Source organism: Melanerpes formicivorus, unplaced genomic scaffold (assembly GCF_026170545.1).
Source record: "Melanerpes formicivorus ecotype bairdi unplaced genomic scaffold, bMelFor1.0.p_v2 SCAF_24, whole genome shotgun sequence".
Classification (NCBI taxonomy): domain Eukaryota; kingdom Metazoa; phylum Chordata; class Aves; order Piciformes; family Picidae; genus Melanerpes; species Melanerpes formicivorus.
The window spans coordinates 11,736,311-11,880,489 of record NW_027142376.1 but is presented as its reverse complement, the minus strand read 5'-3'; the positions used below and the strand labels follow the sequence as shown (position 1 = coordinate 11,880,489).

At 42.0% G+C, this 144,179-nt stretch overlaps 1 protein-coding gene and 1 long non-coding RNA gene across 5 annotated transcripts; both read left to right on the top strand.

The window, feature by feature from the left end:
• The first annotated feature begins 3,222 nt into the window (after positions 1-3,222).
• On the top strand, positions 3,223-9,572 carry LOC137448435 (uncharacterized). Of its 2 annotated transcripts, none has more exons than XR_010989090.1 (3): positions 3,223-3,563; positions 7,484-7,685; positions 8,583-9,572. It is a non-coding gene; the product is annotated as an uncharacterized lncRNA (long non-coding RNA). The 2 variants fall into 2 exon arrangements; XR_010989089.1 differs by lacking the exon at positions 3,223-3,563 and adding an exon at positions 4,975-5,211.
• Positions 9,573-24,943: 15,371 nt separating this feature from the next.
• GADL1 (glutamate decarboxylase like 1) lies at positions 24,944-143,498 on the top strand. Of its 3 annotated transcripts, XM_068152908.1 has the most exons (17): positions 24,944-25,059; positions 46,209-46,327; positions 47,459-47,541; positions 62,328-62,497; positions 63,540-63,666; positions 65,389-65,479; positions 66,264-66,370; positions 68,319-68,434; positions 75,996-76,075; positions 76,178-76,232; positions 80,221-80,337; positions 86,536-86,600; positions 86,888-86,969; positions 96,506-96,705; positions 102,698-102,749; positions 106,087-106,176; positions 140,588-143,498. In XM_068152908.1, exons 3-17 carry the CDS (start codon positions 47,532-47,534, stop codon positions 140,759-140,761), a joined length of 1,536 nt encoding a protein of 511 aa, XP_068009009.1. In that variant the 5' UTR covers positions 24,944-25,059; positions 46,209-46,327; positions 47,459-47,531; the 3' UTR covers positions 140,762-143,498. The 3 variants fall into 3 exon arrangements, with proteins under 3 accessions (XP_068009009.1, XP_068009011.1, XP_068009010.1); XM_068152910.1 differs by lacking the exons at positions 24,944-25,059; positions 46,209-46,327; positions 47,459-47,541 and adding an exon at positions 50,815-50,881; XM_068152909.1 differs by lacking the exons at positions 24,944-25,059; positions 46,209-46,327; positions 47,459-47,541 and adding an exon at positions 50,925-51,046.
• Positions 143,499-144,179: the final 681 nt, after the last annotated feature.

Genomic DNA, 144,179 nt, shown 5'->3' with positions numbered 1-144,179 from the left:
CACCTACAGCCCATGCTCACTATTTTTCATTACAAAATGTTGTCACTTTCTAGCTTACTCTTCCTGAGACAGCATCTACCAGTTCTGGTTGCTATTCATCCTACTCTGTCAATCCTCTTCAATAGTGTTGTTGATGTCATTGGTGTTTACCCAGTAGCAGAAGAAATATCTCACCAGTCTTCAGTTCTCTCCACTCAGCATGTGGTTGCAACTGGGCTTAGTATGGCTTTGGATTTGTGGCTTCTCTGGCTGCATAGAAATATATTTCCCTTTCCTAATAAACAGGCTCATACAGCCCTTTTGTTTCCCCAAAATCCCACAGCGGCCTGCAGTTCAAAGACATAGTTTTTAATGGCAAGTTGCAATGTCTCTTTCTGCATAGCATGCAGTAGGATTAATCTTTTCTTGTGTCCTAAGAGGTAGGTACCTCCTTGTATAAATACTGTGTCACTTCTGAGTCACATTCAGCTTGCACCTTGCTGGGTTCATGGGAGAATTTATAAGTGGAAATAGAACCTAGAGCCTTCAAAGGCAACAAAGTTGGTGAGGGGTTTGGAGTACAAGCCCTATGAGGAGAGGCTGAGGGAGCTGGGGTTGCTTAGCATGGAGAAGAGGAGGCTCAGGGCAGACCTTATTGCAGTCTACAACTACTTGAAGGGAGGTTGTAGTCAGGTGGAGTTTGGTCTCTTCTCCCAGGCAATCAGCACCAGAACAAGAGGACACAGTCTCAAGCTGCACCAGGGGAAGTTTAGGCTGGATGTTAGGAAGAAGTTCTTCATAGAGAGAGTGATTTGCTATTGGAATGGGCTGCCCGGGGAGATGCTGGAGTCACCATCACTGGAGGTGTTTAGGAAGAGACTGGATGGGGTGCTTGGTGCCATGGTTTAGTTGATTCCTGTTAGATGGCAGGTTGGACTCGATGTTCTCAAAGGTCTCTTCCTGCCTGGTTAGTTCTGTTCTGTTCTACTCTACTCTACTCTACTCTACTCTACTCTACTCTACTCTACTCTGCTCTGCTCTGCTCTGCTTCTATTCTATTCTATTCTATTCTATTCTATTCTATTCTATTCTATTCTATTCTATTCTATTCGATGCTATGCTATGCTATTCTATTCTATTCTATTCTATTCTATTCTATTCTATTCTATTCTATTCTATTCTATTCTTTGTTGGCTTTGACAGTTGTTGGCTGTGCATATCTTGTTTTTTCTTGTAAAATAGTGAAGCTTTTGATTGGCATTATTACACTAGGCAGCTTAGAAATATGTTTACCTCTACAGTGACTATGTGGAACTATATACAAAACATAGAAACTGTTTTTCATTATCTTTATATTTTTCCATTTTTGAAGAAAAATCCATGAAAGGCAATGAATTTCCTTTGGGAGGCCTTATGGCTCTCTACAACTACCTGAAGGGAGGTTGTAGCCAGGTGGGGGTTGGTCTCTTCTCCCAGGCAACCAGCACCAGAACAAGAGGACACAGTCTCAAGCTGCCGCAGGGGAGGTTTAGGCTTGAGGTGAGGAAAAAGTTCTTCACAGAAAGAGTGATTGGCCATTGGAATGTGCTGCCCAGGGAGGTGGTGGAATCACCGTCCCTGGAGGTGTTCAAGAGGGGATTGGACGTGGCACTTGAAGCCATGGTTTAGTTAGTCATGAGGTTTTGGGGGATAGGTTGGACTTGATGGTCTCTGAGGTATTTTCCAACCTTATTGATTCTATGATTATAAGATGCACTTATTCTGTGGTGAAAACAACTTACAAATAGCCAGATAACAGAAAACCACACAGCTACAAACATTTCAGGAATATTTCCTAAAACAATAACAGCAGCACATTATTTTTAATGCTAATGAACTGTTGAAGACAATTTTGGCATCTAAACTTATCTCTTGCTACCATTATGCTTAAGAGAATCTTAATTGATTCTGTTCATAAGAATGACAGTTGTTAATTCTGTATTCATAGCCTATGAATGTTTTCATTAGCAATTACTTCATGGCTTGCTTTAACTGTGAAAGGACAGCTTCACTGCGTTTTCTTTCTCAAAAACACCACTGTGGTGTTTAACACCATCATGTTAAACTCATGGAGATCTCTGATTCTTGTCTCCTTCTTATTCTGCAGTCTGTTAGCCAAGCAACTGTGATTTGGAGGCCATGTTGTTAATCCCCTGTTGCAAAGCTAATCTGCATGGTGCCGCAAAGCTACTGACATCTGAGCATGAAGGTCTGCAATGTTCTGAAATGTTGTTATCAGAATCGCTATGACCACTCCATTTTCTACAGAAGCTGTTAATGAGAGAAGGACCAGCTGACTGGCAGCCCATGAAAACGTGTGCTTTGTTATGCTTAAGCACCTCTTCTGGTAGTTCATGTCCCAGGTAAACAGAGATACACAGCATCAGAAGTACCTAAAAGAAAGCACATCAAACTGCTTGCTGAGACGTTTGTGCATGGGAGGATGTTTGCTATTTCCCTCTGTTGGAGTGGTTTTGGTTTGTTTTTTTTTTCAGTAGCAACAATGGTAGAATGGAATGGAATGGAATGGAATGGAATGGAATGGAATAGAATAGAATAGAATAGAATAGAATAGAATAGAATAGAATAGAATAGAATAGAATAGACCAGGTTGGAAGAGACCTTCAAGATCATCATGTCCAACCCATCAACCAATCCAACCCACCTAAACAACTAACCCATGGCACCAAGCACCCCATCAAGTCTCCTCCTGAACACCTCCAATGACGGCGACTCCACCACCTCCCCGGGCAACCCATTCCAATGCGCAATCACTCTCTCTATGAAGAACTTCTTCCTAACATCCAACCTGTGGCCGGTTGACGTTGCCCCCTTAAGAAAGGGAATATGGTGGACGGAAGTTGGTAAACGGAAGGAATAGTCTAAACTAATTTCATTGGAAGAGTGGGAGGAAGCACCCTCTGAACTGGGAGTGTAGGAAAGATATCTTGGGCACTTCGGCATTTTATTTTCAGTCTTGCTTCCGCCTCTTCGTGCAGCAGCTTTCTGTGCTGGGCTTTCTGCCAAGGCTCCGGCCTTCAAACTGACAAACTTGATAAGGCCTGTATATTAACTCCTTTCCAATTAACACATACTGCTTCTAACATTTTTTTTTTTTCCCTCTCTTTCCTTTCACTTTCTATCCCATTCTGGGGAAAGGGGAGGAGAGAGGGGAGAGCGGAGGTGGGGGACCCCTCTCTGCCGAGGGGGTCACTCTCATTTCTGTGTTACTCTGTTGTATACCTTTGTATATATTGTAGATATTGTAAATTTGTAAATAATCCCCTGCATTCCCTACGTTGCTTTGTAAATATAGCTCCACTGCTTTGCTAATTCAGCTTGTGAGGGTTTTTTTTCTTTTCCCTTCAATTTTTTTTTCCCTTTTACTTTACAAGGGAGAAGGGAGGAGGCTTCTTGGCCTTGCCCTTCCACCCACCACACAGCCTAAACCTCCCCTGGCACAGCTTGAGACTGTGTCCTCTTATTCTGGTGCTGGCTGCCTGGGAGAAGAGATCAACCTCCGCCTGTCTACAACCTCCCTTCAGGTAGTGGTAGAGAGCAATAAGGTCACCCCTGAGTCTCCTCCTCTCCAGGCTAAGCAACCCCAGCTCCCTCAGCCTCTCCCTATAGGGCTTGTGCTCCAAACCCCTCACCTACTCCATTGCCCTTCTCTGGACACGTTCCAGTGGGTTTGCTTGGTTTGGTTTGCTTTGGTCTGGGGTTTTTTTTTTTTTTGCAGTTTATCTAAACAAGTTTTTAAGCAGTTGATACTTGCTGGACCTAGTCCAGAGGATCAGCACTCATAATTTTTTCCAGGGTGGTAGGTGGAAGAATATATTCAGTATCACTAAGGTTGGAAAAGACCTCAAAGATCATCGAGTCCTACCTGTCACCACAGACCACATTACTAGAGTAGGGAGGACACTACTGCCCACTGCAGGTTTGCACTCATGACCTTCCCATTAAAGGTCTTATGCACATAATGCTTTCCCTGCTTTCTTTACCTTGGTCTGAGTGGACTTGTTCCCATTGCCATGTGTGCAGGACTGAAATGCAGTAGTGTTTGTTGATGAACAATAGTGTTTTATGCTGGCAAATTTGACTCATTTAAATAGTTTCCCCTCCTGCCTTCTGTCTTTTTTCTTTTTTTTCAATCTTCCCTTAAAGCAAGAGCAAATATCTGAAACATTTAACTGACTGGGATTACTCATTTTTAGATTTATTTTTGTTTTAAATGCTATTTGAAAACAGGTTCAGTGGCACATATGTGCAGTATATACCTCTGGTAAACAGAAATGCATCATCTAATTGCAGCTCATATTTGTTGTTTTTTTTTTTTTCCCAGCAAGGGGATTTTTGAAGGCTTGAAGGGTTGAAAAGAACAGAGTAGGCAAAGCCAGAGATTGTTCTATCAATCCCTTTCACACTTAGCATGTGATGTTTTTCTGTGCAGTAAGAAATTTGTTTTCAAAAGGCATTGTCAAATTCACCGAGAGATTTGTTGACTCCTAGCAGCACTGTAAGCTTGAGACAGCAGTAACAAGCTTTCTACCAGGACACAGCATATCACACAAAATAAGCTCCCCTCAACAGGAATGATATTTGAATTACAGCAGCACTATGAAAATCAATGGCTGTTTAGATCACCCAAGCGAGAAGTATGCAGGATTTCTGATCAGTCATGTACAGGTCCTTTCAGCTTTGCTGGTGATACCTTCCACAGGCAGTGTTTGTAGAGGGATCACTGGCTGTCCCTCTAACCTGTCCTTCTAGGAACTGCAGAGACCAGAATGGTGAGCCAATGCTCAGGCATTAATTATTTTTGCCAGAAGGGGCCTGTTTGGCCTTTGATTGTGAGCTAACAGTTAATAGATGGGGGGAGGGGCGACAGTTTCAGAACTGGGTGTGTTTCACAGTGCTTGGCAAATGACTGCAGAAATCACAGGTACTGTTTGTGATTGCAGTGATATAAAACCTCTCTCTGTTTACTCTTTATTCAGGTTATGTGTTCACAATTAGGAGATACATGCTCTCAATGCAGTGAATGGTGTGTTTGCATCAATAAGATGAACAGAACACAATAGAATTAGAATAGAATTCTAATTCTATTATAACTTTACAGAAAATAATGGGATAAATGTTATTGTCAGTGCACTACCAGCTGGAACTGAGTTTGCATACAGCTGACAAAAGGTATGTCTACAGGGAGGAGCAGCCCTGTACACTCCCTGTGGGTAAAGAGCCTACGGTGTGGTCTGTGGCAGCTGGAGCATGTAAGGCTGTATTTATACTGCAGAAGAAGCTAAAGCCAAGTAATGAACTTCTGGGGCTGCTGATTGTCCCTCCTGTTTATAACACTTGTTTTGCAGCTTCGCAGTGTTCTGTGTTACCAGGGTCAGATTTGTTTTTTCCACCCTCAAACAATATCCTAGGATGCTTTGCACCTTCAAGGTTTCTGCTGCACCACAGCGTGCAACCTATAGCCTCAATTTTGTGCTGATAAAAGGTTATTTTGATGAGTTGTGGCACAGCCATCACATTATTCAAAATGCTCTGAACCAAGAATAATAGGCAATAAAATGTTTATGCTTTCAGACTGTAAAGTGACTACAGATGACCAAAGGAAAATCCTGGGCCAAGCATTATGTAGGGTGGCCAGGCAATGCTTTAGTTAGCAATATGGATAAAGTTCAAACCCTTAGCTTAGTATATCTGAGCTGATATGAGGTGCTGTCTGTTATGAACTGCGTTATCTGGGGTTGCTGCACATTGGCCACAACAACCCCATGCAGTGCTACAGGCTGGGGGCAGAGTGGCTGGAGAGCAGCCAGGCAGAGAGGGACCTGGGGGGTACTGGTCGATGGCAGGCTGAACATGAGCCTGCAGTGTGCCCAGGCAGCCAAGAGGACCAATGGCATCCAGGTCTGCATCAAGAACAGTGTGGCCAGCAGGAGCAGGGAGGTCATTCTGCCCCTGTATACTGCACTGGTTAGGCCACACCTCGAGTCCTGTGTCCAGTTCTGGGCCCCTCAGTTTAGGAAGGAGGTTGACTTGCTGGAACGAGTCCAGAGAAGAGCAACAAAGTTGGTGAGGGGTTTGGAACACAGCCCTGTGAGGAGAGACTGAGGGAGCTGAGGTTGCTCAGCCTGGAGAAGAGGAGACTCAGGGATGACCTTATCACTCTCTACAACTACCTGAAGGGAGGTTGTAGACAGGCGGATGATGGTCTCTTCTCCCAGGCAGCCAGTACCAGAACAAGAGGACACAGTCTCAGGCTGCGCCAGGGGAGGTTCAGGTTGGATGTTAGGAAGAAGTTCTATACAGAGAGAGTGATTGCCCATTGGAATGGGCTGCCCGGGGAGGTGGTGGAGTCGCCGTCACTGAAGGTGTTCAGGAGGAGACTTGATGGGGTGCTTGGTGCCATGGGTTAGCTGTTTGGGTGGGTTGGATTGGTTGATGGGTTGGACGCGATGATCTTGAAGGTCTCTTCCAACCTGGTTTGGTTTAATAAAGGTTATTCTAAATTTTCTAGCACTCAAACAATGGTCATACAGTAGGCAGGTCCAGGTGCTCACTGCTACTTCTGAAAATACTCTAAGAGTTAAGCTGGAATCTCATCAACTTGTGTGGGAGCAAGAACTTAAATTTAGGACCTTCAGACTCCCAGTCTATGTGCTCCTCACTTCCACAAAATGCTATACTGAAATACAGTAAAAGGGGGGGGGGGGGGGGGGGGGGGGGGGACGAGAAACATCCAAACAAGGTAAAATTATATATTATTGTTTCTGTCATCTGATCAGTTCAATGGAGAATTTTACCATAGCAGGACTAGTTCTGCTATCTGGAGCCTCTGGGAGCTCTAACTTTATTTGTAGTAGAAGTTGGATTGAATTCTGAAGTAATAAGAAATGTAAGTCAGATGCATTACTAAAATTATGTGTTATTGATGCATGAGGGATTAAAGAATTTAAAAATAATGATTTATTCCAAGTCAGCCTTGAGGATCAAAGCTTTGGCTTTACTGCTGTCTCAAGGTGGACTTAGTACCTCATGGGATAGTTTCATGGCTCAATGCAACACAAGTAATTTGGCATTCAAAGCTGTCAACAGTGTGGATTATTAAAGCATTCACAGTATCTGTAAAGTTATTATTGCAAGCCAACTCTCATACCCTTCCTGAGAGCAGCTGTAACTCTTTGTTTCTGAATGCTGAGAATCTTCTTACTCTTTGTTTCCATCCTCCCCTTAAGGGAAAATATTCTCGAAAAGATGGGTATAGGTGATTAGAACAGGCAGGGAATGTATAGGGGAATTGTCAGTGCTCTAATCAGGGATTTAGAGGCTCCAGCAGGGGAGAAGTATTTTATAAAGGTATTATAAGGATAAACAGTATTATCACCATTTTGCAAATCCAAGAACTTATTCAAGATTTGCAACCCATGAGTTTTTGTGCTTCTTTTCTTAGATGACTGCATCATGCCCCTGTCTCCAGCAAAAGGGCAGGAAGATACATATAAACTGTACTTCTTAGAAGGGATTATCTCATAAGACAACCTCAAATTTTTTGGCAGCCAGTCAAAGGTTTATGGCACATTGGCAAAGGAAACATGAGGATGGTTCACGGCACTGCTATCAATTCTCTCTCTATCAACTTCCAAAGAGCAGAGGTCAGAGTAATTATCTTCTTGTCACTTTGGGGGTCTTTGTAGCAAATGAGGTAATCAAACTGTGCTATAGAAGAGCATTATGATGCTTGGATGAGTTTCAGCACAAAGCAAAACTCCTTTGCAAGGCTCCATGGCCCACACAGCAAGCTCCTGGCACGATCTCAGCTTGCAAGGAAACTATTCAATGGTCGGTGCGCCCGGCTCCTCTCACTCATCCCTTTCCAAAGTGGGAAGTATTTTATGTACTTCCTTGCCATGTGCTTGCTGAAACAGAGTTCCAGTCCTTTCAAATGGGCCTCTGAGGAGATTAAAGCACCACTTATTGAACACCTAGGCCTTGTACAGATTTAGTGCCTTGAGCAGAAGAGTAGCTGAGAGATGTTGTATAGATAAAATTTAACTGTTAAGTTCTAATGTACATATGAACACTTAGACAGGAGAAAAGGTAATATGAATGCCTAATTATTATGAAAAATGTTTTGTACAATTATGACTATATTAAGCCTATTTCAAGTGACTAATATGCAGATCTCGTTCGGGAGAGATTAATTTGTGATATGAACCCTTAAGATACATAATTTTCCCTGATTGAAGAGGCAATACCAAACGTGGCATTAACAGGAGTTGGATGTAGTTTTGCTCTGAATCCATTCACCGAATATGCTAGGCAAAATGTAAAGCACCCCTTATTCTAAGCAATTAAATACTCTAATCCCTGGATCTGACTTGCATCTATGTTTTGTTTCTTTGAACTATTCTACAAGTGCTGTTGCTGTAGCAATAGGCAGTTCTGTGATGAAATGAAGCACACTCCAGGCAGGATCGGGCAGGATGCTTGTTAAAAAAGCACCTGATCTTTTCTGTTTAATATTCAACATCATTTTTTTTTCTCCACAGGCTCACTGGTCATCACAGGGCATGTCTCTGGACACTCCACCAGGTGCTGTGACTTATTCACTGCCCTTCCTCTCACCCCAGAACAGACAAAGCAGACTTTCTGCATCATGCTGGTCCCAGCAAGTCCTGTATTTTGTACTTTCTGAGACACAAGGGAAGCTGCAAGCTCCTAAATTCCATTGACAATGAAACAGTTAAATATGTTCGTTCATTCAAGCTCACAGATTCTGATCCAGATCCAGCATTTATCTGCGATGTGGATGCCCCTGCAAACGGAAGTGTGAAGTAAGGCAAGAGACAGACAAATTATTAAATTACAGTATCTCACATGCACATAATAAAAACTGCCTATGATCAGTCAGATTGGAGAGCAACTTTTTCTTTTGACCACTGCTTCATTTGCTGTAAGCACAGAAATTACAGCTGGGTGCCAGCATACATGCCACACAAATTTGCCTTATTTCTGTAAAGTCACCCATGAATTTAGGGGACACAGTCTCAAGCTGTGCCAGGGGAGGTTTAGACTCAAGGTGAGGAGGAAGTTCTTCACCGAGCGAGTTGTTCATCATTGGAATGTGCTGCCCAGGGAGGTGGTTGAGTCACCGTCCCTGGAGGTGTTCAAGGGGAGATTGGACGTGGCACTTGGTGCCATGGTCTAGTCCTGGGGTCTGTGTTGATAGGTTGGACTCGATGATCCTCAAGGTCCTTTCCAACCTTAGTTATACTGTGATACTGTAATCATAGAATCATAGAATCACAGAATGGTCTGGGTTGGACAGGACCTCCAAAGGTCATCTAGTCCAACCCCTCTGCAGTAAGCAGGGGCATTCTTAACTAGATCAAGTTACCCAGAACCCTGTTGAGCCTCACCTTGAATATCTCCAGCAATGGGGCCCAAACCACCTCCCTGGGCAACCTGTTCCAGTGTTCCACTACCCTTACGGTAAAGAACTTGTTCCTAACATACAGTCTAAAGTCCTAAGGTATTAGTCAAAGAGGATTCTATAAAAGCTGTGTCCAAAATGCCTAACTATGTGCAGTTAACACAGACATTAAATGGAATGTTTCTCTTGCCATTATAAATGACTGCTTTGCTTGTCTTTTGTCAGCAGAGTTGTGGCATTCATCCTGTCACTAAGAGTAAGACGACCATGTGCATTTCTGCAGAGTGATGGCTACCTAGAGTGAGTTCAATAAAGTAAAATTATGGCTTTGTACTTTGCTACAGTCAATACATCATGAGCAGGTCTTGCACTGAAGCAAAATGAAAGAAGAAAAAGAAAACTAACATTTTGTGGAAAGAGTCTTTGTAGGATATCAGCTCAGCAGACCCTTAGATTGCAAGGGTGAGAAGTAATGACCTGCTCATGGGGAATTGAATGTGCTGGGTTGATAGGGATATCAGCAGATACAAGACAGGGAGAGGTTTAAGGTGATCTTTGCTTGAAAGACTGACAGCACAAGAACACAAGCTATGAGACCATTTTCTGATCAGCTTCCATTTTCTGCCTTCAAACTGAATCTCCTCAGTGCTAGTTCAGCATATCATTAATTTCCCTTTCTCTGATCAGGGGTTTTCACCAACAGCCTGTCCCTTTAGCCTGGAAGACTATCTCCTGAAAAGTCAAAGCAAGTCAAAAGATGGGTTCAGTGACCCTGTGAAGGTGGCATAGACCTCCTTCTCAGAGTCTGAAAATACCATATTGGAGATTGGGATTCTCTGAACAGGCACATCACTGTGAAAACTTCACTTATCTTATTTGTCAAGCAATACAAGGCCTTCTCAGTGATGGGTACTCTATAATCAGGTGAAATCTAAGCAGGAGTTTTTTGGTGTCCTAAAGCAAAGCAGTTCTTTCCAAAGGCAGAGGATGCCTGGTTTTGTTTCCTCTTTCAGTCTAATTCCAGACAGTGATTAAAGCTCTAATGCTTTCTTCCCAATGTAGTTATCTTGAGGATGCATTACAGGCATGGCTTTGTAAATAAACAGAAATATGTGCTAAATGAAGATGGAGTGAATGCTGTGGAAAGTGGGTATCTGAGTGCTTTGATAGTCAGCTCGTGAATATTTATTGGAGGCTATAGATACACTCAGATATTTTCAATATAGTAGTAAACTAAATTATTATTTAACACAATTTTATTGCATTAAATGGTAAACAACAGTTTAAGGATTGATTTTTATCTGAATTTGTTAGGAACAGCTGAAGGTGTCTCTGATGAAATTGGGTGTAATACAGATCATCCTGTGACTCCAGACATTCAGAACTGCACTCCTACCTATTTCTCTTTCAGTTTTACAGTGTGTGCTTAAATACCATGGTGATTGTCATTCAAGAAATGCCTCCAGGTGGGTTTTCCCAAAGGACTCAGCATGATGTCAATGGGAACAGTGCTTTAGAAAACATCAGCTTGAACAAATATTGAAAAGACCAATAAGCAGCAGAATTTCGTTACTTATAGACACTATTAAATGCACTCTGGGGGAAAAAGGGAGAGCAGGGGGGAATTCTTCCTCCGAATTTTCCTTTAGTATTTGTTATTGCTAACCCAGAAACATTTAGACCGTATTTACTCTCTAAGGGACCACTAGATGTCAGCACATATCTAGGCTGGCACAACTGGAGCGGCAACCGTCTGGTAGTGAAAAATCCCTCTGCCCTGTAATGAGGTCGTTTAATCTGCAGTCACTGGCTAAAACAATTTTGTTTGACTTTATAAAGATTTCAAGTACCCAAGCTAGCAGTGACTGTTCCACCCACAAAACTAAGGAGAGCTTTATGAGTGTTACTTTGTGTACTTGTTTTTGGTTTGCAAACAACATTCACTATAATTTATACTCTGTCTGTTGTCTTTCATGAAGTACTTCTCATGTGGAAGTCTACCAGAGGCAGCTTTACAGTGAGTATGGCTATTGGTTATTTTATACAAAGGTTTTGTGGCCAAACTTGGTTTAAACATGAACATGACAACTAATTCTGTGGAAAGCAGGGAAAACCAGGTATCTGAATAAAACTTCAAGCACGATATTCATAGCATATCAAAAAGCATGTTCTGTTGAGATCAGGCAAAACCCCCTAGTGTATTCTGATTGTGCTCAACTCACCTGTACTTCATACAAGAAATAAGGGGGGGGGGGGGGGGGGAAGGGGGAAGGGGAGAAAATTACACATTCAGCCTATTCAAAAAGCAGAGACACACTTCTCTGCTCTTGTTATTTTAAAGTTAGATCAAAATCTATTGATCAAAATCCTGATCAATTTTGTCACTCAGTAGTAAGGTTTACTATAGACAGATATATGTTCATATGCTGTGTATTCATTTGTTAACATATATTTAGATCCAGTGTCAAAACAGGGAAGAGTTGAGGCAGTTCTGACCAATAGTCTGTTTTTCCTAACCTTCAGGATAATTGCATATGAACTGCAAACTGCTATTCAAACAGCTTGGGGGTTTTGTTTGTTGGGTTGGGTTGGGGATTTTTTTGGTGTGTTTTGGTTTTTTGTTTCTTTGTTTGCCTAATGGAGTGGAATGCAGGGTCCTTTGCTATTGGAGCAATTCAGACAGTAGTACAACTGCTACTAGCAGGAGGTAAAGGACGCAGTGCAGCAAACTGTAGTGCAACCCTTGCAGTGCTCTCACTAGTTTAGTTACCAAGAAAGGGCTCCATGCTCCTGATTCACTCACTCCATTAGAGACACTCAGTTGAAGCATGTGGACTAGCAGCAGAACAACTTGCTTCCTTACAGAAACTGAGTTGCCTGCTGAGACAGAGCCTAAGGGACTTGAAGTTAGTTGGGATGAATTTGGGCCCATAACATGGTGTTAGTATGAAATGGCCTGTCCCTTGGCTCATGGGTCAGTAACAGGCATTAAAGTCCTAGTTTCTCTGATTCATCATGTCTCTGCTGTGATAGTGCTGGTATGCATATTTCTTGCACTGAGTTATGGAGTCCAGTGCTCCTGTGCACCAGATATAGGGAGCTGGAAAAAAGTGGAGAGGTTTTTCAAATGGTTTTGAGTATCTTTCTTCAGCCTGCCCTAGGATGTGACCTAGTTTGGGGGGGGGGGGGGTGTAACCTTGTAGCAGTTGCAGCCATCTCTTTGCAGTTAGCATATTTTGCCTCATTTGTCCCAGCAGATGCCAAGGGGGTATAGTGTATATTTTCAGTACAGCAGTACATTCAACAGATTGGCAGTGCATCACAATAATCAGCCTCTTCCATGATGGCTATGTTGATAAGAGCATCAGTCTGCATAAGGAGGTGCTTCATCCTTGCAGTATTTCAAAGCTGATAAACAGCTGACCAAGTGAAAAGAGGGAGAAATGCAGGAAAAGGAGTAACCCGGAGTCAAGAATGAGATCAAGTCTGCTATCAAATTTTGCTCATGGGAAATATAACCCAGTGGGTTTTTCTCTCGTTTAGGATGAGAGGAAATGGCCTCAAGCTGTATCAGGGAAGATTCAGACTGGATATTAGAAGAAACTTCTTTACTGAAAGGGCTCTCAAACATTCTATAGACTCCTCAGGGAGGTAGCTGAATCATCATCTCTGGAGGTGTGCAAGAGATGAATAGATCTTAGATTCTTGGATTTGTTAGGGTTGGAAAAGATCTTTAAGATCAAATCCAGCTCTTAACCCAGCACTGCCAGGTCAACACTAAACCATATCCCTCAGCACCATATCTACACAACTTTTAAACACCTTCAAGGATGGTGACTCCACCACATCCCTTGGCAGTCTAGTCAAGGGCTTGACAACCATTTTGCTGAAAAAAACATTGCCTGATGTCCAGCCTAAATTTCCCCTGGAGCAACTTGAGGCTGTTTTCTCTTACCCTATCACTTGTAACTCAGAGGAAGTAGAGAGAAATAATGGCCCAGCACATTGTCCAGACATTTCCATTTTCTACAAGCTTTCCATTTCAAATGGAAACCATTCCAGATCAGGCTGGACAAGGCTCTGAGCAGCCTGATGCAGCTGAAGATGCCTCTGCTCACTGCAGAGGTGGTTGAGTCATCGTCCCTGGAGGCATTCAAGAGGAGATTGGACGTGGCACTTGGTGCCATGGTCTAGTCATGGGGTCTGTGTTGATAGGTTGGACTCGATGATCCTTGAGGTCCTTTCCAACCTAAGTTATACTGTGATACTGTGATACTGTGCAAGGGGGCTGGAGTGGACAACCTCGAAAGATCTCCAACCCAAACCAATCTGTGATTCTGTTGGATATATTTTATTTATCTTAAGGTTTTTGCTGAGGTCAGAGTATTGATACAAAGATATGTATGATCACAGAAAGCATGGGGCCACTGGGGTTTTTTTTTCAGTGTACATACACACCCTCCAACTCTAGATACATTTTGTGGTGCTAAGGGATGTGGTTTAGCACCTGACTTGGTAGAGTTAGATAATGGTTGGACTCAATGATGTCAAAGGTCTTTTCCAACTGAAACAATCCTGTGATTCTACAAACCTGACTAACCTTACTCATAGTGTGCTTAAAGCAGGTTGCCTAGCAGCAGAGATCTTAGCATGATTTAGCCACAATGTATTGCTGTCCATGTCTCATCTGTTAGTGAAATTGAGATGCATAGGAATTTCAAAGCCAAAGGTGGAAGGCAGCAAGGTACAGCCCCTCTGGACCTCCTACAAGGAAAACAATGCAAACCTAGGTAGACTGGCTTTCTTGTTCCCGGAAAATGAAGAGTATTTGGCTTGCTCAGCTTTTACTACAGGGAAATGAAGGAACTGCTCTGGTGTGGTGTGGGTTTTCTTCAACGAGATTGCTATCAAATCTGTGTATTTGAGCAGGGTAAATAACGGTGAATAGTGGGAAGGAGCTGAGGGGGCGTAATGCTTGGTTTAGAAGTAAATCACATTGTGACTGCTTTCTGTATTCCTATCATGTGACTACTGGAAAAATCTGTGAGGAAACTAGCAGAATAAATGTGAATGTTTGAGTCTCTCAGAAATACTTTGGCTGCTTGAGATAAAAATCAATTACTTGTGTAATCATCTTGATTTGGCACCCTGATCTCTATGGCTCTTGCTTCTTATTACACCTCTGTTCCCTGGCCCAAAGAAGAGGCTGAATATAAGCAGTACTAATGAAGAAAGGACAGTGCCTCTTCAGGTGGCCATTGAGTAAAATGACATTCAGCAAAGGGAGAGTGAGCCTTGCAATCTTCCAATACATTTAGTACTCACTGTCACTACAGTATCAGCCCAAGATGAACTGGCAATTTTTTTGCTTGCCATTTATCATTCTCTTTCTCAGACTTGATCTTTCTCCATGGATATCTTTTAAGGAAAGTCATTGGCTTCTCAGAGTAATAAATTCATGCAGATAAATAATGTTCAAAAATGTTAAGAATGCAAAAATGTAGGATGATAATTTTTGGTATTAATGTGGTACCTGGCTGCATTTTAATTTGTCTGGTGTTAGAAGATAGACTATCCGCTGGTAGAAGCCCACAGCATGGGCTGCAGCAAAGATAAGCAAATTAAAATGGGCAGATTATTTGGCTGAATAGCTGTGTAAAGTGGCATAAAAGACATAGATGTATTATTTCTTACTGTTGCATTTTAGCCCATGAGACAGTACCATCCTAAAAATCGATTCATATCATAGTATCATAGTATCATTCAGGGTTGGAAGGGACCACAAGGATCATCTAGTTCCAAACCACCTGCCATGGGCAGGGACACCCCACACTAGATCAGGCTGGCCAGAGTCTCATCCAGCCTGGTCTTAAACACCCCCAGGGACGGGGCCTCGACCACCTCCCTGGACAACCCATTCCAGGGTTTCACTCATGGTGAAGAACCTCCTCCTCACATCTAGCCTGAATCTCCCCACCTCCAGCTTCATTCCATTCCCCCTAGTCCTATCACTGCCTGACATCCTGAGAAGTCCTTCCCCAGCCTTCCTGTAGGCCCCCTTCAGATACTGGAAGGCCACAATCAGGTCACCTGGGAGCCTTCTCTTCTGCAGACTGAACAGCCCCAACTCCTTCAGTCTGTCCTCATAGGAGAGGTGCTCCAGCCCTCTGATCATCCTTGTGGCCCTTCTCTGGCTATCTGCCCCCATTGTTGAATCAGGCATTTTCCTTGCTGAGGATCTGTGAATTTTTATGTTGTAGCACTTCTGTGGTACTTGAGTGCTGTGTTCAGCTCTATCCCATTTCAGTGAATAATTGTTGGTTAAAAATAAAATCAAAACTGAGTTGTATTTTTTTTCCCCCAGTCATTCTCTTTTACTACTTAGAGCAGAAAATATCTTCCTTCCTGAATGTAAAAGATTATGGCAGCTGATTTCCCATCCACATCTGTAATGAGATCTCTCTAGTTTGGCTATGAGATATAAATAACCAATATAAGATATGTGGGGATCTAACTTGTCCACTTCCTGACATGTTGTTTTTTCCCTGTTGTAGCTTGGTGTTTACACTTGAAGGAACCAAAAAAGAAAATGATGTAGCAGTTATCCATGACAGTGGACACTGGGATTCAGAGAAGTAGGGCACTGTTCTCACAAAGAAGATAATGAATCATTGGAAATCATTTATGTAGAGTAGTGGAGGGTACTTAATAATTTCTAATTTTGTTTTAAAATCAGGATTCAATGTTTTCTTTTGAGAGATCTGTTCTAGCTTAATTGCACACAGTTGTTGGACTCGATGTAGGAATTGATAAAGATAAATCCTATGCCTTTTAATGTTTTGAAGTTCATTAACCATTAGTCCAAAATCATCAGTTCATTGCTAGCAGAAAATACTCTAACAACAGTGTCCAGTGTCCAGTCCTTGCTTCTCCCTGCCAAAACCTTACTAAAAGGGAATTACAAGGTGAGGTGCATCAATTAATTATGGATTATTTTTACCAAATGAGAGCATCTCTTCATGTAGATCATATTCTCTTTATATTTTTTTTGGCATTTTATTATTGTGTGCATCTTGCAAAGGAGCTTATTTGCTTATAATAAGGCTAAAAGACATCATGGCCACATCATATTTTTGGGCAGGTCTGTTTGGAGGCAGTGTGCTGCCCTGGGTATGTATAAACCTCAAATCTTTGTGTGCAGTCACAATTGTGGGCTTAGAAGTGCTTCCATGTTCTAAACCAGCTAAATGACTGCACTGCTGAATCCTTAGCTATTAATTCTGGAGTAGCACATGTAGTTTTAAATGATCACCCAGACAGCTGGCCATTAGAATGTACTTGATGTTAATTGAAGCCATGACTCATTCATTTGCATTTTTTTTCCTTCCACAAAGAATGTTTAAATAAGACCCTTTGCTCCTTTTAAAGTCTCAACATTTGTGTCTAGGTATATATCAATGAAACCACTAATCCTAATGGTTGATCAGAGGGCACTTTAATCTGGTATTGTGGGTATGTGTTGCCATTTGAATTCCTTCAACTCAGAAACTGTTTGGGCAGACTGCCTTTCTGGGGCACAGTTGTGGCTGTTTTAGGCTGATGCCTAGGAAAATTTTCCACAGACTGAGTAGAAAAAGGGGTAGAATATAAGTAGATTGCCATGGATGTAAAGGGCAAATAATGATAAGGTCTGAATAATCCCATGGGTCTCATAACTAACATAAAGTTAATTGTATAAACTAGTTCTTTCTCTTTTCAGTTTCTTTCACTCTAGCAGATAATAGCTGGTGCTTTTGCTTGGCTGTTGCTGACCTTGGCTGCGTTCCTGTTGTGGCTAAGTACTAATAAGCTACTCTCTGCTCTTCTCTCTCTCTTTTACCTTGTATAGGGTGGGGGAAGGGAGCAGGGAAGAGGAGGAAGCTGTTGGTAACCCCCTGGTTTTGTCCAGGGGGGCTCTTGTGTTGTTTATAAATGGTAAATATTGTATATTTTGTACATATTCATTGCATTCCATATTTCTAGATTTTTAGTCTGATTGTAGCTTCATTTGCATTCCAACTGAGCTGGTCTGGCAATTTTATTTTGGGGGTAATTTCAACCCACCACAGTGGGATACCGTGGCCAAGGGTGGGTGGAATACTGAGACACTGCATGCGACACGGGTCTCCTTGCCCAAGGCCTATTGATCACTCTAGTTTGCTCCTCGTGTACATACACTGCCAAAGTAAAAAGCAACCAAAGTCAAATTTCTGTGCTTTTTTGTTTTGTTTTTTTCCTGATGAAGATCCAGTTGCAATGAACACAACAGTAGATGGCTTACTGTAAATACATGCACTAACTGACAGTCCTTGGCTGAGGAGATACTCAATTTAAATTGACCAGGTGTCTGAAGAATAGGAAGGGAAACATTGCAGAACACGTTGTACATTACCCAGCAGTCAGGGACCAAATAGAGATCCTGTCTTCACCAGGCAGGAATAAACTGGCTAGATTCCCTAAACATGATAGTCTTGAAACAGCAGAAACCCTTTATAAAGAATGTATCCTCTTTAGACTCTAGGGAAAAAAAAAAAATCATCCTGGAGTATTGTGTAGTAAAGGATATAATTTTCAAACAAGTTCTGCAGCTTCCTCAAATGATCTTCACAAGATTTGTTGTTCCCCCCCTCCCTATTTCTATTGAATTCCAACAGACTATATAGACTAGGGATTAATTTGACATTAAATACTAAAAGATTAACACTTTTCTACTATTTCTCACAATTTAGAAGTGAATTATGTAGTTGCATTAGAATACTGCCGCTTATTTTTGCTTTTAATGCCATTTTCCTCTCAGCATTAATTTTGTCCATGTTCCAGCATTCAGCTCAGGACATACCTCACTGCAGTCCATTATCTGAGCAGTTGAGCCTGCAGCCACAGGGAATCTTACTTAATTGGAAAGATGCACTGATGCAGAAAAGGTACATATAACTTCTTGCACTGCTGTACTTTTAAAAAGATTATAAACTGCCACCTATGTTTTGATCTGAAAGACTTTCAGAAGATGCCAGAGTCAGAAAGTAGAAGGGCTGAAGCCTCAAATTCCTCCAGTGTTGTGTTATGGAATGGATATGTAAGGAATTACTGTATGGGAAGTGTCAGATGAGAATTTTTAGAAGCTTTTTGAAGCAATCAGCGAAATTTGATTGAAGAGTACCACTTCAGTTTGTGCTTAATAGTCTTCTCCAGATAAACTGTATTCCCATATGCTTCACAAAGTTAAACAATACAGCTACAGAAATAAATAACAGCAGAAGGAGACAGTCACAGCAACTTCCAGGCATGAGAAACAAGTGTTTGCAGCTGAGATTTAAAATGAAATGGCAAAATTGCTGTGCCTTCTTATCTACCACAGTGGCCAGATGTTTTCAGCAAACTCCATCAGACCTGAAAGCAGGCAAAGAATAGGCAAAATTAATCAGACCAGAAGAGTGGGTGGAAGAGTTCAATAACCTGAGCTCTACTGTCCCAACTTCATCAGAAACCAAACCTGAGTGACACTGGACTGTGCTTGGCAGAGAAGACAAAGGGTACTGTGACATTAATTTTCTTCTTTCTGACCTTGCTTGACTGAATGCACTGGAGCACCTAATTCTTTATGCTCTCAACAGAAGGATCTGATGCAAGAGTCTAGAGGTTGCTGTCCCTTCTGTGACCTGTCCAGTAACTCAGTGTGAGCTCAAGCAGTTCATTCCTGAAGTATGGTGCAAAATCTGACTGTGCTTCGTTGTTGGCAATTGTGGACTCTGTGTAGCCTTATTTTACTTACTCCCAGTACCAGAGCAGGTTTCTGTGTTATCAACTGCAAGAGCAGCATGCTTCTGGAGATGGAAAGCAAACAGCCTAAAAAAAGACAATAGAATTGCCTCAGTTTACACCTACTGAGAAGCATGCTAAAGCAGCTGTAGCTGATCAGCGTCTACATTCTTAGGTCAGATTCAAATCACAATCAGAGACAGTTCTAAAGTTTTCAGCAGCACCAGGAGAAAGCAATGGAGAGATATGCCATAACATTTCATCTGAAAAGCTCTTGTAAGTATAGTCATCAGCTGTTTACAGTCAGTTTCTTTCAAAACCTAGACACTTGAGTTTTGACACACTTGAAGGCAGAGAGGTGACATTGATACAATACCCTATCACAACCCTGAAGGAACACAGTGCTATAAGTTGCACACATTGTATCACTGTCCCCATTTTTTTTGCTGCAGAAATGTTGATTGTGTTAGAACTTCAACCAGCACCAGAACAAGGGGACACAGTCTCAAGCTGCGCCAGGGGAGGTTTAGACTCGAGGTGAGGAGGAAGTTCTTCACCGAGCGAGTCATTCGTCATTGGAACGGGTTGCCCAGGGAGGTGGTGGAGTCATCAACCCTGGAGGCGTTCAAGGGGAGACTGGACGTGGCACTTGGTGCCATGGTCTAGGCATGGGGTCTGTGTTGATAGGTTGGACTCGATGATCCTCGAGGTCCTTTCCAACCTAAGTGATACTGTGATACTGTGATAACTTTAACTTCCTTTTCTCTATACTACCCTTAGCAAACCAGTAACGAGAGCCAGCTGCTTTTCCCAGCCTCCCTTTAATACTTGACCAGGAGCCATCTTGCTGTGCCCAGCATTACTTGGGCTCACGAGGAAGAAGTGGAAATATATTCAAGTCTACTTTTTAGGGTTTCCCTAGGGGCTTTGCAAGTCAGTGGCAGAATTCACCCCGGGGTTCAGAGCTTGTGCGTGTGGGCATTGCTCGTCTGAAAGACAATTTATAAGCTGTTCCACAGGGATTTCTCCTTCTACCACAAGAAAAAAAAATCAAGAAGCACCCCACAGAAATTTAGTGGGGGGAAGCCATGGCATCCTGGCCTGCATCAGGAACAGTGTGGCCAGCAGGAGCAGGGAGGTCATTCTGCCCCTGTACACTGCACTGGTTAGGCCACACCTTGAGTACTGTGTCCAGTTCTGGGCCCCTCAGTTTAGGAAGGAGGTTGACTTGCTGGAATGAGTCCAGAGAAGAGCAACAAAGTTGGTGAGGGGTTTGGAACACAGCCCTATGAGGAAAGACTGAGGGAGCTGGGGTTGCTCAGCCTGGAGAAGAGGAGACTCAGGGGTGACCTTATCACTCTCTACAACTACCTGAAGGGAGGTTGTAGACAGACGGATGATGGTCTCTTCTCCCAGGCACCCAGTATCAGAACAAGAGGACACAGTCTCAGGCTGCACCAGGGGAGGTTCAGGTTGGATGTTAGGAAGAAGTTCTATACAGAAAGAGTGATTGTGCTATGGAATGGGCTGCCCAGGGAGGTGGTGGAGTCGCCGTCATTGAAGGTGTTCAGGAGGAGACTTGATGGGGTGCTTGGTGCCATGGGTTAGCTGTTTGGGTGGGTTGGATTGGTGGATGGGTTGGACACGATGATCTTGAAGGTCTCTTCCAACCTGGTTTGGTTTATTCTAATTATTCTAATAATAAAGCCCATTCCAGGTATGATCTGTGCTCATTTGAGAGACTGATAAATGCAACTAATCCACAGCTATTTTGTGGGACTGTGGTATTGTATTACTACTAACGACTCTAATGGGAGAAGGATATAAATGTTATACTTGATGAAGATATGGCAAGAACACCTGTCTTTGTAAGACTGAGTGAGTTGGTGGTGTTAACTGCATTCTGGGAATCAGAATTTGTGAAAAAGAAAATGATTTTCTGTACTTGTTGATCTTTTCTAAATGCTGACTCCTAAGCAGGGCACTAAATATTCGAGGTGGCCTGCTTTGTCATTCTTGCAGTGGAGTCTTACTTAAGCCTAATTAATTTTTGTCTTAGTCTTCCTGTGTTTGAAAAGATGCATGGACTGAATTTGGCTCATCATCCCTCCCACTTAGCTACTCATTTCAGGTTTGAAGATGAACAGCAAATCGCTGTTGTACAGGAAGAACGCGTTGCGGTGACCAAAAAAATGCTGCGCTGCATGGGATTTTTTATTATTCTTGTTGATTTTTAATATTAGGACTGAAAGGATGAGTGTTTTTTTCAGAAACTTGCATAAAATGATTAGGAAATAAATATTCTACTCAGGAAATTAGAGGATGTAATTGAAATCAAAAGCATCATTTCAAAGGGATAAAAGAAAAAAATCACTGCAATGATAAAGGGAAATGCCTGATGAATTTACAAGGAAAGACATAAGCTGTGTGCGGTCTGACTCTGCTTCTCATTGCACAGTAACCCAAAGTCTAACTTAGGACAGGTGTGAACAGGTGGAGAACATTTGTAACCCATCAATTGTGAGGCTCATTTGGGTTTATCAGAGGAGAGAGAGACACCTGATGCGCTGTAAGAGAGAGTTCTGCTGAACTGGTAGGTGGCAGTAAGCTTTTAATAAACATCTGTCAGCCAGCACAATGCTGAAGTACATTTTGCAGTTTTGCAATCCATAAATCTTTCCAGGCTGCATTCCTATAAACTGATTAAAACAGTTTTGATGTATGTTTGGCTGGATAGCATTTGGTCACCTACTATGTCATCTGCTTTAAAGCATTGGCTTTGGCATTGCTAAGTGACTATGGCTCTAAACAAGCACTTATGAGAATTGAATCTAACTTGGAAGTGTGTAGGGGGAGAAAGGCTTTTTTTCAAACCATGAATCTTGCAGGAGAGTGACTTTGAGGAGAATAGGATCCCTTTTACGTGTCTGTGTTGGTGGCATCGGTGGGAGGGTATATTATCAGAGAGCTGTGATGGTGTAGCTAATGGAGCTGAACAGTGCTCATTGAAGCCTAGCCAAAAGCCTTGTTTGTCAAAGACACCCTGTTTGCAAATACTAAGTGGATACTGAGAGCATGGTTGTGAACAATTTGTATTTTTAGCAACAGAAAAGCAGGATAGAGAACTGTGCTGCCAAGATATAATGTATGCAATATACACTTCTTCTGGAACTAATTATTGTTTTCTGAAACTACCACAGATTTGTGTGCTACCGTGACTGAAAATAGAGGGCTTTGTGTAATGTCAACATCAAGAGATACAGGTTCTGGGCACAGCTTTTGATAGAAATTAACTCTAGTGGTGCTGAGCCTCCCCATTGGCAGTGGATTAGCTTTTAGACTGCTTTGCCCTCTTCTAAAATAGCTAGCCAAAGAAGATTGAAGTGCTTTGCAGGAGTTATAGGGATATCCACTTCTTTCTGGTTTTTTTTTTACTACTGTGAGAACTGAAGCAGATAAGTATGATAGTTTGATTGTCTAAGGACTCCACTTGCTTTAATGTTTAATAAGATGGATGTCAGCATACAAAAGGAACAAGAAACAGAAGTCTTCTGTGACACCAATCTGGTGAATTTCTGGATTCACGGCAAAGTATCAAAGCTTGCTTTCACCAAGTGTTTCATTCTCCTGTGTATATTTTTCTCAGCAGGAGGATTGCATCCCTGTGGTGCATACATAAACAATGAAAGAAAGATTTACTGTGGACTGTTAAAAAGTGCCCAGATCTGATTTCAGAATTGCAAAGTATGGCCTATTTTGTGATCTTTAGAAGGCTGACTGTAGAATGTGTAATCTAGAAAAATGGGTACTGATATACAGCAAATATTAATTGGTGAATGTGTTGCCACTGCAAGCTGGAGTTTCCATTATGTTGCTAAAAAACAGCCTCAGAGAGGGGAAGCACTCAAGAAATCAAACTGACAGTGTGTGATATATCCTGCACCATCAAGGGAAGGTGCCAAAGCAGTGAGCAAACTGATATGATTCCAGCTCCTTGTACTGCTTGCCAATGTCTGCTGGAATGTGTCAGATGACCAAATATGAATGGGCTCTGATGGGAGGGATGGCCTTTTCCTTGCAAATATTTCTTCAGCACTCATGTTACCCCTCAGCAATAATGGCTGGCTTTTTACAGAGCACTGTCTGATTCATCGGCAACCTTTAGGTATTTTATTGATTTAACATTTCTTCAGAGACAGTGAAATTTATGACCCATGGACAATGTGAGTTTTTGAAAGCTGACACTGATGTCAGGGTTATGTTGCCTCCTTCAAGCTCTGCTGTCTCTGGAGTTTATAAGAAGTTGTTTTGCAAATTATTTCTACTCTGTTTATGAACCACACTTACTTTTGCACAGTTGGTAAGGCTGCTCTTTTGCACTGCCTTCACTGTATATTTTAAACCCTTTGCTGAATTGAGGCTTCATTGTGAAGTAAGCTGAATGTAAGGGAGATATACCCTGGGTGGGGACACAGTGGCTTAGTATATCAAAACAGTAAAAAGGAATAGGCTGGGAAAACATACAGCATTCAGTTTATTTACTACTTAAAAGTAGTGAAGCAAACCATAGTTGATTGTGCCCTCTGAATGTTAATCTCCTGGCAACTGAAATCACAGTGAAAGGTGATAACAGGCTCTTAGATAATTGTGTGTAGCTCATCTGAACATAAGGCTAGTTGGCAGGATACTGAATCAGAAGGTAGTGAGCAGGCAGGGCTGAGATATGGTGAGTGATGGAAGTGGATTCACCCCATGAGGGCTTCAGAAACAGAAGTGCAGACCTGAACAGCCGAGCTTGTGTTGAGACACCAGAGGGCTGTGAAAGCTTCTGAGCATGCAGCAGCCACCACTGATCATTTGATGCCAGTGTCAAATGTAGCTCAAGTTTCACGTTTCTATTTCTGAAAGGTCTGCCCCAAGTCTTCAGGGTATTTCAAATGGTGCTGCAAAGGACAAAGCATGTAGCAGAGTTGAGATAATGGTATTCACTGTCCTTTGGCAGATACTTTGTAATACTGGCATGTCAGGCTGAGCATCCTCAGCTCCTGTTCCTGCACATCTGTATATATCAAAAGAACATGAAATTGAAGGAAATTCTATTTTCTTCCTCCCCTTCCTCTACTTTATTTCTCCATGCATCTCCACTTTATTTCTCCATGCATACTAACATTGAAGCTGGCGCTGTTTAGCCAGTATTGCAGCACAGTCTGTTGTAGAGATGGAACAAGATGACTCTTGAAAAGCTTAGAGTTGCTCCAAGTCCACTGAAATCTTGAGCCATGAAGCTAGGAGACTATGTAGTATGGCAGCACTCCCACACCATGCATGGGATGGCTCACTGATGGCACTGAATAAGCAGGCCAGAAGGGTGGACTCAGCATGTCTGGGTCTGGTGGTGCAGACAATAGCTGTGGCTGCTACGTGTGATTAGCAAGATGTGATAATAGCCCTGTGTGGAAACAGGGATTTCCAAAACTGATAGGGCAGTTTCATGCTGGAGCCAGCAGTAGTGTAATACAGACTGTAAGCAGCTGGCCAGTGGACCTTTCCAAAGTCTGGCACAAGCTGTAAATCACAAGGTTCCCCCCTTGCATAAGCAGACCAACTGTAACACACACGTCTCAGCTCCGAGGACCTCTAAATAGCTCCTGTGTCACTCCAGGTTTCTGCTGACGCCTCATAAAGTTACACTGGGATGGAAATGCCATGGTGAACCTGATTGGAGCACAAATGATCGTGACTTCTGCATGTTTGCTTAAAACCAGGTGTAACTAGTTCTACAAAACCAGCAGAGTGTAAGTAAGTCTTCCTCATGCTGCTCTCTGCAGTGGCCAACTTTCGTGGACTGTATGCACTGAATAGCTTGAAAGGCTGATGGAAAAAACAGCTGTGGTCTATTCCTATATCCCTTCAGCGTGGGCAGCAAATATAAGGCATATGCAAGGCAGCAGACATTGCAGACCCTTAAAATGTCTCAGAATTTGCCTGAGGACAACTTCTGCAGGTACTCTCCCCCTTCTTTCTAACCATCCTGCTGTCTTAGAATTAACTCTGATGTTTTAATCTTTAAAGGAGAAAGGAGAGCAATAAAATTTAGTCAAGCAGAGGACTTGCTTCATCAAGCAAATGGGTAGTTGTGACATTTGACATTCTCACAAGAATGTCTCTTCAACATTTGCCTAATTACCTCCCCTCTTTTAAAATTATTTTTAGATTCTAGTTCAGCAGTTCACCGTATAACCAGATGCAGCTTTTCCAAGATGTAGCATTATTATTAATAATAAGAATTATTATTTATTATTATTATTATTACTGTTGTTGTTAGATACTTGGCATTTCCAAGAGAATATGCTATGTTGTCAAATACTGTACTGATTTCAGTTTCCTTTGTCACTGCCCTGGACTTCATGAAGAAAGTATGTATTATGAGTCATTTCAGTAACCAGGTGTGTCCTGAAGAGCAATGGAATCACCTGTATCAGAGGCCAGAAAAATCTCTGTATGGTTAAAGGGACTTAATTAGCTCAATTCTTTGTGTTTCTTGGATCAGCCGCTTACAGCAACAGGATGTTTGCATTCCAGAGGCGTGCTTTTGGCAATGAATCTGCATCACCTAACCTTAGTAGTCGGAAACCATGCACTCATCAGGCTCCCTCCTATGTTAATGGGGGAAGGAATAGCATCTCCAGGAAGAAACTCAACCCTGACATCTGTAATATGTAATTTTAGGATGAATGGAATTACCCTCTGAAAAATCCTGCTTCTCCCAGCTGAGAGAGGAAACAGACAAAATGGGTTAGACCAAACACTGAAGATCTAGACAGCAGAAGTTAGGTAAAATTAGGCCTGCCTGAGGGAAGTGTCATTCTGTACCTGCCAAGTTTTTGCAGGTTCCAAAAGTGACATGGCAAATGCATGGTCTAGAAAACAAAAATACATCATCAGTGATTCCGGAAGCTGTAAATTGCTGATGACTCTTAGGGCACTTTGGGACGGTTTCTCTACATGGTAACTCTGCTCTTATTCTCTTCCCTAAGCATTCAGTTCTTCCCTAAGCATTCAGTTCTGAGCCCTGTCAGAGGATTCTGGAAGGAAGGATCTCTGTTTGCACATGCTATGACTGCTATTCCTGAATTCCATTTACACAGAATCTTTCTTAATATTCACCCAAGTGGACTCACAAAGGATAGACGTTGTGTGTGTTTTGAGGATTAGTACAAGCACTGTGTATAGTCTGAGTTTCCTTTCTCCTTCAGATAGTTCATAGACCATGTGCCAGTCCTCTGTGTGAAGCTGGCATTGAGTCCACAGAGTGTGAAATGGTTTTCTGAATGGATAAGGCAGGTGGTAAGCCAAAAATGGGAGTTTTTGAAGCCTATGACTGGAGAATGAAAGACACAGATGCTTAAAGAAATATTCATGTTACAGATCTAGACAGATATTAACAACTGTGTCCTAACAACTGTGCACATTGGCCACAACAACCCCATGCAGTGCTACAGGCTGGGGTCAGAGTGGCTGGAGAGCAGCCAGGCAGAGAGGGACCTGGGGGTGCTGGTTGATGGTAGGATGAACATGAGCCTGCAGTGCCCAGGCAGCCAAGAGGGCCAATGGCATCCTGGCCTGCATCAAGAACAGTGTGGCCAGCAGGAGCAGGGAGGGCATTCTGCCCCTGTACACAGCACTGGTTAGGCCACACCTCGAGTCCTGTGTCCAGTTCTGGGCCCCTCAGTTTAGGAAGGAGGTTGACTTGCTGGAACGAGTCCAGAGAAGAGCAACAAAGTTGGTGAGGGGTTTGGAACACAGCCCTGTGAGGAGAGGCTGAGGGAGCTGGGGTTGCTCAGCCTGGAGAAGAGGAGACTCAGGGGTGACCTTATCACTCTCTACAACTACCTGAAGGGAGGTTGTAGACAGGCGGATGATGGTCTCTTCTCCCAGGCAGCCAGTACCAGAACAAGAGGACACAGTCTCAGGCTGTGCCAGGGGAGGTTCAGGTTGGATGTTAGGAAGAAGTTCTATACAGAAAGAGTGATTGCGCTATGGAATGGGTTGCCCGGGGAGGTGGTGGAGTCGCCGTCATTGAAGATGTTCAGAAGGAGACTTGATGGGGTGCTTGGTGCCATGGGTGAGCTGTTTGGGTGGGTTGGATTGGTGGATGGGTTGGACACGATGATCTTGAAGGTCTCTTCCAACCTGGTTTGGTTTATTCTAATAAAGTTTATTCTAACTATCATGCCAAGGTTATAAGCCTCTGCTTATACACAAGACTTTTCCCACATCTCAAACACTGGCAGTTCAAACTCCCTCTTAATTGGGGGCATAAAGACTTCTGCCTTTGCCTTTATCCAAAGGAATGATCTAGTAGTTCAGTCTCTTATGTTCCCTTGCTTCTTGTTCTCATTATCATACAGGTACCAGTTAGAATTGGTCAGACACTTTATTATAACAGCTTTAAAATTTAATAGTGAAGTGAATGTCTTACACTTTGGTTGCTCCACGAAATATTAGTTGTGATCTTCATAATTAAATGAATGCAACGGGCTGCTAAAATACTTCAATGATTTTGTCCTTGGGGTTTCCTCATTTTGATCTTCATTTTTTTGTTTTAAAAATTGCTTTCCTACAGTGCAATTTTTTATGAAGTTCTAACAGTGTTACCTAGTGGTTCAGAGATTAGTCCTGAGTCATCCTCAGGATAAGGAGTTGCAGGTGTATGATATGAATGGCTGAGACTCCTCTGAATCTGCCAGTATCTCTGCCACTTGTCTCAGGGCCAGTGGAGAGTAAAGGTGGCTCATTTAGTCTATTGATGGCAGGGCACCTGGAGCTTTTCTTTCATTCAGAATCTAATTACCCTTTTAGAGTTTACTGGTCTATTGGAGAGATTTCATGTTGAGGCTTGTCTTACAGCTTCCAATTTGTTCCAATTTCTATTTTAAAAGTCCAGGAAACATTTTGGTCCTGCTGAATCTGGTGGGAAGAATCTCAAAGGTACTCCAAAGTGGAACTACAAACCTCTCTTTTCATGTACCTCTAGCCTCATAGAAGAGCTTATCCTTTCTCTTCTTCGTTCTCCTGCCTTCTTTTCAAATACACTCACGTTTTCTTGCAGGCATTTCATCACCTCAGCAGTCCCACAAATGCTTTACGTGCTCTGCACTCTGCTGGTAAGTGCCCACTTGGTGGTGGTTTGTTCTGGAGTTGTTTGCTTACTACCTGATGTGTCCTGGCAGGTGAGGTGATCTTCTTCAGAGAGAGGTGAAGAAGCACTGCTGTCCTTGTACACAGAGATCAATAATTTCCTTGTGGCTGAAGCAGGGTCTTCAGTGCTCCTTCATTTCCTGCCTACTGAGACTGACAGTTCAGATTGTGTACATTCAGAGAGGTCTAGGTAGAACATAAAAAGTTTCCTGTGCCTTGGGAGTTACTGCTTTTAAAAGACAGATTCTGTTAGATAGGCATATACTGTTTATATGAAGAAAATAAATCAGGATGTGTTTTGAGAATACAGCATTGTAGAATAGAATTAGTTTCATTGGAACACCACCAATGTTTATAGCAAGTATCTTTCAGGCAGAACAGAAGGGTAATGCATTTCTTTTTCTCTTATCTTCATGTGTTTTTCCCTTCTGTTTGATCCTGCTGCTATAGACTGAAAAACTGCACAAAGCACAGTTCTGCTCTCATCAGATTACTCACTGTCTAGCAAGGCTGGGTTTTAATGGGCGCTTGGTGTCATGCTGGAAAAATATTATTCTGTGCTGCTCCATGGCAACATTGTTTTCACATTCAAACCCTTGTGCTTTCATGCTGATTGGATGAAAAACTGCATCTCACTTTCAGGAGAGCTATGATTTTTTTAAAAATAATTATGGTTCCCTCCAAGTTAGGACACATTCCTCAAACTAAAACAAGTTATGAATCTCTCTTGAACCATGTTTGCTTGAAGGAGCCCCAGGTAACCCCGTGCATGTGATCCTTTTTGGACAGTATATTTCTGCTTTGTTCCACCTAAGCAGTCAAATGGAATCAAAAGGAAAATCCTGTGGAGTAAACACACACACACACAAAAAAAACTCCCTCACAGTTTTCCTGGAGTGAAGAGGCACAGCATGAATACACTTACCAGAAGGTATCCTGTACGCTGAAGGCACTTCTGCAAATGGGCAGGCTTCAGAGGAATTCACGACACCCTTCTGTTTCAAAGCCTTCATTAAAACAAATACTTTTCTGCTTATGCAGTTTTTCAAAAGTGTATTCATATTTATCCTAACCCTTTGTGAGGAAATCCAGCTCCGTGCAAGAGCCAGGAAAAGGTATAGGCAACTATTTATGTCTCACTTAAAGCCTTATTTTGAAGGCTTAAGTGCAATTTTCTACATGGAGATGAATGTTATTCTCCAGTAGCTCTAAGTATGCTGTTAAAATTGCCTATATGTCACACTGAAGGGACAGTTCATCTCCTGGTCCCTGTGACATTCCTTCAGCTCTTTAATATATAAAATACCTTTGCTCAGAGTGGAATTGCATCTTGCCTGTTTCCTACCTTCCTTCAATAGCAAACAGGCCATATTCATTTGGTCAGAATAATTCCTGAATTTGAAATGAATTCAGCCAATTATATGGACTGAAACAAGCAAAGAAAACTAAAAGAAAACAAGAAGAGATGAAAATGTTGGAAATCATAATTCTGAGTGTTTCAGAATTAGGGATTTGATTCAGAAAGAAACTTTGCCACCACTTGCAATGGCAGCAAAGAGGTGACACTTCCATTTTATCCATGAATAGCCCATATTTCAGTGGTTCTTGCTTGTGCTTTAGATGAGGAAGCTTTAAATCCAGGCTGAATCTAAATCAAAACGGTGGCTCTCCCATCTTGAAACAGTGGATTGACTCTTCCTTATGTAAAATTTTTACTGCACAGTAATGCAGAAGCATTTGGCAGCAGATAAGAGAAGCCAGATAGCTTCTTTTACAAGTAAGAACTGAAATCATCTAGAGTGACTTTTGTTGTCCCTCTGTCAGTCAAATGGGGAAATGGACCTCGTAAATCATTTAGTTTCTCATTAATCTCTCCCAGTGCTGGCTCCGTTTTTCTGCTGTCTTTCTATTTACTGTCTCCAACAAAAAATATCCAGCATTCTCATCACTTGTCACAAGCATTGTCATGGCTGCTGTGATCTGTTGGCCTGAATAATCAACATGTTTTGTTTGTTATTTTTAATTAGAACTCAAAACATTTGTTGCTGCTGTAGAAAGCCACATCTTAAATCCCATGCAAGGAAGTTCACTAAATGAAATGCAATAAATAGAAGATCTAAAGCCTGCCCTGTTACTTTGATCCAGATCTTATTAATTAATTTTTCTGTAACAATAGGTGAGGAGTTTTAAGATGCTGTTTAGAAGAGCAGAAGTCCTGTGAGCTGCATCCTTTTGCCTTGATACCTTTCTGGCAGAGATCCTATTGAGATGAGAGGAATAAGGATTTCAGCATTCACTTAAGAGATGAAAGCATCATCTTAGTCAAACTCACAGATAAAGAACACTCTCCTGCTGCTCTGGACTGTAAAACACTGGTTGTCACATCAGGCTTACAAGCTCCTGATAGGCAGATTGGCAGGCCAGGCAGGGTGCTTGCTTATATAGCAAACAAGCAATAAAATGTTTTTCTTCTGAAATGAAGAAGTGCTTTTTGGGGCAAGAGGTGATACTCCCCCCTTCCAAATCAGGACAAATATTTACCCTATCAGTACAGGAAGGAGAATTAGGCTAAATTCCCTGGTGGAGGGAAGGGTTGTCATTGCCTGCAGCCATTACATTAGTTTTACTGTTGAGGTATTGGTGGCCAAGTCTATCCTTCAGCTGCATGAGTAGAGTAGACTCTCATGTTCCCTAGCATTGCTCTCTACTATGTGACAGCTTTTTGAAGTGGCTTTCATTGGATTTCAGAGATGTTTGGAGCTTATATTAGTATAAACTCAGCCACTGTCATTGTTTTATTTTGAAGAGAGACTGATTTTGATAATAGACTCTTTATTGGTGTTGATCTTGTGTGACTTTTCCCACAGACTGTGTGCAGCAGTCACTGAAAACAACTTCAATGCCACGGTTATTTCAGTCACCACTCAGTGATTCATCTTCCTCTGGCTACAATGGGATTTAAGGAGCATTTAATGTTCTCTGACATGTACTGATCAGTTATTTAGCCAATAGAATGATAAGCATCTTAGACTTGCTATAGATGGAGATGTTAGGCTGATGGGAAGGATTGCAACATCCACATTTTCTATTCAAGAAAGCAAACAATAAACATTGCCTTTGCAAGAACAGAAGTCCAGCATAGGGAAGATGAGGCCACAGTGATTTTCACGTGGCAAAAATAGCAGAGGAGATGGAAAAATATCGGTGAAGCTTTGTTTGTAGAGCACGCACCAGTTAAATTGCTGCCCCTTGCTGATTGGTCTAATCCTTTTAATGAGGCTAGGTAAGCAAAAAGGAGGCTGCAATGGATGCTGATGACTCAGAGATTCCTGTTTGTGAAAGAAAACAAGTGCAAGATGATTATCTAAAGTGTACAGTACAGTGACTCTCCAGGTGTCCTTTACACCTGTAAAATGGTTCCTGGATGGCAAGCTAACCAAAATCATGGGTTTCCAGTGCCCTTGGCTACAAAGTGCTGGAATACAAATCAATATATTGTAAGAGTGTGAAATTTGTTATGTTTTGGCCATTTTGCATGCATTTTTCTTAACCCTGGATTTGTGGTGGGTTTTTTTTTTCTGTCTTTTAAAAAAAAAGAAAGAATTATTTCAGCAGCACAACAGCTCAAAGGCTATGATCAGCATGCAGAGATATTGAGGCATTCTCTTTTGCTCTGATGTTTCTTGAAACTGCCCTGATCTGAGGATTGGGGGTGGTATTTCTTTTACCTTCCTCATTCTGCTTTTATGTTGTTTTGTTTTGTTTCTAAAATAATTAAAGACTCAAGGCATAAGCTGTGTATTCAGTGATTCCAGTGAAGCCTGGAACATCATTATCAGTGTTGGTTTCACTCTTTGTTGCAACTTTTCATTGCAAAATTTGTAGTCACTTCTATTGACCAGGGACTGCAAACTCCCTGAGAAGAATTCTGACCACTAGGTGACAGTCAGGTTACTTTCCTTCACCCAATGAGCTTTTAAATTTTTTATGCAAAGTGAAGCAGACTCAGCTAGAGAGATGGTAAGGAGTCCTGCACCATAAACCAGTCAATCACTTGTGGCAAGTGCAGGGTGTTGGGTTATTTTTGTTGTTGTTTGGTTGGTTGGTTTGTTTTAAGAGGCCATTGTGTTTTCTGTCACTACATTTGCTGAATTTACCATTAGATCAAGGTATAAAAAGTGGGTCAGTAGTTCTTCTGTTAGCTGTGCTTGAAAAGGCAGAAGTAGTACTCTTTCTTTGGATGTGCTGATAGACCACCACCTGGATCACACTTCAACTGGCACACAACTTGATCAGAGCCAGCAGGGCTTGCTATTCATTTGCCAAGTGAGGTTAAGTATCTCTGTGCACGGCCAGAAGTACTGCAGATCCTTAGGGAACACTCACATGGAGACTTGAGTCTCTTGAGAGGCTTGAAGATTTACATGATAACTGAAGCATGAGGTAGTCATCAGTATTACGTATCTGAGCTTCAGGTCTGAGTGATACATACAGAGACAAGGGAAATGTAGGTAATCTAACCTTTTTTTAGAATAGAATAGAATAAACCAGGTTGGAAGAGACCTTTAAGATCATCGCGTCCAACCCATCAACCAATCCAACCCACCTAATCAACTAAACCATGCAACCAAGCACCCTATCAGGTTGGAAAAGACCTTTGAGCTTATCAAGTCCAACCTATCACCCAACACAATCTAATCAAATAAACCATGGCACCAAGAGCCTCATCCAGTCTCTTCTTAAACACCTCCAGTGATGGTGACTCAACCACCTCCGTGGGCAGCACATTCCAATGGCAAATCACTTTTTCTTTGAAGAACTTCTTCCTAACATCCAGCCTAAACCTCCCCTGGTGCAGCTTGAGACTGTGTCCTCTTGTTCTGGTGCTGACTGCCTGGGAGAAGAGACCAACCCCCACCTGGCTACAACCTCCTTTCAGGTAGTTGTAGAGAGCAGTAAGTCTCCTCTGAGCCTTCTTTTCTCCAGGCTAAGCAAGCCCAGCTCCCTCAGCCTCTCCTCGCAGGGCTGTGCTCCAAACCCCTCCCCAGCTTTGTTGCCTTTCTCTGGGCACGTTCCAGCAACTCAACATCTTTCCTAAACTGAGGAGCCCAGAACTGGACACGGGACTCAAGGTGTGTGGCCTAACCAGTGCTGAGTACAGGGGCAGAATGACTTCCCTGCTCCTGCTGGCGACACTATTCCTGATGCAGGCCAGGATGCCATTGCCACAATGCTGTCTCATATTCAGCCTACTATCAACCAGTACCTCCAGGCATCTGGTATGAAGTAGCTGTATCACTTGAACAACATGGCCTTCTGCCATTGTAACCTCATGCCAAGAAAAGCACAGTAATCTATATTTGGTACCAGCTGTAGAAGTTACTGTACAAGAAAACCAGTTAGAGAAAAGTTTAGAAAATCTCAACAATTACTGCAGGGGATTTACTGCAAGGCTTAATTAGTAGGACTCCAGATTGTAACAGTGTGGTGCCTGAAAATGTGTCGGATTGCATTGAGACATATGCTATTTATGGGATGCTTTCATATGCAAGTTTTGATGATATAGTGAAGTTGAAAAATCCATCAGCAATTCCTCAGACAGCTCCAACCCCTATGTACTGCTTTGGATATTAGAACCCATTTCATTGTGGGCCAGAAAGTTTCGCATTTGACTTTCTTTTTCTCCATACACATCCTTGTCACAGTTTTATCTTTTAATTTGTCCCTGTAGAAATCCACATGACCTTTACTATAATCTCAGACATTTGTAGCAGGCTCAGTACCATGCATGTGCAAAGATGCAAGGTAGGTGAGAATGTCCCACGCGGTACTGAACAGCTCTGTCCTTCACCTGGGCAGCTGTGAGCCTACTGTACACAAGAGAGCAGAACAGAGCACAGTGCAGAAGGTTAGATGAGCACTTGGTAACATTTTTCACTTTCTATCAATATGCTGTAAAGCAAAAATGTTAGTATACATGTTTTTAGGCAACCATTCATTTTTGCACATTGGTAAATACTGTAATTCTCTTCTGCTTGTCAAGATATGCTACCTCCAGGTGTGGGGCTTCAAAGGAGGCCACTTAGAAGTGTTATTTTCCAATATGAATTGGCACTTACATGCCCCCTCAAGAGCAAGTCATTGAGACTGCAATTTTCTACTAAAAGGCAGTACCTCTCTCCTGCACTTACTCCTGGAAACCAGTCAAACCAAGGGAATATTTATAGCATCAGTGAGAGAATAAAGTTAGTTCCTTAACTGTGAAAGAGACAATTTCAATCCCATCAGCTGTCTCTTATCGTAGTCAAAAATCATAAAGCAAGTTCCATTCAATGATGGCTTTGTGCTGCTCTCTACTGCTAGCAGGAGCTCCAGTCACTGTCAGTGTGTGTTGGTTATTAGACCCTTCTGTCTGTTCTGGTTTCAGTCTGTGCACTTGATCCCCGATCTCTTGCATCTAACATCCATTTGCACTCTTGATTGTCTAATGCTTCATGGAAGTTTTCTAGTCCATCTATGTGTAGGAGATTTAAAGCATATGCTAATTTTATTGTAAATTATTGACAGGATGAATACGGAAAGATCTGTTTGTATAACGCTTCTGATACCGGAGAAATTTGATAGGATGTTTTCCACCATGGAAGCCTCTTGTCCTGCTTTCCCCTCCTTGTATGCTTCATTGTGAGTGTCTCCTGCTTAGCAAGAGATCTGAGAAACTAAAAACTAGCCCCCAAGGTGTTCATAGCTGGAAACAGCTGAGGAGTACAATCAAGTTTAGGCAGCTCAGGCTGACTGACTGTGTTGGTGTCTGCATGTTTGGCTGTGTGGTGACTATCACAAATTCCCTCCCTGCAGGTTAGGTTGGGGATGCTCAGTTAGTGCTTTCTGGAACATAGTTTCATAGTTTCATTCAGGGTTGGAAGGGACCACAAGGATCATCTAGTTCCAACCCCCCTGCCATGGGCACGGACACCCCACACTAGATCAGGCTGGACAGAGCCTCATCCAGCCTGCTCTTAAACACCTCTAGGGATGGGGCCTCGACCACCTCCCTGGACAACCCATTCCAGGGTCTTACCACTCTCATGGTGAAGAACCTCCTCCTCACATCTAGCCTGAATCTCCCCACCTCCAGCTTCATTCCATTCCCCCTAGTCCTATCACTACCTGACATCCTGAGAAGTCCTTCCCCAGCCTTCCTGTAGGCCCCCTTCAGATACTGGAAGGCCACAATTAGATCACCTGGGAGCCTTCTCTTCTGCAGACTGAACAGCCCCAACTCCTTCAGTCTGTCCTCACAGGAGAGGTGCTCCAGCCCTCTGATCATCCTTGTGGCCCTTCTCTGGACACGTTCCAGCACCTCCACATCCCTCTTGTAATAGGGGCTCCAGAACTGGACACAGTACTTCAGGTGGGGTCTCACCAGGGCTGAGTAGAGGGGGAGGATCACCTCCCTTGACCTGCTAGCCACACTTCTCCTGATGCAGCCCAGGATCTGATTGGCTTTGCAGGCTGCAAGTGCACACTGAGAGCTCATGTTGAGCTTTTTGTCCACCAGCACTCCCAAGTCTCTCTCCTCAGGGCTACTTTCCAGCCAGTCACTGCCCAGCCTGGATTTGTGCCTGGGATTGCCTCGACCCAGATGCAGGACCCTGCACTTGCTCTTATTGAACTTCATGAGGTTGGCTTGTGCCCACCTCTCCAACATGCTCAAGAGAGCTCAAGGAACAGTGTTTAAGGTTGTTGGATATCATCAATTAAAACTGTAAGTGAATTTCCTTAGTTAAACCCTTTGACCTTACAGTTATTGTGAGTTATGAGGATTATTTTAGGATGTTACTAGGATGATTGCCATTAGGATTAAGGGCCTTTTCCTTCTAAAAGATAATGTGTTCATTTTATTTTAGATTACGGAAATCACAGACCCGTCAAAATTCATGATTGCTCAAGAGGCTACTGCCACAGAGTCACAACTCTTTCTCCTTACTTCCTGTACTTTGTATTAGGCATACACCTATGAATATTATATATATGTGTATATATATACATATATATAAAACACAGCCTGCTCTTTCTCTTGCATCGTATTGTCACCTAATTAATGGCTAAATTATCTTTCTCTTTTCCAACATGACGACTGAGCCCAAATGGCTTAATAAGGACATGCCAATACTGTTCCAATTCTAGGTAGGATGGGAGAGTGGGAGTTAGCATGTGTGAGAACTGGCCTAGGAGCATGCTAGGACCTAAACAGCATCAATGATCATGGACCAGAACACAGATCAGTACTTTTCCCTGGTGAGGTTACAGTATGTAAGGTTGAGTTTCTTGAGTCTTTTTCTTGAGTATTTTACCTTCCAGTGTTAAACATTGTAATGATGAGCACTGTGATGGCAGGGGCGTAATGATAATTATCTACAAGGCTTGCCACCAAGGGAAATACCCTTTGTCATTAATGACTTACCATTTCCAGCAACAGTAAAGAAACTTTGTGATGAGAAGGTGTGAATACTTACTCCACTTACTACATTGGCTTTGAAGTGTTTACATATTCTGTGACTATTAATACATGTGGAGTAAGACTGGAAAACCTTTGTTCCCTCACAGGAAGGAAACGTGATGCCTTTGTCTTGAAAATATTGCCTCGATTTGAATCCCAAGTAACTTAGTTTAATCCCATAGGAACTCTGCACGTTGCTGCTCTGAGCCAAATCCTTTCAGGCTTTTGCTTTGAGATGTTCTGTCCTGTACAATTCTGATCATGTAGCCATAATGCTGTGCTTCTGTACAAGCCTTCCTTTTCATTCCTAAAGATGTACGTTTTCCAACTCAGTTATAAGATGACCTGTCACACTTATCTCCTGTAACCCCATCTATTTGTTTTAATGGTCAGTGCAGCCCAGCAGAAATGACAGAAATTCTATCTTCCAGTTGCAGAGAAAAGAATCAGAAGTTCAACACATGGCATGTCAGGGATGGACAGAGAAGCACAGGCCTAATTAGCATTCCCTAGATGATTTTTATCCACCTCTCTCTCTCTCTCTTTTTTTTTTATCTTAACAGGACAGCACTTTTTTCACAGATCTGTGATCTGGAAGTCATAAGTGTCAAAGTGGATCAGTGTTCTCTTCCTTTGTGTTGTGACTATTACCCTAACTTGTTTTGCTGCTTTTAGAAGAATAATGACCATCCACTTGCTTGGGTTAAAATGTAGAGGCATCTGGGAATTCCATGCTGTGTTTTTCACTGGAAAATCGTAGTAAAAACATTTACTGCTAAACAATGAAGTTGATATTATCTTCGAAATATGTGTGTGTGGGGGTTTAGTCATATTTAATGATTTGGAGGTAAGTTTTATTTAACCAGGAAGAGGTATGAGGAAAGATCTTATTATGGTACAGTTTTGTGTGTGATTGTCTTCAACCTCAATCCTGCAGTTTGACCTTTGCAGAGGGACTTCTCAATGCTGTAGAGAGGCACTTGAAGTAATGGAAGATGGGTTTGTATTATGTAAAGACACTCAAAACCTAGACCTCTAGGGTACTATTGGCCTGCACTCATACATGCAGATGATGCAGTGATGCTAGCACAGTGGTCTGCAGAGCCCTCTAATAAACAACACTGCTGAAGAACCACGGGTTATGGTCAGCTGCAACAAGGTTCACTGAAGTGAGACCTAGACTAAAAAGGTTGGGAATCAGTGGTCTATAATGTGTCACATTAAAGACTTTTATAACACTTTTGATTCCCAGCTGAATTGTTCACAGAAATGGCTGAAGTGTAGTCAAATGTATGGAGATAGCCCTCCAAAGGGGTTTGGTATTGACATGGACGTTTTCAGGCAGAAAACAAAGTTCTCTCCTCTACTCTTTGTCCACAGAGTCTGTACAGTTTAGTGATAGGTATTAAATGGTAATAAGTAGTAAGTAATTAGAAATAATTTTCTCTGACAAGGGGAAGGCTCCTGACAGATTTGTTCAGAGACTGATAAATTGGTCTATGCAGCCCCTGAAAAGAGGAGAGGAGAGTGCCCACTGGGAAACTGCAGTGCACAGTCCTGGTGGAGGACCTGAGCAGCATGTAGTGAGCAGTAGATCTGAAGAGCCCACAGTCCTCCTTCATCTGGAGCTAGACTACAAATTACCTTTAATCACAGATAGCTCTATCCACACTATGTCCATGCAAGGGAATGTGACAAGTGATAACAGCTTATCATCCAGTTTGTGAAAGTGCTAAAACTGTGTGTTTGCAGCTAAGGCTAAGCCAATTGCTAAGAAAATGGCTGTGCTGGTTTAGCCTCTTGCTGTTTGCTACCCTCCCTCTGCCATCTTGTTACTATTACTTTAGGAGATCTGGCAGAAAGAAAGGTGTACTCTTGCCTCTGCCATTCTTGGGCAAACCTACAGTCTTTGGTATTGCAAACTATTTGGTGCTGCAAACTGTTTGGTGCATTAGGAGATAATGTGATTGTGTTTTAAGCTTAGTGAGCAGGGTTTAAACTGACACACTTCATGTTTAAATTAACAAAACTTTCACATTAATTGAAAATCATGCTTTGGGTTAAACCAATTGTGAAGTTTAAAATGTGAGCAGTTGTGAAGATATTATTTTTTTATCATGGAATTATGAGCTTCACAGAATCCCAGAAGGCCAGGTTGGAAGGGACTGCAAGGGTCTTCTGGTCCAACCTTGCTGCAGCCAGGAGGAGCAGGTTAAGGTACTGCACCATCATCATCTATGTTACTTGGATCTTTATTGCACCAAATCAAATGCTTCTATGCAAACCACAAAACTGAGAACCAAGACAGTTGCCTTCATTAAGGTATAAATGAAAACATTTGCTATATTTAAAAGACATGTCCAATCTGCTTTTGGCTTAAAATGTGTCTTTTACAGCCTATCTTGGCACACACATCTCCTTCCTCCCAGTTATGAATGCCTTGGAGTGACCAAGTAAGCGATAATTCCAGTTGCTCCTGACAGAAGATGCCACTGCTCCACTGCATTCTTTCTGATGAATGTATCTTCTCAGTACCCCTGAAACAGGCTTTGCATCAGCAACATCCTCAACAAGGATTTTTAAAGTGGGTCAGGTACATTGATAGATTGGAGAAGAAGATTGAATGAAGGAATGGGGGGCGGTGAGCATGTGTATAAATGTGGACCTGCTTTTATCTTCATATTTTCCTCCTTGCTAATTGAGTCAGGTGCCTCTGACAGCAGCCATAGAAGGAGCTTTCAGTATAAAGTGCTTTTTTTCTGGAGATGTAATCACCATGGCTGAAAAGTCTGATTCTTGTTACAGTTAATAGTAATTAATTTTCTCAACTTGTGTGGGGATAGCATTTCTCCTTGTAATTCCTAGACTAGTTCCAGGCAGGATCCAGGTAGCACATTGATTATGCTATTTGTCCTCAGCATCATTCTTTACGATTGGCTCTGGAATTGTCTATCTGGCAATGACAGTAAGTTACTTAAGGTGAAAAAATGTCTAAATTAAGATGAAAAATTTCTGGAGGAAAAAGACTAAAATCTGCAGACCAAGGATTACAGTCAGCTAGAGAAAGAGGTAGATGGAAAACCTGTATTATTTTGAGTCTGCTGTTAATATATCAGGCAGCCAGGCAGGAGGAGGTATTGCAAAAACATCTGCAGTGCAGTTTGATTCCCTGGGGTGAGAAAGGAGATGGTGGAAGCAGCAGCAGCTGCAGTCAGACCAAGAAATCTCTGATTTTATTGTTTAACAGCAATATTGATCTTATGTTGTGTTGATGGCTCTGGAGACTGTCTACTTTTCACTGGGTGTGCAGGGCATGTTCGGAGCATGCTTTTTGGCAGCTGCCCATTCAGTTGGTTAATGCATAAACTGGAAGAGCCACCTAGATGGAACAGGCCTTTGCAGTAGCAGGCAGCCCTGTGATAAACGCTTAGTGCAGACAAGTCAACAGAAATGCCTTGCTGTGCATATCCCAGGAGCCACAGAACACTTGCCCCAAACAATAACATAGCAGTCTGTAATAAAAAAGAAAGAACCACAAAAGCACACCATACTACAGGAAAAAAACCAGAAGAGACTTGGGCATTAGAAATGTGTTCAGACTAAAGCACCAGAAGAATTTGTCCCCAAGAGAAGGACCTAGAAAGTAAACAATTTATCAAGCTACTGATAGACACCAAGACTTTCCAAACCTTCCCTGCCAATCTGTTCAAAGAATTTTTTGACACCCAACCTAGTGACCAGCTTAACATTTGATACCTGAACAAGATGCATCACAATTTGAACAGCTGTTTATCTTCTGTGTCTGTTCATTTTTCTCACTGACCTCTGTCATCTGAGACAGTTAATAAGGTTCTTTGTTAGTATCAGTTATAGGTGTAGTGGCAGTGAGGCACTGGCTGGACACAGACTTTCAGACCTTCACCCACCATTACAGAGATCTTGTCAAATCTTGTAGCAAAAAAAATAATCTGAAATACTTTTAAAAGATGTTTCTTTGTATTCCTCTCAGACCTGTTGCAGGTTGAAGGAGATGGGGCTCATTAGAGCTACCACAGGAGTTGTGCTTGTTCCTTTCCTATGTTGCCACCATATCTTTTTCACTGTCATTATTCATAGTAGCAAGGATCAGATAGAAAATCTGGCTTTTCCTATGCATTTTTATAAATTAAACTTATCTAGGTGAAACTGCTGTCAAACTAGGTTAACTTTCATCTAGGCTCTTTACCACAATGTCTATTAAAACTATTGTAGGTGGTTTCAAGGCCACTAAGCACCATATGATTCTAGCCACAGTATCACAGTATCACTTAGGTTGGAAAGGACCTCAAGGATCATCGAGTCCAACCTATCAACACAGACCCCATGACTACACCATGGCACCAAGTGCCACGTCCAATCTCCTCTTGAACTCCTCCAGGGTCGATGACTCAACCACCTCCCTGGGCAACCCGTTCCAATGACGAATGACTCGCTCGGTGAAGACCTTCCTCCTCACCTCGAGTCTAAACCTCCCCTGCCGCAGCTTGAGACTGTGTCCTCTTGTTCTGGTGCTGGTTGCCTGGGAGAAGAGGCCAACCCCTTCCTGGCTACAACCACCTTTCAGGTAGTTGTAGAGGGCAATGAGGTCACCCCTGAGCCTCCTCCTCTCCAGGCTAAACAATCCCAGCTCCCTCAGCCTCTCCTCATAGGGCTTGTGTTCAAGGCCTCTCCCCAGCCTTGTCGCCCTTAGTCAAAACAGAAGAAAGCAGATGCGTGGACATTGTAAATGAGAAATCAAGTGAAAGCTTCATCCTGTTCTTTATGCCAAAGGATTGTATATAACATTGTAGACCAGGGCAAAGCAAAAGGGGCTGTGAAACAGTCCATTAGTAGCTATGTTATCTTTGAGCAGAAATGAGCATTTCACACACCAACAGAGGAACTCCTCTCTGAGTTGCAAACCTATGTCTCATGCTTACTTCCCAACAGCTGGAAATGAATGCATTAATAATAATAATGCATTAATAATGCCTTACCATACAAAAAAAAAAATCCATGTTCTTTTTACTGCTGAGTCGATTCTGGGAGACTCCCTGAATGCAGTCCTGTTATTTACCATTTTGCTGTAACCTTTTTATTGATTTTTTTTTTTTTTCCTGATAAGGGAGAAATAATAATTAGCTCTCTCTACTTTTGATAGCTTTCCTTATTATAAAACTAATTACAGCCTGACTTTTATTGTTGTGAGAATTATAACAATGAAAAAGGCTCAGAGTAGCAAAATTAAAAAGATGAGATTTTCCTAATGATGCTGGGCTGAGTCATACCCTTCTGTATTTCTCCCAACAAACTTTCATTTTCTTTGGAAAGGAAAAAGAAAAGACAGTACTCCTTGGGATACCTGAGGTTTCCTTACTACAACAGTTCTTTAAACTCTGAGAAAGGGGGAGCAGTAAAGTGTGAAAGATACTCAGGGCAAGAACTGTTAAGCAAGAAGTCCTGTTTCCTATCAACAGAAGTGTCTGCTTCAAAACCAATGGCACAATCATGACCTTCATCTTAGTACTAAGAACACTTGGGAATTTCTTTGGAGATCTGAAAAGAAACCAATGCATCTAGAATGGAACAGAAACCTTTATTGCCACTGTAATTAAACTGAGTAACAATGGACTAGGATTAACTAATATATTCATGGATTTACACAGAAGGGTCAAAAATTATAGCACTGTTGTCTTTGGGTTACCAAATACTGTAATAAAAAGCAAGGCCTTAAAGGGTCATCCTGAAAAACTGGAAGTAATCCAAGATACCTAACTTTGCGACAGTGGGTCAATCTCTGTTAGGTAACTACATGATTGAAATTTTGCTGAAAAGTTCTAAGCCCTAGGAATTGACCTTTGAAGAGAAATCAAATGGTTGCACATTAAAGCAGGATTCTCTGCATAAGCACCCCTATTTTAAAAGGCAGTATGCTCATGTGAGCTACCGATTTAGCGCTTCTAAGTACTGGTGGTAAGAGAATCTGTTTCAAAGGTTGTGTTAGTTTTTGCTGTGTCTGAATGGATACACTGGCACTAAAACTGCCCAGACAGACCTTTAGAAATGGGTTGCTTATGTTCAGGATACAACATAGATAAGGTATATAATTTGATGGCATTTCATCCCTAAGTGTGCTAGGTATCACTCTCTACTACTTTATGCCAGTGGGTACTAATAGAATATGTTAAAATGATACATGTTCTCTTCACTAATTTTGAACATTATGCATCTTTATAGATTTGAGGCTTATACACTTGTCAGAAATTCCCTACAGGTCAGTTTATTTGTAGAATGGTAAAGGTATTTTTTTTGAAAACAAGAGGGAAGTTCATTTTGATTTCTTTCCATTGCACTGCTGGAAGTCCATGTGGTTTGTCACTCATTTCTTTCCATTCTTCCTAGTGTGCCTGCAGAGTAAGTTCTCTCTACTGTTTTGAATACAACTGGTTGAGTGAGTGAGCAATCACATTCTGGGTTTCTTTACCTGTCAAATGCAAAAAGATCCCAAGAGAAAAGATGTCTTGGAAAAGAATGACCTAGGAGTTTGAAAAGAGTGTGTCTCAGGAGAAAATAAATTCTTAATGATTACCAGCACACCTCATGAAAGAGTCTATAGAATAGAATTAGAATAGAATAGAATTAACCAAGTTGGAAAAGACCTTTGAGATCACCAAGTCCAACCTATCACCCAACACCATCTAATCAACTAAACCATGGCAGCAAGAGCCTCATCCAGTCTCTTCCTAAACACCTCCAGTGATGGTGACTCCACCACCTCCCTGGGCAGCCCATTCCAATGGCCAATCACTCTTTCTGTGAAGAGCTTCCTAACATCCAGCCTAAACCTCCCCTGGTGCAGCTTGAGACTGTGTCCTCTTGATCTGGTGCTGATTGCCTGGGAGAAGAGACCAATCCTCACCTGGCTACAACCTCCCTTCAGGTAGTTGTAGACAGCAATAAGGTTTCCAGTCTATGTTACAGAAAGATCCAAGACTTCAAACAATTTCCCTCAAGAAGCAACTTTTGGTGTGTAGAAGACTACATTTTGATTTAATTTTCTTCCTTAAAAAAAAATCTTAAAAATACTGTGTGAATTGCTGTTTTCAAGAGGCCAGGACACATAATCCTAATAGCAATCCACTTTATGTGGAAAATCATAGAATCATTGATTCAGTAAGGTTGGAAAAGATCATCAAGTCCAACCTGTCACCCAAGACCTCATGACTACTAAACCATGGCACCAAGTGCCACATCCAATCCCCTGTTGAACCCCTCCAGGGATGGTGACTCCACCACCTCCCTGGGCAGCCTTTTCCAATGCCTGACAACTCGGAGAGCTTTGCCATGTCTCTTTGTCACCTCTGCTGTTGTGCTCTTCAGAGTTCATCATCTCACGAAGACCTAGTGAAGCCTGACTCAAACACAGCTATAGAATATTGAGGAAAAAGCCATTATGGGAGAGTCTCATTAATGCAGCTGACTGATGAGTGAAACCCTGTCTTTTTACTAAATGTATCTTCAACTTTTGTAGTCTTTGTACGTGGATTTTATTTCCTAACTGCTAAGATGAACTGAGGAATAGTCTTTGTTCTGCCAGCATGCATGATTGCCTTTTATAGCCCTGTGCACGATAGCAATCTGGCTGCAGCAGTGCGCACCTCTGTGTGGGCCACATGCCAAATACCCAGCCTTAAGGAAGAGTCTGTAGCTTGCCTTCAGCATTGTGTTACTTTTGCTACTTCTTTAGCAATATCCAGGCTTGTTGTTTTGAAGATGATTCATACATGCACCCACTAGCTGCAGTGATTGCAGCAGAACAGTATCTGGTGTTTCTCTGCTTTTTAATCTGGCTTTCCTCTGTGATCCCCTTTATCTTCCTGTGCTTTAAGTAGAATGTTTAGAGCACTGAAAAAACCCCAACCAACCAAGAAAAAAACCCAAACCAAACCAACCAGAAACAAACCCAACAAAAAACAAAGGCAGAAAGTCTATGTGCACTTCAAGTATCTCTTTGTTTATTGAAAAACACCACGTGCAGACACACAATAAGTATGAAAACACCTTGCTATTAGTAGCCATTTCCCCCTAGGCTTCTCTGTCTAGAACATAATAAAACAGGAGAATGTGAATAAAATGGTTATCAAAATATTTTGTTAATGTTATAAACCATAAAAATGAAGATTGTATTGCCTTTTTCATTGTAATCAATGAGATCAAAGGCTAAAATTAGAGTATTGGATTTTAAACATCCTCATTTAGTTGTTACAGCTCATGAATGTGGCATCTATTGCTTCTGCTCCTTCTTTGCTCTGCCTGTTCAAAGAGCAAACAGAAGCCCTGCTCTAATTGGTTGACGAGACATATCAGTTATTCAAAAATAGTGGTGCAGTTTAGGGGCCTTAGAAAGTCTAGTGTTTAATAATGTACTTTGTAAGGCTTCTTTTATTAAGCACAAGAGTAATAACAATTATATCTGTAATTACCATTATTGACTGAAGCAACAAAAGTCTGTGTTGAAAGGATGCATGTTCAAGGGCTGCAAATAGCTCTATTTCGATTACTTTTTTTTCCCCCCCTTTTTCAATGTAGATGTGATTTAATAGATTTAGATATAAAACATTTGGCATCTAAGTAGGTTCTATGAAACCACCAAAGGCTTGCCAGCGATTTGAGTGAGTTTCTATTTGAGCAGCAAGTGGGGCTAAAGCTACGAACATGACATTGCCATAGGCCTGAGCTAAATGTCCAGCCTAGGTCAGCATTAGAGTAGTGGGATGCCCTTTCAGTGCCTCTGACTCTTATGCTGCTGTTATCTCCTGCTCGTCCTGCCCCTGGCACCACCAGCAGGGACGGCACTGAGTTCTGGTAATTGATCTGGGGTCCTTGCCCTGCCTCCTAAGGTTGCAGAGGCTTTTGCTATTTGTGAACTGCTCCCTGTGCATTCTTCCATTTAGACTCTTCATAGTATGTGTGACCTTTGCACCTCTGAAGATGTGCTGTCCAAAAGAAGATGTGCCCTACGTGTGTCTCAAGGGAATGACATCTGACTGCCTATGATAAGAATGGATTTTGCTGCTTAAATTCAGTTTTCCTTCTGTTGCCTTTGTTGTTTTTGCTGATGCCTTTAGGGTCTGAGCTTCACCTACTGATGTTCTGTTGTTTTGAGCCTTGGCGTTCTGAAAATGCATTTTGCCAGCCAGCTAATGTACTGTTGTTCCCTTGAAGGCATCAGATGCTGCAACCTGAGAGCCTAACTACTTCTTCACTTTACTGTATAGAATGATCAGTTCTCACCTTTGCTTGGCCACCAGTACAGCAACATTATTCCATTAGGTATCAAAAAGGTAATGAATGCCCTTCAACCTTTTAATGTCTTTTCTTCCCTGCACCAGACTACTGATGTTTGAGTTCCATAGGTGATGTTAATATCAATAGAGGTAATGGTGGCACTATGACTGATCTGACTTTCAAAAGTGCAAGGATCCTTCAGGTTTTGTTGACTCCATTTGGAGTTGTGACTGCTTTGTAATTCTAAAAATGGAGCCCACAGCTTCTCCTGGGTAAAAGACAGAGAAAGAGCTGGCTTTTACCTGCACCTTCCAGGTTAGATTTGCAAAAGTGTGTGGTAAATTTGAAAGCTTCTATCTTTAAAAACCACCTAAAAGGGCCTGGTGTTTTTCTAAATAATTTCCAGATATACCAAAATTAGAATAGCTTAAAATCTTTGAGTGTCCTTCGGATAAAATTGTTTCCTTGTTTGGAAAGTACTTTTGTTTTTTGGAGTAGTGCAACTGAAAAAAGGTTTACATGCTAACTCCAAAACCAACTCTCCCTCTCCAACTTTATTGTTTCTTCCTTTGTTAAGAAATGTATTGTTATTCTACTGTTGAACTATTTGCTTGTGGTCATTGGTTTTCTGCATAATTTAGAGAAGGTTCCTTACTTGTTGGGAAGGTTGTGCCTTCACGAACTTCAGGGAGGGAGGCAGGCAGGCAGATGCTGAGAGCAGAAAGGCTACTGAGGTGAACATTGCCATATCAACTTTGCAAGCAGAAGAGAAAAGATGTGAGTTCACATATTGGCAAATGCAACAATTTAAGAAGACTGATAGTTCATTAATGTTTAAGTGTAGTTCTCAATAGTTTATGTGCAACACAATTCAGTTGTGTGGTCCTGGCTGCTTCAGAGAGCTAGGTATTACTTGTCAGTGTCAAACCTTTTAGTCTTCACTGCATACCACAGCTCATTATGGGGGGGATCATATCTTCAGGTGAGGTAACTTGACTCATTTATGCACAAGCTGGCTGAGAAATCCATAAATATTTAAAACTTATGTATATTTACTGCTGTAATATTGCATACAGAATTAGTTGACTGCTTTGTCTGCCAGCATCTCAAAGTTTGCAGCTTAATTATCATATCACCTAAGTCCAATGGCTAGTGTTTTTGATACATGCTTCTGTCCATTTCTTCAGCTTCTCCTTAAACTCTTCTGAGCTTCTTGTGAACCAGATGAACTGAAATCTTGTCAGCTTAGTGCACTGACAAATGAAAATAGGTGAGTAATATTGATTTTATTCTGTTATTTTATAATCTTCTTGCCAACGATGTCTTGTGTACTGCCACCACTTTAAATCCTACACAGAGTAGTTGTGTTTTTCAGAGAGACTGATTGTACTCAGTTGACACAGAATATTATCCTGAGCAGATGCTCACCAATAGCCAACCCTTCTTATATTTCCTCAGTATAACAAGAAATAATGAAGTATCATCTCAAAGAACTATTTATTCAGTGGTCTGATCTCTGTCATTAAATGCCATGCATGTATAAGCAGTGAGGACAGTAACTTGCATTTGTCTAAAACCTATCTTTCAGAAAGATATCTTGTCCTGGCTGAGGCACATACACCCACTCAAAATTCCTTGGTGCCTATGTTGGCTAGTGATGTAGTGTTACCTTAAGAAGGAAAAATTGTGTTCTTTGAATTTGTCTGACTTTAGTTTCTACCACAGCTTCATGTTATGCTATTCTCCTCTAGATTGAAGAGCCCTTCAGAATTCTGTGGGGTTTTTTCTCCATAGAGGTACTTATATGCTGTAATCAAGTCAATCATTTTGATATGATAAACAGATTGAGCTCTTTAAGTCTCAGTTAGCAGCATTTTTCCTCAATTCTCAAATCACATTTTCAGCTCTTGATCTGTTCCCTCTCCAATTTTCCAACACTTTTTTTCCCCAAAACATAGGCAGGAACACAGCCTCATCAGTGATAAATCCAGAGGTAAAACTATCTCCCCTACTTCCTTCTCCCCTGATGCAAACAAATCTTTCCTGGTACCAGAGTCAGAACAAGCATTTAAGACGAGTTGGTGACTACAACCCCTAAATCTTTTTCAGCAAGTGCCTTCTCCATACACAACACCTACAATTCTCCAAGTTTGTTACAGGGACTTAGTTCCAGTAAATGTATTTTGTTTGATAAGGCACAGCTTGCCACTCAGTTCAGACCCTTTCACATGGTTGCTTGGTCCTTATTACCTTTACAATTTCTTTCTTTTTCGTGTCCTTTTCAGGTGTGACCCCCTTTTTACAGAAACATACCCATTCGATCAAGGTTCCTTACTGTCAGCTACTTTTTGTCATCAGTCCTTTAGGCAAGTCACAGAATGTTAGGGGTTGGAAAGGACCTCAAAAGATCATCTAGTCCAACCTCCCTGCCAGAGCAGGATCACCTAGAGTAGATCACACAGGAACCCATCAAGGTGGGTTTTGAATATCTCCAGACAGAGAGATTCCACAACCTCCCTGGGCAGCCTGTTCCAGTGTTCCATCACCCTCACAGTGAAAAACTTTTTCCTCATGTTGCCTCAACTTCCACCCATTGCCCCTTGTGCTGTCATTGGGCATCACTGGCACTCACCCTTTACATATTTATAAATATTAATGAGGACACCCTGTTAGTCTCTTCTTCAAGCTAAAGAGCCCCAGCTCCCTCAGTTTCTCATCATAAGGAAGATGTTCAACTCCCTTAGTCATTTTTGTGGCTCTGCAGTGGACTCTTTCAAGCAGTTCCCTGTCCTTCTCAAACTGAGGGGCCGAGAACTGGACACAGTATTCAAGATGCAGCCTCACCAGTGGAAAATGCAGCAGGAGGAGAACCTTAGCATCCATTTTAATACTATCATGGGGTACTAAATTTCTTTCAGACTTAGAAGTCTAATCATTGATATGCTCTTAACAAAATGAGCAGTCTCATAAAAAGAATTTAAAGAACTTTGATTAGACTAGGTCTTCATAAAAAAAAAGACTGAAAGTCTTCCTTTGAAATCTTTTAAAATTAAATCTATTATTCTGAAGTTTACTACAAGTGACAGAGCCCAAATGCCTATTCTAGAACTGGGACTAAAAGTAATCTAAGTTTGCTTTCTTTAATTACTAGCAGGCTGGAGCAGTTCTTCATAACCCCCTTGAGATCCATCTGCTTGTTTCTTTTGTATCACAGAAGTACTTATTGAGCATATTCACATTTTCCACATCAGCATAACCCCACCTATGAACTGCCTTTAGCAACGGACCAGTACCACCACTGGGGTTTCTTTCATTCCTAACAAACTTTAAATGTCTCATTTGCCTTTGGCTATTCCAACCACAGATTTTTTTCTTCTCTAGTAACTTCCCTTATCATTTTTGATATTGTAAATTGCAACTTCTAGCAACTGTAACTGATATATTTTCTCTTTGTTTTCCATTTGATTTCTAACTGCCATCTTTGAGCTTTTATGGGGAAGTTACTGCCTTCTGACTGCAGATTCATAGCCTTTTGGCCATTTAATAGAGATGCTAATTGTTTTCTGCCTAGTCAGTTCCCCTTACTATTTTTCTCAAGTCTGTGGAAATCTGCTCTCTTGAAGTAGCAGAAATATGTACTTTTGATTTGGGCTGTTCTTCATCTACCTACGATGAATACAACCAGGCCATGATGGCTTGCTCTCAAGCAACTACCAGCTTTTGATTTAGTGATATAGATAATTTTAATCTATCAAATGAGCTTCAAATAGTTATTTCTTGCAGTGTAGGATATCTACTGGGTTAAAATTTACCTTCTACAAGTCGAAGTTATTAATGAGTATGCAGTTGAAGCTAGAAAACAGCTACTACACCTCTTTCCTCACAAGCAAGGAAAAGTTGGATGCTATGGGTGAATAAGTTTAATTCATGCCTAAATATTTCACCAGCTTCCAAAACTCTTTGGCAAACTTTAAACGTTTTTGGATTTTAATAGAAGACATGCGATTTTTAGGGCTTTGGTAGTTAATTTTGAGAGGTTTTCACAGAAGGCTGTGACAAGAGCACTAGTTGCCCTCTGTCAAAAGGGCTTTGTTTGCCTTTTTGAACTCTTTTTCTTAAGGAGGTAGCAATTACGAGGAAATAAAGGGATGATAATTAAGGCGGTCTGTGTTGCATTGAATGGGGCTGGTGCCCTGGAGCAAACTGGAATTTAAGGAGGTGAGCTGCAAATCAGCCGAGGGCCTTAAAAGACCCCTTTAAAGGTCGGTGGTGCAGGTCCGGCAGCTCGCTGGTAGTGGGCGCACAGCTCGGCTGCGCCCGCCCGCTAATCACTGGGTTTTAATGCACCAGGTCAGGTTTTCTGAGGCACCGAAACAAGCTGTCACAAGCAGCCGGAGCAAGGGCAGCTCCTGGGCATTAAGAACTCCCTTCTCCCCGTCGTCATCCTTTTGCACCTGGGGGCAGACGGGCGAGAAAACCCTGCGGGTGGCACGGCACGGCATGACTCGGCTCCCCTGTCTGGCGCGCCCGGTTATGACTCGCCGCCGCCTCTCCCCCCGTCACCTCCTGCGCTGGAGGAGGTGGCTGGCGGCGAGCCAGCGGCACTGAGGGTATTAATAAACGATCCGGGTGCCTGCGGGTGTGAGAGGCGAAGGTTGTGGGTTCGGCTCGACCCCGGCGCAGCACGGGACGGCTTGACTCAGGAGCGGCCAGGGCCACGCCGGGGAGGTGCCTGCCCACCACACCCGGCTTCCACCGTCAAGGCGAGATGGAGGGTAAACGCTGCTAGGCTGAGAGCCGCCTTCTTCGTCCTCTCCCCGCTTCTGTTTCTCCTGCTGCGCTTCAGGCTGCGGCCGCTGGAGCCGCGCCCTGCGGGCAGTGCGGAGGGGCGCGGGCAGTTGGGCAGTGCCACAGTCTCTGGCCCGATCGGGGCTTCAAACTCTTTCTGCCGGCCTGCGTGGGCTCCCGGAGCCTCTCTGCCATGGCTACCGCAGGGCAGAGGAGGAGAGGAACCTCAGAACAGAGGAGGGAGTCAGGTTCGGGTTGCAGCAGGTGTGCGGGACGCGTAGGGCTGCCTTCGTGGGGGTCCTGCCGGTTCAGAAACTTACCCAGTAGCGTGTAGAGATGAGCAGAGACACTGCTCGTTCAACATCTGTCTATAGCCTCCTTTCGTTAGACTACAGCACTAACGTAGCCAGAACGGTTTGTTAAGGCACAGAGTTGACAACAATTGTTATAAAACCCTTGCAGCGCAGTGGTTTTGGTGAAAAGAATGCTCTTTAAAGAGTGACGCCCTGTAATGTGGTTTGCTTCTTTGGTTGGTTTTAGGAACCGAAATAAAACGGGTAATGCATTACACTGATTTGCTTTGGAGCAAAAAGTTTCAGGAAGGGAGCTGTTAATCCAGTTTCATAAATGTATTATCAAGTTAGCTTATTTATCTGCATTAATAGGAAGCCCTAGCATCCCTATATAAAAAAAATAGAAGTCGACCGTATATTTTAGGAAATTGGGAATGTGGAAGACCATACAATGATGATACTTCTGGACGAGCTTAGAAAATGCACAGGCTTTATGTATGCCATCATTTGCAAGGTTAAGAAATGAGCAATTCCGTGGTCTTGTGACTGGAAACTGGTTGCTATGTCAGAAACTGAAGATGTTTACGGATGGCTGTGCCTTTTCCCACATGATCAATATTCTCGATAAGAGTTTTTCTACATCGCAAGCTGGGAATCTCTTAGGAAAGCAGTCAACACGTTTTGGCATCTAGTAGGTTTCTTTCAGTTTTGCCCTAAGCATGGGTGAGAGACTGAAATATTTTTACTCCCAAGCTGAGCAAGTTTTATAGCTTGTCTCTTAGTTCAGTGTCTTGCATTCACAGGTGACCCCATGTCATTAGCACTCTATTAGTGGACGATCTCTAAATAAAATACTTGAAAGAAAATGCAAGAAATGTAGTATTTTAGGAACCATGGCTCTCTTTTGCTTGGTTTGCATCATCCTTGTAATGCTAATTAGCTTGTGCGGGTAAGACAGAATGTGTCTAGTGACAATAGGATCCCCACTCTTGCTCCAGTTTTTTCAGACTCTCTACCTTATGAGTAACTTCTGTAATTACTGCCTACTTTCTGTCACGAAGAATTCTTTCCATGTCTTCTCTTCCTTTTAGTTATTAGCTTTTGGTGTTTTCTGCGAGTTTCTATCTGGTGAATGAATGTCACATAAGTGGGATGGTGAAGGAAGTTGAGCCTTTTCTGCAGGTGTGGATTGTTGACTTTTATTAATAGATTGGGCTGATTTTGCTCCTGTTCTCATGAGCTGTTGGAGAAGCAGCTATTTGGTTTGAGATGTGGTGGACTCAGTGTGATGCGTCTTGTCTTTCTCTAAGTCAAGTGGACGCACTCTTTAAAAGGGGTGACACAGTTGGGTTTTTGTTGTTGGTTTATTTAAACACAATGAATCTGAAAGTGAGCATTTGTGGTGTTCATCTTGGGTGCTGCTAATTGAGCGTTATTTCTGAGGCGTTATCACCGCTTGTCCACGAGGGCAGTCTTAATGGCTTTGCGGGGATGAGTAAAGAGGATGTTCTAGGGGGTGCTTCCACTAACACAACAGATAGCAAAATCCTGTTAATCAGAGACGGGCAAGTTGTAGTTTCCTGCTCCTAGTTGCAGAAACGGATCTCGACTTCGGATTTTGACTTCATTTGGCATCAGGGTAGTTTTTCGAGGCTATTTTGATAAAGGGGAAAGCCTGGAGAAATGGGGGAGGGGGAGAGGTAGGAGGCAGGCAAGATATTCCCTTGTGGGGCATAAAGGCTGAGTGAGTGTATTATGCAGAGTTGCCAGCAAATTACTACCTCGTCAAACATAACAAACAGTAGGAGCTGGAAACCCCAAGAGGAAGGGAGTTGCTGGCATTTACACCATATGCTGCTTTTTAACTTGTGAATGGCTGGATGCTTGGTGTGCATATTGTATGTTTGGGGTGTTATGTGGCTTGTGCGTGCCAGCAGACTGGGGAGATGAGTCAGCAAACATTTATTTCATGTAAGATGTTGCTGTATTACCATCTCAGACAGATGTAATATGAAACACGATAAGACATACTGGAAGTTAGGTTGAATTTAAAGCTCTGGTAATGTGACACTTGGGTTAGCATTTTGATCTTGTCTTAAGATCTGACAAGAAAAAAATAAATACTAGGATCTGCTAATATCACTTCATCACAGGAAGGGAAATGGGTTTGCAAGAAATTGCATGTGCATCAAATTTAAGCCATTCTGTGTGAGTGCATTGGTTGTGTTTTAAAATTAATACAAATTTTCCTGGCAGTTAATGAACATTTAGTGAAGAGGCTTAATTTGACATTTGAGAAGTTCAATAAATAATTATTCTTTCTTGATTAAGCCATCTTTTAAGCTGTCACTTATACAACTAAGAATTGTCACTTTTTAATGCATTGGGAAAATTTATTGCATACTGATTTGGCTGTTATTAAAGAGTTTGGGTTTCAGATGGCTTGGTTTTTCTGCCCTTGATTATTTTAAGCCGCCTGCTTCTTTAATGACCATTTGTATATCCATAAGCATTTATTACATATTCAGGACAGAAAAAAATGGGAGCATTGAAAACCATGTCTTGGTATTTCTTACCCTACCCTCTAGGCAGGTTTGGGATGGTCATCCAAAATATTAGCAAAAAATATCTCTTCAGGCTTTGCAAAGATAAAAAGTTAAATTTTGTATGCCTTTTTTTTTGGACATTTAACCAGGTAGCTGGTTAAAACTAGGTAATTTGGAAGCACTTTTGAATCTAAAGCTTGGATGTCTCTGTGCTTTGTCACATCTCACCTTATTCAAGCTGAAAAGCCTCATCAGTATGATCTTATACGTTGGCAAATGTCAGCATTTCAAGAAAGGTTGTCTTGTAAGACACTTGGCATCCCTTTGGTAGTTACACTGCAAGACAGCTTGTGTCTCTTTGAGCTCCTTAAACTCATTTTTCTCAAGCAGACATACTTCACTGCTCAGAAATTACTGATCCCTCTTTAAAGGCAATATATCATTTACAAATGGAAAGACCAAGCAGCAAATGTTGCATGTACCTGGTGTTTAGCTGCGTTACTTCTGCAGATCTCAAATGTCTGGCTGAAGTTTTGCCATGGTCAGTGGAAAGCCTCCAAAATAAATGACCTACCTTCTGCCTTCCTTGGAGGAAAGATGGAAGACGTGGGTGCTGTCAGACTGCAGGTGGTGTGTGGACTCAGCCTCTTTCAGCTACCTTGCTAAGTCAGGGATCACATGGGCTCATTGGTGAGCCCTAACATGCATGGCATGGGCAGGTCTGTGATTCCACTAGGCACCATCCAGGCTGTTGCCTTCAAAAATGACTGCCAGGGTCTTCTGCCAGAACTTGCCAGTAGTGTATAATGCCAGCCAGCAGCTTGGCCTCTTGCAGCTTAGAAGTGGTTTCTCAAAACCACTTAGGAAATCAAGGCATGGGTGACCTGAAGTGATGGGTGCATAGCTCTGCCAGCTCCCTCATCTTTGTGACTGGTCTCTGCTGATCTCACCAGCAGCTTTGTAATGGCCTGCATGAGGCAGCTTGCTTCATTTTGAAAGTGCATTGTATTACTTCTCTGTACCTAATATGCTAATAAATCATGAATGTCTATGTAGGAACTAGTTCAGAGCAGCTAGTAGGCTGAAAAGCCCTACACGGAGAGGCTGTGGGAGCTGGGATTGTTTAGCCTGGAGAAGAGAAGGCTCAGGGGAGACCTAATTGCTGTCTACAACTACCTGAAGGGAGGTTGTAGCCAGGCAGAGGTTGGTCTCTTCTCCCAGGCAATCAGCACCAGAACAACAGGACACAGTCTCAAGCTGTGCCAGGGGAAGTTTAGGCTCGAGGTGAGGAGAAAGTTCTTTACAGAGAGAGTTGTTAGCCATTGGAATGTGCTGCCCAGGGAGGTGGTGGAGTTGCCATCCCTGAAGGTGTTCAAGAGGAGATTGGACGTGGCACTTGGTGCCATGGTCTAGTAGTCATGAGGTGTTGGGTGACAAGTTGGACTTGATGGTCTTTGAGGTCTTTTTCAACCTTTATTGATTCTATGAAAGTTACATCCTGGTTTACTGTGCTTTATCTTCTCCATGATGATATATAAGGGTGTATCTCAGAGCAATGCTGTAGATATAAATTAGCAAGCAGTTAACTGGAAATCCTTTGTGGAAAACAGAAAATATGGAAGTGTTTATGGTGTTAAGAAAAAGTGAGAGGAAAAAAATGTTTTGACTCTAACTGGAACATAGAGGTAAATCTTTCTAAACTGAAATTTAGACACTTCATCTGTTTTTGCACTTTTCACTTGCATTGAATCAAAAAAATAACTTCTAGTAAATGACTGCATTCTTAGCTGATTTTTTTTGGGGGAGAGATTGAAGTTAAAATTTTTGTTATGACTAAGAATATATTTGTTGCATGAAATAATAATAGGTTGTTGTGGACTCTTTTAAATCAAGTTGCACAACTTTCACTTGGTGGAAAAAACCCCCACAAATTGTGTTTTCATCCCAGTGAAATCTCTGTGATTCTTTATATTTTATGTGGGTCACACATTGATCAATTCTGTCTGAACTCAGCCTCCTGAAGCTGTTAACTTTGTCCCATGCACAGTGCCTGTGATTGGTTTGGATGTTGTAAATATTCTCACTCCCCCACAGAAAAAGGAACATATATCATATGTCTATAATCAGTGTGCAACTTACAAAGTGGCTTTTATTTTTCAGTTCAGATACTTCCTACACTGTTGGCAGATGCTAAAAATTAGAACATGTGAGTGGAGAGAATCATATTGGGCTCAGGGACTTGGGATTTCCATTTCATAGCTGACATCTGCTGTTTCTCAGTTTTACATCAAGGTGAATTTAATTCTCCACAGCTTTTCTTCCTAATTTGAAATATTACAGCTTGAATCATCCCTTCAGTTACTTACTTAAGACACCAAGAAGTTATTATTAAATATTAACATAATTTCTGGAAGTTCAGCTGTGTAAAATTTCCTGATTCTTGTTTTTCTTGTTTTTAAACTTTTGTCTGCTTCTCTCTGTTTTTGTTTGTTTAGTCTATCCTGCCTAGTCCTGTTTTGTATACCAAGTGTTTGGCATGCAGTAACTGGGCACAACATTTAATGAGTGCTTACTTGCTAAGAGAGTTCCCTCAGGGCTCTGGAAATACCTCTGAAAGGAAAACTCTCTTATCGTGGACCCTACATTCTCTGTCAGATATTCATTGCTGAGGCTACTCTCCAGATTTCTGTCTCTCCTACCAACATTTCCTTTCACAATGAGAAATTCAGGTGTGGGATGGAGCATAGGACCTGTTTGTTGTAATGTTCAGTACTGTCAGTGTGCTCAGTCTATCGAGGGGCCTTTGAGTTTGGACACAAGCACTTTTGTTTCCTCTGTTCCTGCTGTATAAAGAACAGGTTTGCATTTTCACAGCTCGGGCAGGATTCCTGTGTTCAAGGGTGGAAAGCAGGGCTCTTGAAGACCTTCTGAAGGGAAGCACCCAACTTGTTTGTATGTATAGATGGCTTTACCAGAACACCATGTCAGCTTATATACTGAATTCTAAGAAACCTGTGTCCCCTTTGCATGACAACGTGCTTGGGAAATCAGTTTACTGAGAAACCACATATTTTGCCTTAATGCTTGTGTGGCTTTATTTCAGTCATTGACATACAGGAAACTGGGATTAAAGAAACAAAAATACCTTTAAAGATTGTATACCAAAGGACTCAAAGGTTTATGTTGTCTTTATGTCTTGACATAGAAGTTCATTCCCCCCTGCCCCCCACTGGGCACGCTGAAAGAAAATGCTGAGGTCTTCTGAAAGAAGAACCTTGACTAGATCATACAGGATGAGGAATTTTACCATTGTTTATGCTTAATGCTGGCAGTTACTACAGCATTTGTTATGAAGTAAAAATCAGCCTTTGTTCAAAGCCAGCCTTTTGCATTGGCTTGAGTGGTGCTAGTACAGCCTAAGCTGAACAGGATTTGGCTCTGGCATTCAAGCACAAGATACTCTTTCATAACCACCCCATTCTGTTTCTGGCTTTTCTTTGTAAGCAGTAAATCTTTCTGGGTGTTTATTTCTCATAATTGTTGCCAGAATGTGGCGAGTACAAGGCTCCAGTTTCTTTGTAATACAAGAATATAGCAGTGGAAGTTTCTTTGTAATGCAAGAATATAGCAGTGGAAGTTTCTTTGTAATGCAAGAATATAGCAGTGGAAGTTTTTGTATGTTTATGGAAACACAGGTGCAGCTTTTAAATGACTTAGTAGTGCATATATGAAGATATAAGTGTCCAGAGAAGGGCAATGAGGCTGGTGAGGCCTCGAGCATAAGCCCTACGAGGAGAGGTTGAGGGAGCTGGGGTTGGTTAGCCTGGAGAAGAGAAGGCTCAGGGGAGACCTCATTGCTGTCTACAACTACCTGAAGGGTGGTTGTAGCCAGGAGGGGGTTGGTCTCTTCTCCCAGGCAGCCAGCACCAGAATGAGAGGACACAGTCTCAAGCTGCACCAGGGGAAGTTTGGGATCAAGGTGAGGAGAAAGTTCTTCACAGAGAGAGTTATTAGCCAGGAATGTGCTGCCCAGGGAGGTGGTGGAGTTGCCGTCCCTGGAGGTGTTCAAGAGGAGACTGGATGTGGCACTTGGTGCCATGGTTTAGTAGTCATGAGGTGTTTGGTGGCAGGTTGGACTTGATGATCTTTGAGGTCTTTTCCAACCTTATTGATTCTATGATTCTATATACACACATCTCAAAAAAAAAGTAAAAAAAAGGTTTATATCTCTGTACATTATTTCGTCTCAAATGAATGCATGTTTTCTGCTTGAAAAATTGATCATAAGAATTAAATGCTGGTTGGAAATCCTTAGGCTTCTGTAATTGAACATTTCATTCAGGATGAAAGATGAGAGAATTACAGTCTTGATTATGCTGCTTCTAAAGCTAGTGGCTAAATGCCTGGTTGTCTTCAGTTGAAGCAGGATTGAGCCTTTTCTTTTGCTGAAGGTTACTTTGAACAGTCAATAATCCTTAATCTTGGATTTAAAGCACTTCCATTGGGTAAAGTTTTAGTTCTGTTTCAAGCCTGGAGCCGTTTGGCTGAAATTGCGTTTGATATACTTTGTGGAAGTCTGTTTACTGAGTCTGCATAGCAGTCTGTTTCCGTTTGCTTAAAGAGAAAAGTATGTGCTTATTGCAGCCACGTTTCTAGATTGCTTGCCTATCATATTTAAAGGGAAGAAAAAAGGTTTATGTGACAAGATGCTGTTTCTACAAAGTGAGCTTCACATTGGACATGGTCCTTCTATGCAGCCAGGAAGGTCTCTTCCAACCTGGTTCGGTTCGATTCTATTCGATTCTGTTCAAGGCATGGAGTTGAACTTGAATACTGTGAGATATAAAGTCAACTGTGACTCTTTCTGGAGATTCACCTATCTAAAACATAATAAATTGGTCACAGGATCTTTTAAAAAATGTGTTGGAAAGGGGAAAAAAAAATCTTATGGAAATTCAGACTTTTATCATCTGGTTAGTTTTACTCTTCAATATATTTACTGCAACCAAGAGGAAGCAGATTTATTTTTCGGTAGAGTTTGGAGTTGTCATAAGAACTCTAGAAATAAGACAGAAATAGAAGATTAAGTATCATGAGATTTGCAGTAAAATCATGAGGGATGAGAATAGCTCATATATCCAAGAGTGGTTTGCAAAACCTGTAGACCATCACCTCAGAAAATGTGTATCTTTGGGGACTGTTTTAGCTGTTGCTTGTGCAATAATTGTTCCTGTTAATTTCCAGTGATAGTCTTTTGATATTCCAGGGCAGAATTCCAGGGCTGCATCAGGAGAAGTGTGGCTAGCAGGTCGAGGGAGGTGATCCTCCCCCTCTACTCAGCCAGCCTGAGACCCCACCTGGAGTACTGTGTCCAGTTCTGGAGCCCCTATTACAAGAGGGATGTGGAGGTGCTGGAAGGTGTCCAGAGAAGGGCCACAAGGATGATCAGAGGGCTGGAGCACCTCTCCTATGAGGACAGACTGAAGGAGTTGGGGCTGTTCAGTCTGCAGAAGAGAAGGCTCCCAGGTGACCTAATTGTGGCCTTCCAGTATCTGAAGGGGGCCTACAGGAAGGCTGGGGAAGGACTTCTCAGGATCTCAGGGAGTGATAGGACTAGGGGGAATGGAATGAAGCTGGAGGTGGGGAGATTCAGGCTGGATGTGAGGAGGAGGTTCTTCACCATGAGAGTGGTGAGACCCTGGAATGGGTTGTCCAGGGAGGTGGTCGAGGCCCCGTCCCTGGGGGTGTTTAAGACCAGGCTGGATGAGGCTCTGTCCAGCCTGATCTAGTGTGGGGTGTCCCTGCCCATGGCAGGGGGGTTGGAACTAGATGATCCGTGTGGTCCCTTCCAACCCTGAATGAAACTATGAATTCAACTCAGTAAGTTCAACCTGAAATAGTATTGTTTTGTGATCCTGTAATTGGCAACAGCAAGAAAAACAACAAAAACAAAAAACAAACTGAGAAAGTGGTAGATAATTGCAAGGTGTATTATTCAATGGAATCTATATATTGTGGTCTAAGTCCTAACCAGTTTGCTTGGAGGAACACACAAGGAAATTGCTGTTGAAATGAAGGGGATTTTTTCCCTCCCTTCCTCCTGATCCTTTTTCTTTGCCTTTCTCTTTTATAGGCTGCCTGAGACCCAACACCAGGGGATATATTTTTTTGCTCAGGATCCACAAACTGTCTTGTGGAGACTGTAAAACTGTGTATACAGGTGAACAGACCCATTGAAATAGGGAACAGTGTTTAAATGTATTACCCATCCCTGTAATGACTTAGTAGAAAAAGTGAAGTTCTGCTTTTGCTTTTCACAGAATCTCTTGAAGAGATCATTGTAAAGTCATGGAAGTACTAGTACCAGACTTGCTCTACTATCTGCTCTTGTAAACAAAGGAAGTATCAACATCTGTATCTTATGGTAGATAATAATCTCCCATACAGTTTTCTTGGATGCTGTCTGCTCTGCCGTAGAAACAAACCACCTTTGACATGCTTGGAGATGATAGCAGCTCCAGGTGATGTTGAGGCTGAGATTCCTTTTTTTTAACACAGTTAAGCTTCAGTTAATACTTAAAGGCATCTATTTATGCATCAAATAGATAAATCTCAGTTCAAAAACTCTTTATTCTGTCTGTCCAAAGTTGTAATGCCTTCTGATTCCTTGTTAATACCTGGGGTTTTGTGTCTTGTAAAGCTGACCTATTAGCTTCTGTTTTCAGAGAGAAACCTCTAAGGCTTTTTCAAAGCCGCAGTTTCTGTATAGTGCCTCTGCTGTGGTGTGCTGGGAAGCATGATGAGAATTGGTGATTTTGACATCTGTGATGTTTCCCCTCTTTGCTTGTTGAAGATGTAATACAGTTTACCTGCTTATTGTGAGTCTGTTCCACAAGAACATTTATGCCTTTCCTACAGAAATGTGCCAAAGGTTGCTCTGTTCAACAAAATTGAGTATGTTGCCTATTTGGTTTAAAAATATAAGAACTTTCAGAAATAGAGCATAGGATTCTCTTTTTTGTCATCAGTATTATATGAAGCCACCTGTTGTTAGAATTTTGTTTGTCATATCTGTCTTAATAAGAGAAAGTGAACTGAATAGCTTCTTTGAGTCATCAGTAAATAAAAGCTCCTGGGACTGACAGTCACTGGATCTTGTATTCATGCACCTTTTTAGGCAGCATTGTTGTTCTATGTCCTCCTGCTCATGAGGATCTGTAATTATGATAAGTATGATGAATGTGTCAGACTGCAGTGTCTGACAGCCTTCTGAAAATTCAGTTGTTTTATTAGACCTGTGGAAAAGCCCCTCTTCTTCTGTACTTTGGTGTAAAAAGTGTAGCAGGAGATAAAATTCCCTACCCAAAACAACTCTATCTTTCATACATTTTTACCCTTCTGCCATCCTCACTGTGGATTCAGAGAATCCTTCAAGGCAGTACTGCCTGGCTTCATAGATCAACTATTCTAAGGCGAGAGAGTCGACAGATAACTACGTGCAACTCAGATAGTTTGGATATAATAGTTACCACTTCTCTCAGTGCTATACTGTTACAAATATCTGTTCCCTTGGTATCTCCAAATGGCTCACTTTCATCTTTATCCTCACATTGATTAAAATGGAAGTCTTGATCCTGCCGTATGAAATCAATACACGAAATAGATACCTTACTGCTGCTATTGGCTGCTGTCATCAAGGCATCTTGGATGTGCTTTCAAGAAGTAATGTAAAGGAGAAAGTAGCAATATGTTTATGGAGCACGTCAGGAGAGTATGTCCTTTAGATAAAGGTGAGGGGTAGGAAAGAAATCATCGTTGTAGAAGTGATTAAACAAATTAATCTGCACAGCAAATTAATTAGTAACTGAGGACACTTAGAATAAGGGCAGAAAGGAGAGAAATATAGATATGTGATTATTGATACCTTCATTGTTTGTGGATCAATGATGCACCTTGCAAAGGATGCAGAAGGCTCAAAGCACATGGACTGGCTGGTGGGAAGGAGCAGCATAAGGACAAGGGAAATGAAGCTGAAAATTGTTTCATGAGAAAAGGAGAGCAGGAGAGATGATGTGTGAAGAGAAACATTTTCAGTTAAAAATGCCTGTTATCTTGCACTTTATTTCTGTATCATGTTGTAGGCAAGAATTGTGTTTTCCTGTTTGAAGGTCCCTTGCATGCTTTTGTGTGCTACAGAAAGCAGTAGATACCATACATGAGGCTGTTATTACCTATGTAATAACAGTCTAGGTTTGAAGTAACTTATCAGGTTGGTTGTTTGCAAACACCACCAAAAACTAGGCTTTCTGTACATGTGAAAACTCCAGGTGTATTTTTTCCTTCAACAATGAAAGAGTATATATGTTTTTTTCCAGTTTATGATTTAGTTGTTCAGGTCTTACTCTAATGGTGAGTTATTTATCTTCCAGTCGGTACTTGCAAACAGGACATGCTCCAGAAGAAGAATGCTGTTCTGGTGGATGGGATCATCTTAAATGGCCCAATAATGGACTCAAAGGCAGGAGAGAAGTTTGTGGAAGAGGCCTGTAAGATTATAATGGAAGACATAATCCAGAAAGCTGATGATGTAACAGGAAAGGTAAAGCCAGAAAGCACTCTTGAGAAGTGTGACAGAAATATGGGAGGTGAACTGATACTTGTGACTGTTTGAGGCTGTGCCTTTAAGAAAGAGACAGTGCTGGGACACTGCAAGAGTTTCTCAAGTAGACATGGACTCTAATCTTGATCTCTACTGGAAACACCGAGGTGAGATATTCTTAGCTCGGTGGGCTCACGATTCGTCAGGACATCAAGGCAGAGATGCACCATACCAATGGGCTCGTGACAGATCCATAGACATTTCCATGGATGCTATCACACAAGTCATCCATGACTTTGACAATACTTATTTCATTTTTTTTTCTAAGTTGTATTTTATTGCACCTTAGCCTCAGAATTTCTTCTAGCTTGTGCCTGGTTCTGAAATAAAAAGACAGCATTACAAATTAACAAAGACCATACTATAAAGTGCTTTCAATGACATAATTAGTGTGCATATTTACCAGAAAACAATGGATTTTTTCATCTCAGAGTACAATGTTCACTTTCTTTGAGATAACAAATGGTGCAGTGTTTTTCTTGTTTGGGATGGGGGAAGTTATTTGTTTGCTCCTCAGGGGCAGTGTTACTGGAGAAGGAGGAGCAGTGAATGTGGTACCACTGTGAAAGGGAAACATGAAATTGCTATGGGTTTTTCAGAACCCCTGCTTAAGCATCTGTATGGGAAAAGATCATCTGCAAATAAATTGTGTGGGTTCTCACTGGTTGCTCCCACTCCTTGGCAGAACAGCATCTGAAAATGATGTGCTTACAAATCCTTAGCTAAAAATGAAATTTGACCTGCAGGCCTCATACTTTTCTGCCTTCCAGCATTCCCCACTCTTGTGGTCAAGCAATGCCCAACACTCAAATCCAAGACCCATGAGACTGGTTTACTGAAGATATTTTCTGATGGCATGCTGCCCTGCAATAGACAGTTTTGTGAAACCAGTGCTGAATGTGGTGCTGACTTTGTCTCTTTATAACCTGTTCCTCCTGGCAAACCTGTTCATTCTGTTGTCTTCCTCCATCCTTGTCTCTAGGTGTGCGAATGGCAAGCCCCTGAAGCACTGAAGCAGATTCTTGACCTGGAAATCAGGGATGCAGGAGAATCTCATCAGAAGCTCTTGCAGCTCTGCCGGGATGTTATACAATACAGTGTCAAAACCAGTAGGAATGCTATTTCTAGTGAAGTTTTTTTGTATGCTAATTTGGGAAGGCAGGATGATGATTACAGTTATGTCACCTTTCAGAAAACTGGGGTTGTCTGTGTTTGTTTTCTGCCTGCCTCTATAAGTATGCAAACATTTGTCCCTGCTTCTGTTGTTGGACTTGAACGCTGCTCACCATATATTTGACTAAAACGTGTGATCATAGCAAACTAATCCAAACCCAATTCCTGTAATGCCATTGACATAAGGGCAGATTCTGCTTTGAAGTCTTGTGAAAGTTACCTAGGCAGGTGTGATATAACAGTCTAGCAAAACAGGAAGGAGAAAGGATCTTTGTGTGAGATTTGCTGCTGCCTGAGTGATTGGGGAGCGGAATAACCATCATTGCCCTCATACATTCCTAGCGATGATTACCCTGCAATTACTATTGCTCTTCTTGAGCAATTGTCTTGTAGGGCATTAGTTTGCTGCAGCAAAGTAATTCCTGTTCTAGACACTGAAGAGAGAGCATGTTGTGTTTCACAGACAGTACACCACATCTCTGCATGTTTAATTCTCTATGGATATCCTTTCTGTGTGGCACAATTCCATTTTGGTGAAAAAGGATGAGCAACATCTGTGCAGGATATAGCCCTGTGGATCAGTGGCTCAGGATTGCAGGTGTGCCATAGTTTAGGCTGTGTTTCCAGAAGTGAGGAGGATATCTGACATCCTTGCCAGGCTATTGATGCAGTCACTGTTGCTACAAAGTAAAACTAAAACAATTTTGAAAGTCAATGAATGCCTTTGAAAAGCCTGGAAAAGCTGCTGTAGTGATCTAGAAAAGGGAGTGTGCCAACAACAGGCTGTATGATTGCTCAAGTTACTGAAAGGTGTTTGGTTTATCTTTTGCAAATTGCCTTCAGATTTTAATTTGTTACACTGTCACACCAGGAAGGAGATATCTATGTATTTTTATTTATGTATTTATATATATATGCATTTTTTAATATATATAAATGTATATAAAAATATACTGTGAAAAGTCTTTGATCTAAGTATCAACATTTATTGGAGCCCTATGTGCTATAAATGGAGCCATATAAGATACCTGGTTTTGCATGTAAATCTTACTATCTTGTGCATTGAAATTTAGGTGGTGATCCCACAGCTGAACAGACTTGTTTTAAACAGTCAGCAATAGTGCAGAGTTATATTATAGTTATAATTTAGAGTTTCAAGGCAGGTGAACACATTTTCCTGTCATTTTAAGTCTGCAGCAAGTGTGTTTTTTTTCAAGCTGTTTAACTATCCCTCTCTCTCAATACTGAGATTGCAGTGAGAGCACAGGCACAGCTACCTAGGACCAACATGTTCCTGTACTCTACTGCTTAGCAAAATATGGTTATTTGTGGCTGCTGTGGCCTCTCAAGAGCACTGTTAAAAGCCACTGTATATACTCAAAAAAGAGTTTTGTTTCTTTGTTGTGGTTGATTTTTTTTGTTTGTTTATAAAACAAACATTCTGTGTACTACTTATGTCTCTCAAATGTTATTTTTGGACTTGAATGTGCTTATTAAATTTGCTTTCAAAGGATTGCCTAACCTATAAAAAGAACAGTAAGCCGAGAAAATACTGAATGATGGAGTGAATTGTGGGTTGCAGTGATCTGAGAGGGCTTGTGAGGTGTTCTCTTTTCATGTATATTTTGTCACTGCTTGCTTTTCATCTGTATTTTCAGGTCACCCGAGGTTTTTTAATCAGCTGTATGCTGGAATAGATTATTACTCATTAGTGGCTCGTTTCATTACAGAAGCGTTAAACCCAAGCGTGTAAGTGTAGTTCTATGTCCTCTTGATGATGGATTAGCATGCTTTTGGCAACAACATGACCTTTTTTTGTTGGTGGTGGTTTTTTGTGGTGTGTGGGGTTCGTTTTTTGGTGGTGTATGTGGGTTTTTTTGTTTTGTCCCCCTCCCCCCCCCCCCCCCCCCCCGCTTCCGGTTTCTGTTTACAGTAACACAGAGGAGATAGGAATTGTGCAGGAATTTGGGAGGGGAAAAATAGGCTGGATTGTCCGAGTAGCTCACCAGAAGGCTGGCTAATCTGATGAGGCTTTTTTCCTAGGTGGTGTTGTTGGTCTTAAGGGGAGGGATCTTTGTTTTTTCAAAGCTTTTAAACCAAGACCTCTATTTTACTTGGGGCACAGAAATGGATGCATCAGACTTACTCAGGTGTTCATTTCCTTTGAAGTGTGCTGTACAGAGTTGACTGCAGATGGTTACTTGTTTACTTCCAAATGTAAAGCCTGAAAAAAAGAGTGTTGCTTGCAATAAATCATTAATTATAACTGAAATTTAAACATGTGACCTACTTTAAAAGCAAACTCTGATGTATGACTGGAGAGTGGAAGTGTCAACGTGATGCTGTCAGGAAATAAGCAATTGTTCTACTGAGTCAGACCTATAATGTTTCTTAGTTTAGATTTCTGCAGATGTTGATTGGTTTCTGATAGACTAGAGAAAGGTGCAAGGAACTTTTATCTAGTTGAAGCAGTATTCTGAGGTATGAGTTCTGTAACCTTAATACCGAGCATGATGCTTTTATTTTTGTCTAGATATACCTATGAAGTATCTCCTGTGTTTCTGTTGGTGGAAGAAGCTGTCATCAAGAAAATGATTGAGTTCATAGGATGGGAAGAAGGTGATGGTATATTTAATCCAGGTAGGAACAGTGCAGACTTCAAGATAAATCATTATAAAGCAACTGATGCCAGTAATTCCATGAACTTTGTATTTGTATAGAATATGTGAAAATGTATGCAAAACTCCAATTATATGCACATAGAATTATTTAATCCAGGTTTCTGTTATGTTTCTAGTAATAATTCTGTGAATGTGATTGGCAAGTGATTGAAACCAGTTCTACATTAAATAGAATGATGTGGAAATCAATCATTTGTAACAGAGGCCGTTCCTGAGCTTATTAATAGTACCAGCAGCCTCAGTGGACTGAGTCAATTTGGTTCTTTTTTTTTTAGTATCATAGTATCAGTCAGGATTGGAAGGGACCACAAGGATCATCTAGTTCCAACCCCCCTGCCATGGGCAGGGACACCCCACTCAGGGACACCCCACTGTCAACCCCACTCTGGTTGACAGACAGGGAGATGCTTTTCCTGCTGAACAGCAACAGTGGTGCCTGAGAGCACTGATCTGGTGAGTGGCCTTGAGCACAAGCCCTACGAGGAGAGGCTGCGGGAACTGGGATTGTTTAGCCTGGAGAAGAGGAGGCTGAGGGGAGACCTTATTGCTGTCTACAACTACCTGAAGAGAGGTTGTAGCCAGGAGGGGGTTGGTCTCTTCTCCCAGGCAAGCAGCACCAGAACAACAGGACACAGTCTCAAACTGCACCAGGGGAAGTTTAGGCTCGAGGTGAGGAGAAAGTTCTTCACAGAGAGAGCTGTCAGCCATTGGAATGTGCTGCCCAGGGAGGTGTTGGAGTCACCATCCCTGGAGGTGTTCAAGAGGGGATTGGATGTGGCACTTGGTGCCATGGTTTTAATAGTCATGAGGTGTTGGGTGACAGGTTGGACTTGATGATCTTTGAGGTCTTTTCCAACCTAACTGATTCTATGATCTATCCTGCCTATCAACTATGGGAACCAGAGTTTATCCTAATGGAAGTGTCATGAGCTTAAGTCCTTTGAGTTTTGATAGTATTTTTACAATATTATGATAGAACCAACCAAGTATTTTTTAACTCGATAAGCTGCAGTTTTCAGATGTTCTGTAAAGCAAAATTCCAGCCCACTGCATTGAAATAATGAAGCATACTGACATTATTCCACAGATGATTTGGATAACAAATTATTTGGGTAGAAGTGAGACTTCTTATCTATTTTGGGGGGAGAAGAGAACTTCAGTAAATGGATTTAACCCCTCCCTTCAAAACCAAAACAGTCAGTAATTCTAGCCTACATGTAAATAGTAGATGAATGAGCTAAAATCCCCTAATCTTATTAGTGGTATATATTTCAGAATGGTGCATATTTTTTTTGTGTCAGATACTGTCAGTAGCATCCTTCCTTATACCCCTTAATTAAAACTCACTGGGATACTGTCAGAAGATAAATTAACTGTATTTTTTTTGGGTGCTAGTTTTATGTAGGGGCTTTTCTTAGCTATTTTAGTTTTGGGTTTTTCTTTGAAGGGAATAAAACTTGTCCAGATCTTAGCTTGCAGATCTCTCAGTTCCTAATCGCTGTGGCTTTTTTTCACGCTGTATTACTCAGAGGCCTGGTTGCCCAAGAGTTCTCCTAGGTTCTGCATGGTGCAGCCACAACTGAGCTCAGTGCAGGCAGCTGAGCTTGGTACTGCTTCTTTGTAAATGGGAAAGAAGTGTTGCAGGTTATTCTCTGTTGGGTAGTACTGGGCATAGTTCTTACTCTTCAAGGTATACCCTAAAAAAGCTTTCAAACACTTCCTGTTTACATCCATGTTCGAAGTTCATTTTATGTTTGTAGACTTTTGGGGAGGAAATAAGTTGTGATGATTTCCCTGTAGGCTAAATGTGTGGTTTGTTTGTGTTTTCTAATGAATGGTTGAGCATGCAGATCTGGGACCAGGTGCTAGGACTGTGGCTAATGTTATTTGTATGTCTCTTTCTGCAGGTGGCTCTGTTTCTAATATGTATGCTATGAACTTGGCAAGGTACAAATTTTTTCCTGAGATCAAGGAAAAAGGGCTTTCAGGCTTGCCAAGGCTAGTCCTGTTCACTTCAGAAGAGGTAAAAACAGAACAAAGCTTTTTGAACTTCATTTTTTCGGTGTCTGCAAAGTTATGTAATATTCCTATCTGTTAGGACACTGGTGCAACAAATTTGCCATCGGTGTTTGGCGTGGGATGTTGGAGCAGGTCAATGAGTCTGATGGTAAATACTCCTGCAAAAGCCTCCTTGTTTTCAGAAAACAAACATAGTTGTTCCTGCTCTTGGAAACTGCTGATATAAAAATAGGTTTTACATGGGGCAAACCTGAAGTGGAATGGATGTGGTTTCTTGTGCATGTCTGCTGCATTTGATTTCCCACAGCACAAAGTCTATCAGGAACCATAGGTAGGTTTTGGATGTCAAAGGTATTTTCTGCAGATTTAATTTGTACTAAGCTGAGCACTTGTGGACTTGTGAAGTGGCTCTCTGCAGCTTCCACTGCTGTATGTCTGGACACAGATTGGTTGTGGTGCAGAAGCAAACCCACTATAAAGCGTTTCAGCAAAAAAACCAGCTGGGTCTTGAGACCGTTCTTTAAAACTAGCTAAATTTTCAGTTATTTAAATGATGGAATAATCTGTTTAAACTGTCTGTGGGACATTGATTTACATTCATTTACTGTGAAGATAATTTTTTTTTTTACTTTATTTTTTTTTTCCTCTCACTTGTCCCCACAGTTTTCAGAGTTTATCATTTGATTGGACAGAGTTGTTATTGATGGGGTCACCACCATTGGAAGTGTTTAGGAGGAGACTTGATGGGGGCGCTTGGTGCCACGTTTTAGTTGATTAGATGGTGTTGGATAATGGGTTGGACGTGATGATCTTGAAGGTGTCATCCAACCTGGTTTGGTTCTAGTCTATTCTAGACACTGAAGAGAGAGCATGTTGTGTTTCACAGACAGTACACCACATCTCCGCATGATTAATTCTCTATGAATATCCTTTCTGTGTGGCACAATTCCATTTTGGTGAAAAAGGATGAGCAACATCTGTGCAGGATATAGCCCTGTGGATCAGTGGCTCAGGATTGCAGGTGTGCCATAGTTTAGGCTGTGTTTCTAGAAGTGAGGAGGAAAGTTACTGAAAGGCGTTTGGTTTATCTTTTGCAAATTGCCTTTAGATTTTAATTTGTTACACTGTCACACCAGGAAGGAGATATCTATGTATTTTTATTTATGCATTTATATGTATGCATTTTTTAATATATATAAATGTATATAAAAATATACTGTGAAAAGTCTTTGATTTAAGTATCAATTGATCTAAGTCTTTGATCTAAGATTCTATCCTATTCTATCCTATTCTATCCTATTCTATCCTATTCTATCCTATTCTATCCTATTCTATCCTATTCTATCCTATTCTATCCTATTCTATCCTATTCTATCCTATTCTATCCTATTCTATCCTATTCTATCCTATTCTATCCTATTCTATCCTATTCTATCCTATTCTATCCTATTCTATCCTATTCTATCCTATTCTATCCTATTCTATCCTATTCTATCCTATTCTATCCTATTCTATCCTATTCTATCCTATTCTATCCTATTCTATCCTATCTCCAGTATATAGGGGAGTGGGAATCTTGTAGTACTAGGAAAGTTGCTAGAATAATTTTAGCTCTTAAGTTTATGCTCTGAACAGTTTGTAGTCTAAATACAAGAAAGGTTTATTTTGAAGCTGGCAGAGGGATTAAGGAATTGCATAAGTTGTCCAAGATGGCATGTATGTTTTGAAATGAATCCAAATGTCCTAAATAAAGAGGTTTTGGATTTTTTTTTTTCCCTTTTCTCCAGGCAAAATATATCTGTCTGTGTATCTATTTTTCTTTCTAATGAACGTGTGTATGAAATGGCAGGCCAATTCATGCTTATTTCATCTTTTAGATAGTTGAGGGGGAAAAAATGGATTGAAACAGTCCATAAATGCTTTTGAAGTAAAGCATGTAAAATTTTAATCCTGAAGTAACATTTTATTTCATTGCCAGGTTGAACTAAAATGTATAGTCTCATAGTCTCAACCAAGCATTTAATTTCTAGATAGAAGAAGTTTTATTTGACATCCAGAATAGTTTCAGTTTGATGGCTTTGCTTCACCACAAAGACCAAAACTGATGAGGAAAAGTAAATTGGTCAATGATTTGTGAGGCAATGATCTTTATCTCATACTTTGCTTGATTCACAAAACCATGTTATCCTTAGTACTTGATAATCACTTGCTGTAAAGCTGCCACTTTTAGTAGTTAGGCACTGCGGCTGTGGTCTAAGATCTCTAGTTTTTATTTATGGCTGAGAGAGCGAGGGAGGAGATGTACTTATTCATGATATACTTATTTTAGATCCACCGGTACCGAATCCAAGTTATGCTATAATTTGTAAGTTATAGCTTATATTTTACTCATCTGTTTCTCTCAGATATATCATGTTGTGAATAAAGGGCCCTCACTGAGGATAAGTGCATAAGTGCCTGTCATACAGTTGTACTGTTGTGCCTTTATACTTCTGAAGATAAAACTGGAGGAGCAAATGATGGAAGGGAAATAGGGAAAGAAGCCATGACGCTATAACAAGCTGAGTGCTGATTAGGAGTCAACACACATCTGCTCAGAGGCACTTGTGTGACTTTCAGGGCTTGGCTTTAACACTGTTCAGATGAAAACTTTTTTGCTTATAGTTGGCAAGTCCCAGTGTTTCAGTTTGGCACTTATCAGATTGGAAGAGTTGCCGTGCTGTAGACTAAGCTGCATGGCCTTATCAAGTACCTGATTTTATGTGATCTGGGGCTATGTATGTTTTGGATAATGTGAAAGAGTATGTTTAATGCATACCCAAGATCCTTATGTGCTCTGTTTGCCCTTCAGGAATAAAAAGGCTCCCTGTTCTTTGTGAGTAAAATGCTTAGCTACTTAAAATTATGGAGCTATACCATGAACACAGTTTATGCAACTATTCTATGGTTCTCTTGCTGCACTGCTCAGAGTGAGTCCTCTGGAGATGGTAGCAGTAGTAAAGAAATTATGTCTCCATTTGTGAATGCACAATTGGTCAATACAGTTGTAGTCACAGATGTCAGCCCACATTTTTGTCACTTTTTGCCATTTGAATTCTATCTGAACTCTATTCTGACCCAAAAGTTAGGAATCTGCTGAATTTGGGGTAACAGAAGGTAGAAGAGCATGTATCAACTTTTGAAATGTGCATGCTGATATGAGCACTTTTTTGTCAGATCAGTGAAACAAAACTCCTCTCCAGTGCAACTTCATAATGAAAATCATGAAGTGAGAGACACAACATTAATGCACCATGTTGTCCTCTGTTGAAATCACAACAGAAATGAGCATTAAAGCAATCTCATAGTGATGTAACTGCCTTATGCAATCATATTTCTAGGAAGATTTTTTCCAAATCAGAAAGTACAAATTTATTTTCTGTTTTGATGAGAACAGGGGAGAAGTACAGTATGTTGTCTCTGCAAACACTATTAAGGAATGAACCATGTAGCTATAGTTACATAATAGCAGCAGCACATCTTAAAGGCCCTATTCCAATTCGACCTTGTGCTCAAAGACTTAAGTTAAATTCTTACTCAGTCCGTAGCCGTTTGTATTAATGTGCCCAAGTGAAACTGGGAAAGACATGGCAAGAGTAATCTCAACTCAGTATTTGAAATCAGTTAAATTTATCCATATAATGTAGGTAAAAATACTACAATTTATCTGGATTTGTGTGTGGGCTTGAGGTTTTTTTGGAGGGGAACTACGAACAAGGGAATTAGCTGACAGTGTTGTGACTGGAGCTGCTAAATGTTCTCTGGTGGATATATATATATATTTTTCTGTGGTGTGTAATTTAGTGTAATGGCTTTAGTAATGATAATGGGGAGAAGAAAATTTTTGTGTGTTTTTGATCAGTATCACTTACAGACTGCTTTTTTCTCATCGAAGAAACCATATTCCAACTCTATATAGTAGTATAAGTCTTGTTCCTTTTCTGCCCTCCTGAGAACTTGGCAGAATTTTCCAATGGGTGCAGAAGTACTTGTGTAGGTGAGGGGGGGAAAAAAAATGTGTAAATGTGTCTTGCAGCCTGTTTTGTTTTGATATTCCCTTTGTTGCTCTTTTCCCCCTCTGCTTTGGTTATAGTTTCTCAGGCCTCTCTTTTCTCCCAGTCCCCCCTGTCTTTTTTTCATAATAAAATTTCTTGTTTACTATTGTACTTAATTTACAGGTTTACTGCTTTCCCAATTTGGAGCAATCTGGTTATTCCTGGTGATTCATACCTTTCATTTGAACCTACTAGATAAAAAAAAACAACACAGTGATGGAGGCAACTTGCATTTTAAGTGATTCACTGCTCAGTTGAAAACACCTCCAAACTTCGACTGAACAACACACAGTCATTCTACAACTATTATTGCCATTATGGATGTAATTTGATGTAATGTAAGACTAATTATCCACCCATGTGTGTTGTTTTTCTTGTAACAAGCTGAATGGGTCCTAAAGGCTTTCTGGATGTGTCATGTCATAAACCTGAGCTTGCCTAAAACTACCTGATAGTATCAGAGAGTGTCTTTGTATGCCTTTATTTAAAACGTGGGTGATGGTGTGGGGAAACCTATTTGTCAAAAAGAAAAAGAGCCCTTTGAGATGATCCATCTCATCAAAATAAGCGTGACATGCTTTAATACCCTTAATATATTCATGCCCACACGTTAAAATGTTGTACATTGTTCATAATTATGTTCTGCAGTAACTGCATTTGTATGAACTCTCTGGAAGAAAAGCAATTAACCACCTGGCTTCACCTCCTGTATGAAAAGTAACAACTCTAGACATCTTTGTAGTTGCTGGAGTATGTGCTGTTTTGACTCTTCAGTAATAATGTGAAAAAGAGCCAGTTCTTATTTTTCAAGGCAAGCTGAGATAACTCTGGATGATTTTGATTGAGAACTGTGTAGTCCTGTGAGATGCTGCATACTCTCCAATCTGACCCTGTTATTATGGCATTTGGAGTGCTGCAGGTTATTCAGAGTGGTTTTGACATCCAAAACCATCTTCAGGTTAAGAAGGCTACTCTATCTTGAATTCCCAGGCCTGTCTTGAAGATGGATTAAGCCAAGATCAGCATACTCTTATTCTGGAATTAAGACAAAATGTCCTAATGCTGGAATAACAGGATCCACAGTAGAGCAGGTCCTTAATAGACATCAAAGCATCAATGTTAGGGGTTGGAAGGGACCTTGAAACATCATCTAGTCTACCCTCCCTGCCAGAGCAGGATCACCTATGCCAGATCACACAGGAAAGTATCCAGGTGGGTTTTGAATATCTCCTGAGCGGGAGACTCCAAAACCCCCCTGAGCAGCCTGTTGACTGTTGGAAATATGGTAAAATATACCTTTGAATATTTGCTTAACAAAAAGCTTATTAAAATTATAGAATAGACAGTGGGCTTGACTATCCTTATTAGAACCATTTTACCATATTTTAATTGAATAAACACTCACTTCTAACATCCTTTGGGTGAAGAGGCCTCTTCTGCACTCACTTAATGGCTTCATACACTAATGCCCTTTGTTCAGTGCAAAGGTGGCCATGTGTACTCCTTCAAAAATGTCTCTGTGATGAGACCTGGCTAAAATTCTTTGCTGAAATAGTGACTTCATTTTCTGGAGAATGCAGGCTGATCCAGCCTGGAACATTTGGCAGCATCCATATTTGTAAATACACTGTGTCCTGTCTAAGGTCAGCTTGCTTTCATAAGGGCTTCTAAGATTCCCATTCGTGTGAACAACCTTCACAACACCATGATTTTATTTTATTTAAATGCAGAGATAGTACTTTGAAAGCCTTGAAAGTACAAATTGTACTGCATCTAAAGGCTTTGGTAAAGCTTGGGACTTGAGCTCCTTGATCCTGCGAATAGAGCTGCTGGATCAGACCAAAGGTCAGCATAGCATAGTATCCTGTCTCTGGCAGTGGCCAGCAGCTGATATTTAGAGAAAGCACATAGAAAAATTAGCAGGATGAAGTGGCAGAGGCTCTAGACGTGTCATAAGATGCATCCTAATTACAGGTCCAGTTTTCAGTAAGTGGTGCTTAAGGGCTTTCAGCCCCAGCAGTTGCTTCAGTAGCCTTCAGACGTTTCTTATTGTGCATTTTGTAACTTGCATTTGTCATAGAATCACAGAATCGTTAGGGTTGGAAGGGACCTCAAGGATCATCCAGTTCCAACCCCCCTGCCATGGGCAGGGACCTCGCACACTAGATCAGGTTGCTCAGAGCCACATCCAGCCTGGCCTTCAAAACCTCTAGGGGTTGGGGCTTCTACCACCTCCCTGGGCAACCTGTTCCAGTTTATTGATACTTTTCACTTAGTTCTATTAATATGTGTGGAAACAATTAATAATTCTTACCTGATGACACTTCAGTGATTTTTACTTTTCATTGGAGTACAGAACTGGCATGGAACAGAGTGGGGTTTTGTTTGTATCCCAGACTTTAAAAAGTGGTGCACTGTGTTGTTTAAAAAGTTTGTTTTCATAGCATGGTCTGGGTTGGAAGGGACCTCTGAAAGTCATCTAGTCCAACCCCCTTTGCAGTAAGCAGGGGCATCTTCCACTAGATCACACTGCCCAGAGCCCTGTTGGGTCTCACTTTGACTGTCTCCAGGGATGGGGCCCCAACCATCTTCATGGGCAACCCATTCCAGTATTTCAGTACCTTCATGGTAAAGAACTTGTTCCTAACATCCAATCTAAATCTGCTCTTCTCTAGTTTGAAGCTATTGCCCCTTGTCCTATCACTGCAAGCCTTTGTAAACAGTTTCTCTCCATCCTTCCTGTAGGACCCCTTCAGGTACTAGAAGGCTGCTATTAGGTCTCCCTAGAGCCTTCTCTTTTCCAGGCTGAACAACTCCAGTTCCCTTAGTCTGTCTCTGTGGCAGAGGTGTGCCAAGCCTCTGACCACTTTTGTGGCCCTCCTCTGGAATTCAATTCATCAGGTCCATGTCTTTCCTATATTAGGGGCTCCAGAGCTGGACACAGTACTCCACGTGATGTCTCACAGGAGCAAAGTGGCAGAATCACCTCTCTGTATCTGCTGGCAATGCTGCTTTGGATGCAGTCCAGGATGTGATTTGGCTTCTGGGCTGCAAGTACACACTGTCTGCCTGTCTGCTCATGTCCAGCTTCTCAGCAGCCCCAAGACTTTTTCCACTGGGCTGCTTTCTATTATCTCATCCCTCAGTCTGTGCTGATAGTGAGGATTGTTTCAGCCCAGGTGCAGAACCTTGCACATAGTCTTTTTGAGCCTCATGAGGTTCACCTGGGCCCACCTCTTCATCTTATCCAGGTCCCTCTGGCATATTGGCAGCACCGCTTAGCTTGATATCATCTGCAAACTTGCTGATGGTGCACTTGATCCCACTGTCTCTTTTCCCCAGTCATCAGCATGTGTAATTGTTAAATACACAGCGGTGTTGGTGCTGTGTAGCTTTTTCAGTTTGATTTGTGTGTTAGGATATGCTGTTTACAGTGCATACTCAATTTTTTTTCATGCCTCTTTTATTTAGTGTCATTACTCCATGAAAAAGGCAGCCTCCTTCCTGGGTATTGGTACAGAGAATGTTTACTTCGTCAAAACAGATGACAGGTAAGCAATCACATGTCTGAGCCTTTTGTAAAGTGCAGTACTGCTGTGTATTACCAACCTGCTTGTATGTAACTGAAAAAGTTTTAAATCTGTGTCCCTTAGAGGTAAGATGATACCTGAGGAACTGGAGAAACAAGTCCAGCGGGCCAGGAAAGAGGTGAGAGGGGGGTAAAGAGAGCTTGAAGGAGAGAGGAGAAGTGTATGCAGACTGTGTGCTTGTGTGGAAAAAAGACAGACCAAGAGTGAGCAAAAATCTTAAAACTAGGGCAGTTAATGTTACCATGTCTTTCTCACAGATCTAACCTGTTTGCCCTAAACTTGTGGAGACGGCCAAGACTCTTAAAAGGGAGAAAAATTCCACAAGGTGGAATAAAAGTCATGAGTACATCTGAAATATTAGTAATATTTTGTCTAGGATTCCTTTTGTCCCTGCTCCTTTCTTAAGTGGGTGCAGTATTTGTTGTACCTAAATGATAGAGGGAAGTTGTAGGGTTTTAATTATATCAGATAGTGCTGTAATTACAGCAGGGAGAGCACTTCTGCGCTCTGCAAAACCTGTACCATGTGGCTTAGTCTTCAAAACTGTCATGCAAATTACAAATGTTAAACTTGGTCCTTTCTAATACTGTATCAAGAGTACAGAGATTCTACCCAGTGCCTCTTTTACCCCAGGGCCTTTGTGAAGTGGAAAGTTAAAGGCCAGCATTTGGAAATGTACTTATGTCTGCACTTGGACAGCATATGCTTCCATGATCTGTGAAACAGCACTTACTCCAGTCAACATGATTGATTTTCAGAGAGCTTGGAGGTCTGAATGTGAATACTAAGGCACAGAGTACATTCTTTTAGCTCAGCTCACCTTTATTAGTTTCAACTTGTGTATCGGAGTGGTACAGTTCACAGCTCAGTGCTTAGCTCATGATCTGTGAATACCCAGTGACTGGTGCAGTGCCTATGGTGTGGATGATACCTACAATGGAATGCTATCTCAGGAAACCAGTTTATATGTTTGATAAAAAAGCCAGGGCAGTACTGTTCTGTCATTCACCACAGCAACTTTCACTAAGATCTCTATACAACTCTCTACAACTTTATTTTTTTATTATTATTATATATTATTATTTATTACTCTCTACAACTACCTGAAGGGAGGTCATAGACAGGTGGATGATGGTCTCTTCTCCCAGGCTGCCAGTACCAGAACAAGAGGACACAGTCTCAGGCTGCACCAGGGGAGGTTTAGGCTGGAGGTTAGGAGGAAGTTTTACACAGAGAGAGTGATTGCCCATTGGAATGGGCTGCCTGGGGAGGTGGTGGAGTCACCATCATTAGAGGTGTTCAGGAGGAGACTGGATGGGGTGCTTGGTGCCATGGTTTAGTTGTTTAGGTCCGTTGGATTGGTTGAAGGGTTGGATGCGATGATCTTGAAGGTCTCTTCCAACCTGGTTTATTCTATATTCTGATTTATGTATGTATCTGCCAAACAACCATATCTGCTGTGAATTTCATGTTAGGTAGCGTAACTATTGATAGATGTTGGCCCCAGTGACCTAGAATATTTACTTGCCTCTTCCTGTGCTTTGCATTATCTATGATAGACAATCTGTACTTTGCTCATTTGAGGAAGCTGGGTGGAAAAAGGGGGCTGAAATAAAATGGAAGCAGGCTGACAGCAGAATGAGCTCTTTGCTCCTGCAAAACCAGAATTTGCTTTTTGGGATAGGAATAATTTTAATGCTTATTTGAAAAAAATTGTGGCATTTATGATTTTTTTTTAAAGGTCAGTCCCAGTATGGTGCTCTGCAATTTAAAACCATCATCTATGTTAAAATGCTCTGCTTACCAGAAAACACTTTCATTGCATTTTAATGGGAGTTCCAGGTGTATTGGAAGAGTTTAGTTTCATCAGAGCTTCAGTAATTGTCTGTCCTTGATAAATTGCTACTTGACAACTTTTTACAGAAGGACACTTCAGTAAATTACAGTAAATGTTCTAATGTCTAGACAATGGAGGATGCATTTGCTAGTAATATAAAGCACCAAGTGATCATTGAGTAGGAAAGTCTTAGGCCTCTTCTTGAAGAGTGTAGTCAGGAAGATTTATTTAACTATATTTTCAAGAAGAATAAGTTTGATTCCCTTCTTGATGGGGAAATGTAATGGTAACAGTCTTTGGAATTTGAAGAGGTCCTAGGCTTGTCCCCATATTCAGTCATACTACCTGATGCTTGCTGGGGGACCTTTGACTTTGTGGCTGTGGGGGAATGGTGTAGCTAACAGAAACTAGGTGCAGCAGATACATCTGTGCCTCACTTGCAAGCATTTTGTACTTGAGCTTCAGGCTGATTTGTAAGCTTGATTGACTTCTGTGGTAGATTGTACTAGTAATTCTTTGTGAATGTATGGGATAAATACTAATTCATTGCAAGGTTACTTTTCACTGCTGTAACAGTTCCTAAAGAAATGTAAAAATACAAATAAATCATAATTATATACCATTCCAACAGTCCTCTGCACTGTTGAAGTAAAAATGTCAGTGTAAGCCCTGAATCAAGCTTGTCTTTGTTTTAGAAGTGGCACTTTTTTTGCAAAGAGCAATCTTATTGCAGGTGAAGTTACTTGACTCATGTAGAGTTTGATTTTTCAGCTGATGTCTGATCTCCATGAAGTCTCAATTAGTTACATCAACAGAGATTTCCATCATCTGAGAGATTTAATTCACTGAAGATGAATTGCAGGGATCCCTGATTGTACAGTGTAATAACTTCAGTAACTGCATTGTTACGCTGTGGGCCAGATGCTGAAACAAGCAGAGAGGTTAAGTTCCCTCAGTATGTGTTTACCAACAAGTGAGACCATAGAGTCATAGCTAAGGCTAGTATCAGCAGTTTCATGGAGCTGTTGCAGATTTCATGAGTTAGAATAGAATAAACCAGGTTGGAAAAGACCTTTGAGATCATCAAGTCCAACCCATCACCCAACACCATCTAATCAACTAAACCATGGCACCAAGTGCCTTATCCAGTCTCTTTCTAAACACCTCCAGGGATGGTGACTCCACCACCACCCTGGGCAGCACATTCCAATGGCAAATCACTCTCTCTGTGAAGAACTTCTTCCTAACATTCAGCCTAAACCTCCCCTAGTGCAGCTTGAGACTGTGTCTTCTTGTTATGTTGAGAGAAGAGACCAACCCCCACCTGGCTGCAACCTCCCTTCAGGTAGTTGTAGACATCAATAAGGTCTCCTCTGAGCCTCCTCTTCTCTAGGCTATTCTGTTGTTTCAGTTTCTGATCTGAAGTAGGTACAGGCAGATCTATCTGATATGTGGCCTAGTCTCCTATTGTAATTGCACCTCTGCTATTAGCTGAGTGGGAAAGCAATCAGCAAAGCCACTGAAACCAAAAGAGGTGGCTTCTGATGGTTGTCTGAGACTGCAACCTGACAAAAATTTTGCTTATCCCACCTGTATGAGATACCCAGCAGTCTCTCTTGTAACCTTCAGTTATCTACAAACCTTCCTGTGTTCTAAATGGGTAAAAGCAGAAGAACAGTGCATTGCTGTAGATCAGGCATGGGGGGCAGACAGCGATGGTGACTCTCCTAGTAGTGATGTGTGCCAGTGCTGCCAAATGCAAAAGGTGGTCCCCAACAAAAGACAAGAAAAGGGTCATTGTAGAGACAATGCAGGTGGAAGCCCTGGAGGGATAAGCCCTTTCCTTGCATCGTGGACAGCCTGCTGGCTTAGCTAGTTGCTTCATTTTGTTCAGAGGACTGAGAACTGAAAATCGGTGTATAAAGAGAGATATCAAATATCAGATATGTTTTGATACTGACAGAAGTTGCACCTGTCAAAACAATCTGAAGGTGAAGTCTGCCCTGAGATGATGTTAACTGGCAATGGAAAGTGCTTGTGTGTTTCTTTGTTTTTTTTTTTTTCTTTGTTTGTGTGTGTTTGGTTTTGGTCTTTTGTTTTGTTTGTTTTTTTAACTATCAGCACTTTTACATACAGTACTTTCTGCTTGGGCACTGAAATGTAGACTGTCCTAGACCTTTTCATTCTTTAGCTCTGCAGATACACTGGAGGAAATGAGCACTGCAAATGACAATTTTTTTTTTTCCCCCTGTTTTGAATACTGTTGCAGGAGTCAGCACCCTTTCTTGTCTGTGCTACAGCGGGCACAACAGTGCTGGGAGCGTTTGATCCTCTGGATAAAATCGCCAGTATCTGTGAAAAGCATGGCCTCTGGCTTCATGTTGACGTGAGTGTTTGTACTGTGCAGTTTTGTTTGGCATTGCTGGGTTTTATAATGGCTCTTTTTCTTTTGACTGTTGATGTTGCATGTAGAATTAAGTTGGACTTTAATAAGATCTGGGTTTTTTTTATGTTAAAAATATTAGAAGTACGTTCTAATTTGCCTCTGTTACATGTGGTGAGAAACAGTAAATAGTTTGGTTGTGACAAGCACTCAAAGCTGTCTTGTAATTTCCCAACTATTTCAAAACCATTTGAAAATTAGTTTCTTCTTCTTCTTTCAACCTCCTAAAAATGTTTCAGGGGTGATTATATATAAATACAACTTTGAATTCTTTCAGTGTTTTATTGGCGAATAAAAGCATTAGGGTTGTGGTGTGTTTAGAGTAGAATAGAATAAACCAGGTTGGAAGAGACCTTCAAGATCATCACGTCCAACCTATCATCCAACACCACCTAATCAACTAAACCATGCAACCAAGCAGCCTATCAAGCCTCCTCCTAAACACCTCCAATGCTGGTGACTTGACCACCTCCCCCGGCAGCCCATTCCAATGGGCAATCACTCCCTCTATGAAGAATTTCTTCCTAACCTCCAGCCTAAACCTCCCCTGGTGCAGCTTGAGACTGTGTCCTCTTGTTCTGGTGCTTGTTGCCTGGGAGAAGAGACTAACCCCCACCTGTTTACAACCTCCCTTCAGGTAGTTGTAGAGAGCAATAAGGTCTCCCCTGAGCCTCCTCTTCTCCAGGCTAAGCAACCCCAGCTCCCTCAGCCTCTTTCATTTAAAATTTCTAGATGTATTTGAGAGTAGGGTATGGGAAAAAGACTGAAAGCTTTCCATGTAAGTAACATCTGGTGTACAGGTGTACACAAATGTGCTAGGGTATCATGAACATACTGTGTTTCATAATGTGAGCCTTTTTTTCCCCACTCAGAACCATTAGAAATACAATATGTGAAAAGTTAGAGTGAGGCCAGGCATTTGCCATTCAGAAAGTGTCCAAGAAATACAGTAAAGAGCTGGATGTTTTTTCCCCTTTGTCTTTAAGCAAGCATACCTCCTTCTAGCTTTATAGGCAAGGCTTTTGGAATGTTTTTAGGATCTGCATTCCTTTGAGAGGTCTGGCTTCTTTTTCAATGATTTACATGTTATGCAGTCTGAGTTACAACAAGTGAGTACTGCTGTTTTGGTCCTGTAAGTTTGGAGGAGAAAAAGATTACAGTACAATTAAAACCAAGGTAAAAATATAGGGAGCATTGTGTCTAATTTAGGACGACTTGTGTGTCATTGGGAATCAGCATTATCTACTGCAAAGGGTCTCAAGAGCTGTTTATAAGTCTTCTAAGAATATCAGTGGTGTTATTTCCAGATTTACACTAATGTATCTCACTTCAGAATATTTTCTGATCCCCAAAATTGATATCTTTGCCTTAGGGAGCCTCTTTTCATTAAATAGGAAATGATAAATCTCATGATCCTCAGGAAGCACAAAAGGCAGAATGTCAATATAAAATCACTGGGATTCAGGAAGATAAATTTCAGTAAAGTCAGAAAGAGTAGATAAGCTCTCACATAGAGACAAACCTAAAGAGGAAAAGGGATTTAAGGAAGAAGCCCAGACTGTGTCATGAGTAAAGCCATTCAACAGCCCAAGTGCAGAGACTATAATCAGACTTATGTTGTGTATATTACGGTATCCATATGTGCATTCCAGTCGCTTATTGCATTCTATTGTGCAACTGTGATGCCTTTCTTAATTACTTATTTTGCATCAAAAAGTGCTCAATCTCCAGCACTTGCATATGTCATGTATTGTGTTCACGGAGCTTTAAACACTGCATATGAATATTTCTGCCCTGCTGGTCCTTACTTTGACTTTTCTTTTTCCTATGGCTAGGCTAGTACAGAAAATGAGGTTTGATCTGTTTCCCTGGCTGATGTAGTTAATCACTGCAAATGCTGTGATTCCCATTGCTTATCTCTAAGCAGTTTGTTGTATATGTAACAGTTGGTATGTGAAATCTTCTATATTGCATGGGACAGAGGTGATAATCTTTGTGTTGTGATCTACCCTGCACTGCTCTGAGCTGAACTAGTTGTATACAAAACATGTCAGACTAGTTTGATCGATCTGTCTTCCTCTTGTAGCCTCATGGTTTGAGGAGAAGCAGTTATCTTCATTGTGTCTTTGCAATATCTCATGAGAAAGAATCACAGAATGTTAGGGGCTGGAAGGGACTTTGAAAGATCATCCAGTCCAACCACCCCTGCCAGAGCAAGATCACCTATACCAGGTCACACAGGAAGGCATCCATGCAGGTTTTGAATATCTCCAGAGAGGGGGACACTGCAACCCCCCTGGGCAGCCTGGTCCAGTGTTCTGTCATCCTCACATCCTATGCCTCAACTTCCACCCACTGCCCCTTGTCCTGTGACTGGGCATCACTGAGAAGAGCCTGGCTCCATCCTCTTGACACTCACCTTACATGCCAAGCTGCAGCTCTGGTACTGAGTGAAAACCTGGAGGAAAAAATCATATCCAGAGAGCAGTTGCAAACGGCTCAGTGCTGAAAGGGGAGAATATTTTGAGCAAGATTCCACTAAGTTCTATCCTAGGATTAGAATTTATCTGGAATTTTCAATAATAACTTGGATGAAAAAGAATATGCTGACTAAATTTGATAATGATATAAAACTCTTGTAAGAGGCAGTGCAAGGACTGGATTAGAAATCTTAAAGATCTTGGCAGTTTGAAGAAACAAGTTTCAAAGCTGGACTGCAATAAAGATACAGCTCTGAGTTTAAGCTGTAACAGTCAACTGCAGAGGCATAGGCAGGGGATTGTTGGCTAGAGAGATCTTCAGAAAAAGACCTGGGGTTTGCAGTACATCACAAATGACTGATAGTGAGCATTTTCAAACAGTGATAAATGTTCTTTGGAACTGAATAAAGAAGATACAGCACCAGGAAGAAAGAGAGGATTGTATCTGCTTTATCTAGATTGCTTCCAAATAAAAAGCTGCGTTTAAAGAAGGTTAAGGATCTACAGGAGTAAGGTTAGAAAATAGTAAAGCAGTGAGGATTAGCAAAACTGTATCTAGAAGTTATGAGGGAAGATGGAAAACACTGTTATTTAAGCTAGAAAAGACAAAGAGGCAATATGTAATGGTCTACAGATGCTTTAAAAGCTGCTGCCAAAAGAAATGGAGCAATCTGTTCCTCTGACCACTGCAGCTATGACAAGAGGTAACGTTTAAGAGTGACATTTTAAATGAGCACAAGTTAAGTGGTTAAATTGTCAGTCTCTGTCATTAGAGATAGGATAGGATAGGATAGAATAGACCAGGTTGGATAAGACCTTTGAGATCATCAAGTCCAATCTCTCACCCAACACCATCTAATCAACTAAACCATGGCAGCAAGTGCCTCATCCAGTCTCTTTTTAAACACCTTCAGTGATGGTGACTCAACCACCTCCCTGGGCAGCCCATTCCAATGGCAAATCACTCTTTCTGGGAAGAACTTCTTCCTAACATCCAGCTTAAACCTCCCCTAGTGCAGCTTGAGACTGTGTCCTCTTGTTCTGGTGCTGGTTGCCTGGGAGAAGAGACCAACCCCCACCTGGCTGCAGCCTCCCTTCAGGTAGTTGTAGACGGTAATAAGGTCTCTTTAAAAGTAGACAAACCCAGTGATTATTAGTCTTTTTAGGTGCTTTCTAACATTTGGGTTTTGTTGGGGGTAGTTTTTATTGGTGTGTTTTTGCATGGTGTTTTTTGGTTGGTTTTTTTTTGGTTTTTTTTTGCCAGCCCTGGATCCCCAGGAACTTCTTCTGAGTAAAGAATCATAGAGCTGAAATTCACTTTTAGTACTGTGGTCCAAGGATTTTAGAACACAGGCAGAAAGTAGCACCAATAGTGCTGAGGAGGCAGCGGTTGTTGGTGTCTCTCTGCACCTTTTCACTTTAATCACAAGCCGGACGGTGTTCATTGATTAATAATCTGTAGAAAAGACAAGTGTTTGACAGAAATGGGATGAGTATGGCTGATCTTGCCTGTTAAGGTGACCTTTTGAAGGCCTTTTTCTAGTCCTGTTTTTCAGAGACAGTGTGAGCAGCCAGGCGCCTTTGGATGCAAATTCTGTAAAGATAAATGATATAACAGTGGATTGTTTATGGATTGTGACAGTTGGGGCATAACTTGGTGACTGCTTTGACTTTGAATCATAGGCTGAGAGGAGAAAAAAAATTGTCTATGAGTATGAGTTCAGTTGGATTGGCTTCCCATAACATAGCAAATTTAGGTTACTTGTGAAAACCCAGGATTACTGGGTTTCAGGATTACTGAAATTTGAGACAAATAATTTCCTGCCTTAGGTTTCACCTTGTAGGTTGTGCTGCACTCCTTTCCTCAGCAAGGATGTTGTGAGCATGACAACACCAAACATGATGTGATGCATTAATCTGCTTCATTAAGGAGAATGGCACGTGTTAAGACAAGTTATTAAACTTTCATGCCCCTTGTGACTATGTAAATAAAAACACAACCCTGGGTCCACATGTTTTGTGGACTAATGTTTCCTGTGTGTCTGAGGAGCCTTGATTACTACTACACAGGGAATTTGCTTAAGTGGATTCTACCTGCATGAACATTGACCTTTCCCCCCCGCCCCCCCTTCATATTTAACAAGTTCTCAAATGCACTCTATGGCATGTTTACTGTTCATTATGTGTTCTGCCCATCACTCCCCTTCAGTTATTTGAGAACTGAAGATTAACGGCACCTGGTGGGTGAATCCCTTGCAGAATTCATGTGTAAGAATCCTCGTTCAGTTACCCAAAAATTTAACTTGTGTAATAAAAGCTAATTGTCTGTGTTCCTTCTATCGTCTATGGAGTGAGATAGCTGCAGAAAGTGAAAGGGACCTGGGGGTACCGATTGACAGCTGGCTGAACATGAGCCAGCAGTGTGCCCAGGTGGCCAGGAAGGCCAGTGGTTCCTGGCCTGCATCAAGAATAGTGTGGCCAGCAGGAGCAGGGAAGTTGTTCTGCCCCTGTACTCAGCAGTGGTTAGGCTATACCTTGAGTACTGTGTCCAGTTCTGGGCCCCTCAATCTAAGGGCACTGAGACTCTTGAACGTGTCCAGAGAAGGGCAATGATGCTGGTGAGAGGCCTTGAGCACAAGCCCTATGAGGAGTGGCTGAGGGAGCTGGGATTGTTTAGCCTGGAGAAGAGGAGGCTCAGGGGGGAGCTTCTTGCTGTCTACAGCTACCTGAAGGGAGGCTGTAGCCAGATGGGGGTTGGTCTCTTCTCCCAGGCAACTAGCACCAGAACAAGAGGACACAGTCTCAAGTTGCACCAGGGGAGGTTTAAACTTGAGGTGAGGAGAAAGTTCTTCACAGAGAGAGTTGCTAGGCGTTGGAATGAATGTTCTGCCCAGGAAGGTGGTGGAGTCACCATCCCTGGAGGTGTTCAAGAAGTGATTGGATGTGGCACTTGGTGCCATAGTTTAGTAGTCATGAGGTCTTGGGTGACAGGTTGGACTTGATGATCTTTGAGGTCTTTTCCAACCTTGTTGATTCTAAGGTGTTGCCTAAAGACAGATATCTAGAATGGATGAGATGACAGTTGATAAGGAATTTCAGTAGAGAGCTCCTCACTGCAGAGGCAGCCTAAATGACTCTTAGGCCACACACTTAGTCCTTAGATGACCTGAAGGAGGTGTGTTAAGTCTTACTTAATTTTAACATTAATTGGATTGCTGGTAACAGAAATGCTGCTATTGACTACTCACTATCCAAACTGGAAATGTGAGCCTGGACTTTGCAATTGGTGGACATTATAGTTTGCTGCTATTTCCCTTGGGAATGTCTCAGAAAGGAATCAACTAGCAGGAGGAAGATAAGCAAAATAGGGCTTTCTGCTCTCACTGGCTTAGGTTTAGAGTGGGGAAGAGAAGCACCTCTCACTCAGTGTCAGGAATGGGTCTGGTTAGTCCAGGACACTTCATGGTCTTGCTTACACAGAAGAGACAGTGTAGGTTGTGGCTCCTCTCTTTTAGATATACCCCCAGGCTGCCATCTCTGTTTCAGTAGATGCTATTAAAGCTTAAACTAAGTTTTAAATGATAAGAAATTATTAGTTGAAGCATTATCAAAATAACTTTTCCAGAGATGAGACAATGTAATTTGTATAATTTTCCATCAGGCTTCTTGGGGTGGCTCAGCTTTGATATCAAGAAAGCATCGCAGACTTCTTCATGGCATCCACAGGTGAGTCCGCTTAGTTCATGGGCATGCTTCCTGGGCACTGAAATGGAAGCTGTGTGTCCCTGTTTGCCTTCGTGAGAGGTGTGTGTTTCAAAATGCATCTGGCTATTAATTGGAGAGATTTCTGGACCTGTGGATGTGTGTAGAAATAGGATAGCTTGATTTTTATCTTAGCTTTTAATTTCTTTTCCCCTTCTGCTTAGATTGTGTCTGGCTATTTTGATTTTGCTGGTACCCATGATTATAGGTGCCCTGTCCACCTCTCTTTCTCCAACGTATACATTTTGCAGGGCTGATTCTGTCGCCTGGAATCCCCATAAAATGCTGCTGGCAGGAATCCAGTGCTGTGCTCTCCTGGTGAAAGACAATTCTGTAAGTCCTCCTGTCTTTTTTTATTTTGTCAGTCTTTTTAAATTATTACTTATCTTTTTTAAATGCTTTAATGCAGTAGAGTGTCCTTGCTCTGATATAGAAGTGGGAATAATTAGGAAATAACTGCAAGTCAATTTTGCTACATTGAGGTGCAAAGGCTGAATTATATTACTTTGAATGTCACCACCAAATTAATAAAGGGTCAAACTGAAGTCATTGTCCTCAGCACTGGTCAGATTTTGCAGCTGGTGTGCCCTTGCTTCTCAGTTCTGATCGCAAATCCTCTACTGTATTTTGTCACCTGGGTATACAGCACTTAAAACACTGAGCTCATGGAACTCCTCAGAACAGCTATCATCCACTGGGACTGCAGCAGTACTATGTCTTCTAAACAAGGGAGAGGTCCTCTTTGCATCCCCTTACATGGGTGCAACAGAGGAGGAAAGGAAAGAGATAGGAGTCAGAGTGGGTGCAGGTAAAAGTGCTGAGCCTTCTTCCCTCATTCTACTATTTCTTCCTCATCACTAGGATGATTTAGACTTTCTGAAAGCCATGACTAATTAAAAGGTCTAGCAAGCAAACAACAGACAAGAGAGCTCTGGTCTCAAGTGGCAAAATGTAAGATGAGTCTGAAATGTGGAGCAAGTCTCTGCATACATCTTTGTGGAATTCTTCTACCTTAACTGACCTCTTACTGGTTTCTTTATTATTTGAAGCCCTGTTTCAAACTTAGCACTGCTGAAACTTACACCCATTGCCCACTAACTTATGTTTTACAGGTTATGAATGGCTGAACGCTATGAAATTTGAAGTCTCTGAGGTTTGCATCACTATATTGTGACAACAGTTTGTAAATCACTTTCATAAATCTCTGTCAAAACAGCTGAGAGTTTCTCTTCAGCTGCTAGTGGTTAGCTATCCATGTAATTGCTTACCAACATCTGGTAGTGAGGGGTGATGAGGACCACAGAGCACAGATGCTAATCAGTGCACTCTCAGTGCTCACTGCTTCGAGTCAGTGGTGAGGTGCAGCAGAATAGCAAGAAGAGTTTATAATCTTAAAGATTAGACTCCAGGGCTGCTTGTCTGTCACTTTATTCCAGGGTGAAAAAGAAACAGTGAAGTTTTGATTAAAATCATTGTGTTGACTTAATTGCAAGCTTGGAAAGTGACAGAACAAGAGGACACAGTCTCAAGCTGTGCCAGGGGAAGTTTAGGCTTGAGGAGAGGAGAAAGCTCTTCACAGAAAGAGTGATTGGCCATTGGAATGTGCTGCCTAGGGAGGTGGTCGAGTCACCATCCTTGGAAGTGTTAAAAAAATGATTGTATGTGGCACTTGGAGCAATGGTTTAGTTGTCACGAGGTGTTAGGTAATAGGTTGGGCTTGATGGTTTCTGAGGTCTTTTCCAGTCTGGCTGGTTCTGTGATTCTGTGAAAGAGCTCAGTGATTTCTATTTTTATTTTTAATAACTAGGCCCAGTGCAGATATAGGGCTGTACAGTGGAAATTTCTTAGAAACAGAGAGAGAAACTGAAGGTAATTAAATATTCTCCCTGCCCTGACATTTAGAGTTACTTTAGAAACACTGTTCCAACTTCAGGGCTCTGGCAGCCTTTTCTGTATTCTTCTTACGCGGAGTGTAATGTCTAGTGGAGCAATTCCATTCCACCCCTAAATCATAGCTAGGCAACGATGTGCTGGAAATATTTTTAGAGCTGAATTGTAGGCCATTGAGGGGTGAAAACACAAGTATTACTGAGCATAGATTTGGATTCTGTTGTAGGGTGAGACATGTTCTGGAAAGTTGCAGGTTTCTCTGTGTGCAGAGGAGAGGGTGTTTTACACGGTGTTTAATTCCTTGAATATTGGCATTTGCTTGTTTGCTGTATGTACCAGTGCAGTCTTTATATGCAAATAGACACACAAACAAATCTGTGTAAGTCCTTAGCAGCTTTTTGAAAGTGTTGGAGTATAAATCCTTAAGAAAAAAGAAAGCTCAAAAGCATGTGTAAGACAATTTGTCAGAAAGGCTCTGTGCAACCTGATCTAGTGTGAGGTGTCCCTGCCCACGGCAGCGGGGTTGGAACTAGATGATCCTTGAAGTCCCTACCAACCCTAACAATTCTATGATTCACTTTGACCCTCTCCATACCAGAAGAGGCAGCTGAATCCAGTTTCCCGTTACAAATGCTTTTTCCACACCAGTAAGAGAAGGGAAGAGTACACGTATCAGTTTCTCACTTTGGAGCTTACTTCACTGCTCCTGAATTATGTAAATAGCGATGGCTATAGATGATCCACATAGTTCCTTCACGCAGTGGTTAAGATGCCTCAGTGGAGCTGGAAGAGTTTGGTACACATTGCTCTGCTAGGGAATGTTCGAGGAACCTCAGGTAGTTTTTGAAGTGGATTCATCTGCAAGAAATCAGGGGAGGAAAATGTTAAACGTAGATGTTACATCTCAATTGTGAATCAGGCCCTAGCTCCCTTCCAAGGTCTGATTAAGGTAGTTTTGTTAGTCTATTTTTCCTCTTTGCTTTGAGGTCATAGTATCATAGTATCATTCAGGGTTGGAAGGGACCACAAGGATCATCTAGTTCCAACCCCCCTGCCATGGGCAGGGACACCCCACACTAGAGCAGGCTGGCCAGAGCCTCCTCCAGCCTGGTCTTAAACACCTCCAGGGACGGGGCCTTGACCACTTCCCTGGACAACCCATTCCAGGGTCTCACCACTCTCATGGTGAAGAACCTCCTCCTCACATCCAGCCTGAATCTCCCCACCTCCAGCTTCATTCCATTCCCCCTAGTCCTATCACTACCCGAGATCCCAAGAAGTCCTTCCCCAGCCCTCCTGTAGGCCCCCTTCAGATACTGGAAGGCCACAATTAGGTCACCTCAGTATTAGTTAGGGGATTACAAGTGGACAAATAATCCCTTTGATTTCTTTCTTTCTTTTTGTTGTTTTTCTGTTAGAGTTCAGATCCTTTAACAAGTCCAAGCTTTGTATTTCACTTTATATATGAAAAGATGGTCTATAGAAGGAATCATCACATTTCTGACGTAGAGAGAACATCCTAATTTACCATTAGCAAAAAAAAAAACAACCCACCACAATTATGCTGGCTAGGGATTATTTTTTTTGCCACACAGCATCAATAAAGCTGTGTGTTTTAGCAATGTTAATAGTCTTAAGACATTGCAGCTAGATTATTAGAATGAAATGTATTTAAATATTTTCCTGTGCAGATTAAAACAGAGCCAAAAAAAAACCTGCAGGGAAACTGCTGGTAAGAGTATCTTCCAGCTTCAATGGAACAAAATTGGAATGATTTCCAAACAGGGTAGAGAGAGGAAAGAGAGTGCTTGACTTGGTTATAAAGGAGAAGCATTTTCACCAAAGAAAAAGATTGGTTAATCCTCTGTAAAAGCTCAGATCAATGACAGTTCTGTAGTTCTTAAAGCACTCAAGAAATGCACATCTGTCTCTTTTTTTCCCACTGCTATACCCTGAGTAACTCTCATGGTTTCTGTAATAAGATAGACTCAAAACCCCCTTATGTTGCTGTGTCATGAATTGGTTTGGCTCTTTAAACACAAAGTTGGACAGACTGATACTCTCAAAACATTAGTGAGTTGACTTTGCTCTCTGTTTAGAATAGGATAGAATTAACCAAGTTGGAAAAGACCTTAGAGATCACTGAGTCCAACCTATCACCCAACACCATCTAATCAACTAAACCATGGCAGCAAGTGCCTCATCCTGTCTTATTCTAAACACCTCCAGTGATGGTGACTTGACCACCTCCCTGGGCAGCCCATTCCAATGGCCAATCACTCTTTCTGGGAAGAACTTCTTCCTAACATCCAGTCTAAACCTCCCCTGGCGCAGCTTGAGACTGTGTCCTCTTCTTCTGGTGCTGGTTGCCTGGGAGAAGAGACCAGCACCCACCTGGCTACAACCTCCCTTCAGGTACTTGTAGACAGTAATAAGGTTTCCCCTGAGCCTCCTCTTCTCCAGGCTAAGCAACCCCAGCTCCCTCAGCCTCTCCTCATAAGGTTTGTGCTCCAAACCCCTCCCCAGCTTTGTTGCCCTTCTCTGGGCACGTTCCAGCAACTCAACATCTTTCCTAAACTGAGGGGCCCAGAACTGGACACAGGACTCAAGGTGTGGCCTAACCAGTGCTGAGTACAGGGGCAGAATGATTTCCCTGCTCCTGCTGGCCACACTATTCCTGATACAGGCCAGGATGCCACTGGCCTTCTTGGTCCCCTGGGCACACTGCTGGCTCATGCTCAGCCTACTATCGACCAGTACCCCCAGGTACCTTTCTGCCTGGCCGCTCCCCAGCCACTCTGACCCCAGCCTGTAGCACTGCATGGGGTTCTTGTGGCCAATGTGTAGAACGTGACACTTAGATGTGTTAAATCTTACGCTGTTGGACTCTGCCCATCCAACGCTCTTATAATGCTCTGAATCAGGCTTGTGTTGTACATATCTCCTTAATACCACAGAGGTAGTCCAGTTTGGTTTTGCTATAATCCCTGTAAATATTAACACCATTAAAATAGAGGACTAATACTGATCATCAATGCCAAAGTTTTGTGATTCAGAGTATAGCACTAAATCGGGTAATTAAGCTATCAATTCTAGGTAACGAGCGGAATTCTCCCTTATCAGTTAAAAATTAAGTCTCAAAGGATGTAGCTAATCTCATCCCAATTTAGCACAAAATATAACTGATTGAAGTGATCATGGTAGCCAACTAGAGGGTAATCTCTTCCTCATCATTAGCAGTATCACAAAGATATCTACTTCCTGATTCCTTCTTAGGGCAGCTGCAGGAAATGCTCTCCTCCCATTGCTTTCTGCTTGGGGTTGTACAACTGAGAGCTTCTTCTCACGTCTTGAAGTGAATTACAGACTTGGCCTCTCGCCCTGTGCTGCTCTGGAGAATTTTCAAGTATGCCATTTAAAAGATTGTCCTTATTGCTTCAGATGAAGCAAATCACAAAGAGGTTTGTCTTGGAGGGAAAAGAAGTTACGTTAATGAAATAGAAATTCACTTTTAACTAGCAATGGCAGTGGAAAGAAATGGGAATACTTGCTTGCAGGTAAGTGTGTTCAGTGAGAAAGATCTTGAATTATGTGACCAGAGCTCACAGTATCAGTGTTTATTTGCCATTAATTAGAACACACAGCAGCTATCCATAGATTTTTAGAAACAAAGTCTATTTGAAACTTCATAGTAGACTAGGGCCTCAATGAAAAGAGTGTTTCCATTTTCTAAACTTTCTCAGCCCATTTGAAGGCAGAGCACTGCCATTAGAAAGGGTAGAAAGACAAAAGATACTTAATCTCAAACTTGTCTAATGGGGCAGTTCTTATGAAAATTTTGCAGCTCTTCTGACCAGAGCAGCTCAGTTACTGTGTGGAAAACTGTGGAGGTCGTCTCGGGACTGAGTATGTTGTTAGCATGCTTCTTTACATATTTTTCTTCCACTTTTCCATCATCTGACTTGGAAAATTGAGGTGTCTTTTTATGTCTTCAGCATGTTTGAGTCCATTATTTTTGAGACCACCGCAGTGAAGGAGTAAGTGCTTTCTTGACCATAAAATTTATATTGAGGGTTTTTTTCCCCCCCCTCTTCTGTTGTCCTTCCCACCCAAAATCTATTCTGAGGTGTTCCATTGCTCTTCTCTTCTCTTTCTCCTTCACCTCACTTCTTACACTGGCCTGTCATTTCTTTCTCACAAAGCATGATTTGTTTCTTGTCCCTGTTTGCTCTAGTGACACAATGGAAAATGTCACTGTACTTGCCTCTGGAGATTGACAGTAGGCAGTATGTTCATCAGGATTTCTTGAGTGTGTTGCATTATTAGATAAGCAGATAGAAAAGGATCAAGCCATGCACATCTTGACAACTTTGGATACATCAAGCAAGTAGGGCAGTACCCAGTTTTTATTGTTAAAAGTGGATTATATTCCTAGGATTTGAGTTCATTTGGAGGTATTTAGCTATTTGCTCATGTTATGTTTTGACTTCAGAGTGTTTGTTTTTAAACTCAGATTTTGCAGCTGTACTCTTACCTTCAGTGAACTTCTCAGTCTTTCTGTAATATAATAACTGAGTTCAGGTTTCTTGTGACAAATGGAAGTTTTTATTCTTGGACAACAGGCATGACGGGAACTAATATCCTGTAATATCCTCTGTTGTGCAGCTGTGTTATGTTCTGATAAGGTAGAAGATAGTCCCACACTGATCACCTGTACTATACACTCACTGCAGGAACATTGTACAAAATGTTGCAGTAGGAGACAAAGCAATTAAGGCAGCAACAAGAAATTAATTTATTTTTAAATACCATGTTTAGTAACACTTTTTATTTCCCTTGAAAATCAAGGTATGGAGATCTAAGTGAGTAAGGCACAATTGTTTGATAATGACTCCTGTTCCTGTTGTGCAGCTGTTAGGCAAAGAACACAAAGATGAAGTATGGATGCTTTAGTGTTTGACTTTTCTTTGATTGCTAATGTTGTCGTCTTGCCTTTCTTTCCTGAGAATCTCAGAAAGCAAGTGTGAGAATTTTATATACAGTTGTAAGGGATCCCATGGGAAGCTTACATGCAAGATAAGAATTAGCGAGTATTGGGAGGTTTTCAAGAACACTCACCTAGAGACAAAAAACCAGTTCATCCACTCTAAAGGCAAGGGAAGTAGGCAGAACAAGAGACCCCCTTGCCTTAGCTGAGAGCTTCTGCATCTACTCAGCCGAAAAGGAAATGTACCAGAGAGGGAACATTACCTATTGAAGATTACAAGGGTATTACCAAGAAGCAAAAGCTTATCTTGAACTGGAATTGCTGGGTTTCATCAACGAGGGCATTACTAGTAGAGATAAAGAAGTCATTTACCCAGCTCTTGTCAGATCACCTGGAACACTGCATATGGTTTCAGTCCCTGCTGTATAGAAAAGATGTGGACAGGCTGGAAAGTGTCCAGAGAATGATCAGAGGACTGTAAGACTCTCCATATGAGGAAAGGCTGAGACAACTGCTTATGTTCAGCCTTGAGAAGGCTTAGGGGAGACCATTCCAGTATATAAAAGGTGACCACCAGGAGGATGGAGAATCCCTTTTTACAAGAGTTACATGGGAAAGATAAAGGGTAGTGGGTACAAGTTACTCCTGGGGAGATTCTGATTCGAATCCAGAAGCACATTTTCACCACGAAAGGTTAGACATTAGAATAATCTCCCAAGGGAGGTAGTGAATTCCTCTACAATGGACAGTTTTATAACTCAGCCTGACAGGGTGCTGGACTATCTAATTGAAGCTAGACTATTACCTAGAATGGTTGGACCAGATGGTCCTTGGGGTCCCTCCCAATCTGGCATTCTGTGATACTGCAAAAGAAAAAGTGCCAACCATTGGCTTTCCAGCTATGGCAGCTTGTGCTGCAGCAACACATTATCACTCTGATGACTGCAGAGGGAGAGCAGCTGCTGCCCCTGTGTTTTCCCAAGTTGTCACATAGACTGTCTTTTCACAGGGCTGAATGTGCTGGTCATGTGTGTCAAGAGTTCAGACTGAATTTGCTGTCCTTTTTTTTTTGGCAAACAAATGATCCTATGATGGGATTGTCAAATTCCTACAGAATTTGTGGGTAAATCTTTGAAGTTCTTCTGTACTCTAGAAGGTACAGGTTGGTTTTCTGCTTGTTTTGGTTTTAGTGTCAATGAATGAATTGAAAAGGCTGGAGAGGAGGAGACCAGAGAAGGGTAACAAAGTTGGTAAGGGGTTTGGAGCACAAACCCTATGAGGAGAGGCTGAGGGAGCTGGGGTAGCTTAGCCTGGAGAAGAGGAGGCTCAGGGGAGACTTTATTGCTCCCTAGAAGTACCTGAAGGGAGGTTGTAGACAGGTGGGTGCTGGTCTCTTCTCCCAGGCAGCCAGCACCAGAACAAGAGGACACAGTCTCAAGCTGCACCAGGGGAGGTTTAGACTGGATATTAGGAAGAAATTCTTCATAGAAGGAGTGATTGCCCATTGGAATGGGCTGCCTGGGGAGGTGGTGGAGTTGCCATTATTGGAGGTGTTTAGGAGGAGACTTGATGGGGTGCTTGGTGCCATGGTTTAGTTGACTAGATGGTGTTGGATGATGGGTTGGACTTGATGATCTTGAAGGTCGCTTCCAACCTGATTTATTCTGTTCTGTGTATGCCAGTGGATTATTTCTCACTCAGGTTTCTGTTGCAATTTCCAGAGTTACCAGCATTGTAATGTAGATCAAGAATTGTATCTCTGGTCGCGGGAATGTGACATTTTAAGATGTCAGACACTGTCTGTGTAAGATGAAGAGAAAATGAAATGTGAAATGCTCATTCAATTGATTCAGTTGGAAGACTGACATTGGGCTGGAAAATGGCTTGTGCTCTGTTGAGATACTCCTTAGCAAATTCTGCTCTACTTCTGTTCTTGGGTCTGTTCTGTACAGCAAGCTTCTGGTTCAGCTGTCACATGCATGCTTGCAGATCTGAATCAGCTGCTGTAGCCATGAATTTCTGTTCTAGTACTATCTTGTAGATTGTGGTTTATTTTTCTTACCTGCTTTTAGTATTCCTGACAAATCTACAACCTGTTCTGTCTCCTGGGCTCCTTGTAAGCCCTCTGTCATCTCTGCTCCCTTGCAATCTGTGTCCTGAGAGACCTCTCTTCTTTATAATATTACAGACTATACTTTGATGCTTCATTCTTAAGTCAATGGCCACTTCTATGCCTATTCTCTTACTCTGCACCTTTGTGCATGTAGCACCCCATGTGCTGTTTCCCAGCTTTGTGCTTTGCTGAAACTTGCTGTATTACTCATTTATCTTTGTTTTCTGGTGCTCATCTCTGCCCAAGCAGCCTCTCAGAAGTTAGAGGCTGTAGACTGACACATAAAAATGATGCCATTAACAAACTATAACTAATGCTGAAGTACCTTTTGTGAGCTTTATTTTCTAATGTTAAAATTGTCTGGTCTATGAAAACAGACAAAAATTGGGGGCTGTATTAACTTTTTTTTGTGGTGTTTCCACTAAAATCAGATAGCCTATATTAAATTCTCAGTGACTTTATTTGTTGGTGAGGGCTAAATGTTTGTCTTGGGGCTAAAATCCTCCCTATCTGCAACTAACTGTGCTGTTCTTGACCAAGAAATAATAGATTAGGCCATTTATGCATATGTACCGAGCTCCTCAGGACTTATTCTTCCACTCTGTAGAGTGGAGTGGTGGATATAGGATTCTTCTCTCTCTTTTCCACCCATGATATGCCCTTGGCTAACTATTTCTGTGGTACCCACTTCCATAATTTCTCGAGATCAGATTCAGAATTCCTCTTCAATCTGCAATTCTTCTGTGATGTTATGAAGAAAATAATGACAATAATAATAATGGCTTTCTTGTTCTGTTTTATTAAGCAGTTGGTGCAGGCAAGAAAAATTGAGTTTGAAATGCTTATCAGCAATCTAAGTCTCTGTTGTGTTTCTAATAGGGCCTTCTGAAGAAGTGTTACTCTGCCAAGGCTGCATACCTATTCCAGCAGGACAAGTTCTACGATGTCAGCTATGACACTGGTGACAAGTCCATTCAGTGCAGCAGGCGTCCAGATGCATTCAAATTCTGGCTCATGTGGAAAGCCCTGGGAACCACGGGCCTCGAGGAAAGAGTAAACAGGGCACTGGCTTTGGCTAGGTACTGCCTCACAATTTTCAATGTGTCTAGTCTGTTTAATCGACTGAAATGTTTACTCTGCTGATACGCTGTATGCTGGAACGGACCACGTTTTACTCCCCTCCCCCTTTTAGTATGTGTTTAATAGGAGAAAGCAATAGCAGTAATTAGTATTACTACATTTGCTACAATACTTAATAGTAATTATTACTTTGGTGAACATGGAAATCCAAATGAGACTATCAATCTGCCTGGTTTAACTTTTATGTTATTTGAACTGGACACAGGACAGGTTTACCAGTACACCCTCTAATAACTCATAACTCTGTTCTTCTGATGTTAGTAGATGGTGCTGGGTGATAGGTTGGACTTGATGATCTCGAAGGTCTTTTCCAACCTGGTCTGGTCTATTCTATTCTAAAAGCAGTCCCATGCAGCAGGCTCTGAGCTATGTCTAGGAAGAAGCAAATTAGTCATTCTTCTGTTCACTTCATTCCCTCATTACTGGGAAAACAGAAAGCAAATGATGTGGAGAAATTTGTACGAGGACACTCTGTTACTATTAGGATATAACAGAGATATGTGAATGAATACTGTTCTGACATCCTACTTGTTTTTTCTCCACAAGTTCACTGAATTTCTTAATGCTTATAGTATGTTCTACTAGGGCCTGAAATGCCTTTTTCTTTAAATCTTCTCCTCACCTGCCCTGTTTTAATTTTACTAAATTTTTGGTCTTGCAGAACTGAAGTGAATTCTGCAAGGCCGTCTCTAAAGCGATAGTCTTGTCTCAGTTTCTGGGAAGAAACTTTCATGTGAGTCTACTAATAGAAGAAGTAGTAGCATTGAAATAAGACATTGTCCCATTTAAAACAATCTTCCTGAAGTATTACATCTGCTCAGAATTTATACAAGATGAACCACAGTGAAATCTTCACCAATTCCTGGGCTAGCTACACATTCCAAACAAAATCATTGCTAGTGAAAAAGTCATAGAATCACAGAATCATAGAATCAACACATTTGGAAACGACCTCAAAGCTCATCAAGTCCAACCTGTCACCCAAGACCTCATGCCTACGAGACCATGGCACCAAGTGCCACGTCCAATCCCCTCTTGAACTCCTCCAGGGATGGCGACTGCTGTGTTATTTTTTTGGTATGGATTACCAAGGTGAATGCTTACTCCAGTGAAAATCAAAGGAATAGTCTCACTTTTAATAATTTCAATTAAAATGAAGGTAAAAATACTTTTGATTTAAACCCAGAGCAGATTAGAAATGAATTAAAGAAAGAAGCCAATCCAGAACAGCCCAAATGAGCTGTGGCTTTTCCCTCCGTTTCCTTAAAAACCACTCATTGTTTGGCTGGTTAAGTGTTTTTTAATATCTTCTGGTTAAATTGTGCTTTGTTCTTGTTCTGAAGCACTGTGCTGTTTTGTACAGAGTAATTCATTCCACTATCAGTAGGAGAATTCAACCTTATCAAGGTCACTGGCCAAGGTTGGTTTTTTTTGAGAGTATAATGATTAATGACCTTTCTGGGATCGATATTTCTTTCAACATTAGGATTCAGCTGGTAGCACCTCTGTGGAGTGACTAGGTTGTCTATTTATATATATAGTACTTTTTTTTCCTTTCCTCTCTTCCCTTTAACAAGAAATTTAACTCTTAGTCACTTGATTAAATATATTCTTTACAGTAGCTGCATTGCTGGCTGGACTTTGCGTGGACACGGGCACTTTGCAGCTGAGACATTGGGTTTGCTGGGCACTATGCCAGGTTTCTTAACTACTCAACATCTGTGAAGCCCTTCTGATTTGTTACAGTAGGTGTTTCTTTGATGTTGCAAAGATAGTATTTCAGCCTCCTGGACACAGACCTGGATTAATTCTGGGACTAGTCCGCCGACTGCAGAGCTTTAGAGCAAGATTGCCTTTTATTTTCACACGGCCAAACAAATCTGCAAAGATTTGAAGGTGATTGCAGGCATATATTTCTGCTGCACTGAACTTTGCTTGCTGGCTATTCCATTAATATCTTACTGCTCTGGAAATTAATCATATTTTCAATGTATTAGGTATCCCAGGAATATTGTGATGCTTATTTGTAAAATATCTACAGTAGAGAATCTTGCTCATCACTTCAGGATATTTTTTTTGCCTTTTTTTTCCCCCTTTTCTTTTCCCCCTTTTTATTTTTGAGGCAGGATATTTCTCTATGAAATATCCTGCTCATCACTTCAGGATATTTTTTTTGCCTTTTTTTCCCCTTTTCTTTTCCCCCTTTTTATTTTTGAGGCAGGGATATTTCTCTATGAAGAACATTAAAAACAAAACAGAAGTTGCTTTTAGAGTACAACTTAACCACCTCTGCAGCTTTGCAGTTTTCTGCCTGATTCTTCTTCTGACGCTCACTCTTAGCAGGCATACGTGTACTCTCACTGCAAATCTCCACCCTTCCTTTTCTGCAAGGCTTAATCATAGCAGATACTATTTGTCTGTGCAGCTCCAGTCCTTGCTGGGACTAAAGCCCTACTGACGTTCTACAGCCATGACACGATAATAACGCTCTTCCATCAGCTCTGGAAAGATGCTGTTTCCTTTATCTTTTACCTCCCAATGCTTTGCTTTGTGTCTGTTCTGGAAAGATGCACCGAGTAAATTGCTCCACTGCCATCAAATGGCCCTGGCAAGATAAATCGTGGGTGATGGATTTTCTAATGGCTGCCTTCTTAGGATATTGACAATAAAGCTATGAACATGGGGAGAGACTGTTTACAAGGGCCTATGGTGACAGGACAAGGGACAATGGCTTCAAACTAGGGAAGAGCAGATTTAGATTGTCAGGAAGAAGCTCTTCACTGTGAGGGTGGTGGAGCACTGGAATGGGTTGCCCAGGGAGGTGGTTGAAACCCCTTCCCTGGAGATACTCAAGGTGAGGCTTGATGAGGCCCTGGGCAACCTGATCTAGTTGAGGATGTCCCTGCTGACTGCAGGGACATTGGACTGGATGACCTTTGGAGGTCACTTACGGCCTGGACCATTCTGTGATTAATAGTGTTGTGAGCTTGACTGACATCAGATATCATGTGTCAGATGGTGATATACAAAACAAAGTGAATAGAAGCAAGATGTAATGGTAAGAGGAAAGGCTATAATGCACTGTAATACATCTTCTACTAATTCAAACCCTCAAAACAAACCACCAGCACCACCAAAACCAAAAAAGCCCCACCCCACAAAACACCAAAACCCTAAAAACCCAACCAAAACAAACAAACACCAGAAAACCCCCTCGAACAACTAAGCCAAACAAAACCAAAAAATGATCATATGTAGGTTTCTTTTTCATTGTTTATTAAAAAACAACAGCTACTGTCTTGTGAAGACCCTGCTGATTTTGCTAAATGTTTGGTGTTTTGTTTTGTTTGTTTGTGGTTTGGTTTTTTTTGTGTGTGTTGGTTTGTGTTATGCTTTGTTTTGGTTTTGGCACAGACAAGTATCTTCTAATTAATAGGACAAAAGCACTGAGCTTGTTTTACTTAAGACTATCCTCCTCCAGAAACATGTTCCCTCCAATATGCTCGCATATTGTCTAGCTACCTTTCAGCATGCCTCTCTCTCTCAAATGAAACAATAGTGTGGGCATTAACAGCCAGATAAGAAACAAATGCACACAGTAGGATCTATGGGTGTTGGTGGACAAGAATCTCAACATGAGCTCTCAGTGTGCACTTGCAGCCCGCAAAGCCAATCAGATCCTGGGCTGCATCAAGAGAAGTGTAGCCAGAGGTGATTCTCCCCCTCTACTTAGCTCTGGTGAGACCCCACCTGGAATACTGCATCCAGTTTTGGAGCCCTTATTACAAGAGGGATGTGGAGGTGCTGGAAGGTGTCCAGAGAAGGGCCACGAGGATGATCAGAGGGCTGGAGCACCTCTCCTATGAGGACAGACTGAAGGAGTTGGGGCTGTTCAGTCTGCAGAAGAGAAGGCTCCAAGGTGACATAATTGTGGTCTTCCAGTATCTGAAGGGGGCCTACAGGAAGGCTGGGGAGGGACTTCTGAGGATCTCAGGTAGTGATAGGACTAGGGGGAATGGAATGAAGCTGGAGGTGAGGAGGAAGTTCTCCACCATGAGAGTGGTGAAGCCCTGGAATGGGTTGTCCAGGGAGGTCCAGGGGCCCCGTCCCTGGGGGTGTTTAAGAGCAGGCTGGATGAGACTCTGGCCAGCCTGCTCTAGTGTGGGGTGTCCCTGCCCATGGCAGGGGGGTTGGAACTAGATGATCCTTGTGGTCCCTTCTAACCCTGACTGATACTGTGATACTGTGATATGGTCACAACAGAAAAGACGAAGAGCCATGACTTTGAATAGTGGGAGGAAGCATCCCAACGGTGCACAGTACATCACAGCTCATGGAGCTGTGTGTTGTGGGAACTGATGCCCTACCACTGTGATCATTTTGCAGGAATGTGTACTAACAGGTAATGAGTTCTATGCACAATACTTCTTAATGATAAACAGCAGGACAACTCCCCAGGCTCTGTTTTGAAAAAAAGTGTACCATCTGGGGTATTGTTCACTGCCTCCCTAGCCAACCTGTTTCTGCAACACATCTGCCAAATACCAGGTGTTGCAGATAAAATGGTGCTAGAAGTGTCCCTGTGAGGGAAGGTTTCAGGCATGTGCAGACCAAATGGGGTTATTTTGACAATATTTTTCTTCCTTAAGCATTGGATAAAAGTATTATTTATGTGATGACCAGTAATATAGTTGCAGGAGAATGACAAACAGAGGAATAGACTTGCATAAAGTCTGTGGTTTAACTGTCTCAGTGTTATTACTGTTAGACAGCAAAACCTTCATGTGGAAGACATGGAAAGGCTATGTAAATGTGAGCTATCTCTTTAGAGTTTTTCTTGGGAAGGCTGGGGAGAGCAGGCAATAAGGAGAAGTTGTTCTTTTTGCTTCAGGATTCCTGTAATGTGTGCCATGGCAAAGTTGAGGTCCTGTCTTAAAAAACATGAATTGAAGCTATTTGGATCTAAAGTTTTGATTCAAACCTATCTTCCCATTGAAGGGCTCTGTGTTTTTTTCATACAAAAAGGTGAAAGAAAAGAAATACTTATTTCAATGTGTTGTTAGCATAGACTACCCAGGAATTATTGTGCATCAGCGATGGCTCACTGTGTGGAAATGTGAGCTGCTGTGTGCAGGGTGGAACAACAACAATTATTGGGAAAATTGCTAGGCTTCAAATATGTGGAAACTTATAAATTCTGGGCTGAGAATAAAGAGGTTCCAGTGACAGTAGTAGTGCCAGAGATGTCAGGGTGGCCATGAAATAATATGGCATCACAGCATTTTTAGAGAGGAACAGCAGTGGAAATTAGTATTGGGAAGGTTCGAGGCCTGATGGAAGTAGGATCACTTGGTGTCATGTGGCTCTACTGAAAAATCTGTGCTTGAGGACAGAATTTGACCTCTCCTCAGTGCTCCTTGGATGGCTGCAACCTTCATTTGTTTCCAGGAACTGATAGCTACTGCATTTTCACAGCAGGTAGAAATGAGGTTTGACTCTATGGTTTCTTTCATAGTTTCATTCAGGGTTGGAAGGGACCACAAGGATCATCTAGTTCCAACCCCCCTGCCATGGGCAGGGACACCCCACACTAGATCAGGCTGGACAGAGCCTCATCCAGCCTGCTCTTAAACACCCCCAGGGACGGGGCCTCGACCACCTCCCTGGACAACCCATTCCAGGGTTTTACCACTCTCATGGTGAAGAACCTCCTCCTCACATCTAGCCTGAATCTCCCCACCTCCAGCTTCATTCCATTCCCCCTAGTCCTGTCACTACCTGAGATCCTGAGATTCTTTAGGGGGTGGGGGGAAGGAAAAGGAGAAAAAAGAAAGAAAGGAAAAATGTATATACATCTTCAAGATCTTTCTAGTTCCTCTTTGTACATATTGTTTTGTTCTGTGCTTTAAACCCCTGCAATTTTAATTACAGATACTTAGTGGAGGAAATTAAGAAAAGAGAGGGATTCCAGCTTCTTTTGGAGGTAAGTGAAAGTAGAACTGAACTATTAAAGTTATTGGAAGAGTGGAGTGTCTGTTGTTTGATTCTATTCTTTTCAGGCAATTACTAATTTGTATTTGAGGTATGTAATTCAGCAATTTTATGTGTTGGAGCTAACACAGATATGACTAAGTACACATAACACACTCCCTACCATTACTCTGCATATTGTTTCATTGTTTCATTCAGGGTTGGAAGGGACCACACGGATCATCTAGTTCCAACCCCCCTGCCATGGGCAGGGATACCCCACACTAGATCAGGCTGGCCAGAGCCTCATCCAGCCTGGGCTTAAACACCTCCAGGGACGGGGCCTCGACCACCTCCCTGGACAACCCATTCCAGGGTTTTACCACTCTCATGGTGAAGAACCTCCTCCTCACATCTAGCCTGAATCTCCCCACCTCCAGCTTCATTCCATTCCCCCTAGTCCTGTCACTACCTGAGATCCTCAGAAGTCCTTCCCCAGCCTTCCTGTAGGCCCCCTTCAGATTGTCTATCTTCTGGGCCTCTATTGCCTTAAATGGTACAGGTCAAGCACCTTCTCTTTGTGTGTGAGAAAGTGAAGAGTCTGGCTGCACAAAAGCAGTGCTTGCCAGACTTGGGGAAAAGACTGTGTCCTGGATGGAAGGATGTTTTGATCCTAAAAATGGAATTCCATCATTAAAGTCCACATTTTTTTTTTCTTTAATGCTATTTTATTTTTTTTTTAAGCCTATCTTCCTAAAAAGTGCTGAAAAATCTCTAAAAGGCCTGCCATTTTTTAGAAAAAACTTTATGCATTGTTGGAAGTGTGTGTGTGAAGGAGAGCTGGGTATGTGGCATGGGGAGGAAGAGAGGAAAAATACTTTGTAGTCTTCATACAATATAAGCCTTTCTCTTTAACTTTGAAAACTGCTTATCTGAACAGTGCATACTGAGAAGCTTTTCACGGCGTGAGGAATTTGGGACTGGCAACACATGATTGGGTTACCAAAGTAGCAAGCCTGCTTAAAGCTCTCTATTTTCTGTTGCTGTGGAATTTAGCACAGAGCTCAGATCTGCTGTAGATGTGAAATCTGTTGGTGAGAGCAGAGGCTGCTGTTGTGTTCCTGCAAGACCAGAACACGTGAACTAAAATTAAGATTGGAGGTAGTGCCGTAACACAGGCTGTGAGAAAGAAGTTGAGCAAGGATTAAGAAAATGTTTTCAAGATTGCAGTGGGGCAAGCAGTGCAAAATCCAAGAAAGTCTGCTGGGAGGCAGCTCAGCCCAGTTATGCAAGCCTACGAAAGGAAGTTGAACCTTGGACAAGAAGTTCAAGGACACGATCCTCCAATACATGTAGTGAGGAAAGTCCTGTAGGGAGAACTTCTCTATGGCCTGGAAATGCTACTTGTGCTTGAGTCATCTTGAATTCTTCTCTGGTGTCATTACTTACTTGCTTGGATAAGAGCTGCAACAAGATAGCCAGAAGCAGAGTGAATCATGTTTTGAGGGTAGTTAGGTATTTCTAGAATCAATTGTATATGCTGAGGGGGATGAAGTATTTCATATGTGAAAGGAAACTGAGATACTCAAGAAGGCAACATAGGCAAAGGCAATAATATGATCATATATGCCATCTGTTTACTCCTGCTGTTTATACAGCTTTAAAATAAACCCTGTAACAGCAAGCTAATGCTTGTGGTCATGAAGTAGTCACTGCCTTTTCAGGGTCTATGTTTGTGTGCTCAGTGCATGCTCTTCGGGGAAAGAAATAGGACTTCAAGAGCTGCGCTTTATTTCATTCACTGGAGGTTGGTGACATGTTTGCAGCTCTGTTCCTGCTGACAACAATATACTTCTTGATTACATTGTATTTAATGCATTCTTTTAAGTGAGATGGAAAATGATACAAGCAGCTCCCAGCACCTTTCTTGAAAGAACATCTCAGCTGGTGAGCTCTCCTTGTTTAGCAGACTGCTTGGGATCGCAATAGCAGCCTCATCCACAAGGAGACAAAGAAATGGTGTGACCCAGCTACTAAAGCTCCCTTTCAACTTTTTTTTCTTGTTTTTCTTTTTAACCAATACTAACAAGAATGGGGTGTGTATGTGGGGGAGACAGGTGTATGAGTGATAATCCATTTTATAATATTAGACCTTGGTTAAATACTGTGAAAATAATGTAGGTTAAATACTGTGAAAATAATGTAGGTCAAGATTGGCTGAGTGGTTTTATGGATAGTGCTGGATGGGATTAGAAGGCACATCTGTTCCTTGTGCTATTGCTATCTGTACAGGTGGAAAAAAAGATAATTTGTTCCAAATTAGCAAGAAATGTAGACAGACCCTGAATGGGTCAGCTGGGACCATTTCCTAAATTACAAATGAAAGACAAACTTCATAAGCACAAAATGTCCTATTTTATAATGCATGGTGAGCAGCTATTCTTGTTAGGAGTCTTGCGGCTAACTCCGAGTTTAAAGGCAATACTTCTCTGGAGGAAAGCAGAGATGTGGAGTATGAGTCTTTGCTCAAAAGGCCTGCTTAGATATTGGACAAGAGATATTGAGGATATGCCACATACCCTGCAAAGGGTCCTTTGTTTCTTATCACAGTATCGCTTAGGTTGGAAAGGGCCTCGAGGATCATCGAGTCCAACCTATCAACACAGAACTCATGATTAGACCATGGCACCGAGTGCCACGTCCAATCTCCTCTTGAATGCCTCCAGGGTCCATGACTCAACCACCTCCCTGGGCAACCCGTTCCAATGACGAATGACTCGCTCGGTGAAGAACCTCCTCCTCACCTCGAGTCTAAACCTCCCCTGGCGCAGCTTGAGGCTGTGTCCCCTTGTTCTGGTGCTGGTTGCCTGGGAGAAGAGGCCAACCCCTTCCTGGCTACAACCACCCTTCAGGTAGTTGTAGAGGGCAATGAGGTCACCCCTGAGCCTCCTCTTCTCCAGGCTAAACAATCCCAGCTCCCTCAGCCTCTCCTCATAGGGCTTGTGTTCAAGGCCTCTCCCCAGCCTTGTTGCCCTTCTCTGGACACGTTCAAGTGTTTCAATGTCCTTCTTAAACTGAGGGGCCCAGAACTGGACACAGTACTCAAGGTGTGGCCTAACCAAAGCAGGAGGAGATGGATAAAGGCAACATTAGCTCCAGCACCACGTAGACCACAGCACTGTCAGAAAAAGTGAATTGGAGAAGGACATTTTAATGAAAAGAGTATAAACTCAAAGGTTTCTTTTTTTTTCCCTACCAAAAATAAAGCTGAACTCTTTGATATCTCTTTAATAATGTATTCCTGTCCCATTTCTTACATCTCATAAGCAATCACTTGTTCTCTTCTTCAGCCGGAGTATGCAAATGTTTGCTTCTGGTACATTCCACCAAGCTTAAGAAAAATGGAGGATGGACCTGAATTTTGGCAGAAGCTACACCAGGTGAGTATCATGTGAACAGTTGTTACCAGTAGTGTACTGATTTATATGTGAGCCAGATGAGAATCTGAAGTAGCCCTTGACTTTGCTCACCATTAACCCATCAGTAGAACAGGGATTTAATCCTCAAATAGACCTTGGGAGGATTCAAGTTTGTTCTTTGTTTAGACAAGGCTAATTTGTATTCTTTCTCTTAATGTAAGAGATGCAGGCATTTGCAAGTACAAGGCTTACTATCAAAGCTACTAGCAACTGGCAGAACTGAGAGAAGAGGAACAATGTTGTCTGCATATCTTGCCTAGATATAGTACCCATTACCCATTTCAGGCACTTAACACTGTCCTTGGAACTTGTCTTGCATTGTCTGTGATGAAGCAATGAAGTGCTTAAGAATACATTTCTGATGTTAACCCATAAATAACAACAGGAATACAATGGGGGGAAAAAAAATATGTTGGTGAGCATTTTGATAACTCTGCCATCCTGGTAGAAAATCATGGAAGTTGTTTTTTTTTTTGAGGGGGGGAAGAAGCAGTAAAATACTGAACTCACTAGTGGGGACTCAGTAGTGAAGATTTAAACTCATGGAAACAGTGGTGTTATCTTTCACTGAATAAGCTGTTCTGTGAGGAATTGAATTTAATTAATTGTTTGCTCTTGCTGTAGCAGCTTTGGTGTTCTGCATTTATTTATTTATTTATTTTCCCAAAGAACTTGCTGTTAGAAATTTAAATTAGAACATAGATGTGTATGCCATATGCATGCTGGTGTGTGTGATGCATTTTGTACGTACTATAGACACATGCATTCTTCTTACAGTATCTGCTCTCCTTTTAGCAGCTTCCCTGTAACAGGGATTGCTTTCAATTTATGCAGGATACTGATGATGCCTGGATGGGTTATGATCCTTTCACATGGGGTTTCCTTTCCTCCTGTTAGACTGGATGGCTCTATCTATCTATACTCATAAAAATCTATCTATACTCATACAAATTTATCTATACTCATACAAATACATAAATAGATCTCCTCACCCCCATGCATAATAACTTCTTTACCCATGGAAGAGTGATGATTTGGGAAGGCACAGAAGAAATAACTCTGTTTGTGTATTTATATATGCTATGGAAGGGACTGTGAAGGGAAGGGATGAGCACAACAAATGGCGCTTGAGCGCATGTATTGTGAGTGACTCATGGAGGGTAACTTACTGGATCTTCGCTTGGCTGCTCTGTGGTGCTTCCAGTCAGAGTGGGGAATAGATGCCTGGCTTAATTTACTGACATAGGTGGACTGATGCTGGAAAAGCAGATTTCCTAAACAAAGTTCTGTGGGAAAGAGCTTGTGTGCAATTTCTCCTCAGAACTGAACACAGCTGGAGGTTGCAACCATTCTTTTCATGTGCAAGGTAACATTTTCTTTGTTCTTATGCCTCCTCTTGTGCAACAAAGAAACCCAAAATACTTAAAACCTATTTCCCCTTTCCCCACAAAAGGCCCTTCAAAAAAATCTGTCACAAACCAGACCAAACCTCCACAGCAAAGGAAAGCACTGAATAGCACAACTTTCTCTCTTGGAGGAAACAACAAATGGTAATTGTTAGTTGTGTTGCTTTAGGCACTGCTGGGAAGTTCTTGAACATTACAGAAAAGAGCCTGCTATGCACCTAAACCATGTTATTGCATCTATCTGCTCCTCTACAGGGAGAGGTCTGGGGGTTACTTTGGTTTTTTGGATGCTGAGGGCTGGTTTAGGGCACAACATGTAGTGAGCACGAGATGGCAACATTGGGTCACAAAAAGTAAGACTGACTTGACTTTTCCATCTAATGTCAATGTGTACTAACATTCTAATGCATAGTCTTATTTACTCTGATTAATATAGTGTGACTGGGCAAGGAGGAGTGCATTCTGATCAGCAAGGTGTAAGTGATGAGGACTGGCATTGACAGGCAAATGGGAAGGTGTACAGTTTCTTGACTGCTAGTGCTCCCTGAACACGGCCATCTAATGTGACCACTAAAATGCTTTAATTCACAATTTGTCTTTTCACACATTTTGACATCACAGTTATGCTGTTTATCCAGAAATCAATCTTCCCTTTTTGTTGACCTGCATATCTGGTAATAATTAAGGAAATGTGTGTCTTAAAAATCCCTCGAGCAGGTAATTGATTTTATTCAACTGCTTGTTCAGCAATATTGTTCAGAATAATATTCTGCCTCCTAAGGTTAGTTATGTGAGTTTTAGTACTTGTGAAAGTTGATAAGGAAAAAGCTCTGATCTCAAGTCCTCAACTTCCTGAAGAATTTGCATAACCCTACAAAAAATAACCCTGCAGGTTTTGTGCTGTGCTGGCTCTTCTCCAGCTTTTGTGGCCCACTTTGTGTGGAAATATGTCAGGGCTGACAGCATGAAACCTGATCCTGGTGTCAGTCTCCTAGCTGTCCTACATAAGCTTTGTCTCTCAGAAGCTGCTGCTTGCTTTGTTGGTTTTGTTGTGGTAGGCTGTTTGTTTTAAGGTAGGGAGCCTTGGGCTTTAGGTGTAGAATTTGCCCCCTTAGAAGTCTCCCAACATGCAAACCATAAAGGTGATATGTAAAAGTGGCTTGAAGGATTTGGGGCAGCCACTAGCTGATCATTTGACTCATCACCTGAACGATTTAGGGAAGGGTAAACAGCATGGTGATGGGGAAATACAGAACAGCACAACGGGTACATTCCTGTGGTAGCTAGTGGAACTGGGAATTCTGTGCACATCCACAGTATTACAGCACTTTCATCTTTTGGGATCATAGCAGGAATTGACTGTTATGAAAGTGGTTCTGTAAACAGTACAGCAAATCTTTGGTGGTTGAAGATAGTCCATGTCCTGAAAATTTTGCAGTATGTGGAGGGCACAGTAGAGGTAAAGGAACCTGCAATGTTCCTCAAGTGAAGAGGGATTTCTTCTTGTAAAAACCATACAGATGGGCACTCTGTGGTAACTGGGGAGCTGCTATTACATTCAACTAGAAATACATGTGAGTGTAGTTATTTTGTCATTGCAAACTGGGAGCAGTTGTCTCTCACTTGGAGCTGATGTAGCTGACTGGATGAGGGAGCAATTGCTAGTGTTGTATGTGCCCCCTAGTGGTAGTATTGCTCCTATTACACTTAGGACACACCGTAAGATGTCACAAAGTCACAGTAAGAAAAGCCTAACTGGAAATTACAAGGCAGATGTGGAAGTCAGGCAAGAAATAACAACAACAACAATAATAATAAACAACAAAAAAACCAACGACAAAACCCCCAAACCAAACAACTAGACTATCCCAATTTTAATTTGTATTACTTTTTTTCCCTATAGCTACAAATATCTGTGCACTTTCTTAGATATTTCTCCTCTCCCCCCCTAAAGAAGATGGTTGCAAGTTTTTCATCTTATACTGAAGGATCTCCAGATGATGGAGAGTTAGTTGATTGGTACTAATAATGTTTCTGGAAAGCCTCCTGGCAGCACAGAGAATGCTAGGGCACACAAAAGAAAAACCCCTAACAAATGTTTGGAGGGATGCATCTGCAACTATTGCCATCCTGTTGCTAACCCCAGCCAGTCAGCCATGCCTTGTGCATTCTGTATTGGTTTGTAGAGTGCTCTAACTCAGTGTGGTCTAGAAGATTAAGAAGGAGACAGAGAAGTAATCATCTTTTAACAGAGCCTTTCACCTTCAGGGGCCTGGCTTTGTTGAAGGATCCTGGAGTGTAACTGCAAGTAGACTACTACATTGAGTACTGCTCAGTAAGGAAGGCAAAGTACCACTTTAGACCTCAAAATTTGGGTTAAAGAGCTGTCAGTAGTTTCCTGGTAGGTCCTTTATTCGTTACTAAACTTTGCCTTGTGTGTGGTTATAAAAGCCATGCACTTGAGTATCAGATTTCCAATGGGTTGTTAGTTCCAATTACTCAAAATGCTAGCATCCCAGGCTTTGTGTGGTGTGTTTAGTTTTTTCTTTTGTTAAGTTTGCTCCCTGCATTTTGGTGGATTTTTGGCCAAATGAGAAAAAAACATTGGCTATATTAGATGACTGAGGATAAAATTTTACACTAAAGTCTTTATAGCTTGGGATGCCCTTTTTGCTCCTCCTCTCTCCCCTTCAGTAAGAGGCAAGCTTATTCCTGGCTTTCCCCCCACATTTAAGAGAAAGATATAGCAATCTGCTATCTGAAGGTATATTTGTAAAATAGCCTGTCATACTGACTGGTGTTGTGATACTTTTATATAAATGAGAGCTTTCCTACCAAAGCAGAAAGATAAAGGAGGTTGGAGTGCTGTTGCCTTGGCAACCTCTGAATCTTGTGGTCTTTGTGGTATAATCAAACACTAATCAAGGACCTGATTCAGTATTTATGTATGCAAAAGACCTATTGACAGTGGTGAAAGGTTTGAATGGGAAGGGAAACCAAGACTTTTAATTGGTTATACAGGAAATGTCAAAAAGAGGACAAACAAGAGAAAAACTACCTAGATTATAACCCCAACATTAAAAGCAGCCAGCTCAGATTTGTGTACAAGAAAGATTCCCAGCATATTGCTGCAAGTGTAATTCCACTTGGGATTTGTGTGCAAAATACTGTTAGAAGAGTGTCAGGCACCCTTGTTTAGTGTACTTCAAGTTTTAATTGCACTTGAACAAGAAAACAATTCAACAATATCTTATTAGTGTGTTTGAAGAGTGATGATAGAGACCCCTTTCTGTGATCTTTGCTTACAAGAGCAATTTTGTGGTGACAAGTAGCTACTAACTCTAGCATCTGGCTCTGACAAGTTTTTGTGGAGGGCCACATCAGGTGATGGGAGAATCAGTGGTAAGGTTTACACAGAAGTGTGAAGGATTGGCTAAATCACTGTGACTGGATCACAGCAGATCTGGAGCTGTTTATCAGTCATCTGTGAACATAGTATGCTTATCTAATTGTTTCTGATCCCACATGCTTTCTTGTTACATTGAGATAATGTAATCATGGTTTCTCTACGTTTGGGAGGAAACAAACAAACAACAGAGAGAAAAAGAATGAGTCCAGGTTCTGGGGTTTTGTTGTGCCAGCCTGGGGGGATTGTCAAGAGATGGTACCATCCATTTAATCTTTTTGCCTTCTCTTAAAACAACCTACAAATCTGTCTTGGACTTAAGAAACACAAATCTGCAAGTGGAAGTGGTTGCTTTTGTATGTCTGAAAGAAAGACCTTGCAGGGGGATGGATTATCATTTCAGCCAGTCAGATAGGAACCTCCAAAGGGGTTGTCTGAAGAGATCTGATTTGCCAGGGAAAAGCTCAAGATCAACAGAAGCTCCAGATTAATCTTAAACATAACTTGAGGTGATCTCCCAATGAAGGCTGTTTGAGGAGTTGACGCAGTTTCCCTCCATCTTTAACGTGGGAGAAGGGGAACACCTGGATCCTGACTTAGGCAACTTACAATCAGAAGCACCCTTGTGAAAGACTTGCCTGTTTTCATTATTCAGGAGGGGAACTTCAAGGGTGCCAGGATCCTGTCTTGGCTGCTTTAGTTTATAGACACAAGAACAGCCCAACATTAAATCTTCAGCATGAATTTCCTAATTCAATGGGCCCAAATTGGATTCTCAGTACTGTATTCAGAGGGATAGAAATGCAGCATTCCTGGCTAGATGAGACCAAATGGAGGCAGGGCAGTAGGGGAGAATCTTAGGGGAGAGGGAGCATAATAAGCCCTGAAACCACAAAATGACTAATACACTAAGAACCAGGAATTACATTGTAGTGTAACCATTCCTCAGCAGAGGATGGTGCTCAGAAATTTAATAATAAGCTAAGCAGTTGCTTGTTAAAGTAACAAGAAGTCTTACTTTTCAACTGAAAGGACATAATATACAGTAGCAGATGAATAAAAGCCTTGGAGTTTAGCTTTATATGAATGACTGCTATTGTTAGAAAGAGATACAAACTCTGATAAATGAGAAGGAAGAGTACAGTGTAATATAATAGTAGGGAAAACTTACAGCAGTGTTTTCAGTACCTTGTTCCTGAAGGATTTGCACACTTGCCTTTTAAATATGTTTTCCAGTTTCATATAACTCAGCAGTACAAAAGTGACTGTTAAGTTAGATACTTAGCACTTGTTTTAAATGTGTCCTCTGAAGATATGAGTAAGGGCACAGGAATAGTATGCCTTCAAGAAAAAATTGTTAATTCAGAATAGAATGTTTTGGTTCAGTGACAGCATGTGTGCACATAACTGGAATGTATGTCTTCACTCTCTTACACTTTACTCCGTCCCTGGAGGTGTTTAAGAGCAGGCTGAATGAGGCTCTGGCCAGCCTAATCTAGTGTGGGGTGTCCTTGCCCATGGCAGGGGGGTTGGAACTAGATGATCCTTGTGGTCCCTTCCGACCCTGAATGATACTATGATACTCTTGCATATGTACTGAAGTAGCAGTGCTAGACTTAAGGGGCAAAAATCACTCAGTCTCCATCAGAAGTTAAGGGCTTGATGCATTTTATCTCAGTGCTAGCACTGCTTCAGTGTGTGTTTTACAGTGGTGGAGTTGTACAACCTGCTTAACTTTCAGCCACTTACAGTAGTTTGTGCAACTAACCAGATCTCATGCTTCCTCTTTCATGGGATGGCTGGCATATCTGATGTGCGCATGGGAATAGAAAGAGGCTGTAGTCATATGGCTGTATTGTAACCTACAGTGGATGTAATAAAACAAGGCAAAGATGAAACTGCTTTCAGTTTCATGCTTGCTATTATAGTCCTAAGTGATACTTTAGTAATTCACAATATAGAAGTTGCAGAGATTTCTGTTCTTGCTCTCTGCTTTGCCCTTTTCCAGACTAGATTTTTAGGAGTGGGCAGTAGCAGTTGGGCTCCTGTTAAAAGCAGTCTTATTCATGCAGAAATACACTGGTGGGGTTCTCTTTTTTTGTTGTTGTTTTGTTTTGGGTTGTTTGGTGGTGGTTGGGGTTTTTCTTGGGTGGGTTTGTATGTTTTGTTTGTTTCTTTGGGGGTTTTTGTTTGGTTTTTTTTTTTAGGTTGGTATTACTATTTTCAGTTAAGGAAAATAAGTATCAACACTGCTAAGTACCCTTCCACATCATTTTAACCATAGAGAAGGGCAACAAACCTGGGGAGGGATTTGGAGCACAAGCCCTGTGAGGAGCAGCTAAGAGAGCTGGAGTTGCTTAGCCTGGAGAGGAGGAGGCTCAGAGGAGACCTTCTTGCTGTCTACAACTACCTGAAGGGAGGTTGTAGCCAGGTGGGGGTTGGTCTCTTCTCCCAGGTAGCCAGCACCAGAACAAGAGGACACAGTCTCAAGCTGCACCAGGAGAGGTTTAGGCTGGGTGTTAGGAAGAAGGTCTTCACAGAAAGAGTGATTGGCCATTGGAATGGGCTGCCCAGGGAGGTGGTGAAGTCACCATCACTGGAGATGTTTAGGAAGAGACTGGATGGGGTGCTTGGTGCCGTGGTTCAGTTGATTTGATAGTGTTGGGTGATAGGCTGGACACAATGATCTCGAAGGTCTTTTCCAACCTGGTTAATTCTATTCTATTCTATCTGATTTCTGTTCTTTTGGATAGATAGGTATTTCTATTTGATTCCTTATTCCCCTCCCAGACTTGTAATATCAGGTGATAGCTCAAACAGACGATTATTTGCATCCCATCCAGCAATGAGAACACATCTGGTAGCTCTGTTTTAAGAGCACTGTTACACAGCTGCCAAAACTAGCCCTCAGCTCTTAGAACAAAGAGAAGAAATCCAAGTGGCTTTGCTGCTGTATGGTTTACTAGATGAGAATGCAGGGTAACTTTTGTCAGAGACTTAACACTGAGCTGTACATGTTCAAGGCCCACTGAGGACCGAGGTCTATTTGAACCCTAGTGCTCAGCCTACAGAAACAATCAAAGCTGTAGGGAGGGAGTCTGTTACAGCTCCATATGTTTCATTCAGGTAGACCAAGGATTTCTTCTTCTCTAAGTCACTGGCAGAGAAAGATTGCCCGGATCTCCAGAGGTGAAGTAGTTTCCACACTAGTTGTTTCTTGCTTGAAATCCTTTTAAGTGTAATGGAGGGTCCAATCATTTCTCCATGCAGTAATACACATAATAGCATGGAATGAAGCTGTAGGGAATAGGTAAAGTGGAGAAAAATATTGTGAGGAAATAAAATCAGAAGAGATTGACAGATTCAAAGTAAAGGACTGAACTTTCCAGGGAGAGCAATGCAAGGTGCATTTTCACTGCAGTATGCAGTACCTTAGCTAGCTGAAGTATTAGGAGTGCTATGACCACATGTGAGTGTGGTACTTAATTAAAATGTAAAGCTGTCTTGCATGGACTAGTTAGCATGACCATTCTTCTGAGATTCAAGTAGATCACCTAGAGCAGTGAGGTGTGTAGATGTACTCCTTTCTTACAGGGCAAGCAGAGGTTCCATTTGACCAATGTCTTAAATATATTGCATGCTGTCTTTCTAAAACCTGAGGGTCATTCTGCTTTCAGTTCAGATAGAGAAAGCACACAAGCTGTTTTCCAACTTTAGTGTTACTAAAAGCTTCACACAATAAATCTTTGTTTGCATATGGGAAGCATCTAAAAGGGCTTATTTTCTAATTGAAAAGCCCATGGCTTGGACAGCAGCACTCTGAGCTGGGTTAGGAACTGGCTGGATGGCCGAACCCAGAGAGTAGTGGTGAATGGTGTCACATCCAGCTGGCAGCCAGTCAGTAGTGGAGTCCCCCAGGGATCAGTGCTGGGCCCCATCCTCTTTAACATCTTTATTGATGATCTGGATGAGGGCATTGAGTCTATCATCAGTAAATTTGCTGATGACACCAAGCTGGGGACAGGAGTTGATCTGCTGGAGGGTAGAGAGGCTTTGCAGAGAGACCTCGACAGGCTGGACACATGGGCAGAGTCCAAGGGCATGAGATTTAACACATTCAAGTGCCAGGTTCTGCACATTGGCCACAACAACCCCATGCAGTGCTACAGGCTGGGGTCAGAGTGGCTGGAGAGCAGCCAGGCAGAGAGGGACCTGGGGGTGCTGGTTGATGGTAGGATGAACATCCAAGTCTCAGGCTGCGCCAGGGGAAGTTCAGGCTGGAGGTCAGGAGGAAGTTTTACACAGAGAGAGTGATTGCCCATTGGAATGGACTGCCCGGGGAGGTGGTGGAGTCGCCATCACTGGAGGTGTTCAGGAGGAGACTTGACAGGGTGCTTGGTTACATGGGTTAGTTGATTAGGTGGTGTTGGGTGATAGGTTGGACGCGATGATCTTGAAGGTCTCTTCCAACCTGGTTTATTCTATTCTAAAAATGACAGAAACAAAGGCTGTGGTGATTCAGTAGGATTGCATTCTCCACTTTATTACCACAGATTCAATTGACACTAAAGGATGCATCAGTGTTTCCTGATACTTCTGTCTGAACAAAGGCAGTACTATTTAATTTCTATGGTTTTCAAATGGATAGAGCATGTTACCCACAGCAGGGGATATCTTGCATCGTTACAAGTCTCTCAGCTTGTAGCAAGACCAAGAGGGTAAAACCAACCCCTATTTCTTCTCCTCCAAAAAAAGTGATTTAACTTTTTTTAGGGGGTGTGAGGGGAAGCTTAAGTTCATAAGAATCAAATAGGCAGCTGGGGACATGCCTCAGAAAATCATTCTTTTTGTTTTGGGGAAGAAATGAAAAAGATACCTAAATGCTCCTAATCTGGACATAATTGTCATCTTGATTAAAGGATTATACTAAGGTAAAACTCAAGCATTGGGATGGTATTTCCTACTATGAATGGTAAAGGAAGAAAATAAAAGTAACAAACATTGGTGCAGACACAGGAGCAAAGAAGAATTAAAAAAAGTCTGTTATTATTAGCCTGTACTTTTGTAATAGTCAAACCCAGTTAATCTGAAAAGCAAATCGAACCTAGGGCATGTTTTAAAAGCAATCATTGACCTGCTTTCAACCACCTAATCAAATGGAAAGTGTCCATGCTGGTGGCTGGGTTTGGAACTAGATGATCCTTGAGGTTCCTTCCAGCTCTGACAATTCTATGATTCTGTGATTTTTCAGTGTAGGAAGCCCAAGGGAATTTACACTGGCTCTGTCTCTCCAGTGGACCCTTGTTACATATTTGACAGGGAGGTAAATTAATAATGCTTCACCAGGTGTATTTTCTAGCTGGGTAGCTCCCAGCATTTGTTGGTGTATGGGGTTTGTTCCTCCCCAGGTGTAGAGTTTGTCATTTCCCCTTTGAACCTCCAAGGCTCTTGTTAGCTCTCTTCTCCAGCTTCTATTTTCTGTATATTCCAGTTTTTCTTATATGTGGTCAACGTTTTTGCTATCTTAATAGTTCTTGACAACTTGGGGGGGGGGGGGGGGGGGGGGGGGAGGGAGGAGGGGAGGGAAATACCACCAACCCTACAACTCTACAAAAGCCACAGAACCTTACTCCTCACCATATGCTTTGCAGTGGCGACCTCTAAATCTGCAGTTTATTCTTTGACAAAAATAGAGTATGCATTCATAGCCTATTTACAGTCAAATATTTTTCATCCTGAGCTATGGCAAATTGCTATGTTCTTGATGTATTTTGTTTCAGCTAGTGCATCCAGGTTCCTGGCTACATAGCATGTGTTTGCCCAAACAGCAGATATTTTCCCCTGCTTAAATCGAACTAATTGCTCTTCCTTTCTTCACTTTGGAGTCAGAACGTAGCTACTAATATTTCCAGTGTCCTTTCATGCCTGCCTGGAAAGAGAACTGCTTTTAATAAGAAAGCAGATTTTGAAGACACTCCACACAGTTAATTTAGTTCTAGTTGGCTCTATTGACACTGTTCTGATAAAGCAGCACCTGTGCTTCTGTGCATTTGTGCACCCCTTCATTATCTTCTCTCAGTGCTGTATGCACATTAATAACCAATGATGGAAGGACAAAAAAAAACACCCAGAAGTTAGAGTTACAAGGTGAACTCCAAAGTACAGCTTTCCTAAAAGTGTCATAGATCATTTTTAATAGCCTGTGGATCAAAATGAAACCCAATACACATCGCAGGGGAATTCAGTAATTGAAGCATTCCAGGAATGTGTAAATACTGCAGTCCTGAGATCACTAGAAACTGCATTCAGTTCTTGGCTTTTACCTGAATAAAAGCTGTTTCCTTTCATCTTTTCGTTTTGTTACAAATTGTAATTGTATTTGAAGATACAGACATTATTTTATCTGGGGGGAACAATGAACTCCCTTTTACTTCCCTTCTACCTCCTAATTTTCTGGGAAATGAGTAAAACAGTTATTCAAAAGCATTTCACTGTCTCCAGTACACTTAGGCCAGGGCTATCTCCTCTCTGTGCTGAATGTCAGGTCCCTTTCTGCTAGACAGCTTTCCAGCTACACTTTCCCAAGCCTGTCATGCTGCATGGGGTGGTTGTGGCCCTGGCTGGAGGTCAAATGCTCACCAAGCTGCTCTATCACTCCCCTTCTTGGATGGACAGGGGAGAGGGGAAAATATAACAATAAGATAGAAGAAGTTTTAATAATGCAAAGCATTATTAAAACTCTGTAAATCCTCCCCACCCTTGTGCAGATCAACACTCCCACCTAACTTGCTGTCATCTGTGTCCTTACTGATGACACACACTGTGTCCTTACTGATGACACACACTGTGTCCTTGCTGAGATTATCAATAAAAAAGATGTTAAACAGAAGTGGTCTCAACACTGAGCCCTGAGGAACACCACTTGTGACCAGCTGCCAGCTGACTTTAACTCTGTTGACCACCACTTGGCCTTCTTGAACTTGGCCTTGGCTCATTGATCTAACCTGTCCACATCCCATTGTAAAGCTTCCCTACCCTCTAGCAGATGGATACATCCACCCAGCTTGATGTCCTCTGCAAACACTGAAGATGCACTCAATCCCCTCATCCAGATCATTGATAAAGATCTTAAAGAGGACAGGCCCCAGTACTGAACTGTGGAGGACACCACTAGGCACAGGGCACCAGCCAGATTTAACTCCATTCACCGCCACTCTTTGGGCCTGGCCATCCATTCTTTTATCCGAAGCAGAGTGCCATGAGTTTCTGAAGGAGAGTGTTGTGAAAGACAGTGTCAAAGACTTTACTAAGGTCCAGGTAGACAGTGTCCATGGCCCTTCCCTCATCCACTAGATGGGTCACCTTATTGTAGAAGGAGATCAGATTAGTCAGGCAGAACCTGCCTTTCATAAACCCAAGCTGATGCTGAAGGGTTTTGTTGAATTGCTGTTCTGTGTTTTACGCAGGGGATAAATTCTATTCCCATGTCAAGGTGGTGGAAAGAAAGCTGAATTTTGCAGCAGATAGAAAAAAAAACAACATTGGAATTAAATTCTAGGATGCCTGGCCAAATTGAGACCCTTGGGCTTATGTTGAATTACAATCATGGAGCTCCTATGCTAGATATGATTTGACATGGCACCTGGTGCCATGGTTTAGTGGTCATGAGGTCTTGGGTGACAGGTTGGACTTGATGATCTTTGAGGTCTTTTCCAACCTTATGTGATTCTATGATCCTGTGATTCTAGGGCTGCAGTGTGTGATTGTAGCAGTATGGGATGGGTGCAGGGGTGGTGTGGACCCAGTATGATGCCTCTTCATTTTCAGCAATATAGCAGCACACTATTTACTACATAAGAAGATATGCTAGTTATTAAAAACTTGCTTAGTTTTACTGTATTGCTGTTTTGTGTTCCTATTTTTTTTGTGCTGTTGCTGTGTGAATTGTTCCTGCTATATTTTTCATCTAATTGGCTGTGTAAGGCTTTCTTATTAATGCTCTAAGTGCAAGTAAATCATCAAGAAAATCTGTAATATCAGCAAAGTAAAAAAGGCAGGCTGACCCCCAAAAATAGTCCTTGGCAAAGATGCAAATGAACACAAAAACCCTAAATCCATTTCTAGCAATTTTTAAGTGGCTGTATTTTCTTAGCCTTTAATTCATTGTAAATTAATGAGTGCTTCTTTCGTTCAACTTAGACATTGACTTCAATAGGTCTATCCCCTTACCACTTTTAATACCAGTGCTTGGTTTTCTGCAATTTCCATGGTATGCCCAAATAATCCAAAGATTCAGTGAGCCTTTTTAATTCTTGGGTACAAGCCATCCAGACCTGTGGATCTAAAAAATTGCCTCAGTACATCTGTAACACTCTAATAGCTGCTCAACGCTCAGAAAGTTCTTCACATTTGTGGTCGGAATTCCTCCTTGTGGAAGCTGAAAGGTTACTATTGAACACTTCTGCTTTGCTTGTGTTTTTAGTGATTAACCATAGGCAGGGCTTTACTCATCCCCAATGTACATAGTAAGGTGTTTCTTCTTTCCTTAGTCTTGTCAATGAAAGATTTCTTTTCCTTACGATAAATTGTTTTCCATGTCACATCTGTATTGATAGCTATCTGATCTGTTTCCCCCTTTCCACTTGTCAAATACTGCTTTGCCAATGAATGAGTTTGAGCTTTTGATAAAGCTGTCTTCTTTTTTGATTGAAATATCACAGCCTTTGTCCACCTCATCTCTTATTAAAGAGCTTTAAGCTCTCATCTGTCATCTCCACCTGAAGATTTTTGGAACGCCCTTGGTGACCCAGGCTATCTGTTTGCTTTGGCTGCAAGTGACTGTAGTCAGGTTGTGATCAGTTCACAGAGGCAAGTGATGATTTATAGACCAATGATTAATTTCTCTGTGATGATGTATGGCTGGAAATGAAGATGCATCACACTGGATCCATACCACCCCTGCTGATGAGTTGGGAGACAGAATATGTTGCTGTACAAAACTGATTGTTGCATGAAGTCAAAGACTATCTGGACAAACTAGGTCAGTCAGTATGTGTTGATATGGGATGAGGTGACTGGGGAAGGCACAACCAGTGCTGGATATCCAGTTTGAACTGCGTCTTTGATGCCTCAGTTGGAGTAATATAATGCAGCTTTCCACAGAGAGTGTGGATATAGCATCTGTACTTGAGAATGAGGTTAATTTTCACAATCAACAGCAGCTGTGAGGCCGTGTGTGGAGTGCTCACTGTTCAAGATGCCAAAGTGCTCTCCTGGAAGTAGTTAGGGATGGTTGTTAGTACCTGTTTGTAGGACCTGCCCTGAATGCCCTGCTCTGGGTAGCACGCGTGGGAGGTCTGCAGAGCGGGTAGCTGTGTCAGGGCTCTGAGCTCAGGTCCAGCTGGCTGGAGAGCTACACATATATTTGGGGATTGCCTCTAGATTACAGCTCTTCCAAGAGGGTTTTAACCTGCAGCTGGTTATCAAGGCAGGTGACCTTTGGGGGGCACCCCAATGACAGCAATGTGTTGGAACCGCTAATTAGCCCGCATGCTGTTAATGGCTGCTTGGTGGAGTCGGGGTGGGGGAGGGGGAAGATCTTTGAGGAGGGGAGGAAATGTCTCCTAGTTCTTAAATCAACAAACTTTCCTCAGTGATACTGCCAGCTCTGTTTTGGAAGCATGAGCTGTTAAAGAATGAACTGGAGCAAGCACAGATTATCTCCCAGTTTCCAGGCAGCCCTGGTGCTCACTTGCTGTCTTTCTTTCTCTCGTTTCTTTTTGTGTAACATTATGTATTGCTTACAAGATTCAGACTAGAAAGTTATTTTGAATAAGATATTTCTAGAGATCAGTGTCTAACAAAATACAAAAGTGCTTGTGAAGATTTTACAGTTCTCTCCTGCCTAGGCATTTAAGCACCTTATATCTGGTCTGAATCCAGTAATGTCTGAGGAGCTAGCAGGTGGTTTCAATAGCAGTTGAGTGTTGGGTTTTGTTTTGGCTTTGCATTTTTTTTTATTGCTGTTTTATTCCTGAGAGATAATTCAGTTGATGGTCTGGATTTCAGACGTGGAAGGATGCCTAAAGACATCTCCTCTGTCTAGTCGCTCTAGGTGGATTTTAGCACGGGTAGATACTACACACTATCTACAGAGTTGCATTTTGGTACAAAAATAACTTGTACAATAAGAATCTATAATAAAATACAAAACACACAAGAGTGACTACAGACTACTGGTAAGTCATAGTGTCCAAGTGTCTTTGCCAGCTTCTTGACCTGGCCTCAGAAGACAATGGGGGGGAAGCAGTATTTTTCCATTGTAAAAGATGGGTCATATGTTTTCTACAGACTAAGGCTTCTTCCAAGTGTCTCCTCAAATGCCCCCTACTAATCTTTGATGAAGTTTTACAGTATTGTTGTTTGATATTGAAAGTATGACTCCCATTTTGTTAACAGTATGAGGTTTTGTTTTGGTTTAGCCTCTTTAAGTTCCTCAGTGTGAAGATAGCTTTTTGTGTGTTGAGTCACAGTGTGCTTTCTGAAAGGCAAGGCTACTACTAGCCTTGGAAAGCATTGTCCAAGTTATTCTGAGTGTCCTGGTTTGAGGCCAGGCAGATCATCTCTCGCCTCCAAAGGGGCAAAAGAATAACACACAAATGGATTGCAGAAGTGATGGAAAGTTTAAATGGAAAAGCAATTAGTGCTTTACAGAAAACTACAAGCATAGTGACAGAAAAGGTCCCAAAGCATACAGAACCCTCAAAGTGTATCCAAAAGCCTCCCAACATTTCCCTTCTCTGCACCTGAGGGTATACCCAAAAACCCCAGTGGTCTGTCTTCCCTTCTCCACTGCTAGGCTGGTCTCTGATGAAGATACTACTTCACTATGCAGGTCAGGCTTTCTTTATATCCCAAAGAATCAACCAGGTTGGAAGAGACCTCCAATATCAAGTCCAACCGGTCACCCAGCTGTAACTGATCAACCAAACCATGGCACAAAGTGCCTTATCCAGTCTTTTCTTAAACACCTCCAGGGATGTTGACTTCTCCACCTCCCTGGGCAGCACATTCCAACGGCAAATCACTCTTGCTGGGAAGAACTTCTTAATATCCAGCCTAAACTTCTCCCTGTGCACCTTGAGACTGTGTCCTCTTGTTGTGGTGCTGGTTGCCTGGGAGAAGAGACCAACCCCCACCTGGCTACAACCTCCCTTCGGGTAGTTGCAGACAGCAATAAGGTCTCTCCTGAGCCTCCTCTTCTCCAGGCTCAGCTGCTCCTCAGAGGGCTGTGCTCCAGACCCTTCAGCAGGTTTGTTGCCCTTCTCTGGGCACATTTGAGCAACTCAACATCTTTCCTAAACTGAGAAGCCCAGAACTGGACACATACCATAGTCATGGGCTACCAAAACTAGTATAATCGTGAAACATCTGTCTTTCATTAGTCAGCATTTTCAAGTTCCCTGAGCCTTTCTGAGGTCTTCTAAAAATGATTAAACTCCCACGTTAATCCTTCTGCTTCTCAACTTTAAATGGGGAAATCACGCCCTAAATTTGTGCAGTTCCTCAATTTAGGCACTAGATGGTGATCAAGACCAGCTCAAGGTTTAAACTCTCATCTGCTTCCCAATGTCACAGCTGACGGTGGAAAACGAACGTACCAGACCGACCGACCTTTCTGCCAAGCTTTTAGCCGTTTGTCTCCATTCATGAATGATTAATCTGTTTAGCAGAATCCTCGTAGAACACCGTAGAAATGGTTTGGTGGTGCTGCTAAATTAATATTTCCCGTTGCAACTGAGCTTTTTATTATTTTTTTTTGACATGGACAGTGGCATTGAGTGCACCCTCAGCAAGTTTGCTGATGACACCAAGCTGTGTGGTGCAGCAGACACGCTGGAGGGAAGGGAGGCCATCCAGAGGGACCTTGACAGGCTGGAGAGGTGGGCACAAGCCAACCTCATGAAGTTCAATAAGAGCAAGTGCAGGGTCCTGCATCTGGGTCGAGGCAATCCCAGGCACAAATCCAGGCTGGGCAGTGACTGGCTGGAAAGTAGCCCTGAGGAGAGAGACTTGGGGGTGCTGGTGGACAAAAAGCTCAACAGGAGCTCTCAGTGTGCACTTGCAGCCCGCGAGGCCAATCAGATCCTGGGCTGCACCAGGAGAAGTGTGGCTAGCAGGTCGAGGGAGGTGATCCTCCCCCTCTACTCAGCCCTGGTGAGACCCCACCTGGAGTACTGTGTCCAGTTCTGGAGCCCCTATTACAAGAGGGATGTGGAGGTGCTGGAACATGTCCAGAGAAGGGCCACAAGGATGATCAGAGGGCTGGAGCACCTCTCCTATGAGGACAGACTGAAGGAGTTGGGGCTGTTCAGTCTGGAGAAGAGAAGGCTCCGAGGTGACCTCATTGTGGCCTTCCAGTATCTGAAGGGGGCTACAGGAAGGCTGGGGAAGGAATTCTCAGGATCTCAGGTAGTGATAGGACTAGGGGGAATGGAATGAAGCTGGAGGTGGGGAGATTCAGGCTAGATGTGAGGAGGAGGTTCTTCCCCATGAGAGTGGTGAAACCCTGGAATGGGTTGTCCAGGGAGGTGGTCGAGGCCCCGTCCCTGGAGGTGTTTAAGCCCAGGCTGGATGAGGCTCTGTCCAGCCTGATCTAGTGTGGGGTGTCCCTGCCCATGGCAGGGGGGTTGGAACTAGATGATCCTTGTGGTCCCTTCCAACCCTGAATGAAATTATGAAACTATGAAACTATGAAATTATATAAATACACAGGAAGTACTTCTGGGTGATCACAAAATAGCTATAAAATATCCCATATCTTTAAGATGGGTTTAGTGTTATTTCTACAATACAGAAACTCAACAATACCAGTTCTTAAAAGAGTTTCTCCAGACTGAAGCCCAGCCTCTGGGGGTGTGAATTCATTACCAGTGGTTAATATGAAGTCATCATGGAAAAAGGGGATAGCTACTCTTACATCTTTATAAGATTGAAAACAAACCAAGGAGGAACCAGTTCTGTGCTGCCCACTCTGTATCTTGGGAATACTACTGGCTTCAAAGGGAAAGATTGCAAGATGTATTTTGGATTCTGTAACTGGAAAAATACATTCCACTGAAAAAAAGAATCTATCAAGAATATTTCTTTTACTAAAAAATCAAGTATAGTTTTCAGGAATGGCATCTTGCTGCTTCCTGTGTGAGAGGAGGCTCCATGGGGGATGGCTGTGGCAAAAGCTACCCTGCTGTGGAGCCACCTTGACATGTGGAAAGATAGAGGAGATCTAAGGGTGTGTTGAGTAATGGCATGGCTTAAATTAGGCTTGACTTGAGAGTCTTCATTTTTTTTGCTTCCTGAGCAGAACAGGCCTTATCCCAAAGGATGAGTGAAGAGATCCTCCTTGGGCAATGATCTTGAGTTCAATATTTGTGACTCTCTGCAATTTCTCTGAGGCAGCCTAACCACAGAGTATTAGTGGTTATGAAGCTGGATAACAGCAAATGAGTAATTGCTCACAGGCAATTGTAGGGTTAAAAAAGGCAAAAGGAAATTCAATGCAGCTGCAACATGTTTTACACTGGTGATCCATGTAACAATGAGGAAATGCGTAGAAAACTAAGATTCCAGACAACTGAGTTGATGATATGATTCATACACTGGCTTTTTAACTCAGCACTCAGCCCAGTTATAATGAGAATCATTTGAGGGAAGGAAAATAATAGCAGTTTGAAGCTTGTGGGAGGTCAGTAGCCTGTAGCCATGCTAGATGTGGAGTCAATTGCCCTGTTGCACATTGGAGAAATGGAGGTTGTGCCACGTAGTACATTCTTTTTGTGTGTGTGTGTTTGTTGTTTCTTTGGGGGGGGGGGGGTGGTGGTGTTTGAGAATTTCATAGTAACTCTGACTTTTGTTCTAAATTAGTCCTGCATAGTTGCATGCATGCAATTAATTTGTGATACATGAGGAATGAATCTTTGCACGTGCACACAGCTAGCTTGGCAGCAGTGTACCAAAGGGATTTATAGGCATTAAATGTATAAAAACTGGCTCTGAAAGCAAGAGGGAAATGTGTAAAGAGAGCTGGGGCATGCCCTTAGTATGTTGTTAGCACATATTCTCACAACCGTTTTTAGCTAAAGATGGCTCTTCCTCAAACAGAATCAAAAATGCCAATCTCAGCCTGTAGTGGGTCAAGTGCAGGATTCAGCTAGATGAGTATACTGACCATCAGTGCTAGAGGCCGTGTGTCTGGGTAGCACATGATACACAGTTCAGCGCACTTAGCACTTTCTCTCAAGCTATTGCTCCCTGTATGTACGAGACTAAGAGAAATAAGCAACTACCATCTGTAAACAATGCAGGCTCTTATGGAAAAATACTGTCAAGCAGTAAGTCATACAATCATAGAATCACTAGGGTTGGAAATCACCTCAGAGATCATCAAATCCAACCCATCACCCAGCACCTCATGACTAATTAAACCATGGCTTTAAGTGCTATGTCCAATCCTTTTTTTGAACATCTCCAGGGATGGTGACTCCACCACCTGCCTGGGCAGCACATTCCAATGGCAAATAACTCTTTCAGTCAGTCAATATACAGAGCTGAAACATGGGAACCGTAGTTTATATTCCTGATAAAGAATATGGAGCAACTAGGGTTTAATTTCCTGTGATCTCTCATGTCCTTACTAAGCCTTTACCAAGAATGTTCATACCTGTCAGCAGCCTTACGTGTGCACTGCAAGTGCATGGATTGCTGACAACCGAAGCGTTGACATCCGCACTGCAATGGGGCACTCCGCATTGCACCTTAACGCCTGAGCTTGGTTGTGGTTCCTCCAGAAAGGAAGCCACTTTGACCCAAATGACTGTGAGTCAATGTGTATTCTGCAAGAGTTTTTGCCAGATAAATTTGCACTAAAAATACCCAGCCGTACTAATGCACTTGAATACTAGCTTGGCCATGCAGTCATGATTAAGATCTTGGTCATTATTTCCTTTCTGTGTCCTTCCAGAGATTAAGATGGAGATGATAGTATTTCCTTTTATCTATGAGCTACATTGAAAAGTGGAATGGAAAGCACTGTAAAATGCTAGAATAGAAGGAGGTTTTCACTTACCTAACAGCAGACTCATTTTTCCTTTTTCTGTTCCCTGACAGTAGCTACTCACTGATTTGTGTCCCTGCTCCTTGCCTGCCTAGAACAGGAAGAGTAGATAGATGTGGCTGTAGGAGTACCAGCTTTTTAAGACAAATGAGACATTTTAATAAATGTTGTAGTTCAGACAGAGCTTTTGATTCCTTAGCTGTGCTGATCCTGGCAGAAGAAAATGGAAGGTCCACAGCAGCGTGAAGGAAAAACTCAATGAAATGTATAATAATATAGTCATGGTAGAGAAAAAGCAGTATTTCTATTCCCAGATATTTAATTTTATTGGAAATCATATGATTTAATTATCAAAGTACAGTAATTATGGCCCATGCAATACTAATGACTATTGGCAACAAGGCACACGAGAACACACAATCTAATTAGCTTTAATGGGATGGATTTAATAATATATTGGATTAGCATCTGTTAGAACTAAGTATCAAGATTTATTGTTCTCTGAATAAATATTGACCTCTTGCTCTCAGGTCAATAAATCCCAAACTTACTTCCACTTAAATGAGTATCTTACTTACTATGTTAGCGCTCTTCTGTTTCCCATCATGAGCTTCAGGAGGAGCAGAGAGCTGCACTTCCCTGCTGCTGCATCAAATGCTTCTTTAAGGAACTCCAAGAAAATGTCAAATTTGCAAATAGAGGTATAAAAAAGTTGAGGTCCTGAACTCTTTGTCCTTTCATCGCACAAAACCCATAAAACCATGCTTCCTTTGTGTTGCTTGATAAGAAAGAGCAGAAATATTCAGGAAAAAAAATTGATTACTGGTAATGTCACAGAAAAAGTGTGTAGCTTGCATCCTCAGCAGTCTTTGTATTTTGTGCAATATTGTCAGTGTCATCAGAAATATCTACAAGGCTTCCAAACTGTCTTTTAACAGAGAAGAGTCTAAAAGCATAGAAAATACTTGAGATTGATGTCCATTCAGCAGATATCTAGATCTTCCTTTTGAATTTGGTGGTATATCAGTGCTGGGTCCCATCCTCTTTAATATCTTCATTGATGATCTGGATTGAGTCAGTCATCAGCAAATTTGCAGATGACACCAAGCTGGGAGTAGATGTTGGTCAGTTAGAGGGCAGAAGGGCTCTGCAGAGGGACCTTGACCGACTGAACAGGTATCTGGAGTCCAATGGGATGGCATTCAACAAGTCCAAGTGCCGGGTGCTGCACTTTGGCCATGGCAACCCCATGCAGAGCTACAGGCTGGGGTCAGAGTGGCTGGAGAGCTGCCAAACAGAGAGGGACCTGGGGGTGCTGATTGACAACTGCCTAAACATGAGCTAGCAGTGTGCCCAGGTAGCCAAGAAGGCAAACGGCATCCTGGCCTGCATTAGGAATAGTGTGGCCAGCAGGAGCAGGGAAGTCATTGTGCCCCTGTACTCTGCTTTGGTTAGGCCACACCTTGAGTACTGTGTCCAGTTCTGGGGCCCTCAATTTAGAAAGGACATCGAGACACTTGAACGTGTCCAGAGAAGGGCAACAAGGCTGGGGAGAGGCCTTGAGCACAAACCCTATGAGGAGAGGCTGAGGGAGCTGGGATTGTTTAGCCTGGAGAAGAGGAGGCTCAGGGGTGACCTCATTGCTCTCTACAATTACCTGAAAGGTGCTTGTAGCCAGGAAGGGGTTGGTCCCTTCTCTCTAGCAACCAGCACCAGAACAAGGGGACACAGTCTCAAAGCTGTGCCAGGGGAAGTTTAGGCTCGAGGTGAGGAGAAAGTTCTTCACTGAGAGAGTCATTTGTCATTGGAATGTGCTGCCCAGGGAGGTGGTGAAGTCACCATCCCTGGAGGTGTTCAAGAGGGGATTGGATGTGGCACTTGGTGCCATGGTTTAGTCATGAGGTCTGTGGTGACAGATTGGACTCAATGATCTTTGAGGTCTCTTCCAACCTTAGTGATACTGTGATAAAGAAATGTGCATTAGTCTAACCCTACTCCAGATTAGTTCAGCTATAAAGTCACTGTAATTTCAATGACAGAGTTCTTTAGGTAAGTGTTGATTAATCTTACAATCTGTAGAGAATCTTTTCTAAAGCTATTAGTCAATCAGAGACTTTCTAAATTTGTGAGAAGATTATTTGTATTTATTGAATTTTGAGGAACCCCTTCAATAAAGGAAGTGAAGTATAGCGGATTTTGATGAATGAGTTTTGAATAGTCGATTGTAACTGTTTTCAATGATCAAAAGATCGTTCTTGCTTTTTCTCTGATAAAAATATCTATGCTGGTGTGGAAGCCTGCCAAAAACGTGCAAGTTTTCTGCCTTGCTATTCCAGAGTGAATACCTGGTCAGACTGGAGAAAGAATAAAGTTCTCAAAGAAATCCAGGGTATAAATTTAGAAGATTTGATCTGTGCCTCTGAGCCATGTCTGTAAGGGGTGCAGGGTAGGCTCAAGGTTGGCAGATTTTTTGTTCCTTACATACCTTTGAGGTTACAAATCTCTGCATAGTGGATGCTAAATTTTGAGTCCAGTGTGCCTTTCTCCCTCTAAGTGCACTTCAATTATCTGTGGATTGACTGCAGTCCAGTTCTATTTAGTTAAGGCATTTATTAAAACTAATTATGTATAATTTGATTCGTTCATTTGCAAATGCTTATAGGTACGAATAATTTACCCTTCACTTTCCACGCTTTCAGACCACAAGAAAATGTGTGAATTTTGAAACCCTAGGGAATCTGCTTTGTTCTGCCAGTTTCCTGACTGAACATGCATTTAAGTACAGAGGTTTGTAACGTGTTGCATTAAAGTTGTAGAAACAAAAATGAAAAGGTATTTGCTGGAACGAGGAGAGAGGAAGGCTGAGCTGGAAGGAATGTTGCCCTGGGACAGTGGTTCACAGGGAAAGTGGAAGGATTCAAGGGCCTTTATTTCATGACCACACTGGACTTTAAATGAATCAATCTCAGGCAGGCAGAGCAATTCCAATAACTGTCAGCTATTGGTCCTGTGTTTCACCAAGTAAAAGGGGGAAAGGGGATCATTCTCTGTGCTAAACTGGCTTATCTGATGAGATACCAGCCTTACTTTTATGGTAGCAGTCTGGGTTGTGGAAGACATCATCCCCTTGTCCCCCGCAGGGGATTGTAAGCAGCCCCTAAGAAGGTCATTATGATGTTTTTAAGGGGAGGGGGAGAAAAAAAGGCAAAAGATATATCTGGTTTCCTTGAAATACATGCGTGAACAATGCTGCATTACTGTTCTTTAATCCTTACTGTAACGCAAATACAGATGGTGCTGCTACCTTATGCCATAAGCCGACTTGTGCAAGTCGTAAATAAGATCTTAACAATTTTGGAATCATTCCGAGTTTCCAAAGCAAGGTTCCTTATTCTAAACCAGAAGTGCATCGAGGTTTTGAATTTGTCACCATTGTGATGTAATCTTCCTATTTGTGAAGTGCTCCTCCTAGCCCTGGATGCTCACATTGCACTGAGATTTCCTTTTGTCCGCAGTGAAGTGGAACAGCTCATCCCAATGCTTACGAAGTGACAAGCTACCCTTTCATCCCAAATGGAGAAAGGGGGCTTGTGCTTGGCAGGGTTGAAGGACTGGAAAACATAGTTACTAAAATGAGAACTTAAAACATTGTTCAGAAGAATGTTGTGTACGTTATAAAAACTGTCAAAACAATTACTTTTTTTTTTTTATAAACCCCATAAAAATCAACTCCTTTGCTACTACTTAAACAGATCAGGGTGCTGGATCCACAGCACTGCGTGGTATCATTTGGAGTTTTTTTTTTAATGCCTACACTTTCCATGTGGTTTGTTAATAAGACCTTGGTAATGCACCACAGAAATGACAGAAAAATTATAAGAAATCCATATGAATTGCCTTGAAAAGCCATTTGCTCAGGTAGAAGATGACATGGGACTGTGTACCTAGAAAGCTGTGTTGTTCACTACTGTAGGTCTTTGCTGTAAGTAAAAACATAGACAAACATCAGTAAGTGCCAGTTCTTTTCTGCATGCTCTTTGTTCTGCCACCCCCTTTTCAGAGGCTTGTTACCCTCAGTGTAAACACCTTAGCATCAGTGTATACACCTTTATCTGAAGGCTATTTCTTTCATTGTGTAAACAGCTGGGTACAGAAGACCTTCAAGATCCAAAGCCAACCCACCATGTCCTATTAGACGGGGCATTTTCAGTTGTTTGCAAGGTTCATTAATGTGTTGTCGTGGGGTTGGAAGGGTAAGGCCAAGAAGCCTCCTCCCTTCCCCCTTGTAAAGTAAAGGGAAAGAAAATTGAAGGGAAAGGAAAAAAAAACTCACAGCTGAATTAGCAAAGCAGTGGAGCTGTATATTTACAAAGCAATGTAGGATATGCAGGGGAATATATACAAATTTACAATATGTACAATATATACAAAGATGTACAATAGAGTAGCACAGAAATGAGAGTTCTCCCCTCTGCTGAGGGGGGTTTCCCACCTCTGCTCTCCCCTCTTTCCCCCTTTCCCCAGAGTGGGTTAGAAAGAGAAAGAAAAGAGAGAAAAAAAGTTAGAAGCAGTTTGTGTTAATTGGAAAGGAGTTAATACAGGCCTTTATCAGTTTCAAGGCCGAAGCCTTGGCAGAAAGCCCAGGAGCTGCAAGCTGCTGCCCGAAGGAGAAGCGGAAGCAAGACTGAAGATAAAAGTGCCGGAGTGCCCAGGATACCCTCCTGCACTCCCAGTTCAGAAGGTGCTTCCTCCCACTTTACCAATTAAATTAGTTTAGATCGTTCTTTTCGTATACCAGCTTCCGTCCACCATATTCCCTTTCTTAAGGGGACAGTCTCAACCGGTGACATGTGTCTTCTAGCAAGAAGCAATGGCTGAGAAGACTAATATGCAAGGTATGATAGCATAGACACGTTGCACAGTCCTGAGTTGAGGGTGTGTGGAGAATCTCAGTGCTGGGACAAAAACACAGCAGCATCTGCTCTGCTTTAATATGTTAGTTGTTCCAAAGAATGTGGAAGTGGTTACTGCTATTTTGACAAGTACAGTTATTTCTCCTTTTGTTGCTTGGTGTGGCACAAGGGGAACACTGGTGCAATAGTGTTCGGCAGTAATTTATCAGTGGTTTAGGGATGTGGGCCCAGAACAAATTCTAGACAAAAGAAAAACATGTTTGGGTTTTACAGAGAGCCTTGGCTACAGGAACAAAACTGTGATTGGATGTGCAAATATTTGGTATTTTGATTGTCCCAGTTGGGGTGACAGCTGACAAATGGTCTGAGTTTGTTTTTAATTATCGCCAAAAGGGGAAAAAAAAGGCCTGTTGTTTTAGAGCCAGGAGCTGATCTTGCAGCACAAGGCAAGAAAAGAATTTTAATAGCGGAGGATATACTTCCTCAGTGCTATAGATGTTGAAAGTGCTCTACTTCTTCCAGATATTTATACTATTTAACTAGTTTTGTGATTACAAGCCACCAAGGAAGGTATTTTGTTCACTTCCATCCAATGATCGATATTAAAATGTTAGCTACTGTTCTTATCAAAGTTATTTTCAGCAGTCACACTGGGAAATGCAGCAGATATGCTGTGCTAGATGTCTGTGAGCCCTATTTTGGCACAGAAATTATTTAATATATATCATAGTAGCATACAGAGCACCTATGAGGTAGCGGGGCCGATTACAGCAGATGTATGAGCACATAGAGGCTTCACTGCCTGGAAGGGTTCTTTGTCTTCTGTGAAGGGGAAAAGCAACATGTTACCCAAGAGAGGAGGAGTGATTTGTCCAAACAGCCTCTAGCAGGGTTAGGGACCAGTTCAATTTGTTGAGTCTATATCCAGCATTTCAACCACTGTGCTGTCGTTTAAGTGAGATAAGAACCAATCTTCTCAAGATCTGGTAAAGTTAATGTCTCTCACATGACAATTAAAATTGCATCTAAATACTGATTTTGGGGGGTGGTTTGCTTCTCTTTTTGGTGGCAATTGCTGTGTGATAGTTGTTTTCTTACAAATATTAAGTGAATCTGAAGTGGTTGTTTCTAGCAGGAAGCATAACCTGTCAGACTTTGAATAACCAATAAGTTACCTTTTAAGTAACAATCATGAATTTCCAAATGAAAATTTGCCCCTTCTTGGGGAGCCGAGATGGAGTTTTGTGGTAAGATGAGAGAGACTGTTCTGTATAAATTTTGTCTTCCATTACAAGGAATAATTGAGGCAAGAACACAGAAAGTGTTTTCCATTTTTTTATGAAATCATAAGAATGTGATCTTTCCATTTTGTCAAAAGGGTGTCTTCTAGCTACAGATCTCTAGCCAATTTCTTGTGCAGTGTTCGGTACCTTGGAAAATTTCAACAAGACTCTGTTTGAGGAAGAAAAGTAGATTGAGTTGCTGATATGTTCCTGTTCTTCCAAAACTGTCTAGCCTGCCTTTGTGGATCTCTGGAAAGGTTATTGATTTACCATGAGTGTGGCTTTCTCTAGTCAGAGCTCAAGGCTGGTTGTAAACTGCCACCTGAAGCAAACACACAAGGAGGAAATTTAGATAATTGTATTCTGCTTCCACTGAAGTGCGTGATGATTTTGAAATGAATTCCAGGAGGAGCGAAAGAGGGGTCTGAGGACTGGCAGTCACTGCTGCCAGCAGCTGGAATGGTTTTGCAGCTTTGTGTTGCCTAAATGTTCAGTGACCTAGGAACTGTCTAAAAGGGTTGGAAAAAATGTTTCTGATCCCAATTGCCAGTATTAACACCACTTTTCATAGGCATTCTGCCTTTGTATCATTTGCTGGAGTAGCAGGCTCAGAGTCATCCATGCTACTCAAAGCCGATTGAGTGACGTTCCCAGCCAAGTTGAATAGAATAAACCAGGTTGGAAGAGATCTTCAAGATCATCGCGTCCAACCTATCATCCAACACCACCTAATCAACTAACCCATGTAACCAAGCACCCTGTCAAGTCTCCTCCTGAACACCTCCAGTGACGGCGACTCCACCACCTCCCTGGGCAGCCCATTCCAATGGGCAATCACTCTCTCTGTGTAAAACTTCCCCCTGACCTCCAGCCTGAACTTCCCCTGGCGCAGCCTGAGACTGTGTCCTCTTGTTCTGGTGCTGGCTGCCTGGGAGAAGAGACCAACATCTGCCTGTTTACAACTCCCCTTCAGGTAGTTGTAGAGAGCAATAAGGTCACCCCTGAGTCTCCTCCTCTCCAGGCTATGCAGCCCCAGCTCCCTCAGTCTCTCCTCATAGGGCTGTGTTCCAAGCCCCTCACCAACTTCGTTGCCCTTCTCTGGACTCGTTCCAGCAAGTCAACCTCCTTCCTAAACTGAGGGGCCCAGAACTGGACACAGTACTCGAGGTGTGGCCTAACCAGTGCAGTGTACAGGGGCAGAATGACCTCCCTACTCCTGCTGGCCACGTTGTTCTTAATGCAGGCCAGGATGCCATTGACCCTCCTGTTTTGCTAACGGAAGAGGGAGTCCTGTGAATTTTCCCATACTTTGTCTTTTCTGGGACTGAAAAAAATCTTACAGATATTTCAGTTAAGGAAGTGTCAGCACTTTGATCTCACATATTTATGGTTGTACAAATAATGGATTTTTTTGGTTTGGCCATTGAATTCAACTGGAAGTAATTCTTGGTTTTAGGTGACCAGAAATAATTACTATTATATTTCCGCCCCCCCCTCCCAGAGAAGCTAAAATGAAGCAATTTGCTTAGTTTGGGCTTTGTCAGTCCTTTTCTATTTGCTGCAATAAAATATGGGTTAATTTCTAACAGAATGTTAAGTTTTAATTGAAACTAGTGTTTTGGCAAAAGAGGGTCTAAATAGTTTTAACAATTTAGAAAACTTCTTGGCTTTTCTGGCTCCTTTATTTTCCTGGCTAATCCCAGCTTTTCACTTGGGCTATTTGTTAATTTAACTTCATTTTTTTCCTTTTCCCTACTGAAACAAGAGTATTTTTGTAAATTCATTGTTTAGCAGAATATATCTACCCAGCATTGTTACCAGTTTATGATGCCTCAGCATTTAAATGCAGAGTTTTCAGAGTGTTGCTTTTAGAGTACAGCTTCTAGCCTATAGTTTGGAAAAGCTGTTACAGTATGTCACCATCCGGTATGAGGAGGCAAATGTGACTGGAGTCTATGAGAATGACAGCAGTATGAGAAGCGTTCAGGTAACAGAAGTATAGTGTCAGCAGCTCAGAAAAATCATTTCTGATGGGACAGTCTGAAAATATTGGTTTAGGTCTAAAACAAAATCCCCCACAGATTAAGGGAGGGCATGGAGAAAGAAATTGAGAAGAAACTGGGAAACCCCTGGTGAGGGGTCTGGAGCATAAGCCCCATGAGGAGAGGCTGAGGGAGCTGGGGTTGCTTAGCCTGGAGAAGAGGAGGCTCAGGGCAGACCTTATTGCTCTCTACAACTCCCTGAAGGGAGGTTGTAGCCAGGTAGGGGCTGGTTTCTTCTCCCAGGCAACCAGCACCAGAACAAGAGGACACAGTCTCAAGCTGTGCCAGGGGAGGTTTGGGCTGGATGTTAGGAAGAAGTTCTTCACAGAAAGAGTGATTGGCCATTGGAATGTGCTGCCCAGGGAGGTGGTGGAGTCACCATCACTGGAGGTGTTTAGGAAGAGACTGGATGGGGCTCTTGGTGCCCTGGTTTAGTTGATTAGATGGTGTTGGATGATGGGTTGGACTCGATGCTCTCAAAGGTCTCTTCCAACCTGGTCTAGTCTAGTCTAATCTAGTCTATTCTATCTCAAACAGGTGTTTTGTCAGTTAGGCTGAAAAGATTTAAAGTGTCTAGGCTTGTGAACCAGCTCTTGTGGGACATTAGGTACATGCTTCTCCTGCTGATAATGTCCTCAACTCTATTGATGAGTCATTCTTTAATGGTGGATTCTCAAGTATGTTGTATGGTCATGGTTTGAGTTTGGTGGAAATTCTTGAGGTGTTGGAGAAACTTGCACTGAATGCCATTGCCAAGTCGATTAGGGGAGCACAGTAGCTTTTAAGGTATTGCCTTGTGGTACAATTGTGCAGAACCACTCTTCTCAAGGCTAATGGAGATATGAAGAGGGAGTTATATTACTTTATTGATCCTTCTGGTGCACTAGATGCTTCAGCTGTACTGTCCAGGCTGGTTCTGGCTGCATATCACACTGCTCTGTGTGTGTGTATACATTCTGGGAAGGAACATTGGCATCTTCTGTGTAAATATATATATATGAAGGTCAGCTATTGCCTTCCATGCACTGCACCTCTGCTCTACCTTCCTAAGGTAGAAGAAGAGCATAGCTAATGTGCTGCTGAAATGAGTGTTTGAAATAATCTCCAGGATGGGTTGGCAGGGGAGGCCAGTGATGGGAAGGAAGTGGTGAAGGCAGGAAAGGAGAGGACATATTCTAGGATACATTACACTTCAAAAAATCTGAGTCTCTTCCAATGCCAAGTAACATAAAGAATTAGATTTACAATTTGAATTAGTTCCTTAGTAAAATAATTGGATTGGTGAAGCAATCTCACTCTTACTAAATTGCTTTCTGAGGAGCCTATCCTGAACGGGACAGTGCAGCTCCTTCTCATATTTGAGCATCCTCAGGTCTCATGGACATCAACGGGAATTAAACTGATTGAACTCCTCACTAGGCTATTTGTTCTTTATAGGTTTTTCTAGCTGCAAAGTGCAAGCTGCCCTTACTTTTAGTTAGTAGTCATACCTTGTAATCCTCAAGTTCAAGCCCCAGCACATATGTATAATTTAATGGTTCTTTTGTGGGATTGTATGGCAGAGAGGGACCTGGGGGTGCTGGTCGATGGGAGGCTGAACATGAGCCTGTAGTGTGCCCAGGCAGCCAAGACGGCCAATGGCATCCTGGCCTGCATCAGGAATAGTGTGGCCAGCAGGAGCAGGGAGGTCATTGTCCCCCTGTACGCTGCACTGGTTAGGCCACACTTTGAGTACTGTGTCCAGTTCTGGGCCCCTCAGTTTAGGAAGAATGTTGACTTGCTGGAACGAGTCCAGAGAAGGGCAACAAAGTTGGTGAGGGGTTTGGAACACAAGCCCTATGAGGAGAGGCTGAGGGAGCTGGGGTTGCTTAGCCTGGAGAGGAGGAGACTCAGGGGTGACCTTATTGCTCTCTACAACTACCTGAAGGGGGGTTGTAGACAGGTGGGTGTTGGTCTCTTCTCCCAGGCAACCAGCACCAGAACAAGAGGACACAGTCTCAGGCTGCACCAGGGGAGGTTTAGGTTGGATGTTAGGAAGAAGTTCTATACAGAAAGAGTGATTGGCCATTGGAATGGGCTGCCTGGGGAGGTGGTGGAGTCACCATCCTTGGAGGTGTTCAGGAGGAGACTGGAGGGGGTGCTTGGTGCCATGGGTTAGTTGATTAGGTGGTGTTGGATTGGTTGATAGGTTGGACGTGATGATCTTGAAGGTCTCTTCCATTCCATTCCATTCCATTCCATTCCATTCCATTCCATTCCATTCCATTCCATTCCATTCCATTCCATTCCATTCCATTCCATTCCATTCCATTCCATTCCATTCCATTCCGCATTTCTGCGTGTATTCTGTTCCTTGCTGCTTTCTCTGGGTAGTATTCTCAGCAGTTGTGTTACACTGCCTGCATCACTTAGCAAATAGAACACGCAGAATACTTTGTGGAAAACCTTTCTAAAAATAATCCTGTCAAAAGCCAGTAAGACAGTTTTATGTTTTGATTCTATTAAGTAGGAAGTGTTTGCCTTGGCCTCAAAAAGAAATGGATGCACTTCAAATTCAGAGGACACATTCATTAGCACAGTGGATGAAAGAGATAATAAACAGTATAATGAAAATGAGATATTTTTTTTTCTTTGTTTCTTTTCCATGAAAGAAGACCTGCTGAAATGCAATGTATTTACAGCCCTGAAATTACTGAAGCTCTAAATGTTTTTTGCTTTTATGGTCTCTATTTGTGCTACTGTGTATTTTGGGATGATGGATTGTGGAGCAGTGGGTGTTGAGATGAAGAGAATCAATAGCGTGATACAAAACATGAAATAACTCTGATGGAACATCAATAAAGGCTAAAAGTTGCTATAGAGATTTGAATCTTAAAGAAGAGCTTGGGAAAGTATATTAAGAACTCCTCACTTCTTCCTTTACACTCATAGAAGCCACTTGGGGGTTCTTGTGGAGTATAGGGATGGAGAATTAGTTTCTTTTATTGTTCTGTATTTATGTGGGGCCCAGGGTAACACATTACTTCATGGCATGACATCTTCCAAGCATTGTCACAGTGTCATTGCTATCTCAGGCCAGAACTGCTGTGAATAATAATGGAAGAGTAGAGCTCTTAGTAGCCTTGGGTGCTTCTCAAGGGTGCAATGCATGCAAATTGAAGAAGTTGATCTGCTGGAGGGTAGAGAGGCTCTGCAGAGGGACCTCGACAGGCTGGACAGATGGGCAGAGTCCAACGGCATGAGATTGAACACATCCAAGTGCCGGGTTCTGCACATTGGCCACAAGAACCCCATGCAGTGCTACAGGCTGGGGTCAGAGTGGCTGGAGAGCAGCCAGGCAGAGAGGGACCTGGGGGTACTGGTCGATGGTAGGCTGAACATGAGCCTGCAGTGTGCCCAGGCAGCCAAGAGGGCCAATGGCATCCTGGCCTGCATCAGGAACAGTGTGGCCAGCAGGAGCAGGGAGGTCATTCTGCCCCTGTATACTGCACTGGTTAGGCCGCACCTCGAGTACTGTGTCCAGTTCTGGGCCCCTCAGTTGAGGAAGGATGTTGACTTGCTGGAACGAGTCCAGAGAAGAGCAACAAAGTTGGTGAGGGGGTTGGAACACAAGCCCTATGAGGAGAGGCTGAGGGAGCTGGGGTTGCTCAGCCTGGAGAAGAGGAGACTCAGGGGTGACCTTATCACTCTCTACAACTACCTGAAGGGAGGTTGTAGACAGGCTGATGATGGTCTCTTCTCCCAGGCAGCCAGTACCAGAACAAGAGGAGACTGTCTCAGGCTGCGCCAGGGGAGGTTCAGGTTGGATGTTAGGAAGAAGTTCTATACAGAAAGAGTGATTGCCCATTGGAATGTGCTGCCCAGGGAGGTGGTGGAGTCACCATCATTGAAGGTGTTCAGAAGGAGACTTGATGGGGTGCTTGGTGCCATGGCTTAGCTGTTTGGGTGGTGTTGGATTGGTTGATGGGTTGGATGTGATGATCTTGAAGGTCTCTTCCAACCTGGTTTGGTTTATTCTAATAAAGGTTTATTCTAATAAAGTAGGAGAATTGTTAGGCCAAAGTTTTTCACTGAGAGAATATGTATAACCAGGAACGTTCCCAGCTAAGGGCCTTTGAATTTGACACTTGGAAAATGTGCAATTTCCCCCTGGTATTAGGACTGTGTAGTACTACATTTGGTTGGTTGTTAGGATGCAGCTTGAAACACCTGATCTGAAGGAGAGAGGATTTTATGGGTGACATGCTTTTCAGGATGAAGAAGGCTGTCTTATGCAAAATAGCTATCATCTTTATCCAAGCAGAACTCCAGTGTTTGTTGTGGTGTTTGGTTGGGTTTTGTTGTTGTTGGTTTGGTTTGGTTTTTTTTTCTCCTTGAACATGGAATAAATGAGGTTAGTCTGCAACTATTCTGAATGATAAAACAAGAAAATTGTGGAATCCTTGAATAATTTGCTAGGTAGGCAGAAACCCAGGTGGGTGATGGTGCATGAGTATATTTGATGAATTCTATTTTTAAATGATACATGCATTGCAGATACACAGCAGAAGTGTGATTTTTGTTGGCAACTTTCATTAGGATCTTTACTCAGGAAGCACACCTGGAGTTTCACATCAGATTTTGTGGGCGTTGTGAGAAAAGGTTGGATGCGACTGAAGGCACCACGATATGCTGCTTTTTGACTGTAATTGCCACTTTTCCTGTCCTCATTGTTATCTTCTTGTTTCCCAAATGTTAATCACAACTAACTTCTGATTTTTTTTAGCTTGCAGCAGTATGTAACCCCCCAAAATTCTGATTGCAATGTTGCAATCAGATAGGATATTCATTGCTTTCATCTGCATCATTCATGCTGATGACACACTCTGGACTTCAATTAGAATTCTGACTCCATCCATCTCATAGCTTGAAAAAAAAAGGCAATAAATAAAACAGCAATAAACTAAAATTAGAGAGGCAACTTGTGAGAACTATAAATACACCTCCTCTAAATGCCATCTATATTCTCAAGCAACAGAAGCTGCTAGTGTTGAAAACCTTAGCTGTTTCTGTCTAAGCAAATTGTACAGGACTTGTCTACTAAAATGTGCCATGTAAAAATAAAACTATTAAAGTGAGCTTGGCATCATCATTTTTCTACTGCAGATCATATGGTAGTTTCTGGCACTAACTTTTAGAGCTGAAACAAATTAATGCAGCTACCAAGGTTAGGCCACACACTTACTTGCTTAGTTCAAAGTCAAGCCGTCACAAAAGGAAGAAAAGGAACTCGCTGCTCTGAAATGCATTAATGTTATCAGTAATATAGTCAAATGCAGCACACTTTTAAACTACTACTTCTGTCTAAAGAGTTATTTACATTGATTTCTGTTTTCCATGGAATGGAGTACTTCATCCAGCAATGCATTTAAGCTTATGACTGATTTGGAGCATGAGAACACAGAATCACTCACACACTTAAAGTTAAGCGCAAGATTAATTGGAGATAGTTAAGAGCCCTGCTGGGCTGAGACCACATGTTCAGCTGTAAAGGCCTCACTGCCAGCCTTTTTCATGGTGGGTTTTTTTTTCTGTAGTGAGACACCTATGAGGTTTCATCTCATTTGACACGAGTGATGTAGCCAAATGTTACTTAAAATTTCATCTCTTAGATTTAAGGTTTGAGTTTCAGCATCAGGCCTTGTCCCTTAATATTGCATTGATCTGACTTCTTTGGTAGCTTAAGTTTCTTTGGGCTACAATCAATAGTGTCTTTTAAGGAGAGTGGCTTTGCAGATGTGTCAGAAGGAGGACCATCAAGCCAAGTAATCAGGCTTAGCCTAGCTAGCACAAGAAGAGAAAACCTACTGGCTGCAGTTGATGTTCTTCCTGAGTTCAAACTTTTTATGTAAATCAGGAAGACTAGAGATTTAAAACCAAGCTTTCCCACGTTACAGATGAATGCTCCAAGCAGCTAGTTTTGGAGAGTTTTAGGTCTTGTCTTGATTATTCCAGGAGTCTCAGAACCTAAGGGTCTCAGAGCACAGTCTGCCTTTAAACACGCAGGTCCAAGCTTTAATGTCACTTGAGGCAGGTAGTGGGGAGGACAGGCACAAGGCATAAAACTCAGACACTTGGAAAAAACCTTTGTAAATCACAAAATACAGTTTGTGCCCAAAACTGCTATATTTTTGAGTGTGACATCAACCCTTTTTTTGCCTCTACTTTCAGGTTGCTCCTATAATTAAAGAAAGAATGATGAAGAAAGGCAGCATGATGCTTGGGTACCAACCTCACCAGGGCAAAGTCAACTTCTTCCGCCAGGTGGTGATCAGCCCCCATGTTAGTCGAGAGGACATGGACTTCTTGCTGGATGAAATTGAGCTTCTTGCTAAGGATTTGTAGCTGCAGCTCCACAGCACCAGCCACTGCTCATGTGATATGTATGGAAGGAGAATGGCAGCAGTATTCTGGTGCTATTTTGTGAAAGGTAGTAAAAAAGCTTGACACGTATATTGGAAACTCATTTTAGGTGATGAGGAGAGCTTTTCAGGTAGAACACTCCTTCACAGGAAAGTTTTTGCTGATGAGGGTTTTGACAGTGCTTGCAGCACCACTGCCATTGTGGGAAGTGTTTCCTCAGGAAGGGAGCACTTCTGAAAACGGTGTCTATGTCCCAGGAAGGGTTGCTGGTTTTGAGGTGCCTGTGCACCATTTAGCTCCAACTAATCATTTATACATGCAGGCAATACTCCTCTGATGTTGCTGTTAGAAGTGGACTTATATGCTAATTAATACTCTGTCTACTCAGTTAATGTTGTAGTTTGGTGTGTGTTTAAGGATAAAGGCCTGCTTGGTAATTACACTGATAAGTCTGGAATGAGTTCCTCAAGGCCCCTAACCAGGGGCTATGAGCACAGGCAGAGTGGAATGGGACTTGGTGATGCTGTGTCACCATCTTGGGGGGTTTGCAGGATCCCCTGCACAAAGTCCTGGGCAACCAATATTGACTTTGTTTTGAACAGACTGAACTAGAGGACCTATTGAGATCCCTAGTAACCTACAGGATTTTGTGATTCTATGGAGTACAGTCACTGGGCCCTGTCAGTGTTTGCCAACGTTGCCTATCTGAAATATCACCACCACTTCAGCAGCACTGAAAAGATTGGAATAGCACTTAGACCTTTTTAATTCTCTGTTAACAGGAGTTGCCTGCAATTTCTGAATGGCTGTTCACCTTCCTCTTGTCAAAGTGGTTAAGATCTATTTAGCAGCTTTTTAGATGCACTTTAAAATTATAACAGAAGAAAGAAAAGAGATCTCTATTTAGCTGAAAGATAAGAATATTTTTTAATGCATGGTGACTGTGTATTAATAACATAGCAAAATTCCTTGTCATTGTTTATATTTTCCTACAGATTGGTGATGGCTCAGTCTTATGTTCTCTGTGTGCAATTTGGTTTTGGCACTGACATTAAGGTGATCAAAGAAGGCCAGCTTGTGATTTTTTAGGATATGAGCAGCTTGAATGTTTTTTTTGGTCAATCTTAACCTGCAAAATTCAATTCTAAATTTTGTCTTTGTCTTAAGAATTGCACTATTCTTTTGATCTGGCTTTATTCTATTAAAAATGGATCCATTTCACAAAGATAGAAATGTATTTTTTGGGGGGGGGGTGAAGTTCTTGCAGCACACTAATAGGGAATAACCATGTCTTTCACCCTGTAGTCTTAACTTTAACTGTAGTATTTTGATGTTTGTTCCTTATTCTGTATTTGAGGTAGTACTGACCAATACAAACCTTTCTACCATGTCTTCTGTCCTTCTGTAAGCTGTCTTTAAACACAGCACTTATTTTTTGTTTTCATTTCCTACATTGTCTTAGGATCCACCATTGAATGACATTCCTACTTCCACTCAACAGGATGATGGTGTGGAAAGTCTAACATGGTCGTGATAAATGAGGAGGTCACACTATCAGAGTAGTAGATAGAATCAAGAGTTACCCTTGCAGCATTTGACAGCAGCTTATAGAGTGGCTGGGAAAGATAGTGCATAAGACCCTTAATGGGAAGGTCGTGAGTTCAAGCCTGCAGTGGGCAGTAGTGTCCTCCCTACTCTAGTAATGTGGTCTGTGGTGACAGGTTGGACTCGATGATCTTTGAGGTCTCTTCCAACCTTAGTGATACTGAATACAGATGCCTTTAATAGTGGCCTGGAAGTGAATATTCTCGTGCTTTTATAGTGATCCCCTGGGCTTTAAGCCAAAACTCATGTTGACCTTAATGTAAATAGGTATATCACAATGTGGCCCCTGGAGTCTGACCTGAAATATGCATAGGTCACTTTATCAATCATTGCCTTGTGCTTCTGGCTGTACCAGCCATGATGATCTTGGAAAGCCCTAACTAAATTCATGGCCTGTAAGGCTTATTTAGCCTCCCAGCCACTCTGGGTGGAGTAAAGAGTACACCAGGCTGCTGTATGGGTGAGATGAATTTGCCGTTGCTTCTTGAGTTAGAAAGGACTGTTACCGTTTACCCTTCTCTTTTTGACCTTGAAGGGAAAGATAGAATACTGTGTCAGGATGTTTTGATTATGGCCCAGGTAAGTACTTGATTTTTGATTCAGGAGGAGCTAGCACCTTCTGTCAGCTACAAATTTGATCTGTGGTGTTTTGTGACCCCACAATAGTCAAAAAGGAAAAAAAAGCATTACTGTCTTCTCTTCATGTTGTCGGTGTGTTCCTCATTTTCTGGGTACTGTGACACAGCACATACCAGGCTAAAGCAATACAGTTCCCGTCTGTATCAGTGGTGGCTGTGCTATTTTTAAATGAGAATAAAATGGAACTTTTAAACTGTTTGCAGAAAAGTAGGTTTCTGATCAAGAAATGCACTGATTTCTTCAATGGTATAGATTAACCTTCCTGTGTGATGTGTGTACATTATCTAATCTCCATATATTTCCAGTTACTTCTGACCCCTTATCTACCATGTCCCAGGTGTGCAATATGATGATCTTGTTTCAAGACTAATATTTTCTTATAGTTGCCTATTTAAGACTGGTATGTACAAAATGTCTATTTTGTAGCTGGTGATTTTAATAAAAAGTGAATTAAATGACACCCTTATAAATACAAGCTGTGTTTGTCATTTGTCAGTCTAAAACTGGAGAGATGTAGAAGAAAACTATCTATGAGCTCTCTAGACAGAGAAATAAGAAACTGCCAGCATAGCTTTAAAATGTGAAACCTAGTTTATACACACAGACATGTAGAATAGAATAGACCAGATTGGAAGAGACCTTCAAGATCATCACATCCAACCTATCAACCAATCCAACCCACCTAATCAACTAACCCATGGCACCAAGCACCCCCTCCAGTCTCCTCCTGAACACCTCCAAGGATGGTGACTCTACCACCTCCCCAGGCAGCCCATTCCAATGGGCAATCACTCTGTCTGTATAGAACTTCTTCCTAACATCCAACCTAAACCTCTCCTGGCACAGCTTGAGACTGTGTCCTCTTCTTCTAGTGCTGGTTGTCTGGGAGAAGAGACCAACCCCCAGCTGGCTACAACCTCCCTTCAGGGAGTTGTAGAGAGCAATAAGGTCTCCTCTGAGCCTACTCTTTTCCAGGCTAAGCAACTCCAGCTCTCTTAGCCTCTCCTCATAGGGCTTGTGCTCCAAAGCACTCAACATCTTTCCTAAACTGAGGGGCCCAGAACTGGACATAGTACTCAAGGTGTGGCCTAACCAGTGCAGTGCACAGGGGCAGAATGACCTCCCTGCTCCTGCTGGCCACACTATTCCTGATGCA

Excerpts from the sequence above, each read along its gene's own strand:
- GADL1 (XM_068152908.1), top strand. Across the intron at positions 76,233-80,220 it reads TCCAGCGGGCCAGGAAAGAG|GAGTCAGCACCCTTTCTTGT; the intron begins GTGAGAGGGGGG and ends ATACTGTTGCAG. Across the intron at positions 80,338-86,535 it reads GCCTCTGGCTTCATGTTGAC|GCTTCTTGGGGTGGCTCAGC; the intron begins GTGAGTGTTTGT and ends ATTTTCCATCAG.